General features: G+C 38.7%; 1 protein-coding gene across 1 annotated transcript; it reads left to right on the top strand.

Moving 5' to 3' along the window:
• Window positions 1–41,151: 41,151 nt before the first annotated feature.
• On the top strand, window positions 41,152–112,234 carry LOC139726019 (protein FAM13A-like). The gene is made up of 24 exons (XM_071637099.1): window positions 41,152–41,341; window positions 55,066–55,275; window positions 55,910–56,093; window positions 73,803–74,061; window positions 81,221–81,315; window positions 81,989–82,099; window positions 83,245–83,339; window positions 85,213–85,273; window positions 87,086–87,284; window positions 87,684–87,803; window positions 88,469–88,527; window positions 89,142–89,641; window positions 90,595–90,715; window positions 93,846–93,914; window positions 95,255–95,314; window positions 100,912–101,050; window positions 101,720–101,801; window positions 102,646–102,839; window positions 104,809–104,892; window positions 105,920–105,997; window positions 106,998–107,093; window positions 108,657–108,868; window positions 109,423–109,579; window positions 111,020–112,234. Exons 1-24 carry the CDS (start codon window positions 41,188–41,190, stop codon window positions 111,095–111,097), a joined length of 3,417 nt encoding a protein of 1,138 aa, XP_071493200.1. The 5' UTR covers window positions 41,152–41,187; the 3' UTR covers window positions 111,098–112,234.
• The last annotated feature ends 11,162 nt before the right edge of the window (window positions 112,235–123,396 follow it).

The following is a 123,396-nucleotide window of genomic DNA, read 5'->3' as shown; positions in this document are numbered from 1 at the left end:
TGCTTCCTTGTTTTTCGAAAATTTTGGAAAGGATTGTCTACAACCGTGCTGTTAAGTTTCTTGATCAAAATAATATTGTGGGTAGTTATCAGTACGGCTTTCGCAGCAACTATTCAACTTCCATGGCCCTAACTGACATTGCGAATAAGATTGTTGATACGTTTGAGGAAAATTCCTTTCTTATTGGTGTTTTTGTTGACTTGTCAAAGGCCTTTGACACAATTAATCATAATATTATGTTAGCTAAACTTAAGCACTATGGTTTTAGAGGTGTAGCATACAATTGGTTTAAAAGCTACCTCTCCAATCGATACCAATGTACAAAATATAACAGTTGTATATCAGACTTAAAGAAAATATTATGTGGAGTTCCACAAGGGTCTTTATTAGGACTACTGTTGTTTATATTATACATAAATGACATTGGAAATGTTTCTAATTCCGATACCTCATCGTACATATTATATGCTGATGACACTAATATATTGTTCAGTGGTAAGGATCTTCCTTCTTTGCAAGATCAACAGTATAAATAGAAGCCTTTCAAAATTGTGTACATGGTTTCAGGCAAATCGATTATCTGTTAACCCCCGCAAATGTAACTTTATTGGTTTTTTTTTTTTGTAATCGTAACAAATCCATACGACACTGATTTTGTTAAAGTGGAATTGAATGATGTTCAAATTCCCAGGGTAGAGAAAACTAAATTTCTTGGTGTTATTTTAGATTCAAAATTAACATGGAAGCCTCATATACAAGAGACAGAGAAAAAATATCAAAGAGCATTGGTATTATATCCAGACTAAGCTACATGTTACCTATTGATGTATTACGGATGTTATACTCCACTCTTGTTTTGCCCTATTTGTCTTATTGCAACATGGTGTGGGGAAAAGTACTTTTCAGTCCAGTCTAAAGAAATTGACTTCAAAGCAAAATAAAATAGTAAGAGTTATACATGGAGCGAACCCGAAATCTAAAGCAGACCCGTTATACTCAAAACTAAAACTGCTTACTTTGAAAAATATCACCACCTATCAGCAATGTATTTTTGTATATCAGTGTGTCAACAAACTTATGCCTGACCATTTTGTTCAATTGTTTGATATCAATCAGAATGTGCATAATTACAATACACGCTCCTCGTCATTAATGCATTTGCCCAGACCCAGAACCATGTCTTACCAACATAATATTCGTTTTATGGGCCCCAAGAAATGGAACAATTTATCTAAAGACATAAGAAATGCACCATCTCAAAATTGTTTTAAGATAAGACTCAAGAAAAAGTTGTATTCATCCATATAAGGTAGTTTATAGTGAGGGCTGCTAAATTTCTCTTGATTATACTAAAATGAAATACATGTACATGTATGTACAATGTTGCCTTGTTTGTTTTAGTATTACAAGTGTGTGTTTTAGGTTCTCTTTACCTCTCCTTAATGTATTTTTTTTCTTTTTTCTCTTTTCTTTTCTTTCTCTTTTTCCTTCTTCCTATCTGTTTTCCCTCCTGCATCCCTAGCTTTAGTCTCTTGTGTATCTGTACTTCGTCTTGTAAATATGTATATTTTTTTTAAATGTCTTTTTAGCTATGTTTCAATCAGATTCAACTACATTTTCAAATGTTAAAGGTGCACTCACTTCAAGCTGTGCTACTGAGTTGTCACCTCCAGTTTGTCATTACTGAATTGTTACTGCTGTTACACGAATTGATCTGGAAATACATGTTCTATTGAATTGAATTGAATTGAATTGAAACAAAGAGATCCTAATAAAGTTGTGGCATGTCGCCTTTTATTATTAGCACTTTTTTGGATATCTCAGCCATTTGAAAACCAATTTTCATCAAATAAACGTTGAATCCTTCTTAAAATTACATTCTCTTTCATATTTCATAAGAGGCTTTTCATTATCTCGCTTAGGAATGTTCAAAACATGAATCCCTACCTCAACCAGTACTGTACAGTCCCTTTAAGTATACACATTATTACCAGTATAATGGTTGAGGACATTTCAACCTAAGTAAACATCGACGAACAGACTCGATCCGACAGGATAGCTCCAACGTAAAAATGGAAGTAAATGGATTTGCGCCATCTACTGTTCTTGCGTTTATAACAACTCTCCCGATCCCCGAGCGACTTACCACCAACTCGCTGAAACCACACAACAACAGTTTTCCCCGCTGCATGGTACGTATAAACGTAACGTGCGAATCTAATGCGATGCCAAATACTTCATACTGGAAGCCTACGAAGTTCATAGTGGGATGAAGTCTCCGGATATAGTATAGGTTTTACTTAAACTTAGCCCCGAGATTATCGGGCAGGACAGAGGTATTGGTTCCCAGGTAAGCTTAAATTTATTTGTTGATGTACTGTTAAAATGAGGATGGTCTGTCAACTCGCCTTATAGTTATAAAAATGTCAGTACCGACCATTCATTCGTGATGGTAACACTGGTCGGATTGTTGGTAGTGGTAGCTAAAGTGGTAGTGTACATCCTCCTCGGACAGCTAGCGGAGCGGAGGAGGTTTTCTGTCTCTTTGACAATCATTGGCATACTAGTAATTGCCCATGGGCCATAACTCAAGCCCATGCCATGGCCATGCACACAGTTGGGTTGCTGTCGCTAGGTGAAGCCACGCATTTGCCATGGCCGTTTTGGCTTTGCCATGGCCGTGGGCCATGCCACCAGTCGGCAGTAATGTTGAAGTAATTTCGTAGCTTTTAAACTTTAGTAGAGGTCTAGGCTCATTCAGTAGAAATCAAAAAATGTTCTACGATCTTCAAAAGAACTCTCAATGCAAAGTGAAAAACCAGAAAATCATACCTTGTGGCACTTGTGCCTTGGAACTTCAAAAATATGATTTTAGTCAGTAGAAACTGACCCCGAAATTTCATTACAGATTTACAGTATGCAAGAAATTACGTGTTGATTTTTGGGTAATCATGTAGAAATGCACACCTACCGTTCGCTTCGCCGTTTGTCAATCAAATTTTGTGCAGCTCTTGGAGATGCTAAATTGAACCATATCAGAGAGTTTTCATAGAATTAGAAAGCCGAAAAGGGAAGAAAATGAGAAATCGGAGTTGAAAAGTACGTCAGTCGCGATCATAGTTCCGACGTAGTAAGTAGTGCATCGATTTCACAGAGAACGATGTCAACGATTATAATCGATTCTGGTAGTCTCTAATTAGCCGCTTACTAACAATATTAACACGACTTGTGCAATACGTGTGGGCCCTAGATCTACTTTCATTTTCATATTTTTTCTCATTCTTTTCATTGCCACTATCATGATTATCACTATTTAAATTATTGATACAGATTATTCATACCAGGATTTAGACGTCCTTTCTTTAGAAATTGTGGCAAGTATTGATTTTATCATGACAAAAGTTGATGATTTAATTTGAATAGTGTTGAAGGGAAAAGAATGAGGTTGAAGGAAAAGTGGAAGAAAAGAGTAAGGCTATTAGTAGGAGGGAGACAGAGAAAGAGAGAGAAAAGAAGATAAGGAGGAAGTTGAATTCGAAGGGGATTTGTTGTTTGTTTCTGGTGATGGTAAATGGTATTAAATTTATGTTTTTAATTGATAAGGTCAATTTATAGTATAGATTATTGTTTTTATGATAGTAATGCTATTCACTTTTCCATTTCATTTTATTAATTATGTATACAAGAACTGCAACCCCAATATTTGCTTTTGTTTCGTAGTAAGGTCCATTTTATTATCTTTTAGTGTTTTGTACACATATTATCCTCCCATCATTCAGTCAGCAAAATATGTTGACAGATACAATGTTTGTATACAGTCAAACGCAGCACGCAGGAGAAAATTAAAACTAAAACAACAAAAAACAGACGCATCGAGATCACTTTCTTTCTTCAACTTTTTACTGTTAAGCCGACGTAATTATTGTGGTTAGACACCAAACAAGCGGCTGTATTACAGACTACAACGATCGATCATCATCATTATATCGCTTTCCCACATAATCGATCATAAATCATGCTACGCTGATACAGCCGTCGATCGGCGTACTTTTGAGTCAAAATTAGCTACTTTTCTTCTGTAATTGGCTATGAAATTTCATGAAACCATCAGATATGGTTCATCTTGACATTTCTGATAGCCACGAAAAGTTTTTATTGACAAATTAAGGAAGAAAATGGTAGGTGTGCATGGTGTGCATTTCTACATGATTACCGATTTTTGTACCACAAACCACTACCGATATCGTGCGATAGCTGTGATCGAACCTTGTTCGTGTCCGTATTTTTAAATGTGCGCTCTGAAATCTACGTCGTCTGCTACGTCACCGCTCAGCGCCTGCCAGTGACGGGTGCGCGTCCACGGCATCAGGGAGTCCCGTTTCGCACAAGGCATCGCCTGAAGTACCGGCTGGCAGACTATGTCTATGCTGTATGGTAGGTGTTCAACACACCGACCGGGTCCATATCGACCGACCGCGCACTGTAATGGCATTGCGCGTACAGAAAGAAAATGTACGCATGGGACTACGCGCAACGGTGTTCGATTCTTCACTGGGCTACGCTACCGAGTAAAATGTGGCGAAAACAACTAAGTATTCCCTCTAAATTACCGAAATTTAGCAAAATCGAATAAGGTTTATCGTGTAACTACATATAACTAGGCCTACCTTTGCTGACTCGTTGTAAGATGTAGAGTATCCTTCCGTAATAAATTTGAAGATTTTGACCGCAAAATTGTCACCGCCGTTTGTACGATTGTGCACACACGTTGGTCGTTACACATACACATGACATAATTATTTTGTCGCCCGCTACGACCGTACGAGCTGAAGCAGAAACAAGAAATGAATGTGAAAAAACAAACCGACTCATCTAGATGTAATTTATTTCAATTACGATGAAAAGTTTCCTAATGAAAATCAATTCAAATTCATCAAACAGTCCTTCAAAATAATATTGAAGGATTCAAAATATATTCAAATATTATTGGGGAAAAAATGACGGCTAGAAAAAAACAGCGGCCTGTCGAAAAAAACGCATTCAAGTGCCCTTTATACGTATTGTCAGGGTGGTCGGTTGAAATGAACAGGGCAACTGAGTGCGGAAAAAATGACACCCCACGCGTTCGAAGCTGCCATCTAGAGCGCGTACCTCAGATCGCATTTTCAGTGCGCGCTTGTGAATCCGGAGTATTTTCTCCACACGTGAGTAAAATTTCAGGCAAATTGTGAGATTTTTCACGTTTCTATTGATAGAAAAACGTTAGGTGGCCGGTATTATGAACACCCAACCATACTTGTTTATTTGCAGGGTGGCCTAGTGGCGCGGCGTTCGGCGTCATGCGATGCGTATTACAAAGTCATCGCTCATTACCGATATGCATGCATGTGTCAACGGCTACCCACGGAGATGGAAGGGATTTCTGAATAACTAACGTTAGACTAAGTTAGGTTTTTTTTTTTGGTGGAATTCAACAAATTTAAATAAATGACGATAAAAAGGAGGCAAGTTTGTTGCATGGCATTTGTATGTTTGTATGCAAACTTCAACGTATACAACTCCTATAGACGCACGCACGGGTTTGCTCCCGCGCGCGCGGAGAAAATGCAACCACATGCAAACTTTGACTCGAGATCGACTGAAAATTGTCTTGCAGTGCCCTACTTCCAGCTGCCACACACCCGTTGTGCTGGCTGGCGCAGCTTAGGTTGTGCATTGAAGAAATCGTTCATCACCTAAGCTTTCCAAAAATGTCAAACAAAATAATGAAGTTTGCATTTAATATAGGTAAATAGACAAACAAAGACAAAACTTATCGAACTTTCGCTGCAAATTTGGTACGATACGTCACGAATCATTGCAATTTGCGCTGAAAGTCCGGCTTTCCGAAGGCAACTGTCACCTTCGCTGGTAAGTGAAAATCCTGTATTTTCGATACATACCGAAAAATGCCTGTTCGCACAAAGTGAAAACTAATATCCTTCCACTTTTCCATTGACACATGCGCTAAAAATTTGCAGCGATAGCACAACGATCATCCTGCATACAACACGTATGCCTATGGGGATACAGTGACTCACAGCGCACATTGAATTTTGGTGCATATACGCTGCAGTGGCAGCTAGGGCCATTGGCGGTGCCTATTTAAAGGACAAGTTCACCTTCATAAACATAAGGATTGAGAGAATGCAACAATAATAGTAGAACACATCAGTGAAAGTTTGAGGAAAATTGGACAATCGATGCAAAAGTTATGAATTTTTAAAATTTTTGTGCTGGAACCGCTGGATGAGGAGACTACTACAGCTTGTGAGTCATATGCGTACAACAGTATAAAGAAAATGTAAAAGAAAATTTAACATACTTTCACTTTTTTCGCATAATATTAAGAGCACTTGACTTGCCTCTTTCTAAAGGCGGGGGGAATAATATTACCCATAAAATTTGTCGGTAACGAGTCAGGGGAATGTGTACTTTTTTCAAAAGATGGAATTTTGTGAAATTCTCTTAAATTCCTTATATTGTTGTACGCATGTGACATCTAAGTTATACATATGCTGCAGTAGTCTTCTCATCCAGCGGTTTCTGCACAAAAACTTCAAAAATTCATAACTTTTGAACGGATTGTCTGATTTTCCTCAAACTTTCACTGATGTGTTCTACTAATATTGCTACATTCTCTCAATCCTTATGTTTATGAAGGTGAACTTGTCCTTTAAAGCTTGGGGCTAGCTTGGGGCCCATACCCATGGATGGTGATGGGGCTAGGCGCATCACACAGTGCAGTGTTGTGTGGTAACCAGTTCAGGACAATACTCTAACGTTAGGCCCAACACTCGAGTTTAGGCAGTCCAGTACTCTGTAGCCTGACCAGGTCAGACAAAGCACAGCGTCAGACAGATGGAGCCTCGCCATCAAAGTGGGGAACCACAACACAACTACAAAACTCTAATATAACAATTTATACATTATAGACATTTGTACGTTCTACGTAAAGTGCACGCTAAATGCTTATATTACAGAAGGTACAGGTCCATAGCAGTCCGGGAAACCCGCTCATGAGGCCTGCTCTCTCTCACCAGCACCCCTCCACCTCGTGAGACCTGCGGAGAGAGACTCATGAGGCTCCCTGTTTACTTTTCATTAATCTCACATCTGACATATAAATTGTCGCAACTTTGCACGGTGTCAAGCACGGGCGCCAATTCCAATTGGCTCATTCAATGTGGGCTGCTATTGCCCTGATTCAACTAAAAATCTTCAGTGCTTTTTCCTGTGGCTCTCCCCTCTCCACGCCCAAATCAGCCCCACTGAATAGGATAGGGTAGATGGGTACTTGAACTTGTCAGCAAACTGAGCACACTCTACACATGTATACATTGTAGTGTGTGTCTAATGTAGTACAATACCGAATTCAAACACTCTGTACTGGAACATAAAGTTCTTCCACCCACACAGAGATTTTCACTTTGATGGAATGACATATTTTTTTCTCTCAACATAAAAAAGAGTCATGCACATGAAATAAAGCACAAGAGGGACAAACAATGACTGGTATATGAACAAGTGGTGACTTCATGGTAATGGTCACATTTAATAATACAAGTGCTTGCATCCTTTTCTTACACTGACAGTGCAACTCATCAGCCTTTAAGTTTATTGCGAGCTCCTGCATAAAATCTTGAGAGATTATTATTAACTCCACATCCCTCATGTTTTTGATTTTTCCTACATTGCATATGAGTAGAACTGGTATGTAATCCTCAAAAGATACAGACCTCATGTATATTTGATTTGTCTCTTTATGTTTTTACTCTCTGCTTCCTCAAGTAATTTTACTGCTCCAAATCCTCCGCATTCAGCACTTTCAATCTCTGAGTTTCACTAGTACTCATCACCATGTTCAAATATTCCTGTGCGCTCCGCATGTGTACGTACACTGATTTACGATGCAGGTAACATAACTAATAGCCTAGACTCAATGTCCATGTGTAGGCTGCTGAGCGCGGCGGACACCATGCACAAAATTCTATGTGTGCATTGTGTGCAAAAGTTATGGAGGGGTTTCATATTATCAGAGCCTGAGTTTTGGCTTTCTAACAGTTGACTTTAGGTCAAGTGATAGATACCTGTTGTAGTCAAAACCCTGAGGCAGTGATAGGCTGACCTGCACCATGTCACATGATATACAGTCAAACCTGCCTTAGTGGCCTCCTGTCTATAGCGACCACCTGTCTATAGCAGCCACTGAAAAATCCCCCCGAGAGAAAATCCCTGTTAAAGACCCTGTGTATAGCGGCCACCTGTCTAACGCAGCCAGCAGCCACAAATTTTGTTTCCCACGGTAGATATTAACCTGTCTATAATGGCCAAGGAGCCGATAATTCAGCATGTTTTTCTGCTTTGTAGCCATGCCAGTCATTCATAGGCAACGTTTAGTGATCGCTAGTATTATTCGCCACCGCTGCATTCATCACTCATTTAGTCATAATAATGCGATCGTGTTTACTAGTAGCTTTATTCACGACTGGCATTGTTCAATGCATGAAACACATGTGTGCATACGTACACACATATTACTTATACTAGATGTACGTTTGTATACAACAATGATACATGTACCTATAGGCAATGCACACAAAGTTGGATGACCTATCTATAGCAGCCACCTGTCTATAGCGGCCACTTTTTTCGTCTCCCTTGGGTGACCGCTATAGACAAGTTTGACTGTACTTTTGACCAATCAGTGATAAGAATTGTAATATGAGGTTCTATATAATAAATGAAGTGAGTTTTTCCAATTTTGTCATGTCTTGTAGGCCGGTACAACATTCTATCACTCAGCTCTAGACTAAGGCTGCTTAAACCAAAAGATCCATCTGTATTCATTGTCAGTGATGTGTTCCATGGAGACTACAGTCAGTAAATCTAGATTGCCGGAATCCCTCTCATCCAGAGGAGAACTGTAAATATAATATTAAAAAATGTTACGAACTCCCCCAGACAGACAGATATTACTGTCTATATGGTGCTATGCTACAAAGCGAATAGTTTAACCAGACATCTACTCCAAGGCAGTATTGCGTGCCTCTTGTGTTCGATCTGTATCAGGGACACAATGCAGACCAGTACAATTGAAATGTCATTCTTTTTTTCTTCTTATAAATAGTTACTGATTTGTGTGCTATCTGTGGGCAGGATTTTTTTCCTAACCATATTCTCTTTAGTGAATGGAAGAAATAACATCGTTGAAGAAATAAATCATACTTTTTATTACCTCCGCCAAGGGAGGAGGTTATGTTTTCGTTACCATTGGTTTGTTTGTTTGTTTGTTTGCCCGTTTGTTTTTTGCCCGTGTGCAAAATAACTCAAAAAGTAGTTAACGTATTTGGATGAAACTTACAGGTAAGGTTGAGAATGCCACAAGTAACAAATGATTAAATTTTGGTAGTGTTCCGAGAATTTTTTTTGGAATTTATAAAGGATTTTTTATATTTTGACAGGTAGGGTCAATGAACTATCGAGTTCAAGTCGTGCATTTTTGAAGTTTTCATGCGCGCACTAAAGTGCGTGGTCTAGTTTCTGCTAGAGCGAGGCGCGCCGTGTATCTGAGGGGTTTATGACGTAACAAAGGCTTCTGTATTGGAAAATCGGGCAATTTTTCAGTGGGTGGAAATCACTGATCTCTATGGAAGAGCAAGATCATCGGTGGACAGTAACTGCTTGGAGGAGGTCTGCGCTCTCGGAGTGCTTTTCTAGTTATATCATGCTTTAATTTCATATTGCATTTCAGATACACTTTTGTCACTTGTAGTATCATATGAGTATGCCTGCAGCCCTGTGATTGAAACCATTTTTTTTTTTATTACTTTCTCAAGATTTGTTAAATCTATACGAGCAATCCTGATGAAGGTCATGTTTGAAAATAAACTACTGGTACAACATCTGCTAAATGCAAACCTTTTAATGTCTTTCTAAAACATTTGGGCATGGGCCACCTTTGGTGCAGGAAAAGAATAAGACTGGAATTAAAAAATGCATCATAGCACAGAGAAATGCAAGCTTAGCAATGATTTCACCTGGAAAATCTTGCACCTTGCTCCTTTACATGTAAAATCCATAAAAGTCTAAATGGACTGTGCATGTAAATGTCTGCATCCTGGCCAGACTGCGTCCCATTTCCCCGCTGCAGTTCTGTTCCACAGCACATGACAGTGACTACGCACGTGTCACGCACACCCAAATTTGTCAACATCCAAATGCGGAGATTAAGCAGGGATTTTGAGCCATTACGAAGTTAATCTGGAGCCGCGTACCAAAACAAATCGGAATGTTCATTAACGTGTCACTCCTGTCTTCCCTTCTGTCGAGTGAGGGGGTACATTCCTTCCCCAACCTGAGCTCGCTGATGATAGAGAGGAGGCCGGGCTGCAGACAAGAATTACCATGGGAAATCATCATTCATGTGGAGTAGACTGCTCCACCCTGTCCCGTCTTCCCCTTTTTTCTACATTGGTCAAATAAGGAACCAGTTTTTCAGTGCTCTATTTTTAAAGATCCAAAATTTTGATGTCTGACATGCAGAGATAAAAGCCTGTTTCACAAGAAAGCCTGACATTCCAGGAACAGAATAATGAGCTGTATGGATTGATTTCAGCGTCGGTTGCAGAATTTGTTCTGAATTTTATATAAATCTTGTCATACTGTAAATTAGTTTCTGGAGGGATGTGTTATCAAACTGTGAGTTTTCGCAATTTTATGACACTTTCTATGTTATATTTATGTGTTATATGATACTCATGTTTACAGCTTGCTCATGACACCCCTGTGTGAGCAAGCAGTGATTAAATGCAGCTCACATTGTGTACGTGTGTCTAATTGAATGGTGACCAATATGAAACTGATCTAAAGATTGCGAACTTATTGCTTTTAGTGTGCAATCTACTTCTTTGTGGCATTTCTAGTTTTAATGGACAAATTCCTCTACTTTTTGAGGCGGCTCTGTCATATTTGAGGGTCATCCGCGTTGAAAATAAACTGATCCAAAAAAAAAAAAAAAAAACCTGTTGCAGAGTCATCTGCTGTGGGAACATTGTCATCTCTTAATACTGTAATTGCCAAGTCATGATATCAAAGCAAGATGTGTTGTGAACTATCCTGGGACATCCTCTGGCCCTGATAAGTTTCCTGAAGAGCTCTTCAAAATCTACCTTGCTTTCGTAGGATTATGACTCTTCTGCACAAGTAGAATGTCGGTAACCTTATGAGAAATCATGTTAAACTTGCACAGCATTATTTCAGAACTGAATGAGTGCCCTATTAAAGATTGATTTGATTGATTTCAATTGAATTTTTGAATCTTCTGAACACAGAAACAAAGAAACAAATATAACTGAATTATCAAGTTGTACAGTGATTATTACAGCACAACGACATTTTTTCTTTCTTTTTTTTATCGGAAATGAAAGAAAATGTAACAATCCATTTTGAGTCTCAGTTGCCTGATCAGCCACCAAAAGATTGTCTTTTTTTTTTTTTTTTTTTTTTTGGGTGGCCCTACATAAATTTTTTAGTGGCTCTGGACCACACCTAATGTTGATCCTTGAAAGGGTGACAAAATAGAAATTAGAACAAAGGTAAATAAAAGTACAGCTTGATTTACTTACTCAGGCTTTAGATCTCTTCAGGTATGAACTAGTTTCTAATATCAGATGAACAATGAATACATAAAATGATATGTGTAGCAAAGGATGGGTTATGAATTGAAAAGCAGTGCTCAAGTGAATGTTGTATTAGAACAGAAAGTCAAATTCAACCTGATTTTGTGGAACACTGGTTTACATCTGTATATATTTGTATTAGGCTGTGAGAGAAATTGCTATTAACCGTAGGAAGCTTTAAAGGGATAGTATAGTTTTGGTTGAGACCTAATTTCAGGTTTCTGACATTTTTTGATGAGATAATGAGAGACTTTTTATGAAATATGAAAGAGCATGCAAATCTATGAGGAATTCAACATTTATTTGATGAAAATTGGTTTTGAAATGGCTGAGATATCCAAAAAGAGCGATTCTGATAAAGTGTGGGACCCACACTTTATTACGATTGCTTTGTTTTACTTTGTTTTTGGATGTTTCAGTCATTCCAAACCCGATTTTCATCAAATAAACTTTGAATTCCTCTTAAAATGGTATGCTCTGTACTATATCATAAGTGTTTTCTCGGTATCTCACAAAAAGTTAAAAACTCAATTCTCATATCCACCAATACTGTACCATCCCTTTAAATAATACTGCACATATCTTCTCATAATGGCTCTATGTATGATGAATGATGGATGCCTTTTTCTTGCGGAAGCTCAGACTCTGATAAAACATCCCTAAATGATTTGTAGGAAAATAAACCGGACAGTTTACTGTGTACTTGAGTGTGTCAATTGAAAACTGAGATGTACTGAGAAGGCTTGGGGGAAAAAAAAAGAGGGAGGGGGATACAGGGGTATAAAGTTTGACTATACTTCTTTGAAATTGAGTGTGATGGGAAAGTGATGAGGCTGTGACAGTGACAGTGATGGGGCCAAATTTTCCTTATCCTGAGGAAGGCTGACATTTAGAGGGAGCATTTCATATTTGACTGATCCAGATTGATTTCCTGCCTAAATTTCTTGACCTTTGGTGTGCCATTCATAATAAAGAGCAATAATGACCAGTGACTGTGTGTATGTAAGTATTGTAACTCACAATGGAGTTTTAAGTGAATTACAAGTACCAGTAACACGTGATAATTTTGTGTTAATCACAGTAGCAGTGTGAATCCTTGTCTGCAATATATACAGTACACTTTCATGCATGAACTATGCAGGAATATGACAAGTTTGAGGTTTGAATAATGATCGGTACATGCAAGCATATTATGTATGTTTTTTTTTTGTTCATTTTTCCCTATGGCATTTCACTCTATTAAAAGCCATGTATAGTACAATGTATATTCTCAGAGCTGTATGCTTCAAGGCATCTTACCCCTTAGAGTGGAAACATTGTGATTATATTCACATGTATTTTTAATGTTATGATTACATGAATTATATTTAAAAAGTGGGATTGCAGAAACAAAACATTAATCTGCATTTAAAAGGTACAATTTTAAAGGGTTGGCAATGCAAAGATGTTGACATGAGTGGGTTGGTACAGGATGCACGTACACATTGCATGTTGGTCGATTTCAAGATGTGCACAAATGACAAATTGTGAATGTAAACAGTGACAGCAGCAGATACATTTTGCCCACGGAAGAATTGGAATACCCTGTGGGAAGCTATCACATGGTATTTACATTGGAGCTCATGTGTGTTTAGGATGGAAATTATGGCATGAAAGACTCCGTGCACTCTGGCATAAACATTTGTCATTTGAGAATGATGCGATTGAATGGGTGTTATTGCGAACCCACTGCACAGCATGACAATGTTTACATGCCTTGAGCTGGACGAGTATGGATGACTCTCGGGCGAAATCAATGAAAGGACTTCCTCATTTTAAGAAAACTGAGTAGTTTAATAGACTACTTTCTGCTTACATTGTATGCATACTTTTGTTTTCAGGTTAAACAGAGTTCGTCATGCAGAGCATGGTTTCCAACATGGCTTGACTGTGATTCAGAAAAACAGACAAATTGAGTGCCACGTACGGCTTTATAAGGGTAAACAGGTCAGTGAAGAAAACAGCTAGCTCTGTTTATATCCATAATCAAAGAAGACAAGTTTAGTATAATAGAGGAAATTGCATGACAAACTTTACAGAACTCATTTGTTACATTTCCATGTTCATGATATAGAAATAACATCTTGTCTTCCTTTTACATTGTATGTATTGTTAGCAGTTACTCTTGAACGAATCTCATTACAAAGGAATATAAAACGTCAGAAAAGCTATGATTTCAAGAAATAATGTACATGAAAGATTGAAAGAGTGAAAGAAAATATGAAAGTGAATACTGATTTGCCTTTGTTTGCTCATTTATTAAAGGAATCATGACATGTTCAACGCACCTGCTAAATTAGATGCAGTGAAATGTAGCCTGAAAGATGAGCTGATCTTGTACATAAATCAGATTTTGATGCATGGACACCAAACAGGGGGAAATGAGGGAAAGATGGATGGGGGGGGGGGGGGAGAACTGAGAAAGTGAATCTGGAGGGAAGAGGGAGAGAGGAAGACAATAATAAGTGGATTCAGCTGTGTGGCGATGCTGGATGAGGAAGGAGAAAGGGGAGACACACATGACTAACGTGTCGTGCGTTGTTTGCCTGCCACGATGCAGGGATGGTCCCTGGCGCACACGGCCAGTGTACACACACACACACACACTGTGACACACACATATACACATACGTGTACACATACTATACAATTGGTGTACCTCCTTAGCCAGTGAAGATACACACACATTGCAACTCGTCTTCATCTTTCTCTCCCTTCCCCCTCTCCCCGCTCTCTCCCTGCCCTGCCTGCAGTGGGACTGCACAGACGACAGCTCATCAGTCACGAGTCACTAGCTCTCTCGCACTGTGCTCGACTGGTCTGCGCGCTCCAGCCCCCATGTTGTGCCAGCAGCTGCTCTCCTGCAGAACCCTGAAACAGCCGTGAACATCGTCAGATATCGTCCAGGGGGAAGAGACGCTTGCTGGTACGGAACTATAGTGCCGTCGGACATACTTATACACATCTGGTGAGTGTTTTATCGACCACCGTCTCTAGACACAATGATACATTCTTTGTGGCTTGTAGTATTATCAGCCAGACATCCGTTCCATTTTAGTAACCAAAGTGTGAATTTTTGTGGCAATTTACTGCTGATAAAACCTGTCATGACATTCCTTCTTGTGACATGCATGTTTCTTTTTATTGCTGGAAGCTGGGTGGGCATTTTTTTTTTTTTGGGGGGGGGGGGGAGGAGGGGTTGGTTCTTTTGTTTTGGGGATTGCTTTGTTTTTGCTAAGCAATGTCTTATGATATCAAGAATGGTGATGATTGACCTTATAATTAACTGTAGAAAGTACATTGGTTATGACAAAATTGTATATCACGAACTCTATGTATAGGCTATGTTTGTGTTTGTGTTTTGCAATAATTCATGAATTCTATCAGATTTGATAGTTGTCATGGTTACAAATAGAGAAATATATGTAGCATACACTTTGAACGTGTTAAAATAACAGCATAGGGTCAAAGAGAAGGAGATGAAGCCACCAGTGTTGTTAGTGAGATTTAACCCTTTGAGGATAAGCTGATTTTTCTGTAACGCATATCCCTAGACACCTTCTGGGGTATGCTTGGGACTAGTCTTCATCAGGTTAAAGGGATCGTATAGTTTTGGTTGAGACCTACTTTCAGGTTTCTAACATTTTTTGGTAAGATAATAAGAAACCTCTTATGAAATAGGAAAGAGCAAGTAATTCCATGAGGAATTCAACGTTTATTTGATGAAAATTGGTTTCGAAATGGCTGAGATATCCAAAACAGAGCGATTCTAATAAGTATGGGACCCACACTTTATTACGATCGCTTTGTTTTACTTTGTTTTTGGATGTTTGTGTCATTCCAAACACGATTTTCATCAAATAAACTATGAATTCCTCTTACTAAAAATGGTATGCTCTGTACTGTTTCATAAGTGTTTTCTTGGTATCTCGCAAAAAGTTAAAAGCCCAATTCTCATCCCCACCAATACTGTACCATCCCATTAAGGCCTTAATCCCTTACAGCACGTGATTTTTTGAGATGGGTGTTGAGTGGAATGGTCAGAGTAATTGTTGCATATATCAAAGATGCAAACTATTTGAATATTAGAAAACCATCTGATATCTTACTGTATGTAAACATTGAATATTTCATGGTGTGAAATTGTTTACAAATTTAGAACCCTGCCAGACTTGAGTGAGAAAAAAAAAGAGAACATGCTAATACCTTTTAGAGGTATTCAGTATGAGCAGAAATGTGTGTAGGCTCCTATGCAACATTATGGAAAATGAAGTTCTCTGAATTCATTTGTTGCAAAAAAAGAATAGTAATGTTTATTTTTTTTTTTAAGGATGTATTCATAAATATACAAGTATTACACGTATTGTATGTAATTCCATTGGCATCTTGTTGCTGTAAAACCAGAAATTTTTGTGTGCATGAAACTTTCGCAAATTTTGCAAGGAGCCAGGATTTGCAAAAAGTCAAATGCACAAGAAAGTTTTTGTCTAAACACAAAGCATTGAATGCCAGTCGCCAATTCGCGAAAGTTTCGTGCCCAATAAAAGGCCGTCAGCTCCAATTCTTGAAAGCTTCATTTGGCAAGTATTACTGGTTTTGCAGTTAATACTGCTCATGTAATTTCAAGGAAGATCAATGCCTTATTGTTTTTATACTAGGTGTAAAATATTACCAAGAAACAGTATAAAAGAAGTGTGTCATTATAAGCAGAGATATAATACCATCAAGGATACACGTACAAAGGAAAAGGATTCATTCTAAGTTTGTTTATTTTTTTAGAACATGCTTTTGTGTGTGTGATCAGTGATTTCACATGTTGAATTGCTGGTTTTTAACATTACCTTTTATAAAGCCTACTGATAAAAAGTAGAAGTTATACACGTTTTGCATATTAGTGATGGAAACTTGATACCATAATTATACTCAATGGTGGAGGCAGCAAAGTATTGTCCATGAAGTAAAATACATCTCCTCCCATTTCAAGCATAATGTCATAGGGCAAGTCCAAGATAACGCGCATGTTACGTATGGGACATTCAGAGACTTTTATGACCTGAAAAATAGTGTTAATGGCCTTTGATCATATTGAACTTCATCATGGTGATTGATATCTAGAAGAAGTATAATCATGTAAAAAATTGAGAAAAATGACCTTGACAATTATATTCTAGAAGAGAAAATATGTGCCGTTACGTATGGGACCAGAAAAATTTTGTTTTTTTGAACATTTTTTTCAACCTCAAAACTCTCTGAAAGTATTTCATTCTACAACTTGTAACTCACTGTGATGAAAGTCACAACACTCAAGATTATCACAGGTAAGTTTCATGTCATTAGGCAAACAGCTCTAATTACAGGTTCTAATTAAAGAAAGACATGTCGTGTTACGTATGGGACAGTTACGTATGGGACAGTTTGTCCCCCATTCATTTAGTGTGTAAAGAACCATGTTTATGGGTATTTTGCATAATTATTGAAGTAAAATCAGTTGAAACTACTCAAATACTGATCAAGATTGTCAAGGAAACAATATTCCCCAAATATTCACCATCATAATCATATTCAATCATATTTTTATATTTTTATGACCAACCTGGGTATGCATGTCCTTTGTCCCCCATTCGTTTAGTGTGTGGAGAACCATGTTTATGGGTATTTTGCAAAATAATTTTGCAAAATACCCATTTAAACAAATTTTTGCATAATTATTGAGGTGGAATCAGTTGAAATTACTCAAATACTGATCCAGATTGACAAGGGAACAATATTCCCTGTATTTACCATCATAATCACATTCAATCATATTCTATATTTTCTATGACCAACCTGAGTATGTATGCCCTATTTTTATCAGGATAATTACTACTGAAAAATTGAATAGTTTAAAGTGTTTACTTGCATTGATGAAGAGCAGTTTGCCATTTAGTTTCAATAAAAAAGAACTTGACACAAGAAATATTAAGTTTAATAAATAAGCAATACCTGCTGCGTGGAACCCCAGTGATCGAGTAGATATATGATGTCTGTCTAGCAGTCAGGTCATTGATTCGAGTCACAACTCAGTATGTATACCCATGAATTTTGTTGTGGCTACTACTGAAAACTGAATAAGGACAATTTGTGTATCGCTTGCAATTAAAAAAAAATCATTTAAATTTTTTTTTCTTCCATATCACAACCCTTTCAAATTGGATCTCCATCACATAAACTTTGAATTCCTCTAGTCTTAGGATTTTATGCTCTTAAGTAATTCATATAATTGGTTTCCAATCATCTCTTTAAATGTTGAAAACTGAATCCCCATTTCTACAAAAAACTATACCATCCCTTTAATGCTGATTTTTCATTGTGTAATAATTTTGCCATTTTCACCTCCCCTTTCTGAAAATTGTACAGTCAAGTTCATGTATTGTTTCAAGTGTCTATAACTCAAAAAGTAGCCACAATGTTGGGATGCTTTCTTCAGGATGATTGACCATTTGTGTACTGAGAGACCTTCCCAACTAGCTACATGCATTCACATGCAATATGTATGAGGATGTCCCATACGTAACGCATTTGTCTCATACGTAACATTATTTCAATGCCTAATAAAAAATATTTCTTTTACTTTTTTTTTCTTTTTTCTCTGGTATTTAATTTCTCTAAACAATAAATTAGAACTTTCCAAAAGGGCATTAAAATAACCTTAGCAATTTCAGAAAAAACCTAAAAAAATGACCTCATTTTGTTACGTATGGGACATGTCATGATAGGACACGAGCTAATTTGCATAATCATTTGCATAATCCCTAAATTTTCATACCAAGTTAAACTATGTGATGAACTTCTTATGTCCACATATTAATCAATTATTATTTGCTTTCCTTCGAATTAATATGAATTTTTATAAATGTCCCATACGTAACGCTGTGTTTCACATTTATGCAAATGAAGCCCTTGAAATTTGCATAAATTTACATAATCTCATTTTTTCCTTCACGGAAATCAAAACTTCAACTCATAAGCTTTAAAATGATACCAAACATGTCAATATTGAGCAAAGATGAAATTTTGCCTTCTGAGGGGACCTTATCTTGGACTTGCCCCATATTTGCCAGAGAAATGTTGATTGTGCATGTTTCTGTTAGTTTTCTGAGAATTCAACAAATTCATGCAAAATGGCTATTATGCAGCCCTAACTGTGTTTGCTCTTGAGCTGTTACAGTATAGATTAGTCATGTACATTCGCAAATATACAGAGTGCCATTCAGTTGAATGACTACAATTTGTATGCTGAGTGCGTTCAAATTTTTTGTCACAAATGCACAACATTTTGAGCATAAATTTACAGGGTTACCAGCGTGAGTGTTACTCTGTTACAACTGTTGATGAAATAGTGTACATGTGTACATTTAATATTCAGCTGATTGCTCGGATAGAGGTATTTCCTTTCACTGTACATGTGATACCCCAGTACATAGTTGTTAATTCCTTCCTCCCTGGCGAGAATCATCTTCACAAGTTACAGCCGGATTCACTTCCTGTAGATCAGGTCGTAATGGACAAGGTACAAGAGGTTTAAATCTCTCAGAGGTGAGTTTCACTTTCCCCCTTCAATTATGCTTCCCGCGCTCATCTCAAGCCCTCCGAGAATTCTCACTAGTGTCGGGACAGGATTATCATCCCGGCCTATTTCGGGAGCGTGTGTGCGCGCTCAGGAAATCAACTAATACGAGATGATGGTGCGTAGTGCAGCCGGGATTTGATCCCACCCAATTCCCCGCCCTTGTTTGCGTCCCAAGACTGTAAGACATTGTCAGTCCTGAAGTGTATTGTAGCCTGTTTTTGCAGGAGACGGCCCAGCAGGAAGTGCTGAAAGAGAGGGGAAATGTGATATGCATGTACGCATTACAAAAAATGACTACACGTATACAAGTATACAAGTACATTGTAAGCATGCACTTCTACTTAATAGCACACTTTCTAAACTACCATATAATACGTTTCGTGAACTTTTAATTACGATTTCACCTTGTGGTTAGTTGTTGACCTGATATAATTAGTGTCAGTTGGATAGTGGATTATGAATCACATAAATATTAGTAATAAATATGACTGAATTAATGACACTACTCTGACATGGCATTGAGCCATTCTCATGCCTAATGTTGGCAACTTGTGAAGAATCACACTGTAACATTATCTTTTGATAGCAGAGATCATAGAATTTTGTGCATATTTTGAAGGTCAGATGTTGCCAAATGTTGCCAAATGGTGAAGTATTGCACTGTAGCACTATCTTGAATGGCAGAGATCATACAATTCTGCGAAGATTTTGAAGGCCAGATGAAATGCGAAGGCTTGCTGCTAGTGCTTCAAGCAGTGAAAGTTCCAATATTCATGGGGGGGGGGGGGGGCATGGGGAAGAGGAGGGGACGATTGTATTTTGGAAGTAAAACATTGACACAGCTGTTCATCTGTTTGTGTTCATTACGCATTGGATAAAAGAGTTATGACAACTTTGGGTTTGAGTTGGATATGTGTTGCCACTCACTGCTGTTTCAGGTGAACTTCTACAACATGTTGCTGCCCCATGTAGAGCATTTGTTTGTTGGGGCTAAAAATAAAGTGCTGACTGTGTTGTACCATTCCCTTGAAAGGAGAGGGGACAGATCTAGAAAGGATATGGTTTAGAATGCATTAATTGTCCAATTTAAGGATGACGACCACTGCGGATGGGTTTTAAGGCTATTGAAATCTGACCAACTTCATCAGAAGAGGGATCCCCTTTAAACAGGGAAGATTGTTCACATCTATGTTTTAATATACTGTATAGTACGGAAGATGTTCATCATCGTGGTAGAATCTGTAAGAATAAAGTTAATCATTTGTCACATGAAGCGAGGTAAACACAAATGTACGCATACATTTGTGTTTACCTCGCTTCGTGTGACAAACGATTAACTTTATTCTTACACATACTGTATAGTGTTGGATCTTTCCCATTCAACTGTGTCAAAAAATCATGGTTTCACTGCAGTTCAGAAATCCTGTGAGTTTGTTGTTGTTGTTGTTGTTGTTGTTGTTGTTGTTTTGCTCTGTAATGTGCATACACTGCAATGTGCATACAAAGTACACTTTATATTGGGCACATATAATACAAAAAGTACATGAAAGTCCAAGAAGGAGCCTGCCTGGCTAGCAAAGAATCACACAACGTAATTGGTAGATATTGTCTAGGGAGAGTGGAAGTCACATGAGTTTTCTGCAGTGAAAATCCTTGTCGTAAATCATGAAGGCAAATATTATATAACGTTTGAAAAATTACCTCTCAGTGTGCAGTATTTTGGGATGACCTTTTTTGAAGTTTCTTTATAGAAATTTTGCCATCAATTTGTTAGACCTCTTCATAGGAGACCTTCATAATCTGATAGTTCTACAGACATTCAGAGATTTTTATACTCCTGAGACTTTTTGAGACTTTCGTACGCAATTTTCCCTCTTCAGTGTGAATTGCCCTTTTGATTAAATTGATGAAAAGTCCAATTCTGTCTATCTCGCAAATCTAGAGACCTTGTGGAAAGGAAGAGGAGGGTCTGAAAATGGAGATTTCATTTTGTATGTGATGTTGGAGAGATAGATTTAATAGATTCTCACCAAACCTAAATGTAACTAAGCAGGGACTGGGAGAATAAACATTGGTGTTCGATTTAGTTTACAGACTTACCTGGTGAGATCTCTGCTTCAGATCTCGTTTTGCCACCAGTCGCTTGACTATGACATCATCATGTCTTATCAGAATCTGGGGTTGTGCTGCAAGGCTGCCACACCGTGCTCCATCGAGACTTTCACCTTTCGTGCTACCTTTCGTGCCGAAATACATCTGGTGATAAGGAGGCAGATGCTGCAGCCCTATTTATAGCAATGCTATCACAATAATCATAATTTGCCTTCTAAGGAAGAATTCCCTGTGTGCCTGCATCTGACAGTATGCCTGTAACATTAACAGCAGATCAACTTCTTGATTTCCTCGCCAATGTGCAATACCTCAAATTGCCAGCAAGAGACTTTCTACAGCATGACTTAAGACCAGCGAGTATGGGCATCGGTCTGGTATTTCAAACAAGCAAGCAGTGTCTTGGTGGCCCTCTCAGGCCTTTTTTTTTTTCAAATGACTATATGAGAAAAATCTATTGAGGGAATTATATTTGATGTCATGTAATGCTGTGTTTGAAATCGCATATATGCAGTGTCAAGTAAGTTTCCCAAGCTCTGAAATTGAAGTAAATGGTGTACATATCGGTAACACAGTAATGAGTGCAAGTTTTCATCACCTGCAGACAAAAGTATATTTCAAGAAAAGGATTGTCATTTGTGAACGTTGGCAATCGGTAGTCTGGCCGTGGAAAAGAATTGCCATGATATCGCAAATACATACGATGTAGTTCTTGTTTTTGTAACAAATCTTTCTTTTCCCATACCATTGACAGTGTTAAAATGAAAATCCGATATTTTGTATTGGGGCAAGTACAGTAAGTTTCCAAGTGCAGCCATGAAAAGCATAACAAAAAAAACTTGTCACTATTTTCTTGCATAAATGAGCCAGCTACATATTGTACATAACTGTACATGTAACACAAAAAAATTATATGATTCAGCATCCCGCTACATGTTTTGATACCAGGTACAGTGTAGTCACAGTAACCAATGCATGATGAACTACTTGAATGCACTTCTTTTTTTTTTCTTCAAGAGATGAGGAATTAGCCATTTTTAGAGGTGATGCTGCTTGTGTGTATGTGGGGGGGGGGGGGGGGGGGTTGGACAGGTGTGTGTGTGTTGTGTGTGTGTGAGAGGGATGCTGGTTTTAGTTTTGCGTACACATGTTGGCAGATATGAAGAGATAACAGATGTGTTTTTTGTGCTGCTTAAAAGTCATTAGGCCATTGCTTGGCTATCTTATGCAGATGTTGAAATAGCCAGTGTAAATAATCACACACTGCATTCTTGTGATTGTTGAACAGTACCAGGGAGGTGAGACAAAAAGGAGTGGGCACTCTGCCCTGAGGGTTTTCCCTATCACTCAACACAGGATTACAAGGGATCAGTGCCCCAACGAACAAGTAAACGACCTCTTACGTAACGAGGTCAGTCTGATCGTTATCACTGCTGTTTGATGTTCGATCCTCGGGGCCGCGGTGATTTGGCCCTCTATCGTTGGGAGTATGGACAGGCCAGTTGACTTGTGTGTGTTCACAAGGACTTGTATGAGGGTTTTATATTCTTTATGCAGGCTCACACAGCATATACTCTTGGGACCTGCTAGTCTAAGAATTCAGCTCTCGATAGATACAAAAATTTTGAAAATCGGCCAAGAAGAAGTTGAGTTTTGACAATGTAACTGTTTAACAATAGCCATTGTTTTGTTCTTGTCTTAATCAAATTACGACACAATGTCAAGTGTAAATCCTGACTAGTGCTGACGAAATTCACCTGTAGATCAGCAGATGTTGGGGTTTTTCTTTAGTCTGATGTATCACTTCATTGTTCGCTCGTGTTGGTTCTCTTGTCATATTTTTTGGGAAACTTGCGTACATCCGCCAAGACATTTTTTTCTGGTCCCACTAACATATTTTTGTGAGCAATTTTAGTTCTCCAGGGGGTGAAAACACTATTTGAATGTTTTTTTGTTGTATGCTGGGGATATATTGAGGCAGGAGGGCTCGAATCTACAACAGAGTGGTCATGATGGAGACTACTATAGGACCTAATCTTGGTGAAATAACTTGCCTCCTTGCCTGGTGTATGGTGAAAACATGTGAGAGTTCAGTGAGAGCTGAACTATCTCACATGTCCTGTATCACTGTATGCCTGATAAGATATTCACCATGGCGCTTTTTTGTCTGTCTCTCTGTTTTTGTTTTATTCTTATTAGAAAGCTGAATGGGTATCTTTATGATGGTTGTTGCTGTTGTGGTTGGTATTTTCTGTGCTAGCTTGGTATTAAAATTATTATTATCATCAGACATCATTAGGGCCTGTGTTCCACTACTCAGCTGTTCATGTTTCCTTCATATTCTTACAATCAGTATATTATTATTGGTGCTGCTAATCATAATTTGTTTCCATTTCATGTAAAAGTTATTTCACCATATAGCATGCAAAGTACATTTGTTCCCAAGAAATCTTATAGTACATGGACATGTAAATGCATATAAGTTATAATATCTTTAGCTGCACAATTCAAAATGTGACCATGCAACCAGTTCACTGCACATCACAATGCACCAGTGTTGTTTGCAGGCACAGCAATGGGTAATGCACGAGTAATGCACCAGTATACACCACCCACCAATACCACGTGGAGTAATCTAGGTTCTGGCCAGGGAGGGGTGAGACCCACCAGCCTGTTGACAAGGATTGCGCATGTGCACTGTGCGGCCAAGCGGCAGTAATCTAGTTAGTGGAGTGGTCTCTTGGGGAGTGCGGCTCCGAGGATGGTTCAAAAGACACTAATCCAGTGCCCACTCCTTTTCCTCTCACCTCCCTGACAGTACAAAACACTTGCGATAAACCCACATCATATGTTTATTAGATTGCTGTGAGCAAGAGACAAAGAATTTTAGGGATGAGATCTGTACACTGTGTATCATACATTGTATATTGTCTTAGTTTTGCATGCCAACGAATGACTTGAAAGATTAGGTGGAAGTGTGATGCCTGGTGGCATCAGTCTGCCAACGATGAATATTTCCAGAACTCTGTGGAGGATGCGGACAGTTTCAGAGAACTGATGTCTTGGGCAAGATTAGGACGAATGTTCCATGATGACTTGGGGATTCGTCAGCATGCTTGCAATGCATAGCCGACACTCATTCCTCTTTATACAGTGAGGGCACCAATAGTACAAGCTTTCATGAGATTGATGAATTTCAATCAAATACAGTTGATTGAATGAAGACATCCTAGAATACTTAAACAGTGCACTTTTGGGGTCTTTTTTTTCCCGCTTCCTTTTTTTGTGTGAAATGCCTTTGCTGGAATCAGATGATGGTCTGAATGCTCAATAATCTGGACTTTTCTGTATTTTAGAGAAGAGGAATGAATGGTGAGGGCATTATTGCATCACGTACAGGCACAATCTCTAACCCCTTCTCGTGATATTAATTTTCACCACCATCGACCAAATTGTACCATTGGTATCACCGTCAACTCCACGGTCGGGTTATAATGGTGAAGGCATGCTTCTGCAAGCATGATGTCTATTAGCGTGTACCATGGTACATTGTAGTTCCTTGTGTGGCATTAGTGTGCTGTTCTCTATCTGGCATTAGTGAACAAGCACACCGGGCATTCTGTTATACATTGTACATTGTAGCACTATGGTTTCAAACCATTGATTATAAACATGCGTGCGTTTTGGCTAGTTGACAGCACACCTCATTTGTACCACTTGATTGGCTTAGCATTTCCATTATCAAATGTATTGCATTTCTACCCAAGACAGTGAAGCGTAATTACATTGTACTAAGTACTGTACATTGTAGTCTTCTTTCCAAAAGAAGCGGTTCGATAGTACAACTGTATACTGTACATGTACGTACACATACAGTGTATATACAGTAATGTAATGATATCACACGATAACAAGAATACACATACATTAAGAGGGAAAATTTGTGTCCATTTGTATTTACTTCAGACGTTTTCATCAGGATACAAACTTTGAATGTTAATGTGATGTTTTGATGTGATATTAATTGGTATAATCTACAGTTTGTAATGGTTGTGTTTATTCAGTGTGCAGACTGAATAACATATAAGTGTGTGGATGTGATGATGCAGTACTGTAAAAGTGGATATTTTTGCGCAAAATTTCCACTTTTACAGTACCTCAGAAAGCAAAGTATTTTCAGGACACACAATTTTCAATTTTCAATTTTTTGCAATCATCTACATGTATGAGGAAAGTCTACACGTAGTTAACCAGTTATCATTCAAGTTTCTGCAAGTATGTGTAGTGGGAGCTAGATTGCTTCACACTATTTCTGTATGTGCAATTTGTTAATGAATGGAGATATAGTGTTGTACAATGTACCTTTCTGATAGAAATAGAGAGTTCAACTGGTGCACTACGGTATAATTGTATTTTGCAGACTGGAGTGTAGGTAATTATACTTATCCCTTGAATACAACTGATTCATTTTAATGTAGTACGAGGCTGGATGAATACAATGGGTCAGCCTTCCACTAATAAACAGATACAATGTACATCAACCCCCCCCCCCATACACTAACACACAATCCAATACAGAGAGTCATCACCAGATTCACAATTCTCTATGGAGTGAACTGCGTTGATGTCTATCTGTTCTATAGATACGTCAGCCACTCTGTCTTATACATTTGAAGGACGGCATACAGTTGTATTAGCATATTGTTTGCTGTGATAGAAATCTCATCACACCATTAACAGGTATGTTGAAGATATTAGAGTTTGAAAAAAAAAAGTGGAAATAATTAGTACATCATGCTCATGAGCAATATTAGTAAATTCTCTTTAATTTTTAGGGAAATTATTTCCTATTCCCATATGTACACATAGCTGTTTAGTTTTGATGTACATATTCATATCTATGTATGTCATAGTTCTTAGTTAAAAGCTAGCCCTATTTCTTACTCTTTCTCTCAAGACTGTCAGAATAGACATAGAGCTGCTAGGATGTGATGTTAAATATACATTGTAGGGTTGAAACATTTCAAATGACTGTTAAAGAGCAAATGAATTTGATTACTGTGCATCCAGATCAAGTTGTAATGGTACAGTACGTCGGTACTCTGTATTAGAACTTTGCTTTCTGGTTTGTTGAAATGATGGTCAGATGTCAAATCCAGCCAGGCCAATATTGATCTTTAATACACAGCAAACATTGTATTTGTTGAATCCTCTCAAAAAGTACAAAAGTGTATTTAAGACATTATCCAACAGTGAACATTTGTGACTGTGCATTACATTTCAACAAAAAGTTGCACACACTGTTTAGTGTGAGGACTGAAAATAGGTGAAATGGGTCAACCCAGCCAAATTTGAGTTTTTCATATTTTCTGATAGAGCAAGTCTTCTTCTACATTATGGTAAAGTTTGGGATCATAAACAAACAGGAAACTGTGTTTTGGGCAGATTTTCTCGAACACTCTTTGGTAAATAGTGTGATTACGTGTGTCTTTAATATAAAGTGTCCTTTTCATTTCTTTAAAAAAAAACCTGTTCATACTCTTCACTTTCAACTCTTAATAACTTTGGAAAGGATGATGCTACTGCTTTGAAAGTGGGCATTAATCATTCATAAAATGTGTGAAAAAAGCATGCTCAATTTCAGCTTAATCTGGTAATCCCTTCATTGTTGTTGCTCCAGTGGTTTACATCCTATTTTTTGTTCCATTCATCACACAGCTAGCTAGCATGGTTTGGTATCGCTTGAATAGACCCTGTACTTCAGAGCCTCTTATCTCAGTTCACACTTCCTGGAGTGTGTGCTTTCTTTCTTATATTAGAATAGGTTAGGAGAGTCCATTTGAATTGAGTTATACTTCATTTTAAAGCTTAAAGTCTGCTCTTTCAGAATATGCTCTTAACTAAAAATCCATGTCTGGCGACTTTCTGTTGGTTTTGTGATGCATGGTCACATTTAATAAAATTGATGTGTTGTGATATGTATGAAAAAGATTTGCAGTTGATTCTGATAGTCAATTTTCTCAGATGGTGACCTGATCAGTGTCCTTTATGCTCACTTTGCTTCCTGCATGCCAAAATGAACTTTATTTATGATGAATGATAGGATGAATGTACAAACTGTAGATGGTAAAAGCATTGTGTGCTCTGTTTTGGCAACATCTGAACCGTAGATTCTTTGGTGTGTATGGCTAGATCACGGAGTCCCTCTCCCACAGCATGGAAGCAAGGCTTATTAAGCCTCAAACAATGAAGGCATACTATCCTTTCCGTGTGCTTTCAGTTTTAGTCAAAGTAATTGTGCTTTACTTTCAGAGCATAAGTACTGTTAATTGTTCATCCCTTTTCTTCATATCATATGTCTTACATCATATTTCCACTTCCTTATCCCTTTCCTCTCTCGCACATTGTATACCGGCTGGTATCACGAGCAGAATTTATTCTGCTATTCATACATCATATTGTAACTGATCCAAATGTTGATGTGATTATCCCTTTCTCTCTTAATTATGAAAGAGCATACCATTGTAAGTCGCTGATTAATATACCCTGTGAAATATGAAAAGGGACAGCTGTAATATTTTTTGTTTGAACATAAAGTTGCATCGTCCTTTGTTATGGAAGGTGCTTTCGTCATTGTGTGCCGTTGGTCTTTTGCGTACAGTAAGACAAGAGCTGGATGATGTTATTACCACTACGGAAGGGAATGCCATGATTGTTATGAGCAGAGTACCGTAAAGTTCCGTGAATAAGACGCACCCGTGTATAAGACGCACCCCTACTTTTGGACCTAAAATTTAAAAAAAAAAAATAAAAATTCCATGCAAATATTGCGTGTGTCATACATATTATTTCAGCTCAAAATTTCCCTAGAATGCAGCATGTATTTGCTCTATTTTTCATTTCCTTTTATGCTTTCTTTTAACGGTATTCATCGGACATCGGCAAAATATGGAAGACGCAAAATGTGAGACTTGTCTCGGTACTCACTTGCTATTGTTTCGCCTTTCAATCGTGGTACATGTATCATATCGTACTCATGAGTGTAGGTCCCTACAGTATGATCTTTGCTATCATACATAGCAGAGGGTGTCTCGCATATTGACGCATGTCAGACTGGAAGGTTCATTACGAAAAATAAGAAAAACATCAACAAGTGTAGCAGAGGGATCGTACGGCGAGACGTACGGTGCGTACGGTAATTACACTCACTGTTGCTTCGCCTGGAGGGATTACCAGTAACATGTGTGTCTCTTGTACCATGATTGTATGCACAGTGCTTGCCTTTTGCAAAAGGCAGCTCCCTATAATTTCAGCTCACGCACACAGAGAGCAATGGACTTGCACACACAGCGCGCAACGGGAAAAGCGCCCCGATCCGATCGCTGTGTGCACGACGCGAGTCCATTGCAAGAGCCTAGCGCCTCTCTGCAGCTGCTGCCTTTGCACAAGGCTTGCTAGCTAGCTAGCTAGCTACACAGTGTAGCTATGCTATCCTACCTGTGATGGCCTCGTGAAGAGCATGCAAACGAACACCATGGATATGCATGCATGCTTCACACATCGTTCATATTTCATACGGTGACAATAGTGTCGATTCTACTCCGTATTTAACAGCTTTTGTCTATGGCCATATTGATACTAGTACATTGATAAGTTGGTAATCATGTAGAAATGCACACCATGCACACCTACCATTTCCTTCCTTAATTTGTCGATAAAAACTTCTCGTGGCTATCAGAAATGTCAAGATGAACCATATCTGATGGTTTCATGAAATTTCATAGCCAATTACAGAAGAAAAGTAGCTAATTTTGACTCAAAAGTACGCCGATCGACGGCTGTATCAGCGTAGCATGATTGATGATCGATTATGGGGAAAAGCGATATAATGATGATGATCGATCGTTGTAGTCTGTGATACAGCCGCTTGTTTGGTGTTTAACCACAATAATTACGTCGGCTTAACAGTAAAAAGTTGAAGAAAGAAAGTGATCTCGATGCGTCTGTTTTTTGTTGTTTTAGTTAATTTTCTCCTGCGTGCTGCGTTTGACTGTATACAAACATTGTATCTGTCAACTTATTTTGCTGACTGAATGATGGGAGGATAATGTGTGTACAAAACAATAAAAGATGATAAAATGGACCTTACTACGAAACAAAAGCAAATATTGGGGTTGCAGTTCTTGTATACATAATTAATAAAATGAAATGGAATAATGAATAGCATTACTATCATAAAAACAATAATTTATACTATAAATTGAACTATTAAAAACATAAATTTGATACCATTTATCATCACCAGAAACAAACAACAAATCCCCTTCGAATTCAACTTCCTCCTCATCTTCTTTTCTCTCTCTCCCTCCTTCTAAATAGCCTTACTCTTTTCTTCCACTTTTCCTTCAACCTCATTCTTTTCCCTTCAACATTATTCAAATTAAATCATTAACTTTTGTCATGATGAAATTAATACTTTCCACAATTTCTAAAGGAAGGACGTCTAAATCCTGGTATGAATAATCTGTATCAATAATTTAAGTAGTGATAATCATGATAGTGGCAATGAAAAGAATGAGAAAAAATACGAAAATGAAAGTAGATCTAGGGCCCACACGTATTGCACAAGTCGTGTTAATATTGTTAGTAAGCGGCTAATTAGAGACTACCAGAATCGATTATAATCGTTGACATCGTTCTCCGTGAAATCGATGCACTGTTAACTACGTCGGAACTATGATCGCGACCGACGTACTTTTCAACTCCGATTTCTCATTTTTCTTCCCTTTTCGGCTTTCTAATTCTATGAAAACTCTCTGATATGGTTGAATTTAGCATCTCCAAGAGCTGCACAAAATTTGATTGACAAACGGCGAAGCGAACGGTAGGTGTGCATTTCTACATGATTACCGATAAGTTTTACGGTATCGGTAATTTAGTAATGATACCTGTACATCGCGTATTTCAGCTACTAGGTTGGCTGTTGGTAGCTTGGTAGACTGATACATCGGTAGCAGTGCTGTTACAGCTGTTGTCTATGGCCAGATTGATACATCGTTACTGCACAAGGCCGATGTAAGTTTATCCCGTATTTGCAGCTATTGTGTGTGTCCAGATTTAAAGATCGCTCATTTATCCGTAAGTTTTAGTGATTGCTTACCTTCCAAACGTCGATGGGCATACATGGCCCCAAGGTGACCTTATAAAATTGGGTGTACATGACAGATTTTTTTCCGTAATTCGACTGTACCCGTGTATACGACGCACCCCCGATTTTCAATGCTTTCCGACGAAAAAATAGTGCGTCTTATACACGGAACTTTACGGTATATAAAGCCAAAGGAGAAAATTTTCTGGATGGGTTGCCGTGATGATTCTGCTTCCCACCGGCAGGACAGTGACTCTTAGAACAATGCCCTATTTATAGGATGATAGTCCGAGAGTGGAATTGGCAGGAATAAAGTCATTGCACTTCTCACAACGGCTGGTCAAGGAATCGAGACGCCATGACTCATGACAGTAGACAGAGACTTGGGACTTGAACGGAAGCGACAGACAAAGCTTGCACATGTATGCCAATGCCATACATGTATAAAATTGCCAATCAAATTCCGCCTGCTAAACTGTACTGGCATGTGGAATCTTTTACTTGGGCACACACAAAGACTTACAAACAATACAAAGAGAATACAAAGCAACATTTTAAAATAATAACAGTAATGAAGTCTGGTTAACAGAATTTCATGATAGGATTTGTACATATCCTCTGAACACCATGACTTCTGTGAGCAGATCTTGTTTCTAATGTATCACAGCCTTACTATACCCCCACCCCCCTCAAAAAAAAGTATTCTTGATATACCCCCTTAGAAATACAAATTGTAATGAATCAATAAAAGAAAATGGCCAATAGTATTTTTAGGCAAATAGGCTGGAAAAGAGAATAGTACTCAAAAGTTGGTCTTATTCAGGATTTTGGAAGAATGGGGAAGCTGAGGGGTTAAGGAATCGTACGGTTGTAGCCTACTTTCACTAGCAGTGAAATGTTGCACTGTAACAAAATAGAAAGTCATTTGTCATAAAGTCAGCAACTAGCCATTGTTCCTTGGTTGTTGTTCTTGGGCCTTTTTGTCGTTTTGCATACTGTTATGTAAATCATATAGAATGCTCGCACATTTGATACATAGATGTAAATATGGTTTCTAGCATAAAAAGGGCTGTGGATATACAGCATGACAATGTAGCTCCTGGATATGTTCAGATAAAGATGGATGCATCAGTCAGCACAATATGGATTTTAAAGTCCTCTATGAAATGATTGTTTGTTCCCACTTTCGTATCTGTGTAGGAGTTGAGGTCGATTGTTCTTCCATCTATTCTTGACCTTCCTTGTAATGACGATTGGTTGTGATTCACAACATACCAGCTGAAGGGAAATATCAAATCTGGGAGTCTCTTCGTCCCGGACTGCTGCACACGAACCAGTATTTAAATAATGCCAGCCTCTCTTGTTTCAGGCACGGAGGTTATGTGCCTAAATATAGACCTCACCAAATTCTGCATCTGTGCGCTCTTCACTGGGTGAGGAGTCCGATGTTTAGCGACTCGAGTACTTGATTACAGGCATCTGCCATCCATAATTAGGGCCCTGGGCTAAAAGATGGCATGTGATGAACTACTAGAGAATATGTTTTCCCTCAGCTCTTCATTCTTTTTTTGTCATTATCGCAATGTGGGCATGATGCAAATCTGCTAAAGTTCATTTGTGTGACAGGCTTTGTTATAGAGGCAGACATGTTTCTTCAGTACTTTTTCAGTGGTCTCATCTGCATGACAGGCAAATGATTTAAAACTGAAATTAAGTGTAATTTTAGTACAGATGTACATGTATAGTAATTAAAGTAGAAGTACAGTGACCCCCATACAGCTCTCACTGTAGTATGCTCCGATTGGCAAGGACTTTTGGACATAAATTGTCAATTATTGTTAGAACTACAAGTATGAACATTTTGCGGCATGAAACTTGGGTGAATCGCAGCCGACCACCTTTTCCACAGTGTGAAACTTCCACGATAGCCACTGGCATTCAGTACATGAACATTATATAGATAAGAACTTTCCATGAATCTTGGCTCCTCACAAAATTCACAAAAGTTTTGAGCAGGCTCCCCTTTCAGTGGTGGCTTGCATTTGCCCATGCAAATCACCCCGTATAAAATACAGTATGTGGACATCCCATGTGAAATCCAGTATGTGGACATTACATTGAACCATGCCGATCCTAGCAATGCTTTAATAATTATGCAAGATGAGTGGTTGTTTACATAATGCCAATGAAATGCCATTTTAAGTCTTCTTGCAGCCTTACCCCGCAGTATACACCCACAGGTGACATTGTAATGCACACTAATGGCTAAAAGTGATCCCCTCCATCTCTTCTAGGCCTTTGTAAAGGACTGTAAAAGATTATTGGTCTTTAGGAAGCACATGCACCTGCCAACTGTTCCCATTTAAAGAGGGAACATTCCAATTTGTTAGGGAAGAAGAAACTTCATGCGGCCTTGGTGTTCCTATTTTTGTCAACACCTGTTAATAGTGATGTACAATGGGAAAATGGGTAAAATTAACCATTTCTGCATTTATTTTCTCTAGTTATGCCCATTTACTGAATTCTATGATCGGCAGGTCTGGGAACACGATCCATGTCAGCAGCCGCAGCAATCAAAGTGGGCTCAAAACAGAATGTTCATGCTCAAGCAAGTGAATTGTGCCTGGATACAAAATAAAACAACAACAAGAAAATAACCCCTAAACCAAAACAGTCAAAATGAAACAAAAACTCTGTGCTATATAAAAATGGCCCTGAAAATCTCACAACAAATATACATCAGTCACCTTTTGCTGACGTAGTGTGCATCAAATTTATACATCTGTTGCAATTGTGAATATTATTTGTGCCAGTGTGCTGCCATTTGCCACTTTATATACACCTACTAGAAATTTGAGGTCATCTAGTGATCCGCTTCGTCTCACATACTCTGTTACTCGCACCTTAGCCGGTGATAGGACATTTACTGTGTCTGCTTCAAAGCACTGGAACAATTTACCACTTACCGTTAGACAGTCTCCATCAGTCAGTGTGTTCAAAAAAGCCTTGAAAACACATCTTTTCAGTAGCAACTAGTTCGTCGCTGTATCATTTATCCAATTATACATACTGTCGTACATGTTTTGAATTGATTGTAAGCGCTTCGGGCCTTGTGGGAAAAGCGCACTATAAATAATAGTAATAGTAATAATAATAATAATAATAATAGCTGCCAGTGACGATATGTCAATTATGTGTTCATGAAAAGACTAACCAGCTGACATTGTGAAGTATTTTCTTTGCGTCATTGAAATTACCAATTTGACATATAAATATAGAACAAAACTGACTGATTTGCCCTTGCAAATATGCACAAATAATCCTTGACAATCTTAAATTGAAAGACCTGACTATGCTCTTGACTGTAATATTGTATTGTGGTATTCATTTTCCTTGTTGACAGTGTGCCAGAAGATTCTGTCACATTTTGATAAATTATACTATAAACTGAAATGCTGATGTTTCATGAAGCTTTGCTGTTGAAGTTGATTTAAAAAAAGAGGAAAAGAAAGGAAAATATTTTTCCTAATGTGTACGGCTCCCTGTCATTTTTTCCAATTCATACTGTATTCCTCTTTTACCTTTCTATACTGATAACTGTGCATAGAAATGCAACATTATTCAAGGTTTCAAGTTTAAGACACTCCATAGATACTCTTTGATTCATTGTACATCTTAGTTGGGTATAATGGGTCTTTGCACAGATTGAACCATCTTCACTACTTTAAGAATCGATGTCAGAGTCGTGCACCATTGCGAGGCAACCACTGGACTACTGGAGTAGAGACTAATAGTAGAAGTCTGGGGATTCGCTTGGCTGTGATGATGCGATGAATTGATTGCCCATCACGCCCTGTGATTGAGAAGTCCTTGCCAATTTGTCAGCCCTCTGTGTACACCAAGAGGCCTGGATGATACAAATCTAATGACGGTGCTTCCGAATGCAAAACTTCGTCGGGGCTCCTCAGACAGACAGAAACTCCATTCAATATGAATGATGTGATTTCAAGTCAGTAGCTGCGTCCCATGTTTGCATTTCGTCAAGGCTTTAGATTGTTCAGCCCAATGTTTTAAAAATGATGTCGGCTCTTGAGGGGAAAATGACTTCTGTAATACACATGCAGTCAAGCCTGCCATCTCCCCTTAAGTTTTCCTCTTTTTTTTAAATGAAAGGATAATAACAATGATCAATATTTTATTGTCGATCATTAAGTTTCGTGAACACTCCATGTCAGTCGACAGTATTGCAGGATCGTGAATAGTTGGATGTGAATGATAGAAGATTCTATAATTTGAGTCATTGGTTTGTAATGGATTTTAATGATGATTCATTTGCAGCCAGTAAAAAAAGATAAAAACAAACAAACAAAAACTTGTTGAGAAATGACATTATCAAACATATCTTCATTGCACTTATCAATTGATCGTGACATATACTCAATCAATCATGTGAATCTATAAAACTCTGAAATTTTATCAATATCAAATTCTATTCCTGTTATTATTAGACTTTATTTGTATGTATAAAGTAATTTTGTTTGTTCAATTCATACGCTATAGGAAGAGCTTTCCTTTAATTTCTCTAGATTATGAACACTCCATTGAATATGTCTTTGCTTGTCTCTTCAAACTGTTAGTTTTAAAAGTCATAATGTGTCATAGCATTCTATAAAAATGTACTGTAAAAGAAATGTGTGTGTCACTATGACAAGAACTGTGCATTATTGTGATTTATACTCAAAATATTGCACCGACATTTTTGTACTGTCAAAAATAATTCTTGGTACTAGTGCAAAGGAGAGCATACAGTGTACACTTTATGCCTGTTCACACAAAGTGTGTCTCTTCAAAGTAGCATCTGATGTCCAACAGTCTTTGTGCAGGTTAAAATACAGAATATACCAACACAATTCAAGAGATGACGGAGCAATGTTGATAAGTCGTGCATGAATCAGAAGTGGTACATTGTACCTTTAGCCCCAAATCCTATTTTGAGTTTCAAAGATCAAGAGGAAAAAGAGAGCTACATGTATGAGCACATTTGGCCATGACATTATTAAAGAAAACCTGTGTCATGAACAGTCAACTCATTGTTATGTCAAGTGTGCTTTAGCAATGTTTAACAAAGTGCAAGGTTCATTACCTTTGGGTCCTCTGCCAGCTTTGTGCAAAGCAGTGCTCAGAATTATAATTTTTGTGATTTGAAATGCATGAGAATCTCCAGTTTATGTGTTTTCTTTTTGTTTTTGTTTTTTGCCTTTCTTGATAGTCTTGCCAGACAGTAGAGCAACTTAATCCATTGGGTTTTTTTTGCAGGTGAATGGGGGCAGAATGAGCTCCCCTCTTTTATCCAGCTATTCCTACTTCTATTTTTACAGTGGTAAAGAAAAAGTGAGTCAGAATATATAATTTATCTTGGCATCTCTTGATGGAAAGGAATAGTATGTTAGGGAGGAAATGGAGGCTGCATTAGTTGAAGTTATCACCTGATAGAGACAAAATAGATCTCTTACCCACCCACATAGGACTCTTGTCTTCAGAATTCATATTATTCCCATCTACAGTGTACCCTGTACCCTGCCTTCATTCACCATGGTTGCAAGAACCTTGTGTTCCTGTCTTGCGATTAGTAAAACAAGTTTGGACATGTGTACATATATGTAGAATAAGCCTTTGAAATGTATGTTTTTCAAAATAATGACCCACAGCAACCCATGCTAAACTTAGCCCATTGATAATGAGCTGATTTTGCTATAACCCGCATTTTCCATTGACACCTGCACGAGTATACTCCGGACTAGTCTTCAACAGGTCAAGTATCTGCTTGGCTAGCCTTGCAAAGACATAGTCTACACCATAGATTCCACAGGTCTGTATCGTACGTGGAATTTGTTGAATTGCACAGAAGACATAAAATCAAACATTGGCAACCACTCATCTGTGCAGGTAGGAAATTGGAAATGAATATCAATCATATCATTGGCTGAGAACCAGAAGGGCTTATCACCATTTTCTGGGAGGAGGAGTATTGAGTTATTGGTATCATGTTGTAGAGCTCAATCTCTCCTACATTATGGTGTCAATTTCAGATTAGCTTCATTTTCGTAAATTAATCAAAATTAATACCACAAGGATGCAATTTTGCCCTGTATTTGGAACAGTGTTTATGAATCTACCCACTTTTGATTAAATAAACTTCTTATTTCATGAAAATTGAATATTTCATTCTTATTTATGCTCAAATCTTAGAATGCCATAACACCCTTTAGGATCTCAGCAGATGATATACAACTATTGAAGGCAGTATGCCTTGCATGGTTCCATTTATTGATTATTAATCAACGGCTTCTAATTCAGTTTCATTCCTGAAAAGTTTGTCATGCTGTTTGTCATTTTCCAAATGATCTCGAGTTATAATACTCTTCTGTTCTTCATATAAAATGGAAACTGTTTATGCACAGAGATTTCACGACAATGTATACCCAGTTTCATCCTGTTACAAATAGCAGGATTGTATTTTTCCACAAGGGAATTTATTCTTCTTGGGCACAGTGAAAAGAGAAATAAACGTAACAGTCTGAGTGAAAATGCTTGAGATTTTAGATGTGTCGAAATGATAAAGTTATTTGTAAATACCAACATGAGTGCTGTCTTGACTTGATGGGCTATTCTCAGCTTTTTTTTCTCTTTTGTTGTGATTTACAGTAATATGATTAAATTTGATCGTGGAGATGCCATTGTACAAAGGATATATTAGATTTGTTTGTGCTTTCTAGCTGATGGGTCATTTAAGATTAATGTCCAGTATTCACTATGCTCTGAGGGTCACCATATGACTCCAGTGATAATGCCTTTTGTGCAGAGGTGATTGATCGCACACTAAATCTCTGGATCACCCTTCCCTAGCTTTGACTCACTCGCCTCACTCATTAGGCCTGTGGTGTGTGTGAAGAGAGCTGGGGACCGATGAATAATCCATAGAATCCTATTCATGCTCATCCGTCTCTATTGGTGGCGCAAAGTTATTCCCGGTCGTTTTTCCCTTTTAATGAGTCTGTCTGCGAGTTGTTATGCAGTAATCCATGGCCATTCACCAGAAACGAGTAAATACAGCGTACATTGTGAATCTAATTTCTAACTTCAGACATACAATTTGTACATTTTGTTAATCTTTGCCAATAAGGAGGGGGGTGGTGGCTTAAGTTTTTTGCATTATGGTGTAGATAATTCTCATTCATGTTATTGGTTGTAAAGATTCAGTCATGTTTGCGTTCTGCTTGATGTGCAATTTCTTCGTATTGGTTACTGTATCATACGCTATAATTTTCGCGTACATAAATTTTCGCGAATTGCCGCTCTCACACATTTTCACGAGTGGTTAAATTCGCGATTGGGGGACCAGAGAAAATATGAAGTGGCAAAGAAAGTGTGAATTTTCAACTTACTAGCAAATAAGAATGATACTAGTTATACACTGCATGAAAAAAACTTAACAAACTCTGCGAACTAGTAAGTTAGAATTCAACATTTTTGAAGTGGTTAAGTCCATCGCGCTAGATTTCTGACGAGTGGTCCCCTTGCGATAATGGATTGGCTCTCTACAGTATTCGTAAGTAGACATGGACGTATGTACGTAAACAAGCTTAGCCAGTATGGTCTGTTCGGTAAGCCATGACATGGTATACTAGTACTGAAATGTTCATATCACCAAGGCAAGGGATTCATTTTGGAAGGTAATATTTTCGCGTGTTGTTAATTTCGCGAATAGCTCCCGACTCGCGAAATTCACGAAAATAAAACCCCCGCAAAATATATAGCATATACAGTATATTTGAAAAAAAAAGTGTAGTTTTGCCTTTGAAATATGCCTTTCCCTGTTCATCAATGTCCTTTCTAGTGGGTCTGCAGAAGTTGGGAAACCTGATATAAAGTTTGTGATATGGATACTGTGCTGCAGTGTCATTGATAGTTATTTTTTTTTTTATGTTTTGTTATTGTTGTTGTGTGATTCCTAGCTCAATAAAGGACAGATGGAAGATGTGAAGAGACTACAAATGTGAATGCAGAGTGCTATGAAAGCTCCAGTGGTGTCATTTAGACCTCAGATGTGGGGGTGTGTAGCTCAATGCCTCGTGTGGAATAATTTAGAGGCAGTAATTGCCCCCAGATGACACCCTCTCCCCCTGCCCAAGGGAATCGAGTGGCTGATGTTGGACGAAAGAGAATGACTCATTTAGCGGCTGATTGTCGGTCTCATAATTGATCTCGCCTTGGCTCCCGTCTCAGATTATCCCCCTGACTTAGTTTTCCAGCCATCTGTTATATGGACGCTGCTAATTGTTTTTGTTGTCTTCCCAAGCTTTCTCTATCCAACCGTAACGCACAGTGCAGGATGCTATCTAGAGATTCCGGGAATGTTTCATCATTACGTGAACAAATACAGCCGTGCGGTGCATACCAAGTTAAATGTATGTGTAGGCCTATCAAAACTATTCCAAGAGAAAAGGGTGGGGGGGGGTGGGGGAAGGGAGGGGGATCCTGTTATGGTGATATGAGTTTACTGACTGAGGGTGCATCTTGAATAGTGGTGAAGTGATGGCGATCTATGTGATTTGTTTGCTTCTCGCATTGTTGTATATTCTATTTGGAGATTGTACAACTTTTGATCTCATCTGTTGTCTAGCTGCTTTGTCACTGGCATAAAGGATCATCAAATCTCTTTGCAGTTTGCATCACTCACAAAGAAATGATTTGAACAACATCGTTTGAGACCATTTGTGAAGTATAGGCATTGGAACTGATTGACAAATTTCCCGTCATTGATGCAAAAAGAGACTGATTATTCAGTGTTTGAGATGTAGCCAAAATATTGGATAGATGCAGATTTAGGTCAACATGATTTGACATAATATTGCCTTAGTGATCGTGATCTTTATCCATTGAGCTTTAAATGTTTGGAGAAAATAAGAGGAAGTGCAATGCTGTCTGTATTACTCAGTGTTAATGATATGCCTGTGTCAAAACAAAAACCAAACCAAACGAAAATAGGCTAGAAATTTCATCAGAGCAATTATGCTTTGCATTCTATAGCAATTGATTCTGTTGACCATGAAAAGGTGTTACTATTTCATGCAACATTGCTTCAAGTAGCATAGGGATGATGCTGTTTCCATGCTTGTCTGTGCAAGCACACTGCGTTTTGATTGCCCACATGGGCTGCGATGTCGGAGCCTGATGCCACCCACTTAGAAGCCTTTCATGCCTTATCGGTAGCCATAACGATAACGATAAACCATTGATGACTGACCGACCAATCAATGAGATGGAACTGAGCCCATTTTGCATGACCTCGCTGCTTCAGATGAACACTTTCCCGGCTGCACCCTATTAGGCTTTAAGTTAGATATGTGCACACAGGCGGAACTCGTACAAATCTCATTAGTACAATGTGCCACCAGATTAGTGTGGTTCATTGGTCTGTTACAGTATTCGGAGTGAATCACATCTTTGTAAATTGTTAATGTGCTTGTGTTGATGACATTTATGAAAAGCATTGGACTGTGACCATGAAATTTTAAAATGCCAGTTTATTGAGATATTGATTATTGTTCGTGTAGGCTGTCACATATTCTGATTGACAGAGAGATTTTCCTGATTGTTTTGTTGTTGTTTTTTTTTGCAACAGACCATAAGTAAAAGAAATAATAACTGCAAATTTTAGATGTTGACTCTTTAGGTAGTAAATGTTGTATGGCTTTCCCTTGATAGGTTTTTAATTTATTTCTTTCCAGTGTGTAAATATGAATTATGCAAAAAGATAGCTATTGAAGGTTCATGCTGCTGTATTAAAAAAAGGATGTCATCTGATTTAAACATGGACTGTAGCATACTTTAAAGCCCACAAAAAAGAAAAGAGTAAATATGTATACACTTAACTATATTGTTCTATCTTACCATGACACACACACACACACACACTCAAAATCAGTTGTGACATTTATTATGTATTTGCCATGCAAATGCCATTTTTTATATGCAGATTATTATTATTATTATTACTCTTGGAGAAACAGCTTTTATTTCTGCAGCCCCATCTCTCTGGAATGCTCTTCCACTGAGGATCCGATCAACAGAAACCATCAAAACATTTAAAAAGCATATGAAGTCATACATATGTTCGCATCTTGCTTGAATATTTGTTGAATTGCTTAATGGGTATTTATATTTTTGTATCTTCCTTGTTTTTCAACTTCCATTATAACTACACAATGTTACTAACTTTCGTATGTTATTCTCTTTTTTTGTCCCTCTGCGCCTCAAAATAGGCCACTAGATCGATGGCGCTTTACAAATGCTGTAGTTATTATTATTTTTATTATTATTATTAGTAGTAGTAGTAGTAGTGGTAGTAGTAGTAGTATCATTATTATTATTTTTTGAATACATTGAATGGGCTTTTGCAAGCAAATGTCATTGGCATTAAGTGGAGATCTTCCTTTTGTTTTCAAATCACTCTACAGGTCGTGCCATCTGGCACAGACCAACACGGAGGAGTCGTCACCATGCAGAAGATTCTCCGCTCGCCGGCCAGCATGAGGCGAAAGGTCGTCAACAAGACGTTTGGCGTCCCGCTGAAAGACCTGTGCCGGGTCGGGCCCTCGGGCTACAAGGTGCCCATACTCCTGCAAAAGATCATTGACTTCATCCAGATGCACGGTCAGTTGTGGGTGGACCCCTTCTCAAGATATGTCCCTCTTTGAACACTACCCCTCTGACTTCTGACCCATTACTGTCACATACTTCACCCATCAAACACATTTTCTCAGCTCCCACAAATTATTGCCATGATGACTTCCACAAGCCATACTGTACATTTCTCTGACCCTGTTTACACTGTGAGATATCTCACTTCAGATGAAGATAACTCCTAGTGCAGCTGTACATGAGGTCAAGAAATTTTTTGCCTTAGCTAAAGTTAGCCCGCTGTAGGAGAGAGGTTCAGGTCCACTTCTAAACAGGGCACCGTTTCATAAAAGTGGTCAGCCCTGACAAACACCATAGTAACAGTCAGTGAGCAGAGCTTCTCAGCTAATCAAAACCGAGGATTTTACTGAAATTGTTAGAGACTGAACACTTTCATGAAACGGTGCCCTGGCCCGAGCTGACATCATCAGTATAAAAGGTATCTTGGTCTAAAATTCAGTGACCCAAGCCTTCAAAAAGGAATTTGCTTCCAAATGTTAACGTTGATTGACCCCGATGGGCACACTGTTTCACATGCAGCTCAGATGGGTGAGAATGGCAGTAAAAACTGTCTTATCCTGAGCTAAAGTTATCTCACTTCGGGAGTGGACTAAAGTAGTGCACAGTATAAAAGGGGTATCTATCTTTCTCTGTGCTGTAAAGGATGAAATGCTGAAGGTGATACACAAAATACTGCCGGGAGTTATTTGATAGAGATGAATCTATTAACTCCAACTGATTGACAAATTGCCCTTTGTGAACATGAATAAGCTCTGAATATTTAGTGTTTCAGTAGATAGCCATGATAAAAAAACATGGGCATATATACTTGGGTTGGATTCGAACTAATGATCTCCTGATTACTGGCATTGTATCCACTAGACTACCGAGCTTCTGCCTGACAGCCAGTGCTGGTTCTAATCCTTATAGCATGGAATGAGTACTGCTTGTTAATTTAAATTTCATGAAATTCTTGGGTCAAGTTGCTCTTGTTGCAACTGATTGAGAAATTTCCCTTTATCATCATACAATGTAAATAAGCACCAGTTGTTCTGTGTTTTAGTAGGAGCCATGATAAAAAAATCATGGGCATACATACTCGGGTTGGATTCAAGCAACGATCTCCTGATTACTGGACAGGCATCAGATCCACTAGACCACTGAAGCAGAAGATCATTGGTTCAAATCCAACCTGAGTATGTATATGCCCATGATTTTTCTCATAGCTACTTCTAGAACACTGAATAACTAGTGCTTAGCTACAAGTACATTGTTGAAGGGCACTTTGTCAATCAGTTGCAATGAAAACAACTTGACACAAGAATTTTGTAAATTTGAACATTCAGAATGTTGCTTATCTCATCTAGCTTAAATGGTAGGTAATGGGAGATCATATATGGCGCCAGCTTGTCAGATGCAAATTTGCTGTCCAGAGATGATTATTGAGAGCAGTTTTCTGTGGCCTACATAAAGATGCATGCTGATACTATGGTATTAAAATGAGAGTCCGCACTCGTCCACATGATTATCTTACAACCAGACTGCCCAGTGTATTTTAGCCTTGCATTAGCTTGAATTCTGAGTCGATTCGTGTATGTCGCCTGGTGGAGGCGTCTTGTCTAGACGACGTGAAACTCTGGGACACCTCCTTGAGAGCAAGCACACTTCAGTCTCTACTGTAAGGAAGGAGAGGACATTTGATGTCGCATTCGGTCGTAATCCTTTCAGAGAACATGATGTAGCTTCCAGTTTCACAGCCTGATTGGTAGTACAATGTATGAGGTCTCTTTATGTTGACTTGAATAGTGCAAAGCTTTCACACGATTAGAACGGTTAATGTGGACATAGTGCCGCTCTGCTTTTCCTTTCTGTAAGGCTTGTATACATATTAAATATACGTGTATTACACTATTACAAAACAGAAGGAGGTCATATCTGAACATCTTTATAGATGTTCTTGTTCCTATGGATGTTTTAGTGGGTCGGATGTAATATTGCATTTACTGATGAGTTCATTAGCTCATAACAGACTTTGCTGTGCAGAAAACAAGGGTATAGATAATTTACACAATGTAAATGGCAGATAAAAACTCTTTGTTTGAAGACACACCTATTTTTATACACTGTACTTATTTTATGGGATAGTCCAACACCGGTCATTGACTACATGGACAGAATCATGTGATCGCAGACCATTTGTTGCATGCTTTTTATGAGAAATTAGTGAAAGGTGTTAAATGAGAGGATGACATTTTCAGCACAATGTAGAATTCTATATATTCTATTCAATGCTAAAAACAGCAACCACTTAGTTTGTTGATGTATTGATACATGAATGTGATATGGGGAAGCAGCATGTAATACAGTTGAGTATATGCTGGGCACATTATAGATGCAAGCTTTAGTGGTGATGCTATAGTAATGGCTACCATAAGAAAGTTGATGAAGGTATGTGTTCTCAAAGTACTTCATTAACTATTAAAAATAGCCCATTATGTGGCTCAGATGGTGACTTGGGCTATCAGGGAATATTTTGCATGTTCTCACTTCAGTGGTAAACATGCTATTTTGGAGAGGGCTGACTCTTTGGTCTTTAATTAGGACTTCTCCTGGGAAAAACAACAGTCCACCAGTGATGCAAACTACCGGTATTCCTTTTTTGCAGCATTTTATACATTTTTTTTTTTTTTTGGGGGGGGGGGGGGGGGAGGGGGAGCATTGCTTCTTTGTTGTTGTTGTTGGTTTTGTGGTTGTTGAGGGGTTTTTTGCCAAAAATACTGCATTTTGTCTATTGCAGGAAAGGTAAAAATACTGTTTCCCCCACCAAAATATGCCTTTTCAGCTCTTAGAATAGTGAAGTGCTATCAACAAGGTTATAGCATTCCTGGTCCACATTATACGAGGGCACTGTTCTGTATGTTCCCTCCCAGGAAGTCATCATCTGCATGATGTATGTTGTGTACAGTTAGTTATTTGATATTTAACATGACAGTCAGGAAAGAGATAAAATCAGAGAGCATTGCACTCCATAAATTATGCTTTTTCCCAACTGGAAATGTCGAATAGTACTTTTGCTGTAGATGTACATGTATGCTTTGGAACTTCCCGGTCAATCCCTTCCCATGGCATGGGGAATGTCTGGCATCTCCCGAATTCAGCACATTACGTGAATATTGATCATATCATTCTGTTGCTATTGGAAACACGATAGCGTTCACTTGACAGTGTTGACTCTTAGCCGCACTGGAATAATGTATGATCAGCATGTGAGCAGAGTTATGTGAGAAAGAAAACCCCATTTAGTACATATGTAACACATGCTGGGCACCAAAGACATGTCTTATTAATGTTTACACTGAGACTGATGAGATGCGGGGAGGGGAAGGAGGGAGGGAAGGGTAAAAGGCGAGGCAGCCAAAAATATGCATTTGTATTTGCTTTGCTGCTGCTGTGTTTTGAAAATGACATCTATCCTCTTAGAAATGTCAAGTTTACATTAATGCATGCTGAAGTATAGATCATCGAATTCAACAGTCCTGTGTTAGATCATTTTATGCCCTGCTCTAATTCCGTCAATTCTGTTAATATACCATTCATTATTTGTTTTTTTTTATCGTTTTTCTCAACACTTTTATCATGTTTCTCAATTTTCAAGTGGAAAAAACAAACAAACAAACGGAGACCTATGTTACATAATGTTATTTCAATGGAATGGAAGAAGTTGTTGAATTATAGAGAAAGGAAATGATACATACCAATAAGGGGCACAGGGAAACACTTTCATAGCATGTCAGAGATGCATGCCCCAGTGTGCCGGAGGAGGGGCTCAAATGTGAGCAGCGTCACCAAACAGGTGATGGAGTGAGAGTAGGCACTTGTCAGCACTCAATCCTTGCTTGAGGGATTACACAGCGATATCAATGATTTCCTGTCCACATTACACATAATTTCCATGAAGCTCATACTGTCTTTCCCTGCGAATCAGTCCAGCCTCTTTTTTTGCTCTAGTAGTGGGCAGCGAAAGCTGACTCCTGTCTTTGAGGGGATTTCTCACTTCTCTGAAGGACACATGTAAACTTGTTTAGAAACATTTTCCTGCTAATCAAGTTATTTTTACAAACGTGAAACAAACTTTACAAGTAATAGTCACGTTTCTCCTAAACATTTTTTCGTTACTCACGATTTACCAGTAATGCTCCATTCTTTTTATTTTAAAGTCATTTTTTTTTCTTTGAATGTCAGTAGGGTGCCTATATGTTTGCAGTTAAACAGTTCGTCCTCTGAAACTCAATTATTAGAAGCTGAAGTTTAGTTTGACTAGATTCATTCACTTCCGTCCCTGGTGCATGCACTCTGGTAGTATTAAAGGGCATCATCAGTTACGCAAGTGATTGACTTTTCTCATGACACAGCTGTTGTATGAAGTGTAGTTCGTTGTTGAAAACCAGTTGGCGAGGGGATGCACTTGAGGGTCTGAACACTCTGTAATAGTATGTGTGCAGAAGTATTAATTTTCCTTGATATGCATGGGAGCATCTACACAAATCTGTTTTAACCTACATGTACTGCAAACCTTAGAACTAAAACCAATGTGCTCTAAAGAATGATTAAACATTTACACTGCAGATGAGTGTGGCTGTTTCTCAAACTAGACCGAGTGTCACTTTGAAGAAAGAAGATAAAAAAGTAAACTTCTATGACCTTTTTAATTTTTGTCTTCATCTGGCCAGTCTGCTTACGTTCATTGTTGTGAAACGAATACAGAAATGATATATCATCCTTATTTATGTTGTCGTTTTTGTGACACAGAACTACCTTGTCATTATAGATTTGTTATTTTCTGGTGCTGTACTATTTTCTCTCTTCTCAAAGCGTCATGTTTGTTTGATTGTTTGTTTTTTAGGTTCCCATACTCTCTGGAAAACTCTTCACAGGAAATAGGAATGCTTGTAGAGCTTTCCATTCTGCAAAGTATTATGCCCTCCAAAAGAAAATGAATAAAAGATGGAAGCTGTGGGAATGCCCTTGTATACACATACTAGATTCTCCATGAATAGGGATCCACTCAATAATTCGCCCTTAGCTGGGACATTGAACAGTGTCTCATATTCTTTTTACATGTATCTGACCCTTGCTCTAGCTAGAATTGACCAGGAGCGAGGTCAGCCAGAAGGGATGGCTGTCTGTTGAGTGATGACCAGAGCTTTTGTGAAGTTAGTGGCTATATGGCGGCCTCTCTTTCTGTCCTTTCTAGGTGTACACAAACAGTCTTCCTCATAAAATTTTGCTGGGAAAATTGCAGTCATTTTGATAGCAAAGAGATCTTTTCTTTTTCAATGTTATAAAAACCTTATTCTCAGAAAATTTTTTGATGTCATTCTGCAGATTGGTAAATACTGCAGATTGTTACAGCTTGACTTTCCTTGTTTTATTGTCTCTGTAAGTTGGAAAGATTGTCTTTTTGTGCCATAAGACTAAGTGCACAGCTCTCACCATCTACCAAATGCTCAATATTTAGAAGACATTGTAGTGAGGGGCTCTTTCATATTATGTAACATAATACTAGCACTGGTAAAAGCAATTTAACTTTTTTTATTTAAAACCTGAAATGTTGATCCAACAGACTTCATTTGTTAGTTTCACTGAAAATTAAGGTAGATATTACATGAAAGAAGTAGGCCTAGTGGATAAAGAGAAAACTAGGCCTATTTACTTGAGTTATGGACGACAGCAGTGTCCTTGTTCATGGGATAAAGTAGAAGTACCAAAATTTCTGTGACGCTTCATCAAGTTTTCTGCCCATTAGCCATTATCTATTTCTCCTTGTGGATTGATTTACCCTTCGGCTGTGGTATTCAAAGCATTTCAAATTTTCTGTGAATGGCATGTCTTAGTCATAGAATGTAACAGTTCTGTATTGCCATGCTTGTGAAATGAGGGGGGGGGGGGGTGGAGGAGGGGAAGAGAAGAAAGCAGGGAAGTACAAACTGAGGAGATGGCATGGTACACCTAGATCAAGTTTTGTTTCCATTGCATTGCATTTCATCCGGTATGCCTTCGGTGTACGGGCCAAAAATGCAGCGTGCCTTTTGTTATTGTTATGATTGATGCGGACTTCAATAGCATGGTACCCCCATTTTCCTTGTTTTCTTACCCTTTGTTGTATACCTCAAAAGCAGTCATGCTGTAATGATCATAACATACGTCACAAGTATTATAGTAATATTACTGCATTCACTCAATCCTCATAAGTTTAGATTTCATTTTCCTTTAAGAGTACAGAGAAAAAGCAATAAAGGATAGTTGTGGTTGTGGGGAAGATGTAAGGGGTGTGAGTAGTCACATTGCTTCTATCTCCCCCACCCCCTTCCCCCTTCCCAGAAGACAAAAGATCCCCTTTTCTTTTGCAGTTTCATTACAGTGTGCTTACTCATCTAGAAAGCTCAAGGAAGTAAACGAGCAGTTGTATACAATTTTCACAATTGAAAATGGGACAAAAAAATCAATCAGTTTCATTCCTTTGTACTACAAATTCCAAGAGCACTATGTTCACAGCTTTAGGGATAAGGTCCAAACTAAAAAAAAAAATGTTCTGACTCATTACTACTTCTGTGTGAAGACATTGTGATTGAGTGAATGCTGATTTCCTTCTTTTTGTGATGGTATTTATGAATGATCTTTGCAGAAAATGATCCCATGTGTAAAGTGATTTAAATGAACAATGCATTACTGTACATGTATCAGCTCTTTTACATTTCAGCCAAAACCATGAGTTCCAACTCTAAAAAGGAGATGAAAATCAGTCAGTAACAATACAACTCTTTCACCATGCAAACTTTCAAGCAAACATACAAGCCTTCAAGCAGCAGATACAGTTTTACTCTGCATGTAGCCTTTCCAAAGTGAAACCTGGGGGGGGGGGGGGGGGGTCTATCATGCCCAAATAAAGGCAATTGTTTAGTGTAGAAAGTGTGTAAGATGTGTGAACTGAAACCAGACCATTCATTAGAAATGGGTTTCACGTGAAAATGAGGGCAATGTATGTGAGTAAATTAGATGTCATTACAACCTACTGTAATCATCCAAATCTGTGCCCTATAAACTGTATCATGCCTTGTGGCCTATATCATAGTATCAATTTCAGGTTCCTGCTGCATTTTCGGGGGGGGGGGGGGTTGCTGGGGGGGTTTTGGGGGTTTTTGGGGTTTTTTTTTTTTACTTCTCAATGCTTGGTACCACCAGTTACTTGCTCCTACATCCCTTGTAAGAAATGATAATGAAATAAAGAGGGTGGAGGTTTTGCTGTGAGGACCTTCTTGCTCAGACGCAACAAGTTGAGGCTTTAATTCCCACAGTTTGTGATTCTATGGTTGTAACCAAAGCTCCATGGAGGAGCTGGTAAAGGTCAAAGGTGAACATCTGTTTACAGACCTTTCATTTTTATATCCCATGAAACTGGTAGTTTCTTGGGAGAACCAGTGAGGTGCTTGTAAATTACCCAGCCCCAGAAAAGGAAACCCATGATCTTTTCTCTTATACCTGTGTCTTCTCTGTCTGTCTTGTCTGTCTGTCTGTCTGTCTGTCTTTCTGTCTTTAGTGTCTTCTATATACGCCATATATTTTGCAAGGTCCTCATGTCATGAATTCTATGAGCCAGGTGTTACTCGTGAATGTACACGTGTATAAAACAAGATGCAAAAATATCAACTCAGATCCCAACATGAGTGAGACGTGCACACATACATACATGTACATTTCTCCGTTCATTACTGTACTCCAAGATTGTAAATGTAACCACTCGCAAAGTTGTTGAGAAATCCTGGAAAAAAAAATTAGACTCATGAAATATATAGCATAATACAATGTCTGTCCGTCTGTGCCATTTTTCTATCCATCTGTATAGGCCTACAATATTTGTCTCTATAACCCCCATTGTCAAATGTTTGCAATTGCTTTTATTGGTAATATTTTAGTAACCTTGTTCAAAGCACATGAGATAACTAAAACAATTTGTATCTTTTATAGCAGTTTTAAATGTAATTTGTGTGCTTTCTATTTAAAGAGCAAGTCGAAAATGCACAGAACTGTGTTAGAAGATATAGAATTGCTGATATTGTGACAGACAAATTGTGTCTTCAGTCACTTTAGTTTAGCTTCAGCATAATTACACCCTTTGTATCTGTCCAGAGGACTGATTATTTTTGCTCAGAAATTCGTGAAATGTTGTCATTGATGAAATATGCATTTGATCAGTGCAGTAACAGATAGTGTCACTGTCATGAGGTAAACAAACACAGCAGGGATTGATATTTGTATTGTACATTTCCAATGACACGCGTGTCAAATTTCACATATTTCTTTGTACATTAAAGCTCTGTGTTATAAAAAAAAAAAACAATGGAATATGAATTTCCTTACCACACAATAACTTTTCATAAAACAAGGCCGTGTTGTAAAAAGTGAAAATAAAATTTGAATTGAATTTGAATTAAAGTAGTAGAGAGAGAGAGAAGAAGGAGAGAGAAAGAAAGAGATGCAGAATTACACATGTGAAATACACACACCATGGATTCTGGAGAGCAGAATATCCATTGTAATAAACAGATTCATCAAATTATACCAGCACCATTTCATCAGTTTAAACACTGTTACTTTGGATAGTCTGTTCAGAGTTTCTACAGGATATTTGATTTCTATTCATTAACTATGGCTCATGTTCAATTCAAGTACATAACAGTGTCAGTATTTGCATTTGTTGTGCGTCATCGCGTTGCCCAAGTCGGAGATCAGAGTTTCTCTCAAGCATGATCACATTATCTGATTTTTTTCTTAAATGTGTTAGCTAGTTGCATGTTATCAGAGCTGTGGATGTAATGTCACACACTAATGAACAGCTGTCTTTATAGGGAAGGCTCATCTCCCTTGCTACAAAGGAGATGCCCCAGCAGTCGAGCTACCTCATATGGTGGGTAAAATGTCCAAGTCTTATACCCCTGTCTCTCTAATACCCCTTTCATACTGGGGGCACGACTTTTAGCTCGTACACGACTTTTAGCTCGCTTCAGAAGCGAGCTAACTTTAACTCGGGCTAAGTTGTTTTATACTGCCACCCAAGGTTACGTGCGAGACTAGACCTACTGTATCCCCTCCCCCACACCCTGCTGTCCTTCCACCAAGCGTGAAAATTCAGTGACAGTATTCATGCTTGACTTACATGTGTAGGAGTACGATTTCTGTTACATTGTTATACGTTATGCGCGAAATTCAACCAGTCATCAACATAGATACATTGTGTATAGTGTACAAGTGTACATACACTGCAGCAGTCTATTTTTTTTTTTTTTTTTGACGACTTAATCATGTCGTTCAAAGAGTTCCCTGAGAGTTTTACCGAACAGCAAACAGTGACAGCATAAAAGGCTATTAGTACACCAGTGCATGCGGTGTGTCATAATACACAGCGGTGCCGGTGGCAATTATTCGTACAGCAGTAAACGTACATTATTGGCAACCCGGAAGCGCCATACACGATTTCCGGTCTCGGGTCAGTGAATTTAGCTCATGCTAAACTCGAGATACCTTTTATACTGACGTTAGCTCGGACGTGAAGCGGACCTGATCTACCTCCCTAGAGCGGACTAACTTTAGCTCGGGCTAAACATTTTTCAACCCTTTATACTGGGGGTTAGCTCGCTTCAGGTGCAGACCTGAAGCGAGCTAACCCCCAGTATGAAAGGGGTATGAGAGAGAAAGACTAACTGAGACTGACCTGGGCGTTTGGTTCTAGTCCAGCTCCTATGGGTTGGCAATGCACTGCCTTTCATCGAGCAGCGACTGTGCTGGGTGAATTATCGTCTCAGGGGTCTTGTTAATTTCAAATATATGGACGGGCTTGTTGGGAAATTCCAATTACACTCAGAAAGATTGTGACACTGCTGTAATAATGACTGAGGAACTTTGCTTCTTCTTTTTTCTCCCTCTCTCTGTTAATGATCTCACACAGTTTGCTTTCCTGTGCACAAATATAAAATTTCTCTCGGCAGCATGCTAAGAATGTTTTATTTTGTCTATCCCCCAATGGCTTATTAGCATGGTTTTCGTCTGTGAAAATTGCCCTTGATGGACTGGATGACATATGTCGATCTTTGCTAGGTAATTGACCCCTTTAATACCATCTGCTGTGCTGGAGAAACATTATTTGTCTGTGTGTCCTTTGCTGTCAGGTTAGGTGAAATGCCTTTTTGTGGCCAGTAGGAATAAGGCCTAATATACATGCAATATTGATTCGTGTATGCAGAATCATCTGGTCTGTCAGCTTAGAGCCAAAAGGGTGTTAACTCCACTGATTTTTGTTTGGTGTTTAAATCCTCCTGGCTCTGAATTGCCAATATTCGGAGTGAGCACAACGTGAGTCATCTTGGCAATTTGCCAACAGTTCATTGTTTGTATACAAAGTGATGTATAGGCATGTACAGTCAATTTCCTGTCTAGCCATCACGCCACACAATCATTTCAACATTTAATTTAGCGACATCAGAACTTCATGATTTTTGCCATCTCACTTTAAACCAACATTTCTTGTTGATTCACAGTTCAACGAACCAGGAGTTCTCCTCACCTGTTGTATGAGAAAAAGACTAAAATATCTCCCCCCCCCCTCTTCAAAAGTATTGACTTGTTCTTTTTTTTTATTATAAAAACATGAAAATGATATGATTGCATCAAATTCATTAGCAAAAAAGTTTATAGATTCAAAACTAATGATAATTCACTGCTGAAACAAATGACAACTGCTCAAGTGGAGCCATAATGATACAAATTAAACAGGTTTTTATTTTTTAGATACAGGATAGTATTCATGAACATTGAACCAATAGTAGATTGTCACTGCTTGGGTATAGATTTGTACTATTTTGTGTTGCAATACCTTATATTTTTTATGATAGGAGGCCATTCGTGTTGAGTGACTTGCTCTTAAACTAGCCAACTTTGGACATCTCGCCCTTTAAAAGATGATTTCTTCCTAGCCAATATTTCAAACCCTTGTCAAGATGCATCCAGGACGACATTCACCTCGTAAAGTATTAATGAGCTTGATTGCTTCTGGCGAAGGTACAGTCCGAACAAACAGTGAAGACGAGATGTCGGCCACATCACAAACTCATCCGCCCCATTGCCCTCGTTCCTGTGGCTCGAGGAAAGACAGTAGCCGTCCATCATCCTAGAAAGAAGAAAACAAAAATGCTGAAATATTGCTTGGCCTCATAATCAGGAATGAGGGCGCAGATTACCCTCTCTTCAAAAATGACATCTCCCGCTTTTAGCCGTCCAATAATTCCTGAAGGGATTGAACTGGGAGTGATGCTAATCATGTCTGGATTACATCTGCCGTATTGAGCCTGTGCCTGCTAGGTGTCAAGAAATGAATTGTTAATCTGATTAATTCCCGGCTGGTAGATAGGGTGATTTTTCTTCGGTTCGTTGTTGGCTAATAACTTTTGATTTGCTGTTAATTGCTATTGTGTCATGGCCTTTGTGTACATATACTTCATGTGCCTTTTTGATGGGGTATTGTGCTTGATTTTAAAATATTCTTCATCATGTGATTGTATGAGCTTCTCCTTTTTTACTCACACAAAGTTTTCTTTGGGATGTACATGCATGTACATAACCTTATGTCAGACCTACGGGACCTGATGTCCTTGCCTGCATCATGTACAGTGTGCATAAATGCGTTTGTAGTACGTGTGATGGCTATATCCTTTTGTGTGAATAGAAAACACAATTTCATTGTGTTGCAATACCACAGTGGGAGGGTGATGAAGACTAGATTGCCCCCCATAGAGAGTAAGTCAACTATTGAATTTGATCTGTCTGTTTTTGTACTTCATTTTGTTGTTGTTGGGCTTTTTCATTTTGCTTTTTTCTTTGGGGGGGGGGGGGGTAAGAGGGGAGGGTCAGCATTCACTTTATAAAAAGTCAATAGTGCATTACTGGTCATTCAAAAATAAGCCTCTCCAGTCTTTGTGTATATATGATAAGGCCTCAAAAAGCTTGCATTGTAGTTGCCCAATGGGTCTACCCATGAATGTTATTATCTTACAGACTCTCCCCACTTTCCAAACACAGACACACTCATACACCCATACACAAATTTGGTCAGCCTTTTGTCCCCTTCCCCTTCAAATGAAAATAACAGGTAGATAGAAATATTAGCAAAACTAAACAAAGACTTTTGCACTATTTGTGAATGAGAGACATGTGTGTGTGTGTGTGTGTGTGTGTGTGCGTGTGTGGGGTCTGTGTTAGTAGCTTGCCTCTGTTTCGAATCAAATGATCTGCCCTTTAGTTTTCTATGTGAGCATGTAGATATGAATATGAAATTAGTTTTATCAGCAAGAAAATAAAAATACGGCTTGGATCTTGGATGACCTGCTGATATTATGAGGTGTGTATGACATACAAATGAACTGCTCAAGCATCAGTGTCTGGGTTTTCCAATCATGCAACAAAAGCATCAGATTTGTGAATATTCCCTTGGTGCTTCATATTAGTTTCCTTGTGCACCAGGCAACCGCCAAGGTACAATCTTGTTTGATCATTCTAGGAAGGCCTGGAAAAACCTTCATGTCATCTAGCAGTGAGTACATGGAACACTCCAACTGAATCATGAAGTATCACACTCAATTGTTTACCTGCTTCCCTCCCTGTGTGTTAAATGTGGTTTCGTGAATCATGGTGACACTTGGGAGGGGGTGGGGGTGGGGGGAGTAGGAGGGAGGAGGGGGCTAGGCTTAGTAGGGCTGAATAAATGATGCTTTTTTTTTTAAAGTAAACATGAGGGATGGCTTGATGTGGTTGCGGATATTGAGAAGGATGACGTTGATTTTGCCTCGAGCTGAGGTGATTTGATGGATATCAGTTGAAATGAGTAGACTTCTGTATTTGATATCCATTTGGAAAGCAGACATGTACTCATTTTGTAGACTTGCGGTGGGGGGGGGGGGGGCTGCCTTTGGATGCATTCACAAAATTTGGAGTATTTGAAGCTGTGTATAGGAAAGCATTTAGTGGGCAGTCGTGTAATAATGTCTCTTCTTTACCTCTATTTATGTTGTGTCCTCTGTCTGCTCTCTTTTCTCTCTCCCACAGAGCTGTAATTTCTTTATTTTACTTTATGTGATTATATTGCCCTTTAGTTTTTTTTTGTCTTCCAATATTTGCCTGTAATATTGTCTATTTTCTTTTTTTATCTTTGCTTTCCATTGGCCATCACCTCAGCTATTCGTTGTAGTCCCCTTCACTGACTGATGAGATGCCACAGAATGAAGTCACCGTGTCAATTGATATACAAACATCCTCCAGTACTCAGATGCGCTAATGCTGCTCCATTGTTTTGTCTTGTTTTTCTTTGATAATCTAATTGTGTCGGCCATTGACTGAGGTCAAAAGATGACGGGAAATATTGAATTCTTTATTCTTTGTCCGTGTTATTTTATTGTCAATTTTATATATTAATCATCATCATTATTGTATTGTGTCTCTCTCAACGTATTCTCTTTCTACAACTCCCTCGTAAAATAAAGATCAATTTTCAAGTAGGTAAGTTCTCATTTAATCTTTATATTAAATCTCTTAAATAATAAACACTCAAAGAGTAGAAATCAGCATTTCACACCTCTCTGTTGGCTCCGCAGGAATCGGCCACGAAGGCATCTTCCGCATCAATGGGAGCTCCAAGGTGGTGGACAAGCTCAAGCTCCACTTTGATCGCCATGGCGATGCCAACTTAGAGGAAGCCAGCGATGTGATGGCAGTAGCCAGTCTCCTCAAGCTCTTCTTCCGAGAGCTGCCGGACTCCCTCATCACTCAGCAGCTCCATGCCCAGTTTCTGGCCGTACAGGAAGGTGATGAATTGAATTCACATTAACCCAGTTCCCCCGAGATGCCTCGAAGAGACCATGAATCTGTTGCCATGGTTTCAGTGTCTGGAGCACTGAAGTGCAAAATACAGACATCTAGTGAGACATCTTTTGAATTGTTAAAAGATTTTTATTCTCGAAAATTGTGCAGCATATTCACATATTCTGATAGACAAAGGAAATAAAGAATTACATTTATTTTGTATTCCTTGAATTTCGCTCCTGAGAGAGCATTATTTGTTGAATCCGTGTGATTCAAATTTGATTTTATGCTTTTTCAATGCCTAAACACTACGCATCACAAGGAAGATGGTCATCCTAATGTAGTAATCATTTTGGTAATGTTTTTGTCAATGTTTGAGAATATTATGGGCCATCATTGTTTGCATCATCATTTTCATTATCACAATCATCATCATAATCAACATTATCATCATCATCTTCAACATCATTATCATCATCTTCATCATCATTATCATCATTATAATCATCAATATCATCATCATCATCACCATCATCATCACCATTTTCATCATCGTCATCATCGTCATCATCGTCATCATCACTACATTGTATCATCATACCCTCTTCCAATGATTGTGGTATCCATCATTCACAGAGTTCCAGTACAACAAGGAGGAGAGCCTAAAGCAACTCAAGAACCTCCTCCAGCAGCTCCCGGAGGAGAACTTCGTGGTCCTCCGCTTCCTCTGCCGCTTCCTCCTCAAGGTCACCCAGTACGAGGACACCAACAAGATGAACTCTATGGCACTGGCCATCGTCTTTGGACCCAATCTCTTCCGGTAAGTCGGTTTGTTTGCTTTCAGTTTGTTGTTATTTCTCAACTTGTGCAAATGAAATCGTTATGACAAAAGTCAACAATTTACACATCGAAATATAAACGAGAGTACTCAGAAGAAATAGATGATTACATGTGTAGCGTACACACATATATTTCATTGTATCTTTTAAGGTATACAAGTTGAGGAGACCGTTATCTTTAAACAGTTTGCTTGACTTGAATATTGGCCTCTAGGCAATATGGTTTGTTACAGTGTTCCTTCATTTATAACTGAAGGAACAGGACACATACACACAGGTAAATAACACAAGGGGAATATAACAAGACAATAAAACAAAATGAAAGGACAAAGAAGGGGATACCAGAATAGGAAAAAGCTATAAAAAAATATTAGTATACAGTGTTGATGAGTTCAGAACTAAGAAAAAAAAAGTTGATTTCATAGGTGCCCAGCTTGACAAAACATGCAAATAGAGGTGGTTGCAGGAACTTAATTACTTTATTCGAAAGTTGGGCAACTTTTCTTAAATCATATACTGGTTTTCATTCAGATCACAACACTTTGATAGATTCTTCCTCGTCCCGTCCGATTACACCAGTATCAAACCTGACGCAAGATCGCGGGGGTCTGAGAGTGGTATTAGACTCCAGTGGGCAATCAGCACAATAAAACTGAAACCGGCGGATGTCTCTTCACGTCTTCATAAGTACGGTTCTTGCCGTCAGAGTGTCTGCTAGTGATGCGGAGCTGGGAAGTAAAAGTTGATGATTTACGCCACCAAGATGTAAATGGGGGTGATAAGTAACGTATCCACAGATTTTTATAATGGGAGATGATGTACAGCACACATGCAAGATAGGGATGAGTTGATCCTACCGCCGACCACGGCCCGTGGGGAAAAGAGGCATGCACGTATATGTCTGACGCAACTAGTCCACTGTGGGACTGCTCGGTTTGACTTTATGGCCAAATTAATCTTGGTAACGACGCTGAGTAAGCGCAGTGCAGCGAATCTCTGCAGTGCCCCGCTCTACAAGTGTGCAAAAGGATAGCTGTGGTTGGTCTCAGATTGAGAGAAAAAATGTGGGGAGTAGTTTAAGATATTGAGAGGGATGTTTTGAAGGGATTCTCTCTACATTGTCATCATCAAACTGTGTTTACACAAATTTTAAGACAATTTTGTTTTGAAATTTGCACAGGAAAATTTACTCCATACTTAATTGCTTCCCACATATCAGGCCATTCGAGGTTTGATAGTTTTGCTGTGAACCAGTGATATGATGACATAATGACATTGCAACACGTTTTTCTTTGTATATAAAATTAGATTTCTTTTGAATGTTCTGTTCAGTCCCCTTTTGATTTTATTCAAGTATAGCTTTGCTACATGAAAGAAAATTTGTCAATATGCTCGTCTGCATTTTCAAGAGTAATATGCGGACCCATTTTTTTTTTTAGCATGTAAAGGATATTCTTTTTATGATATTGAAAGCACAACTATGACTCAAAGGTACTTATATTTTGTTGTTTGTTTTGATCAAGAGGTGTATGAAGGGAGATGTATGATAAATGGTTGTTTTGAAGTGTAAGAAATAATTTAGGGCTGCTTTTTTTTTTTTTCATGGCATGGCGAGAGCTTTCACTCTTGATGAGTGGATGCCAACACCCTTGTATTGAGAAGGCTGAGAAATCCAGATAAAATCAGGTTGATTGTCTGGATAGTTTTGTTTACTTGGCTAGGAAACCAGGGGCGGATCCAGGGAGGACCGCAACCGGTGCACGCCCCCTCCCCTTTATTTTTTGTTGCAACAAAAGAAATAAAAAGAAAAAAATGCGGGAGGGGTGCGTGCGCCCCCCCCCCCCCTTTAATTTTGTAAACGCGCCCCCTCTTTACGGAATTCCTGGATCCGCCCCTGGAAACCACCATGTAATTCTGTGTCATTGTAAAACTACAATTCCCACCTGCTTTGGTCATGTATCAAAAGTGTTAATGTCTTTATAATGTCTCCTCAATATAAAGGAACCTTTGTGTTTTACACAATTTTTTTCCCCCCATACAAAGTTGTTATGGTATGATATGAGCTTAGAATTAAGCACAAAATGCATTTCTCCTCTAGAGTAGATGTTAATTCCCACCCTGCTTGATTGAAATTGGTGACTAGCATGAAATGCTTTTTTTTTTTTTGTGCTGTTGTTTTTCTTTGAATAATGACTGGGGGGGGGGAGGGGGGCTGTAGTCACAAAGTTGTTATGGTATTATGTGAGCTTTTAATAGTGTTAAGCAGAAATGCATTCACTGTTAGAGTAGATAGTTAAACACCTTGCTTGTATTGATTCCAAATTTCCACCAAAGCTTTATCCTGGCTATTACTTGTCAACCTTATAGCCCCATAGCCACCCACTACCTCTCCTCCCTCCCCTCTTCCCTCCCCTCCCTTTTACACTTGGGAAAGCATCCATTTCATTATTTTGCATTGAATGTATTGACAATCTCTTTCTTGCCAAATACCACTTTTGCTGTCAGGTGGATGTGCTGGCAAGCAGCATTTATAAGTATCTCATGAATAATCATTACATTACAGATGCTTATCCCAGTGAATTTAAAAACCATTATGCCTGTTGGTCCAAATGACCTTATTTCTGCTCATGCGCAAAGTGGAACTACGAACTGGCTTATTCCATTAAAATACCGCTTGTTCAACAAGTTCACCTGTGAAAAATCTATGCATGCCTTCTTCTTTTGTTCTACTTCCTTGAGCCCCAACTCATGCATTCTTATGGTGAGGCTGCTATGTCATCATCCTTGTTCATTGCAATTTGTTATAGATTTTGATTCTCATTCCTCATCCCAATCGCTAAAAATTCTGAAACTCTGTACTCAGTTTAACGTATTTATAGTTGTTCAAATGTAAAAGTCTGAAAATCGTCCGGAGGTCCCTTTTCAGGTTAGTTCTTACCCAGCTATACAACAACTACTGATAAAACAGCATGTTGATGTTGAGCATAGTACTTTCACTTTTCCTCTCTCGAGAAAAGGGTTATGAGTGTGCCTATTAATTACTGTATGAATAAAAGAAAATTTTATATCACAATAACTAATGTATTAGTAATATTAAACAGTTTGCTTTTACCAAGCTGTCTGATTTTTTTCACCCCCCCCCCCTCAATAAAAAAAGAAATAGGCAAAAGTGACAGAAATATAATCTTTAACAGAAGAAATGTGTCATTTTCAAGATAAGAATCAAGCTCAACCCCCCCCCCCATTATTCCAATGAGTGTGCACAGAGGACCTAAAAGGGTTCTGAGTGATAATAAAGGGGTTGTAGTGAAAGTTATAGCGGCCAAAGACAATGATTGAGTCACTCGTGGACTAGCCAACACCCCAAAAAAGGGGGAGGGGTGTGATAGGTGAAAGAGAGGGGGATTATGATGACAAAAGGACATGAATATTACTGACTTACAATGTCCTTCTGCACTGGAGTATTACTGTCAACGGATTGTAATTGATGATCAATGTAATACTTGTTTTGTGGTCAGTGATGGTAATTGCTGCTCTTTGCCTTTTGACTTTACCCCAGTGGACGTTGCCCTCTAGTGTTATTATGTGATGGACAGCTGCTGGCTTTACAAAAAACCCAAAACTCTGTGACTCATCATGTTTTCATGTTTTTCACAGCATTCTGTCAACATTCTGACCTCATGTTTGTGTCTTACTGGCATGATACAATGCTGTCCCCATTATTCATGCACACTGTCAAAATGTTTTCAAATGGCTACTATTGAGAGAATAGAATTGTCTTCCATCTTGCAAGGGATGAATTGTCTTTCCAGACATGGTCACTGTTTCCATTGTCCAGCACATAATGAGCCGGTCACTTGCTGTTACATCTGTTCATTATTTATATCAAGGAAAGATGGACATATTTCTGTCCCTGATGTTAGGGAGGATCAGACAGTAGCTGCATGTTGCTCCCTCTCATTATCTATTTGGCAAACTATGTAAGACTAGATATAATGTATCAAGTTCTGCAGAGACCTTAATACTGCCTTGTTAATAGACTACTGTGATCAGAACTTTCAAAAATTTTAACATTTCACCTTATGTGTGATTTCTTTTCACATTGGTCATGCATGTCACAGTTAGCAATGCAGGTTACACCCTGATGACAAATTCTCTTAGTAGTTCGCTGACAATTAAAGAATTCATGACGAATTGCATACTCAGCCTTCAATTATTACAGACATATACTTGTAGCTAGCAAAGCTTGATCTGATGAAGTGTAGTATTAAAGAGAAAATTATAACTGGCAATGTCACTAATTACCAATTATGTAAAGGCTTTTCACATTGGGTGTACATGTTTATACTGGCTGTAGTGCAGGCTATATGTGATTGACATACAATTTGTAGAAGATTGATTGTTTAGAAGAGAATTCAAAAAAGCTATTAAAGCATGAAGATTAAATACTAGGCATGCCACAAGTTATTTATTAAAAGCACTAAATGATAGGATGCAACGTAACTAAAAGTGGATGTCCAGGCTATTTTTTATGCCAGGTATTGTTTGCAGGAAAAGATGTCTATTGTGGAAAATTGGTTCACAAAGCAAGAGGACCCCCATATAAACTTAACAAAGTAATGATTCCTGTAAGATATTGTAATTCTCTATGGAATTAATACTTAGCACCTGTGGTACCCATAACCAATGAGTTAAGTTTCCATTACAGTGACAATTATGCACTGTTTTATGTGTGTTCGGTTCATTCTACCATATTTTTGTTAAAGTCCCAATATTATTTCATTCCAGCCAAATTTTGGAAATGAAAGGCATGAGAAAGAAATTTTGGTTGCAAGTCCATCAAAATAGGAGATGTCACTCCCTCTCACTACCAGCACTAACCGTGGTACTTACGTGTTGAAAAGGCATACAGTTTTGCTGTAGATTGCTACTGAAAAAGTAGTAAGAAAGTCGTAGTTTTGCCGTGGTTCTTTGTGTTCGTGCCTTAGTGTTGAATGCGTCGTTGTTAAGAAGTGAAAGAGGCGTAGATAAATTGTTAAGTGGTTGTAGATCAGGGGTGGATTAGTGAGGATTTAGTCGTACGAAAGTCGTAGTTTTGCCACATCACAAAAGACGACTTCCGCATCTCCGCTCTCGCGACCGAGAACGCTGTCTTTTGTTATGCAGTGTGAAAATCGGACAATAGACCACTAGCTATTCACGGCGATAATCCGTCTTTTGATACCACTTCTATTTTCCTCAAGGGCAGTTCCCTCAAAACTACGACTTTTCTACGAACAGCCAACTACTATTTCATGACTTAATTATCGGCTTAAATCATTCTCTGGACTACTAGTATTGTTCTAGCCATCAATGCATCGGCAGGTAAAATCCATTCGCGCACACAATGTGGCTTCGTTATTGCGGCTAGCTGGTATAGGGGAATAGCTCTCAGCTTTTCACTAATCGTGGCCTCGCCTCAAATGAGTACGAAATGGGGCTAAGTTCGAGCAAATCTGACGGAGAAGAATAGATTTCTTTTTGCGGTCGTATACCTACAGTTCGAGCTCATCTGGTCAGCTAAACGAGCTGGTACAACTGTTAATTGTATTAGTATACCGCAACCGTTTGTACAGTCGATCGAAGTACAGATCTGGAGACTGCATACATTCATAGCGCTGATGCACCTGATAAATTACATGTACCGTATTATATCGCACGTGTGACAGTCCATTTTCCTCTTCGTGTGTCAAGGCAACAACGCACGTTGTGCATCCATAAACGGGGGTACTAGTAGTCACGTGAGAATTCAGCGATGGTCGAATCTCACCCGGGAAACATCAGACGGGCAAAACTTCGAGATCTTATAAAGATCGCGATGTTAAACTTCTCGATCTTTTGCCAGTCTGACCGTGCCTATTTTGTATACACTGCATTCCAGTTATAAATAATCGAAGTCCTAGGGATCGGCAATTTCATAAAAAAGTATAACGACATTTCGCCTTATCGAACGAATACAGTTCTGAGTATGTTATGAAGAAAAAAAAAGACGGCAACGATACGTATGATGCGTAATTCAACGCTTAGTAATATTTGGTCATATCAAATACGCTGCACTGGATGAAAAGGCAATTTGAAACAGATTTCAAACAGAGTATAGTTTGTACTTTCATGCTTAGTTTGAAAAAAATATATATAAAAGCGATGGTTAGGAATGTGTTTATAGGCCTGATTCGTTATTCCAAAGTTCGTCGATTACGAACGTTTACGAACGTTCATTATTCCCGACTTATTTCGGAGGATCGTTCCGAAGATCCGATCGATATTCCCAGGATTCGTAATTCAAAAGCTTGGTTAATCCGAAAATGAAATAAGGTTCTGCAAGGCGTAACTTTGCGAAACGAAGACGATGATTTAGATTTGTAATTCCAAAATTGTGTCTGTGTACTCCTTTCTTCTTTTTTTTTTTCACGTTTGGATTCACGAATCTTAATTCATATTCCTATCGGAGAATCTTTGGAATAACGAAGATTCTTATCATTTTCGGATTAAAAAACCTGATTTCATTTTCGCAGTGATGAACCGTATACGAATGACGAACCTTTGGACAAACGCCATAAGATAATGTTCGTGATAACGATCCCTAATATTCACTTTCGATTAATACAATGCAAGTTATCCACGGGGAAAAGTGAATGAATATAAATAACAAGCATTCGCTCATGCAGTCTCCGTGAATTTCTTCTTGTACAATGTAGGAAAGCAAGGAGTGGCATCTCATTGGAACGGAGCATGTTTCTTTTGTTCTTTGCCAATGACGCTCGGAAATGACTTTGTTTCAACAAGCATTTTGCTGTAACCGTGTTCTTACAAAAGTGTTCGTATAATTTCACACAGTTGTTTTTAATGTCGACAAATTTGGCAACTTTAAATATGAATTACTTCGTTATCGCAAAATATCGTTATACAACCCTCTCCGTTGCAACAGGAGTGAACGTCACACGCTTAAACATGAGCTCTTCAGAGAATTGTAATTCATGCACACCGTAAAAATTTTTACACACACTACATTAATTATAGATTCAATCGAAATGTAAATGCAGCCACCGATTGTCCCGCGGTTATTTCCACGTTTTCTTACAATCCACGATTAGCAAAATGATTCCCCTCAGACATCTTTGACACTTACTTTCTCCTTTTTTTTTCTTTCTTTTTTTTTCTCGAGATCTTATATGCGACTTCTATACCTGATGCGGTTATCCCCTTATCAGTGACGAATGTCAACTACGCGAGTAAACTGTTTAATATACATCATTTTTTCTTCAGCTTTTTTTTAACAGCTCCATGACTATAATGGACGAGTTTGGAATATGTCGACTATTTTAAGAGACACGCGTGCAAGATATGATTTCTACCAGTCGTATAGCGCGAGGGGCAAACAGTCTACGATTTTAATTATCAGTTCGAAAATGTGTATCTTGTCGGGCACAAATCTATAAGGGTCCAGTGGAAAATGAATGAATGCGTTTTTAATTCATGTTTGCCTGTATACATTGTCATTTCATCTCTATATCCCCTTCAAGTTTAGTTCCAACTGGATTTCGAGAACATTTTGCTGTCTCCTGTGTCATGAGGTCAGTTTTCAGAATATTATTCATCAAAGTATAATATCAAATATTTTCATAAACAATTAATGTCGTCGATGAATCGATCATAGTCGGAAAAGCTTACATAAATTATTATCATAAAGGAGGGGTTCGTTATAATGGATTTTTTTTCTTCAAATTTTATAGGAAAACATTATTATCTCTGTGAGAAAATTTTAGAGCTGTGTGTCCTCTTTGGTCTGTGCAGCTGGGGGGTGTAGACGGAGTGGCAACTCTTCGTAATTCGGATAAACACAATGCATATTCAATGCATTTTTATACCATAAGATGTCCAACATTCATAGGCTACGTTAATGAAGTCATGGCCGACACCACTCTGTGAGACGAAAACGCGCTTCGAATTTCATTGAATTACACGCTATATTTTACCGCAAAAAATCTTAAATGAAATGCTCGATTTGGAATTCATAAACATGTATTTCTAGTTTCTTCGAAATGCCATTAAAACTAGATTTTTTTTTGACATTTATATTTATCCATGATGCAAACTTTTTGCTTGCATATAATTTTTGATTGTTTGTCATATCTGTAATGTTGTGATTTTTCAAAGAAAGTCCTCCGCCGAAGCATGTTCTAGCGTGTTTTTAAAACTCTTTGGCGTCAAAATCGACAGTTTTACACTGCATTTTGATTCTCTACTCCAATTCAAGACCTGCTTACCGCATGATGCACTCTCTCTTGTCAAAGCACATGGCTACACGAAGTGTTGAACGCGTAACGTTCTACGGTGTCGAGCATGACTTCAAAGGAGAGTTGTTTCTTCTTCTCGGGCCACCTTCCCTGGTCGGTGTAAGCCACACGGCTCTACCTTGAAAGGAAACTATTCTCCTTTTGTTCTCAGGGAAGATGTGTATTGTAGAGATGAACAAAGATTACACCTGTCGGCATGTGCATCGAAGCGTATGCTCGGTGGTATACCTTTGTCGACATAATTATTCTGCTGTTGTGAACTCATTAAACGGAGAATTGGTTAATGAGTTAATACTCACCTCATGCAGAGATGAGTGATAAAGCTCAGGGGCGGATCCAGGAATTCCGCAAAGAGGGACTCCTTTACAAAATTAGAATGTGTCGGGGGACGAACGCGCCAACTCCAATTTTTCTTTTTATTTCTTTTTTTTTAAACCAAAATAAGGGGGAGGGGGCATCCGGTGTGCCTCCGCCTGGATCCGCCACTGAAGCTGCAAACATTTCCTTACGGGGATTATCGAATAGGCCTACACTTATCCAAGCTGGGCTGATAATACATTATGGTCTCAAGAGTCTCTCACTGAGCTGCGAACGTTTGCGAACATTGTGAATTTAAACTTTCGTCTGCAGGATTCGAAAACAGCTGCAATCAAATTCTAAGATATATGGCTGGCATTGTCGTGCATGTCGCCAAGAAATGTTGTAGACCTATATGACCAAACGTCTTTGCAGCAAGACGAAAAGAAAACACTGTTTAAGACGATGAAAATCGTTTGCGTATATACAATTTCGAATTGCAACTGTTTACGAACCTTGACTAAACCTTAAATTAGTTATACGTTTGTAAACAGTCACCGCCAAGTGAGATACAGTGTACATTGTATACTAGTAGGCCTATATAGGCCTACTCCGTACGATGAAACATCTTTTTGCCATCCCTTGCTTCAAAAAGATGAGCTGTAGGCCTACATAATACAAGCCTATACGGGAATGCGCGAACAGAAATCGGCCAAACTGACCTATTGTTGAAAAATGAATGAAAATCAAATCACTCAACTTTTGTTTTACAGTGTTTTGTTTTTTTACAGTAATGATAATGATGATAATAATGATTAAAAAAATAATAATAGTGGCCTCTTACAATGCACTGAAGTCCATCAAGAATGATGCTCATGGCGCTGTTACATAACCAGCATGAACAGTATACCGTATAATACAACCATAAAATAATCAAATACGATAACTTATCAGATCAAATTAAATACAACAAAAAACAAAATGCTTATACATAACGAAATTGATCTAAAATATTGAGAAAACTGTATGAACAAACAACGTATATACGTCTTTTGGTGAGACCGGGCATTTTCCTCTAGTACTCCTCGCCTATGTGTGTATGGAACTCCCTCCCATCTTTTCTACGTGAAATTGACTAACTGGATCACCTCAAAGCCTCTGATTTTTTTTTTTTTTTTTTTTTTTAACCAGGCATTCAATTGCTAAGGAGTCTGCGCGTTTGAATGTTTCTATAAAAGATATATGGCGCTATACAAATGCTGTTGATCATCATCATCGTCATCATCATTATCATCATCATTGATTTCTTTCTTTATTGCGTTTAATCTTTTTCCTGTCCACTTCAAAGTAAAATCGTTATTACGAGTGTTCTGTGATCATATTCGTAATTTTTTTTTTCCATTTTGCTGCAGTAATTTCAAGAAAGTTGTACTCATTTCTATATGCCCTATTATATTTGTAGGTCGATAATGCTAATCGTATTTTCGAAGGTTCGACAACTACCACCCCCCCCCTTTTTTTTTTGTGTGTGTGTAAAGGCCCTTATACTGGTACAGACGTAGCCTTTAAACAAGGCGACTCGCTCTGCGTGCCCCCGTATAGCGCGTTTACCCCACAAACCTGTTGGCCGGCGAGTGGAGCGAGCCGCTAACAGGTTTGTGGGGTAAACGCGCTATACGGGGGCACGCAGAGCGAGTCGCCTTGTTTAAAGCATGGAGGTACTTCTACCTCCATGTTTAAAGGCTAGTACAGACGAGGACGAAGCGCGCTGGCTAACGCAAGAATAACACCGAGGTTCGATGTGAAGTACTATTACATGTAATACATTCATTAGGCAAGCAGAGAGAAAAAAAAGATACAGGTGTACTGGACATTTTTGATTTTCTTACGAACACGGGGGGGGGGGGGGGGGGGGCGTTCAAACAGAAGAACACGCGCGCATAATTATCATTCCTTGACAAAACAGCCTGGGAAACAGCGGAGGAATGAACAGTCTTCCCAGCTAGTCTCGAGTCAAAGGCCTCGGGCATTGCAATACGAAATTATTCTATTCTCCTTTCTTTTACGTTTGTAACATAAACCAGCGAATACCGGTAGTCAATAATTCATCACACATAATCATATCAATCTACCCCTGCAAAAAGACTAGCATGCAACTACATTCCACATGACCAACGAAAATACACGTGGCCGTATGCTTAGGGTGGGATTTCACGGAGCACGCGAACGATTTGCGAATGACGCGAATGGCAAAATCCAGCATTCGCATTTTAGTCTGCAAAAGATCGCCAAACAAACGTGAGGGTTCGGAAGCGTCGTCAATTGTTCGCGAATGTCGTTTTTACTTCGGCGATAATTTCAAAAAAGTTTGAAATTTTTTGCGAACCTTTTCCGCACACTTAGTCGGGATTTGCTCGTGAATTGTTCTCGAAAGTGTCTTTAAAGCTTCGTCATATGCGCAAGACCTTCGCAAGACACGCGCGATGTTCGCAAAATGTTCGTGAAACCCCAAACAGACTCCGAAACTTCGGAGAATGTCTCGCGTATGTTACGCGAAATCTGCGAAGTTTTTCCGATCATTTTACGACGTAATCGCGAACTGTTCGCGTACCTTTTGAGACATTCTCGCGAACGTTTAGCGCACGTTTGAGGGATGTATGCCCTGTACGTTTTCTACAAATAAAAATCGTAGTATACATCTAAACATCGAACAATTAAATATTAACAACTATAGTAACGAAAGAAATTAAAGACTAGCAAAGAGAAAGAATATTTGATATACAAAAAAAAAAATCGCAGAATACACTTAAAATCAATCTTAAAGGGAAGGTAAACCCCAAGAGCAATGTGGATTGAGTGAAAGCAGCAGCATTAGTAGAACACATCAGTGAAAGTTTGAGGAAAATCGGACAATCGATGCAAAAGTTATGAATTTTTAAAGTTTTGATGTTGGAACTGCTGGATGAGGAGACTACTAGAGGTTATGACGTATGAGTGGACAACAATACCAAGAAAATATAAAGAAAATCCTGCAAAAATCCATTTTTCATGAAAATTACAAATTCCATCAACTTGATATTGACATATGTTAAGGGTTGCAATTATTCTTCCTGCTTTCTGAAAGCGGTTGGTCCATTGCTCTTTCATAATTCTAGAAAAGTGAATTTTTGTTGAATTTCCTTTATATTTTCTTTGTATTGTTGTCCACTCATACGTCATATCCTCTAGTAGTCTCCTCATCCAGCGGTTCCAACACCAAAACTTTAAAAATTCATAACTTTTGCATCGATTGTCCGATTTTCCTCAAACTTTCACTGATGTGTTCTACTAATGTTGCTGCTTTCACTCACTCCACATTGTTCTTTGGGTTTACCTTCCCTTTAAGTATGTAAATTTCATTTGAACTATAGAGATTATGTGTTGGAGGAACTGCAAAAAAAAAAGGAACAAATGCTTTACTAGTGGAGATACGTCCTAGGGGGAAAAAAATGTAGGCAAACACACGATAGAGAAATGAGAGAAAAAGAAAGGAGAAATACAGGAAAGAAAAAAAAATCAACTCAAGAAAGCTTTTTGAGTTGATTTTTTTCTTGCTTCCACCTCTCCTTGCTACATTTTCTCCCATGATTATTGAAAATGTTTCGTTGTTCGCATTTCCGTCGCGTGTTCTTCGTGTACGTAACATGCTGTACTTTAGCAATGATACACACGACAATCGCACATACGTCGTGGGAACTTCGCACAAATTGCGCAAGAATAGTTTTCGGCTTCATTGTCGGAAAACATTCGGAGAAAAACTTTTCCGAATGTTGGATTTTGTCATTCGCGTCCTTCGCAAATCGTTCGCGTGCTCCGTGAAATCCCACCCTTAGGCAAATGTAGCTTAGCGTCGCTGCTGTTGTGCTTAATACACAAGGCATGGCGCGCAAGCAAACCAAATCGGATTCTCTGTGGAAACATGCTGAATGTTTCGGGTGGTAGGCAGCGGCTCTGCGGCAGATACTAGTAGGTGAATTCTGCCAACTACTTTACACGGCATGATCGTGGCAATGCAACTCTCTTGTAATCTTATGCTCAGAAAAACAACAACAAAACAAAAACAAAATGTATATTACTTCTGAACGCTGAAAGAAATTTGAACTTGCAACCTTGCAGTATTAATCACAACACTATTCAAGTAGACCATCGCTATTTACGATTTCGGCAGAGGACTTGATTTCCTTCCTTATCGAACGCATACGAAAAATGAAGTAGCGTCCGTCGCAATATTGGCAACGAAGCCAACACATGTGGCGCGGTGAAAAGTGGAAGCACGTGTTTGCGAACATTCACGCACAGCAACAGCGCGATAACGGCTAGGCCCTATATTTCCCCAGACAGATTTCAGTACGTACTAGGATAAAACGTCTCTGAAGCAAACCAAAAAATAAATAAATAAAATGCTTTCTGTGAAAAAAATTAAAAGCTGAGTTTCTTTCCCCACGTGTAGTGTCACGATATATAGAGGAATGGTACAGCCATGTTTCACCTTATTACGATATGCTTATAATTTCAAGAGTTTGAAAACATGCAGATAAAGGAGAAGATGAGTAACCATCAAAGCATGAGTCACTAGCTTGGGCAATTAAACTAAACAAAAGAATTCAAACTTAAGAATGGCAAGAAAGAGCGGATGTATGCTACAGACATCGTAATTGCTTGCTGTCTTTATCATAATAGGGCCTATTAGGCCTACAGGCCTGTCTCGTGTTTGGCTCATCGTCACCAAAGAAATCGGCACGAATTACGGACAAAAGAATTTTTTCTCCTCTATGTGCGTATAAGCACCGGCAAGATTAGGGTCCAGGTCAGGACCGTTCGATGGGACGAAAGGTTTGACCGCTAAAAGAAAGATGACCTTTATACGGAGAGACAACACGTACGACAATGGGCCGCTTTCCAGAGTCTGTCCGACGCAAGAACACTCAATTCGAACCAGGGTGGCCATTGTCAGAAAAGTGCCACAAATAATGAGTGAATGAAGTCGTTGTTAGAAAGTTCAAAAATAGTTGATGATGGTATACTTAACAATATTATACCTATAGCTATAGGAGGAAGGGCATCAGGAACAGATATCCAACCGTTTGAAGTTCATGCAAGACGCAATGTATATAATATGGCATAATGCCTGATGGCTGCGATAGCTTGTAAATCGTAAAGTAAAATCGTAAAGGTAAAAACGGACATCGGGGGCATGCGAACCTTTTTTTTTTTTTTGGTCACTTTTGAATCAAAAACATATGTAAGAGTGGTGGAAAGAGACATAAAAACGTTGTTTTTATTTCATAAAACTGTTTTCAATCTAGTAAAACGACTCAAAAGTTTCAGTCACACGTTTTTGCAGAAAACTCAAACATCACATCTTTTTGTCAGTGTATGTTCATATTTTGAATAGGCCGAACGGATGGGGAAAAATGTAGGGCATCTTTTGTCTTTTGATATCCATTTTAGACGATTATGGTCAAAGTCTAGTAATTGATGGCATTTTCTAATCTCATTCTATACACGCATGCAGTGACAATTTCGTTATCCGACTTTCGTCACAAAAATCATTGATTTTTATCTTTCGGTTGCCCGAAAGAAAAATCTTGTGGCACGAAAAAAAAAAAAAAAAAACATAAGAAAAACGAAATCGGTCCCACTTAACACAGACAAATGCATATTAAGTATTATACTGAAGTGATACAGGTACCCATGTCTAAAATAAATGAATAGAAAATTCAATCATCTTACCGATATTCTGAGTTCTAAGATTTAGCAAGTATAGGCTTACTGATCATTATAAAAATTGTGCCTATATTTAGGTGGTCAAAACTTACGTTTGAAATGAGAAAGTGGGAGCATTTGCAGACGTTTTTAAACATCAGACATTTGATTTAGCATTGTAAAGAGCCGAAAGTTACCGTTATTCATTTCTGATTGTAAAAGCAACCATCCAACATTTGTATTTTAACACCTAGTAACGGAGCCGAATGTTACCGTTACTCATTTTCAAATGTATTAAACGACATTCATTTTAGCATCTTACCACGCTTACGGAGCGGAATGCTATCCTTATTCATTTCCGAACGTGAAAGAAAACATCCGCTATTTATTTTAGCATTTAACTGAGCCGATTGATACCATCAATAATTTCCAAATGTAAAAACAACAATCTGTTATTTATTTTAGCATCGTACGGAGCAAAATATAACCGTTATTCATTTCCAAATTTAAAAGCAAATATCCGACATTTATTTTATTATCTCAAGGAGCCGAATGTTATTGCTGTCCACTTCCGAAAGTGAAATGAATAATCTGACAATTATTTTAGCATCGTACAGAACCGAATGTTACTGTTTTTCATTTTGAACGTAAGGGCAGACATCAGACATTAACTTGGCCATAAAACGCAGCTGAATGTTACTGAATGTTACATTTCGAAATGTATATTATAAGAGCAAAACATTTAATATCTGACATTTTAGCATCATGAATATGGAGCAGAATGTTACTGCTATTCACTTCCAAACGTAAAATCAATCATCTGACGTTTATTTTGGCATCTTCCGGAGCCGAAAATTATTGCTATTTACTTTCGAAAGGATATTAAAAGAAAATATCCGATATTTATCTAATCATCTTACGGAGTTGAATATTATGGTTATTCATTTTCCGAACGTCATAGGAATTATTCGACATTAATTTTTGCATCTTCCGAAGCTGAATGTTATTGCTATTTACTGTCGAACGTAAAAGCAAACATCTGGCATTTATTTTATCATCGTACGGAGTTGAATACTATTGTTATTCATTTCCGAACGTCAAAGCAAACATCAAACATTAATTTTACCATCGAACGCAGGTAAATGTTACTGTTATTCATTTCAAAATGTAAAAGCAAACGTCCGACAGTTATTTCAGCCTCGTATGGAGCAGAATATTACTGCTATTCACTTCCGAACGTGTAGCAATCATCTAACATTTATTTTAGCATCTTCCGGAGTCGAATGTTATTGCTATTTACTTTCGAAAGTAAAAGCGCATCTGACATGTTTTATTAAATCATCGTACGGAGTTGAATATTATTTAATTCATTTCCGAACGTCAAAGGGATCATTCGACATTTTTTTTTTTATCATCTTCCGGAGCTGTATGTTACTGCTATCTACTTTCGAACGTAAAAGCAAACATCCGGCATTTATTTTATCATCGTACGGAGTTGAATATTACTACTACTCTTTTCCGAACGTCAAAGCAAACATTCGACGTTTATTTCAGCATCGTCTGGAACCGAATGTTATCCTTATTCATTTCCGAACGCAAAATCAAGTCTGACATTAATGTTAGCACCGTACGGAGCTGCATGAATCTTGACCGTTATTCATTTCCAAAAGTATAAGCAAACATCCGACATCTATTTTAGTATCATACGGAGTCGCATATTACCGTTGTTCATTTCCAAAATTAAAAGCAAACAACTGACATTTATTTCAGCATCTTACGGAGCCGATAGTTACCGCTCTTCATTTCCAAAAGTAAAGGCAAACATCCGACTTTTTTTTGGTGGCCGATTTTCCCGCAAAGAAAATATTTTCTTGACGTTAACAGACATTAATTATGTTCTACCAGCATTCGAAAGACACGAGATTTTCGCGCTGTTCAACAAACCTGCCGATCGGCGACCGCGAAGCATGGCTCCACAAAATTGGTGACACCGATAGTGAATCCTATTCCCATCATCTTTAGAAATTTACGCACACGTCGATGCACCAAGACAAAAGGTAATTAGGACACCAGAGTCTGCCCCTCTGCTGGAAATCGCCTATAGTTCCTATTGTTTGATTTGTATAGAGCGAGCACAAAGGGAAGGATTACAGTAACAAAAGGTCTTGCTCATTATCGTCTACTATCAATCAACGGCAAAACTACGACTTTTTTACAACCTTTTCAGTACCAACCTACAGCAAAACTGTATGCTTTTTCAACACGTAAGTACCACGGTTAGTGCTGGTAGTGTCTACTCAGCCAAAATAATGTCAAGGAACAGCACATGGTTATAAAAAAAATACCATGTTCCTCTCATGGACTGCACTTCAAAAAGAAGAAGAAGAAGATAATTGGGCATATCTCCCATCAGGACTAAATCTTGGTCTAGCGCGATGACTTTCACCAGACCACGTCATGAGTGAGTGTTGACTCAAAATGTAGACAGGGGGGTGAGCCAGGTTTCATCCAGTCATGATCCAGAGTCAGCTGAGGAGGAGTCAGTGCGAGGGCAGCAGTCAAGAAAGGGTTAGGGTTACCGACAAACTGTCATCTTACTGTCACGTGTCGACTGCATCTGAGGACATTGAGAGGCAGTCGGCATCGCGGCAAATGTGTCGGGGAGGGAAAGATGAGCGTAGCGATCCGGTTTCGCGCTGCGCCACGATGCACAGCATGCCAAGCGGATAGCATCATGTGATATCTGCCGAGAATACCCCTTCTGAAAAAACATTCATGATGCATGCAAGAGCTAAAAGTATCTAGTCATTATATGTAAAACAGTGAAGAGAGGTTGTTGTTTTTTTCACCTCCACATCACAACAGGGGCTCAACTTCTGTAGCCTTGCACATGGGTGTGTGTTGAATCCATTCAGTTGATTTGAAGTTTGTTTGTGTGTTTGTTTGTTTGTTTTTTCTTGGGGGTAGGAGAGGAGGAAGCTGTAGATTTTGAAAGCTTAAATGTAGAAGACTCTTTTCTAAGACCATCCCAACTATCTGCAAATGTCTGTGTGAATCTGTTGTCCCTCCTGCATGAGGTACAGTGAAGGACTACAATGGGGTCATTTCTTTTCCATGACCAACTTGATGATGGTTCTGAAATAAGGCTATCACCATTACAGTAATAGGAGGATTAGTCACGCTGCCTGTCAAAGGATATCACTCAAACATGTTTTATTCTCAAATAATCAGACTAGAGTATAATTAGAAAAAGCAGCAAAATGCTTACATATACTTTTGATGAACCCTTTTGTTACCCTTTCTGTTAAAAAGGTGTGCCGATGGGATTCAGGGCCTGCGAGAACAGGGCCAGACGAACCACCTCGTCCGCCTCTTCATCGACAAGTTTGAGTTCCTCTTTGGACCGGACAATGGGGGCTCCAGTCCACCCCAGGTGGGCGTCAATGGCTCAGGCTCCATCACCTGGAGCTCCAAGCGGATCGAAGTGCAGGCGGCCAGGGAGAAGAAGTCTCCGCCAGTCATACCGGCTCCGACGTACGAGCAGCACCTGCGATCCAAGAGGAACAAACAGGTGAGTCATGGGTATAGCACAACTCTCTCTCTCTTCACTCTTGCATGTTTTCCTTGACACCCAAGCTGTAGTCAGTCTGATTTCATGTGGGAGCCATTTTTCTGCCCCAGTTGCAGATGATGATGATGATGATGTGTATGTTTAGTCTGTCTTACATTCCAACATTGATCGGTGTTTTTTTTTTTTTAGGCAGTTAGCAACCAACATGTACAGACTCTGGTGTATGGCGAATGTTAGTACTGTACATCCGTGAATGGCAAGAGATTTTTGACTAAAAATTTAAGGACTTGAGATAACTTTTTAGTACAAATTGAAGATGTTTGAAATTCTACATATTTTTCTTTAAAGTCATAACCAATTATGCTCTGTACGAGATGCATAAAGGATAATTAAGGAATTAATATGCTTAATAATTCTCTCTCTCTCAAAAAAAATAAAACCCATACCATACCTTTGTAATCTCATGGGTTATTGTGGTATTGTTTATCCCCACCTTTGAAATCTTATTAATATACATGAACTTACTATCCACTTTTGTGTATGAGTGTTATTTTTAGAATGCTGATTTTTTTTTTTTTTTTGCATTTTTTAGATTTTACTACACAGTTACCGCCAAAAAGTGATGGCCCTATAATAATCAGTATTTAGAATCAAATATCAGCTTAAAGCCCTATTCCAAAAAAAGCTGCTCCATTATATTAGAGCTTCCCTGTACATTGCACAGGCGAGCTAATTAGACGCAAATTTGGATTTCTTTTATAGCTGAGTTTCAACTGTTATAGCCATTTGTTTCCAGTTTATTCTCACAACAAGTTTCCCCATATTGTGATAATTATACGTGACTGTTCAACATGTCCAGTGTAGACATCCTGTACGGATTGTCCCAAAGTATCTTTGAATTGAGGAAGTAGAAATGTAGAAATATGTGCCTTGAAGGTGAATTCAGGGTGCAGTATTGATATACCAGAGCCAGATATTTCCTTCCTGAGCTTGCTTTTTTCCATGTCCTGCTTGATGGAATCTTTGTTTTGAAAGGAAGCTCAGGGGTAATCTGATCTGGGTGTTATGTTCATAGAACTAGGAGAAAGGTCAAAAGAAAATAGGCCAAAATTTCCACCAAGGATATTTTTTTAAATCTTTTATTATTGTCATGTGTTTTGTTTTATTTCTGTGTTGTTTTTTGTGGGAGTGTTGTTTTTAGCAATGAATACTGTAAAAAGTATAGAATCGTGAGGTCTTAGTTTTGTTAGACGTGCAAATATGATGTACCCAGGATAAGGCAAGTGTAGAAGGTCATTTTTTTAAATCCACGTTTATTCTAAAATCCTCCACCTAGAGAAGGAAGCATGCACACAGGATGTGTTGTACGTGCATGATCCAAGTTTTTATGGTGGAAATTTACTGCATATATGCCATGCCTATATTTTTGGTTTGTTTTGCTTTTGCTTTTTTGCAAGTAATGGCAGTATAAGTCATCAAGATAGAGAAGGGGGGGGCAGACTGTTAGCAGAGATATCAAAATAATTTGATTTTTTTTTTTAAAGAAAAAGATGTTGCAGATTTCATGGAAAATGTTGTTTTACCTAAATTGTGTTACTACACATGTAGGGAAGGTAGAAGTACTGTTTTCTGCCAAAAATATGCCTTTTCAGCCCTCAGAATACGGCAATGCTGTTTACTAGGTAGTTATCCCTGTACTTCATGTACTTTATGCTCATTTTTGAGGGGGAGGGGATGGGACTCTTCAAATTTATACAGTGAAATCAATTCTTTATAACGTGGACCTATTTAACACTACCCATGCCCAGACTCCCAAGTCCCTGTCAACTCGAGTCACATACACCAAGGTGTTGACACATATGGACCTTACGCCTCCTCCCTTCCCCAGTACTGTGCTTGATAAGTGTAACTAATAATAATCCATCTACACTGTAGCTCCCCTGGCAATCCAGCATCTTGCCCAAGGAATGGTGACATTTAACCATCACACACTGCTGCCTAAAGGTCACCGAATTGGGTCATATTGGCAACCTACTGAGCTCTTGAGGTTGTGATTTTGACGTTGATATTCCAGAGTCCCCGACACTGCCTGTGATTAATGGCGCTTCTGAACTTCAACCGGTCCATTATATGATATGCGCAGTATGCCCACCCTCCAGCTTTAAAGCCCCTCAGTATGCACAGCTCTTTGTGATTTTGAAGTATCCTCAGTCTTGGTTTCAGGCTCCTTGTCAGGTTGAAGTGCTGCTTGTCACAATTTGAGTTACCTCCAAGGGGATTAATTAGAACTTTGTGCCAGTAAAGTGAGACAGTGACTGAAAAGAAAGAGACATTTGGAGAAAGAAAGAGAGGGAGAATTAAAGGGATGGTATAGAATTGGTTGAGGTGAGAATTCAGCTTTTAACTTTCTGTGAAATACTTAAAAACCTCTGAATGAAATGTCAAAAAGCATACAGTTCTAAGAGGGATTAAAATTTATGTGATGAAAATCAGTTTAAAATGACTGAGATATCTAAAACAAAGTTAAGTCTTTATGTGCCTCGTTCGCACACGTGTCCGACTCGGTCAACAGCGTGCCAACTTCGCATATTCCGCTCAAACGTAAAAACCTGCCCAAACCCATCGATAAATCGCCAAATGCCACAATACAATGAAAGCGTTTCTCGCGATTCCATTCTTCTCGTGTATAATCTGCATTACATGTGGCGATTGATTGACAAGCAGTGTTTCATATTGGATTTGCGTGCAAATTCTAAGTTTCTCTCACTGCTTTGTGTGTAAAAGTCATGCATTTACAGTAATGTAGCTACTGGGCATTTGAAAGAAAAATAATAATAAATTTGTCATAGAATTTACATCAATGCAAAGCTTGACATTTTCTCTACAACTTTGCTCACTTTGTCTACAATTTAACAGAAATCTATAAAAGTTATGTAGATTTGAAAAACAGAATGTTTTCTCAACTCATGACTACGTTGGTGTCTCAGAATAATGTGGCACACGGGGGATTTCCACCATGGCACATAAAGAGTTAAGCACAGTGATCCAAATAAACGGTGGGTTCCACCTTTTATGAGGATCACCTTGTTTTGGATATCTCAGCCATTTCAGAACCAATTTTTCATCAAATAAACTTTGAATTCTTCTCAGAATTAAATGCTCTTTCATATTTCATAAGAGGTTTCTCATTATCTTTAAAAAAAAAAATCATAAAAAATGTTGGAAACCTCAAGTCCCATCTCAGCCAAAACTGTTCCATCCCTTTAAACTGATAGATTATGCATAGATAGTCATGTACTGTGGTCAATATGAAATCCATGATGAGAGCAATGTGTCATTACAGTCCAATGACCTGACAGGTAGGTTTGGGGGGGGGGGGGTGGGATGGGAGTAGGGAAGTGGGAGAAAGTATTCCTATGTTTCATTGTGGTGAAGGATGTGTAGAGTGATAGGTTATTCACCATCAGGTGCTGGTTTGCTCACACTCCCCTCTAATCCAGGACAGATATCAGCTTTTGTTTGGGGGGGGGGGGGGGGACCCAGACTCAGCAATAGACATCTGTGCCAAGATTATATCCAAGATATGAGATCAGTTTTACACCCAGTGGACTTTATCCTTCCTGGTGTCATCATTAAACCCATTGCCCCCTGTGATGTGATTGCTCTTTCAAATCCATCTCTTCTCAATATTTCCTCATCTTATGCACAACCTGTCAAAATACACCTGTCCAGTAATGGCCCTCCATGAACAGCTAGGCATCTGCCCAAGTTAGATGAGTGTTTAAAAGAGGGAGGAAGCGCTCCTTATGCAGAATTTGCTCTCATCTATGATGAACGCAGAGAGATTATCATGAGAAATAAAATCTCATATCTTCACTTGTTCTGGTTATGAGAGAATAAGTTTTAAAGATGTACAAGTAGATCACCTTCAACTGTAAATAAATGTCCTCTACACAAGCAATTACGTGTCATATGAAACTTTGTTTTTACATCGATGGTATTCACTGTTCCTCCTTTCTAGCAGGAAAAAGAATGTAATCCTTGAACTTCTGTCATTGTTCTTTTTTAATATTTGTTCAGTACTTTTGAACATTTTTTTTTTTCTAGAGGAAAACGCAGTGTATAGATCAATATTAACTTATAATCATCATTTCAGGTACATGTAAATGGGAAGTGATATTGTTTCTGTGTAAAGATATATCTACAACACAGCACGAAGGAACCGGAAACCTATATTGTAATGTTGCTTTGGTGTCTAACACACATGCAGTATTGACGTTCTTCCAGGGGCTTTAAATGGGTGTCGTAACATTGAATATATATCTGTATAGAAATAGGTGGGTGTATGATCATCCAGATGATTGGGATCATGATGCATACATTGTACATATGCCATTGCTCTTGTGTATAAAAATTAGAAGTTCTGTTTTTGTTCTTTTGTTTTCCCAGTGATTTGATACGTAGGGTGTGTGTGTGTGTGTGCCTATGTTTACAGTTTTATGTTGGATACCAGACATTAATTGTTCTTTACACAAGAGCTTGCCATTCTTTTTATTAGGGTTGCATTAGACAATGATTCCCTTGTCTTTAGTGCTCTTTTCTCCCACAGTCAAGTTTATTTTGGTTGGAAGTGACTGGATTATGATTTGTCTCTTCCTCAGTGTTTTACATGCTGAGGCAAATGCTGTAAAATGCTCAACAAGTCAGCTGTCACTGTTTTATCTAGCGTTCCCCAATGTTTCTGCAGGAATACAATCTAGTCAGTATGCCTCCCTTTACACATGTCAAGAAACCGGTTAGGTTGTCTCTAACCAAAGACCGAGAACTTGTATTGGAGGCTTGGGTGACTGCCTAATTACATAGGACACTTGAAGGAAATGAACTCTGAATCCAGCTTCCCTTCATTTAGAGAGGGAGGATTTATCACCCCCTGGGGGTAATAAATAATCTGTGATGATCAAGTTTTCTTAGCAGGTTCACCTTTATCTAAGTTATGAAATTATCTGGACAGATCAATATGACGTCTACTATTGTGCATTAAAAAAAATAGAGAGAGAAAGAGTATACTAAGTATTGAAAGGATATTTTTCGGAAGAAAATCAGACAGCAACAAGATATTTATTAGTATTACAGTTGGGGGTAGGGTGGAAAAGAATCAAGACTAGAATTCATTTTGAAGTTTTATTTGGCATAGACAGCCCATGGCTATTTTCAGCTCATTTATGTACCCAGAAAAGGAATCTGCCAGATTTCTTTGAATACTGTCTTGTTATGTGATCCACATCCACTGGGAAGGTTTGTGTTATGAGAGTCTTTGTGATTGCAGAGGCTATAATCTCGCCAAGATCAAGGCAGGCAGAATTATTCAAGCAGCTGTAGATTTGCAGAGAAGATCTCTGCCTGCAGATAGAGCGGTATCCCGTAGCAACCAATACTCTACGTCGTGAGGGAGCTCGGAGACAGACACTTTTGAGTGTAAATATAGCAAATCATGGGCTTCTGTGTCAGTCGGCTTGCAACCTTCACTGAACCTTGACCGTGTGTGTGCAGTATTGATGGCGGGAGGGGAGGGGAGGGGTAATCGATCGTGACCTTCGCGTCATGCCATCGTGATGCACAGGCCACGACGGGGGAAACCTGTGGCTTTTTGCCGCGGCACCGCTTCGGAGACGATCATGGGTCGCATCCTCCCCCAGGATCAAACAATTACAAGCACCACCACTCTGTTTCCTGTGCATCCTGATTTTGTCGTATTTTTACTCCTCATCCCCAAGAATGTGGTGAAGGGGGAGTGGAAGGGGTTGGGGACCAATTTTTGCGATAAGTGATTCTGCACGTCATTGTCTTGCAGTTGTTAAAATCGTGTGCCCGCATAAGCATCACTCCCTGAAAGTTTGTGTGGGTAGAGACTTCTCTGCTGGGTTTTGTTTTGAGTCAAAAACAGTATTTTTAACCTGTCACTCTCCTTTGTACAAAATAATTTACGTCAAGAAGGATAAGATGTCGTGATATTCTGTCTTGATATCCCCAGCGCAGTTGCAAAAAGGCGTTCACACCTCTTGCTTTCCAGACTGAACTAAAGTGTACTCTTCTCCCTCTGTACAGATGATATCACAGTGTCAAGTAAAGAAAGTCATCAGAATTAAAACATATTACTGTTCTACTTGTTTGCCACTTTGTCACTTTTGTGCAAACTCATATAATTGAGAAATTTGAGCTGGTTTGTCACTTTGATAAGATTAACTCTCTATATGTACTGTATGGAAGAGCAAATTTGAAACAGACTGCGGAATTAACAGATTTACAGCCCCACTAATGAGGCACAGAGTACTATTTACAGCATATTTATGTCTTGTCTCAAGGACACCTTGTTCAGAGGACATGTTTAATCTGTGAGTATGAACTTTGTTTGACTTGTGACAAGTCGTATGACGATCAAGTGTTAGACAGTCTTGTTCAAGTGTCATTAATATTTGATCTTCGATCCACAGTGAATGCAGGTGTACAATTGTACTATACTTGCGTTGGTTCAAGGCATTCATACGTGTACCTGGCAGTTCACCATGTCCCATGCACATGATTGCAGTGGATCCCAAATTTTAGTAGAGGTTTCAATTTCCACATTAGGAATGTGGTTATACATGTAGTTCCTCTTGAACAGGTATGAGTGTATTATATTCATGAGACAAATGTGTGGCATTGTGAAATTACAGCAAGCACCTGCTCTGCTTTCAACATCATATTCAGCTATCGGTACTGTCACTGCTGCTGATACTACTACTGTACTGCAACTAATACTTCCACTTCTATCGCAGAATCTGCTTCTACTTGTACAATAACAATGCTGCTGCTACTGCTACTCATTTTTCTTCTCTCCTATTCTACCTTCTTTCCTCTTCCTGCTCCTTCTTTTTCTCTTCCACCTTTCCTTCTCTTCATCTACTTCATCTTCTTCTTGTTTTTCTCATTCCTCTTCTTGTTCTTGTCAAACCTCAGCTTCAATCTGTTTCCTGTCCTTCGTGTTATCCTTTGTTTTTGTTTTTCCTTCTGAGGTAAATTTTACGATCTACCATGCTGTGATTATATCACTGTGTACCGTGTGGCTGTGAGTGCCAAAGATGGTGCTATAATATGTTGATGCCATTTTGCTCTGTCCCAGGTCTCACAAGACGAGGTGGACCTGAACTCAAACTACTCTGACCTCTCGCGAGATGACACCTCCTCCAGCAGCCCCCAGAATCAAAGCTACCTCAGGTGAGTGATGATGCACGCCAACCTTGCCAAGAGGTCTCCTTGCAAGATCTTCTGAATCCAATAAGATTATTACTCAGTCCACCCTGTTCAAGGAATGAAAAAGTTAAAAAGCTGGTTTGAGTGCATTGTACATCTATGTGATAAAGGGAAACCCTATGATAACGAGGTTGCCAGGATTCTACCCCGTGGTGAAATGTTTCTTGTAAATATACTATTGAGGAATGAGACCAACTGAACCCAGTAGTGGAAATTGAAGCAGCTTAATTCACCTTGTTCTAAAAAGTGGTACCTTGTTTTGAGTGAGCTTGTTATAGCTGGGTTAATGTAGTAGACTGAGCCTCACATTAGTGCAGAAGCTCTTTCCTCCCATATTCTGCTTTTTTATGTTGCATAAATACGCATGTGATGGAAAGAGATACATTAATATGTACTGATTTTGGTGAAGCCAAAACAAAAAAACAAAACAGCAACAACAACAAGTGTTGACATGCTAAGATGATGTCATCTGAAATTAGCACAGAGCTCTGACGATATAACATTATACATTGCAGTAGTGTAGCACAGTAACAAATTGAGTCTGGTCTCTTCCAAGCATCAGTGTATATTATACAAAGCTTCAGTGAGTTGGGAGATTAGTTCATGGCATCTTTCTGTGTGTTTCTCTAAATTCCAGTACTGTGGATGCTGATTTTGCCGAGGACAGAGCACTCTCCCCCTTCACCCTGGACAGTGAAGTAGGAACAAGTGCAGCTCCATCCCCCGTTTCATCGTCACATACCTCAGAGTGAGTCATTCTGTCAAGTTATGTCTACTGTAAAAGTTGGAATTTTTGTGTGAGAAGATGAATTTCACATGTTTATAATTTTGCAGACTGTCATGGTGATTATAAAGGCTTCAGCATCACATAGTACAGTAAAATACCCGGCTAAAGTATACCTTTCTTGAGATCACAAGTATGAAATAGTAACTATGTAGTAACAAGCAAAAAAATTGCATGCTTCTTTTTTTTTTTTTTTTGCCAACAGTGTGATGTTGAATGAAATGTACAAAAATTTCCACTTTTACAGTGTGTCATTTGCACAAAAAAGTAGTCTTTCCGTGGCTTTTTTCTGTGCCATCTGTCTATTCTCTCTCTTTTCTGTTTGTTTCCCCCACCATAACACTGTGTTAGGACTAGCAAAATTATGTTGGCTTCAATCAATGTTTTTCCTCTCCCTCTTTGATTACCAAGTCCATCAAAGTATGTTTTCAGAGAATTCACCGTAAGAGTGTACACAAGCTTTGAAATAAAGCAGCAGATACGTGATGATGATTTAGAAATGTATTGGACATATTACAAAAAGAAGGTTAAATGCATTTAAAAGTAAGTAAATCTCCTTTCATAATATTTAGTGCGTTCTGCAAAATAGCTTTCCAGGGTCACTTGCTTGATGCTCCTATGGCTGTGAATAGTGTGTAAAAGTGTATCACCGTGATATTTCTTGGGCAAAGTAGTTTTAATGTTATATTTGTAAGACTTTGTTTTGATTTCTTCCATGAGACGTGCAGACTCCACATGTTAAACACAATGGGAGCACACCATGCAAGTGACATGATAGTCTCATAGTCTAGATAACTCATTTAAAATACCAAAAGACGCTAGATAAGATTATCAAGTGATGCCCATTCTTCATAAATCTGTGATTTGTGATTTTGCCTGTTTCATTGATCTGTAAATGTTTTGCTCAATGAAATATCTCTCCTTTTGATATATTCTTCGGCACCAAAGTTGTGCTATCACTCAACTCCCCCCCCCCCCTTTCCATTGATGCACAAATCATTTACTGGCACCTGTCAAAACTCCTGGGTATGAAACCAACAAATGTCCAAAAACAGTTCTTGAAAGGACCAAGGACTTCTACATTGTCTTTATGTGCACCTTCTCCACAGACTGGTTGAGAAGACGATCCAAGACTGCATCTCACAACACCTGTTTGGTTCTCAGTGGAGTCCGGAGAGAGGCATCAGCCCAAGATCACAAGAAGGTAAGGTCATCTTACGAATCGTCACTGCATGTCCATGGAGCCTTGGTTAAATGCTATTTATGTCAGAATTTCTTCTCCCACCCTAGCTCAGTACATTTAGAAACAAAATATGTGGTTGTGGTGTACTGCTGCACTTTGTTTGTCAAAACCACTTCACTAACTGCTTTCACTCTCATTTAAACCACACATGATAAATGTTCACTGTGCACTTCCTTCAAAATAATCCAGTTCATGTCTTGAACTCGAACTGTCAAGTACATTTCCTCCTCTTGTTGAGTGGTACGTGACACAGGAGATGTAATGTTATGATGAAAGTGACACTATTGATATGCGTCCAAGGATACGTAGAGTAGAGATATTGTCAAATCAGGTGTTAGCTGCCTAGTTTATTAAAAAAAAAAGAAAACAGGAAGGAGAAAGGAAAAAATGTTTTGAAAGGTACAATGTATAACATCATACACGTATCGAAACCCTGAGTATTTCATACAAAGTTAAAAAACTATGTTTAATTCAGTATATGATAGATAAGCACAACTGCCTATGTAAAACAGGGTAGCGTATTAAGGTGCTGGGCTGGACGATCATGAATAAACATTACACGATGACGTCACGAATCCGTCGATTGCATGCATTGCATACAACACTCGCACCAAAACACGAATGCATTACTACAGTAGTTCCGCGTAGGATACACAAAACATTATAAGAATCCAAAACAACCCAAGCATGGCAGCAAATATCGCATAGCTCAGTTGGTTGGGCGCAGAGTCGAAACGGGTTCGAAACGGGTTCAAAACCTGATCAGAGTCTTGATATCATTTTCACCATGTTTTTTGTGTTTTTATAAAGTGGGATTGAAGTTTATTTCGTCAGTGAATTGAAGTCTTTTAAGACATCAAAGAGCAACACACGTCTATGACTGACATCAGTACTAATGCGTATTCATTACCATCCAGCCTAGCACCTTAACACGCTACCGTAAAGCAGGCTCTGATTTTGTGATAGAAAACTTTTTTTCACACCATATCTGTATCAGATCAAAAAATTCAGTGTGCACCAGTGATAGACAAAGAGCAGGTGATTATTGCACCTGCCCTGCAGCCTTTATGTCACAATCCATCACCGTTTGTCTTGCATTTTTGCAACCTCGCAGCCACACAGGTCGTGAGATTAGGTCCCATGGGTAATACTCCTCGTCACTTTGGCAAAGTTTGTGTGAAATTCAGCGGTCAGATGGCATCCTTCTCTCCAACCACTGCAGTCTGTGGTCAAGGGAATGATAAATATGGGCCAAGTGTGTTTGCGGGGTCGATTGATCATATATGGGTCAGCGGTGGTCACCTTTAATACCATCCGTAACTGATTTCCACAGCAGACAACTTGGGACCAAATCCATGGGTCTTCCATGCAAGAATAGTTCCCTCTATTACCCTGATAATATCAGTTGTACAGGTTTGAGGACAGTTGCCTGACACAGCCTCGTCCATTTAATGTGAGCGAAAAAGGTTGTATCTCACAATAAATCATGGGTTTATGCTTCATTATTGGTTCCAGCATTACTTTCGTTATATCTGTTTGATATTTGTATTTTATTTAATCCACCAGAAATGTAGCTTTGCTTTCTATCAAATGTACACAATGATCGTTTAAACAAAAACAAATTCAAGGTCATTTTTCTAACTTAACAGAATGAACTTCTCACAATGAATTTTAACATAAGGGTCATCTGCTCTTTCGTACTGTTGATACTCTTTACACTGCATCTATATTGGACACTGTAAAGCCAAAATATTCCCTTTACAAACACTTGTACTAACATATCCGTGGTGAAGTTTTAAATACTTTGTGTGTGACCCTATTTTCTTCCCCTTAGCACCTGTCGCTATGCCAAGGAGGAAACATCAGAAAAAAGTGCAGGAAGGATCATCCTTCAAGTAAGAACTTCTCTACTTAGTCGTCAAGTTTTGTGTAATCAATTCCTTCTATGATATCATTGTCTATAAAAGTGTCATTGTTTAATGCCTTATATCTATCAAAGGAGGATTCAAAGGTACTGTATCTTTATGAGTGTAGTAGATATTTGTTTTATACTTTTTGAACTCAAGGTTATGATATTATTCTTTGTTTATTTCTAGTTGTAGAAATATGACTTATTCTTACATGGGACTGCAAATAGAAATGATGATTGATGATGATGGCGGTGATAGTGGTGATGGTGGTGGTGGTGGTGATGGTGATGATGGTGATGATGGTGATGATGATGATGATGATGGTGACGGGGGTGATGGTGATGGTGGTGATGATGATTGATGGTGATGATGATGATGATGATGATGGTGATAGTGATGATGGTGATGATGGTGATGATGGTGATGATGGTGATGATGATGATGATGTTGAGTACCATAGAAGGTATTGTACCATATGATGCAATTAGAATACTGGGCTATGAGTGACCAGCTTAATGATTTGTTTGTGTAATCTTTCTTCAACAGGAGATATACACTTTGTACTTCAACATGCCTTGCTAGACCCAATGTCCACAATAATGTGTTCTTGTAATTAGATACCAAATAGAGTTGTGCTTAATGGGATCCCTTTGTGATTCCATGCTGCAAAGTTGCAGCTGTTGCCAGATCAGAGATAGAGATCTAGAGGGGAACACAATGGTTGATTTTTTTATGCCTCCGCAACGAAGTGGCCGGAGGCATTATGTTTTCGGGTCGTCCGTCCGTCCGTCCGTCCGTACGTCCGTACGTCCGTACGTCCGTCCGTACGTCCGTCCGTACGTCCGTCCGTCCCGTTTTGTTTTTGTCGATATCTCAAGAACCGTGTGGTGGTTTTACATCAAACTTGGTATGAGGGTATATCCTTGGGGGATAATACTTTGTGTGGATTTTAGGGTCACAGGGTCAAAGGTCAAAGGTCACAGGTTATTTTTTGAAAAAAAATTTGAAATTTCATGTTTTTCTCCATATCTCGCAAATGGTTCAAGGTATCTTCAAGTATATATGCTTGTACCGATGGGCAGTGATTATCTAGGGAAGTTGGGGGTCATGGGTCAAAGGTCAGGGGGTCAAAGGTCAAGGTCAACTCCTCAAAATATCACTACTTTCCTTAAAATGCAATATGCCTGAAGGTTTTTTTTTTTTTTAACTTGATGTATGGCATGTATTACCCTATATATATTTTTGGGGAAGTTTCTTGCCAAAAGGTCAAAGGTCAAACGGTAAAAGGTCAAGTGAAAGTGCTAAATTGCACTTTTTCCTCCATATCTCGAAAGTAACTCAAGGTATCATCATGAAACTTACATATTTATGCATGTTCAACCTAACAGTGATTCTCTTTGGAACTGTGAGGTCAAAGGTCAAAGGCCAGGTTTAGATAATGCTATTTTCCCATTTGATACTGAAATTATACTTTTTCTCAATACCTTGAAAATTACTCAATGCATAAACTTATAAAAGGGTCAAAAGTCAAGTAAAAATCATCAGTTCCCCAAATACCTGCACTCTGACATTTTAATCATTCATCCAATTGAACCTAGTTCTAGGAAAGTGAACATTCAGCACATTTGTGTCAAACCTGTCATTTTAATATTTTGCCAATTGTGTGAAACTGTCATCACACATTGTCAAGACATTGTACTATAGACCTATTAGGAGAACCATGCATTATGGCGGAGGCATATCAGTAGCCGTAGCGATATATCTAGTTTTTCTTGCGATGTATATTGGTTCCCACAGTCGGAGGAGCAACTCTGAGTCTTCCCTAGAGCGGTTGGTCAGCTCATTCGACAGTCAGGACCCGTCTGTCAGGGCGAAAGTGCTTCAGTTTACTGATGACACCATGGTAATGGGATCACATGACCACATCCGGAGGAAGGGCAGGCCCTCATCCAAAGCGTACGACTTCACTCATTCTCAGGGATTAATCATTGGGCAGGTAAGAGCGAAACAAGTGATGTATACACGTAAAAGTTGAAGTACCGCTAGGTTGGTATTTTTGTCGTGTTAATGAGAATTTAGCTACTGGTATTTAATATCATAAAATCAGCTTCAGCCGCTGTTGACATCAGTTGCATGTAGTTGAAAAGAAAAAAAAGAAGAAGAAGGTAAGGAATATAAGAAAAGGCTAAGACCAACTTATTTCCAATAGGAAAGAAGAAGAAAGGAAGGATTATTGTTTTCAATGGGAAAATATGTTTGAATCCTGTGGCAAAGATGACGGATGTCCAATAAAGATAAACACATCATGTTATTCCTACAAAGGGTGCAAGGAAATCACAGCATCTCCTATTACCGTTGTGATCATTCCTTTATTATGTCTGCGTCCTTGCTCCAGAAATTGGCCAGTTCGTCGCTCCATGATGGACGTTCGCGCGAGGATACCTCAACCGATGTGACCCGGGAAGAGACGTCTGAGCTGGACAGCGTGAAGCGTAACTCGGGCACACTCCACTCGGTGAGACCCTGCCCCCAGTCCTGTCCCCTTGAATCCTTGAGGGGACAAGATGGCAACCCCCCTTTGCTGAACCCCCTCCCGATTACATCTACAAACTGTTGTCTGTCTGAAATGTCCTCATCTTGGCACTCATCAGTATATCTAATATCTGTATGCTTATTTTGTCCATGAAATTATCATATCTGGGCCCTGTTTTATGAAGAGTTATAATTGATTTCTATCATAAGTCTATGGCAGCCTGTGTTCTAAAGGAATTTATAATCGATAATATCTTTTGATAAAACGGTGCTGTGGTGTTGTAACTACATCTTTAACAAGATTAAATGAATAGTGCAAATAACAATTTCAGAAGTGCAAATCTCTACATTTACAATATGAAGTCAGATGATACTTTCAATATCCATTCTTTCTTCAGAATGAATGAATGTATTTGTCCACGAGCCTTGGCAATTTGGCAGATGTTATAGCATTGCTTTGTTGGACATCCTCACTTTAGAAGGATATAATATGCACTTTCGTTTTTTATCCTCTCACAAAAAAAATCTAGGTTCATGATGTTAGTTTGTGTGTGTGTGTGTGCTTGTTTGTTTGTTTTTTCTTCTTCTTTTTATGGAGATGGGTACGTTGCCTCTAATCACTTAGTAATTGTTCTCTCACTCTTGCAGCTGACGGCAGGGCGGGCAGCACCTCCCAAGCGAAGATCTCCTACCAAAAAGAATTTTCAGTAAGTCTTGACTGTACCCTCTGTTTTGCAGAACCAGAAACAAGTGAAAACATACTCACATTACATTATTTCTTCTATTGTAAATGATACATTTTCTGTGTAGAGACTCTATTTGTTTCTGAAAAAAAAAGCCCATCAGTTTATTCTCAAATGTAGTACGTTACTTTAGGTTTATAGAATTCATGAAATCCTAGAATCTGTAGTTTGTTGCTGTATCGTTATATCATTTTGCAATTGTTAGCCATAAATGATAGTGTGTGGCAATTGCAGCATTTTCAAGCCTCTGAATTCTGTAATATATAACTGATTCCTAAATTGATAATGCATTTTGGAAGATTACACTTACTATCTCTCTCTCTTACAAATTGGCAAACTTTTTGTTGATTTCTTTCAAAATTTTGTGCCATTTTAATGCGTTATAATAACCAGCTTCATCTAATCTTTCCCCAATGTAAGATTTGCAGTGAAATTGGCAGAGTTGCCAATTCATTTAATAGCAAGATGATAAATTTTGTAGCCAATTTTCCCCAGCACTAGTTGAGTTGAGAAATGGTTGTTGCAGATGATGTGAGAGCTATTGATAAATTATGTCCAATTTAATGTGATGTCTGCAGGCCTAGCAGTGATGACCAGAACCAAGAGATTTTTGCAAATGGCCAAGAGCGATCCTTGAGGAGAATCAACGACGTGGAGTCGCGGTCCCCAGGCCGGGACGTGTGGCTGCGACAGAACGGGGAGGGGCAGAGAAGCGCCAAGTCCAGAAACGTCAGGGAGGGGGGACTGTGGGGCGTGCAGACGTCCGCCAGCTCGCTGGAGGGACCGGTGCCCCAGCCGCGGCAGAGGCGGAAGAAGACGAGGGAATGCGAGCAGGAGGCGGAGGAAGAGGTCGGAAGGAGGCGGAGACAGGGGGACAGGGCTGCCATGCCCTACCGGGGGACTACCACCGGTGGGGAGGAGAATGGAGGAGTGGAGCGGAGGACGGCGGGGGGTGAACAGAGGTTGGCTGGCATGGAGAGGGGGATCGGTGGTGAAGACCGTGGGAGCTCCCCTCTCAGGGGACAGATGGTTCCTCCTCTGGATCTCACCTGTCTGCATGTCAACACAGACGGGCATGGTAAGTAAAATTTTAACGTCAGGGCAGGCTGTGGCTTGACTGTCACTGTGCTCTGTTCACCAGTGGGCATGCTTGGCAGAGTGCTTGATTCGCTGGTTGGGGCAGATGTCTGAAAAGTTGTTGCCAATGAAAAGAGATTGCATAACCCTTTAACCCGTTGAGGACGGTTTGATTTTGCTACAACATGTACTTCCCAGAGACACCTGCCCGAGTATTCTCGGGACTCGTCCTCAACGGCTTACTCTCTATTGTGTCACAGTGACCTTCTTTTTAGACTGAAGCACATTGTTACTCCTGACTTTGCTGGATAATTCACGATTAGGTCAGTTTTCGAGGAATTATTGGAGTGGTGATAAAAAAACCAAAAGCTCTGAAAAATACATGTACTTCAGCATTCTTGTGTAAAAAGACTTATGAGGTATTTATTGTTAAATGAAGGTTAAAAAAAAAAAATATTCTTTTCATTGGTATATATGTCCTAAAGATCACACATAGATAGACCCAGCACCATGCTCTTTACTGCTGTTTTATGTCTCGGGTGTACAGTCCTCGAAGATTATAAAGGCTGAAGGCAAATGATAAGATCTCCAATTGAACATTAATTCTCAAATTTTCAGTAATCTTACTTGAGACATTTGTTCTTTTGATATTTGCGTTACTATGAGAAATGATGCGGATCTATCTTCATAATTATATATTCTTCTGTAGCAAAGAAGTGGTAGATGTGGTAGATACATTGTAGAATGACGTCACAACTTGTAAAATATTCTAGAAGAGCAGGATTTTTTATCAACTATTCTGTAGTAGAGATTTAGATGACAACTGAAGTTACTGTTCAGATAGGTAATATACTTGTGCATTTTAAACATTGATATGAAGATGTGCATTTTAAACATTGATATGAAGATGTATTTGTAGTTAACTCCAGATTTAAATCAATCACCAACCCACAGATGCACTTCAGGCATGGCATGGACATCAGAGTGGAGGAAAAGAAGGAGGAGGAGGAGGAGGGGCTAATGAAGGAGGAAGCCAGACGCTATCAAGACTGGAGAAGCTTCAAACAATAACTAGGTTTGTCTTGAACTGAGTCTACTGAGCTCCCAGTCTGGATGACATCTCTGCATGTAGAAAAGCAGTGCAAATTATTCAGTGCAAGAACATTCCACAAGTTTGTCATGGGTTTTTTTTTCTTTTGTGGAGGGTACATTTTTATTGTGTGTGAGGTATTAGCTTCTCGACATTTTAGAGTTCTTTGTGCAATAGTGTAGCTGTCTTTTATAATCTGTCATTTTTTACAACAGAGTGCAATTTATGCCCCTTCCTTTATCTTTGAGCATTTCTGATAATCACTCTGTAATCTTGTGTACATTTTTTTTTAATTCATTTTTTTTTTTCTTGTTTGTACTACCCTGCCGTGATGTAATTCACGATATTTTATTTCAAGCCCAGGAGTGAATTTGATGTACTGTATACGCCATATATTTCGCAAGTCTAAATTTTCGCGAATCAGGAATTCCCAACAATCGTGGAATCCTGTACTGAACGGAGAAGTGTACACGCGTACGTTACATTCACATCGGGATCAGAGTCAATATTTTCGCATGTCTTTAATTTCGCGAATAGCACCTGACTCACGAAATTCGAAAAAATAAAAACCTCGCGAAATATTCGGCGTATACAGTATGTAAACAAGGCCTTACTTTGCCCCGTAAATTGATATTTGTGAGTTTTATTTGATGATACATAAGGCAGGGCATCAATTATGTTGCAGTGCAGTGATTTATATACATATATATCTATATATATTACCTTCTGTTTGCTATACTAGAAAGAAGAAAAGTTTTTGTTTTTCTGGTGTTGCCCCCTCAAAACTGTATCCAGTATTGAGTAGAAATAGTAAGGCTCCCAAGAAGTGTAGAAATGTGACTTACCTATGCGATGTAAATCTCCTGTTCGTGATTCTTATATGTTGATGTGTTGGTGTGTTTGTAGCAAAGCTCTTATTTTCTTTCTAAATTGACGGGATGAACCAGATATAATCAGTATATACATACAGACCTCGCAACCACTCTGAATTTGGCGGAAAGAAACTGAAATTTTAACCATTCCTTCCCAGCTCTTGTTTCAATAGGAGTTTCATGTTTTTCTTTATGATTTTACCAAACACTCCTACAGCAATAGCTCTTTCTTACCTTCTTTTGAGCCAAATCATCCGTATTTTTTAGTCAGAAAGGTTGGGAATCCTTATACACATATATAGATTATGTATTATTCTCTTTCTTTATTTGTAGCACAGCATTGACATTTTGACATTTTTGGCTCTAAAAACAGTGAACACCATCTTGATAACACTTCTACAGTTGATGTCACGATCATAGTTCACCATTTTTTGCCAAGCTTCTACACTTCAGTTAGATTGTAAAGGCAGTCCTTGTCATGTTTGACTCATATTCATTTTCTGGAACGGGTTGCCAGAATGAATCGCAAGTATAACAAATTTCTACCCTATCAAGAAAAGAAGAATGTTTTGATCGTATGCTGTGAGAAAATAATCAAAGAATCTCACATATATAGTGGCATTTAGTGAAAAAGTGTGATACAGAACATAATGTAAAATCAGATACAAGCAATACATGAAATTCTTTTCCAAACAAGTTCCATTGCAGAAAAAAACAAACAAACAAACCAAAAGACAAGTACAAGGAATTGCCGTGTAATGCTAAGGCCCAATGTTAAATGTAAACAAAATGTCTATACACAATACTAAGAATAAATGAATGAATGAATAAATAAGTGAAATAATTCCACATCAATGGAGCACTGTATCTTTGGTTAGGTCATCGTAGAAAATTTACAGTCAGTAGGGACAAAGAAAGGAGTATGACTAACAAAAGATGTTATGTTAGTGATGTAAACAAGGTATCGTTTGATAATGTACCCAAACTTTGGTGTTTCAAACCAAGGTTTGGACTTTAAAGATGAAGAGACATAGCCTGTTCATCTACTTCATTGTTTATTGTGTGTATTGAATTTTCCTGAACCGTCCTTGTGTGTGAAACCTGTGTTGCAGAATGTGAGTTGATGTTTGTGCGTTTGTTTGTATGTGTGTCAGGTTTGACACGTACTAGTAATCGTTGTCTTCTGTGAAGTTTCCTTCTTAACTTTGGGTAGTACCTTGAAAGTGGTTCATGTTATGCAAGAAAAACAAAATACCCCAAACAAAGCATTTATCATCGAGGTGTTGCCCCGGTGTACTTATAGTGGATAGACCGCATGCTTTGTTCACTCTTTTTTTCCGGGCTCATTTCAACAATGATGTATGCATTAGGATCATGTGAGAATGACGGTTCAAATCTTTTACCACATTCACAAGCATACATCATGAGATGAAGAACAAATATTGCCCACAAGGTCCCTTGCACAAACATTTGGAAAACCCTGATTACAAAATGGAAACCATATTCAGTTGCAACATTATGAACACTCTCACCGGTAGGACTAGGTATATCCAGAGAATGCCACTGTTGCCCTGTCAGATGCTTACAGAGAAATAAATCCAAATCGATGAATCCCTCCTTGTAACTTTGTCATGATACTATTCAAATCCTAAAAGTTCTTCCCTTGCAAGGTTATATGTACTGGGGTTGTATTTTAAAGCTTGTACAAGGTGCTACATAAGCACTTGCCCGATTGCCTGGGACAGTGAAAATCAAAGTAGGGCAAGTGTTTTGAACAATGAGAAAAAATACTTGCCTAGATTGGGCTAGCAAAAAAATTTGGAAGCCACCTTTTTTTCACTCATGGACTTTTTTGGCAGGTAAAATTCGTGTTCGGGCAAGTGTTCTGCAACAATTGGAAAATCTGCTTGCCTGACCGGGCAAGTGGTGACAAAAAAAAAGTTATGTAGCACCATGCTTGTATCATTTATACAAAAAGATGTAAAAACTGTACTTGGCTTTGAGAAAGGGGAAGGGGGCAAATCAGTTTCCTTCAAATCTTACTCTGTAGGAGGAAAGGGGAGGGGTCCCACAAACTGTATACAATGTAGGGTAGAAAAGAAGGTATTGGTTTCACTAACTGGTGTAAGGGATTTGATTTGTCTTTGTGATGTCATACGTGTGTTTCAGAAGGATTGTAGCACCCGAATGCCGTTACATCTCTAAAGATGGCTTTGTGTTCTAACTTAATCCTTGTTTCACAGTCTTCTCCACGACCCTTATGACGCCCCACTCTCACCCCGGGCCAAAGATGCCCCTCCCACCTTTGGAAGGTGACTATATGTGCATTTATATATTCATCCTCTATAGATGCATATATGTATCTTTCATTTATACTTCAGTGTCAGACGCCTTTACATATGTGTGCATATATATGCAATGAGAATAGTTCTATTCAGTTCTTGTGCTGTGAAATTTGCAAAATAGATTTGGTTCGATGCAATCTTACCCCTATGTACAGTTTGTAAATGCTACCCTGTCTGGTTGTCTGTTTTTGCTAACACATCAAATAGCTTGATTTTCCCTTACCTTTTCATATATCCATGAAACATCACGTTTCTCTATCTTACTTTTTTTTTTTTTTTTTTACGTAAATTTCTGAATTTTACTTTCAATTTGATTTCTTTTTCTTGGATGCAAAAAGCGGTATTAACCATTCATTCCACTGTTTGGAATTTCCTAATATGCGGTATTAGTTTAGAGAAGCAGTTTCACCATTGTTACTGTGCCAGTGACAGAATTAACCTTGTATTTGCTTGCAAGGTGATCATCACTCATGGGTCCATTGGAATAGCCCAACATATCATGCATGTGAAATCATGACAGAAAGCCACCCTCGATTTTAAGGAGGGCATGGTACAAGATACTGACTCTAAGTTCAATTTATTTGAAAGGTCTATATAGTCTGCATAGCATAGACAATATGTGTCTTCTGGTGTCGGTTGAACAACCAAAGTGACAAGAGTCGCCTTTCACAGAAATAATTTTCATGGCATCGAAGGCGTTTTCTCTCAAAATCCAGAAACTTCTGATATCACCTAACTGTTGTGAGAAATAATGCATCGGCTGGTGCCACCTAATTGAATCAAGATGCCTCCTTGAAAATTTGACTTTCAAATTTTACAAATTACATAAATTTTAGCATACAGAGCTGTCAAATCTTCCTGAGTCTGGAGGGGGCTCCTGGAGAACTGATATTTCTCGTCATGTCTTTATTAAAACGTTAGAATGCCAAAGTCTCCTGGATTTTGGTATTATTTTGACCTAATGAGTTGTATGTAACACGTAAGCATTTTGCATCCTCCTGATTTTGATGAGGGAAATTTGGCAGCTTTTGTATATATACGTATATATTTATACTTTGCTTTAAATAACGTGGTTAGCATCATTGGACAGTGTATTTCAAGTTCTGTAAATGTTTCTTGTCGGTTTGGTTCAGATTATTTGTGACAAGGAAGACGATTGCACTTCCTTTGATTTCAGCATTGTTTTTATAAACACTGTCTTACAGTTTGTGTTCGTTGTCACTTGGGCTTCTGCTTTCGCAGTGATTCGTTCTACATTTTCAGAGAAGAAAGTCTTGTATTAAGACCAGATTCTGTTTCTCTTCCAGCAGTGCACTTGAAATGGAAGGGCCACCCTCACCCGTTTCCAAGCACGATTTCTTTCCTCGGTTGGTACCAAGGCAAACTATTATTTCCTCTTTTTTGAGCAATCAATGGCCACTTTCATTGTGCTTTATATGTTCTCATGCCCCAGTTGCGCGCACAGCATTGCTGTCTGACCGAACTCACTGGATGCAGTTAGAGAACCATTTGGTCTGTGCTCGCAGAGTTGTCACAAAAATGTAACAATTTGTCACAAAAGAAACAATTTGTTCACAGAAGTGATCTAAAGCACAGCAGGATGTCTTCATTGTCTCATCAATCTCATATTTGTGGCTGTAGTACTTTAACCTCGGCGTGAAGGCTTCAGTTTTCTCATTAAAAAGAAAAACAAACAGACAAATCTGTGTCTGAACTGCCAAAACTGGTGAAGTTCTGGAGAATTTGATGGTTGAATGCCAAGGTGTATGTTATACTGTCAAAATACCCATTTTTGGCATCTGATGCACGGCAGTTAGACAGACTGAATTATTTTTGGAGTTTGGACTATACACTCGTTGAGGCCTGTGATGGAGGCATTTACTGTTGTGATGAGTGTTTACTTGTCAAGCTAATTCCAGTATTTCTCTGTGGATTCATATCGTGAACTCAAATTCATGTGGGATTTTAAGGTCAGTCAAGTCCCCTTGAAACACAAAATGTGCACAGACTATCTTTTGGTCTATCCAGTGACTCATTGTGAAGACTGCAGTGCATAAACATGCAGTTACTCTTGCTTTACCTCAGTTATGTCTTGCTTTTCATATTATTTCCTTTACGCGAGCAGTGGCTTGCTGCTGAAAAGTGTTTCTTCTTTATCATTTTCTTTCTTTCGATATGCATAAACATAATCTTCAGTTATGATCTATATATTCCCTCGTCATTTCTTTTTTTAAGTTACCAATTCCTGTAGCTATTCAGCTTTGTCATGTTAACTTATTGTCTGCTTATCTCATTTACCTGTGCTGTCTGTCGTGTTGCTAATTCTTCTCTTCTTCTTTCATCTCTTGCCTTCTAATTAAAGGAGAATTCACCCCAACAAGTAAGGTTTTACTTAACCCATTGAGGACAAGCCCCGAGTATACTCGGGCAAGCATCTATGGGAAATAGGTTTTGTAGTAAAATCAAACCGTCCTCAATGGGTTAAAAGCTGCAAAACGAGCAGCTCAGTAAAGATCTCTAGAAATATAAATGAAAAAGTGGTGACCAACTGAATACTGATCAAGTGTTGTACAGTCAGTAGTTTTAAATATCTGGTATACAGTAGACATTTGACTATGACTTCTGTGCTTGGTATCTCTTATGATTTGTTCACATAAAGCAAAACTTTCACCTATTTCTTCTGAAATATTACGAAGGAATGATAACTTCTGTGTTCCAAGATTTCCAAAATTGTGGGATTTTTTTTTCTCTTAAAACCAATTGATTATCAATAGCAATGACATATGAAATGTCTGTCTCAAAAAAAGTTGCAATTGTTGAAAATACCTCTGAAGTGAATTTTCAGCCCTTCCATCATTGTCTGCGATATTAATGTTCCTATTTAAGAGGAGAAAAAGAAATCAGATTTTTCATTGTTTGTTGTTTTTCTTGCTTAGTTTCCATCGGCAATAACCTGTCTCGTTTAAAGGAAATTCTCCTTATGCCCTAACACATCTCTTCCTCTGTCCTTCCATGTTTAAAATCACATTCTTTCTCCCTGCCTTCGTTCATACTTTGTAGGTTTCCCTCAACTAGGGTTTTCCCCAACTAGGGTTTTCCCCTTCTAATATCCCTCTTTCTGCCTGTGCTCGTTCTTCTGGCTGTTTTAAATATAGTGAAAGCTGTTTCTTTCTTCTCTGTGCTTTACATCTAGTGACCTGCTTCTTGTGACAACATGAAATGTCTCCTCCAATATAGACCGATTCAGGTTCGTTGAGGGCAGCAGACAATTTGTAGCACTGGGCGCAGCCATGAGCTCATTTGGAGGTGTCTTAGCCGACCCCCCCTTCTCTCCCCCACCCCCGGGCAACATGTTCATCACACACTTGTAACAAAGGTTCGCGCACTAAGCAAGCATTCGCGCACTCAGTATGAGACGCCTATTGACTAAAACAACCATGCATCAGTTTTTCATTCCGCGCGCGGAAGGGGTTGGGGAGCGAGGAGGGGGGGGGGGTCGGCTAAGACACCTCGTTAATGGCGCTGCCCATGCCAAAAATACACATAGCGCGTCACAGAATCGGTCTATAGGGAAGAGTCCCTTTCTCTTCTTGTAACTGACAAACAAATGAAAGATGCTAATAAATGAAGGATTGTCATTCACATGCGATGATGCCATTGTGGTCAGTATGTACATTAGGCTTAGGGTGGGGCAGGGAGGAGGGTCTGATTACCTATGCTTTTGCTTTGATGTTGAAAGTGTTAGCGCGGCATGCCTTGTTAAATGCTTCCGCTGGATAATGCTGATGGCTCTCGCTTCTGCTTCTGCCGTGTCTACTCGTATTGCTCATGGCTTTAAACGAAGGAAGTGAAATCAGAAAAGAAAAGAACAGCGTCGTTGCAGAAAGAGGAATTGTTGCTGATCTATGTCTTACAGTTGCTCCTCTTAAAATCCTGCCAAGTTTCAAGATATGCTGACTTTCCTCTTTCTGCCTCTCGTTTCCAAAGCAGCATCCCACATATTTAGATTACGTATGTCATCAGGCAACACTTCTTTTTTTTTTTCTCTCTCTCTCTTCCACACTGTCTGGCCTATTTTAATGAAATTCACATTGCTGTTAATTTTTTTTTCATGGCTTTCGCATATTTTTGATTGGATTTTCCACGAATATACCAGCATGTGTGTGTTTGTGTTTTTGTTTGTGTTTGTTTCATGTTACAATTGATATCTCTGGCAAATTCTTTACATTTTTTTTTAATGGTATCTCAGAGAGATCCTCTCCCCCATATGATATATCTCACCATTTCATGATGTTGTAGAAAGCCATTGAAAACTTATATTGCTGTCATAATCAGTGATATTTTGCTAAGCATAGCAGGAACTAAATATTTTCATGGAGATAATGATGCATGGGAACATACATATAGTGTCAATCATTAGGTCACATGGCATTACTCTTGAATTTTACACAGCATCTTGCATTCATGACTATTTGATTGAACTGTGTTGGGGATCTCTTATTCATAACATATTTACGGTATTCTATACAGTCGCAGATGAATTAACCTTTTTCTTTGTGTCGTATAGAAAGGAAGCATCTAAAACTTACTAATGATCAGAGACAGTTTCATGTAGTTTTAATCATGTCAACTTTGGCATTGCATCATATGTGTTTTCTCATTCCAATATTACTATATTTTTTTCTGTGGAAATGCCTTTCTTTTGTACATATTATTGTTTTATTTTGCTATACAACGTATATTACCTAACAAAATAGCAAGATGTATGATTTCCAGCTTCTCATGGAAGAAAAAAAAAAAAACATTATTGTATGATCAGTGCATAAGGGGCAATGCTTTCTCATTTACCCAACCTTGGATTGAAATATCTCCTTGGGGCTTTCAGGGTGCATCACTGAGATTTTTATTTATTTATTTATTTTTTTTGGGGGGGGGGGAGGAGGAGCTTGGCAGGGGGATTTAGGGATTCTTTTTGTTTTGTAGTTTTATTAGTAAATTATTAGTAATTTGTTGTTATTTTTTCTTTCTCTGTATGAAGTGCGGATGCACTGATGTACATAAAGTTGGTGGTCATTCACAATCAGTGTATCACATATCGTTTATGCGGTTGTTAAAATGCAATATTCTTCCTTTAGTTTTTGTTTTTGGCCACTGTGTGTAGACTAGATTACCTGAATGTGGTCCCATGTAATACTCTCCCAAGCAGGTAGCTTGCATTCTATTCTTGTGTTAAATTGTACCACTCTACTTTCCCAAGCCCTCTTTGCTGCATTGACTCAAGTGTGGAATGCTTCTGTCACAAGCAAAGCACTGCATGGCAAAAAACAGAAAACAAACAAACAAACAGCAGGCATAGCTTTGAAGTTGAACAAGCAGTAAAGCACTTGTTGTTTTCGTGGGTAGTTCGATAGTTGTACTTTCTGCAAGTCCTTCCAACACTGCATTCTCTCTGTTGGAACTGTGAGAGTGATTACACACAATGAATGTTACATTGTTCCTCCTATGCAGGCTGTTCCTTAGATACTGTAAAAGCCATATAATAGTGAGTGTAATTTTTTCACGAATTACGACTTCCCAACAATTTATGCCATATACAGAAGTAATGCGTTTTCTTTTCACCCATTTCACCACGTCCATGACTGGCAGGCTGCCAAAATGATTTTTCTTTTCTCATTTTTCCCTTGAATGCACACAGAAAAATGGTAGCCAAAGATTAGTTTAAAATGTTACTCATACAAGAAAAAACTGTACCAGAGTTATCAGAATACATTTTTATTTTTTTTAATGCAAGGTTATGAAGACAAATATCTCTTTATCAAGTATGGATATATTTAATCTGCATATGAATCACCCATGGACTGCTACTCAAGTGACATGGAGGGTGCATGACCAAAAAAAAAAAAAAAAAAAATGCCAGTGTTCATATGATATGGTTGTGGTATGCCCTGTGAAACTTTACCATGAAGCTGATCATAACTCTCTGAGTGATGAACCAAAATCATTCACTTTTCTTCAAGCTGGTGCTGCTAATTTCTGTTTTCGTACAAGATAACTATTACCCAGTAAATAATCTTCATGCTGACTTTCAAAGTGCTTCAAGCAGCTAATACTGAGTGTGTATGAAACAAAATAAAAAGTGTTTAAACTTTTGATAGAAGCGAGTGTAAGGCATACCTATTAAATGCTCTCAGCAACATGTCGCATGCATATATCTGGTTATGGTTTGTGATTAAGCTAATATTTCTGAACTTCGGTTTGTTGGTTGGTTTAACGAAGAATGGATATGATTGAGCATCGTTAGCCAATATGGGAAACTTTCAGTACCCTGTTCAGCTTTTAAATAATGCTCTGTTTTAGTTTTTTGTTCAGCATTCTAACTTTGCAGGCCTCATGCAAATATATTTATTATATATTAACAAATAACACAAAATAAGCAGACCTTCATTCTGTTTATGAATATTCAAGTTTGCTATCCTGACTTACATACAGTGTATCAGACATGAAATATAATCAGTATTCCATCATTTACACATATTCATTTGACATTCTAAGAATGCTTCATTGAAGTTATCATGTATTATCTTCATGTACTGAAATTGTTTTAATTTTGCAGACTTGTGTCATAAATTCATGTCATATATTTCCAGATATACGTCACGTCTCATGAAGCCATTTCCATACATCCATTGGTATTCATAAAGACTGAACAATTTTGACCATAGCATAGCGAGAACACAATTCGAGCAATAATTTCATGCCGTCTTCGTTTTTACATGTGTTCTGGCATTGTTTATTCATACACAACTTCATAGACAAAGGCATACAAAAACAGATCTCTGACTGCCAAAAACACTGTACATCACATCAAGGATGACATCAGTATTAGAATGCACCATTTATGGACACTTTATCATTTTCTTCCTTTTTTTTTCTTTGTCTTTTTTTGCCATTGGTCTGTTTTCAGTTCCAGTAAGCGGTCAGAGAATGCTTTGGACGAAGAGGACAGCGTAGCGGCCATCAAGCAACTGACCAGACAGGTGCGCTCACTCAAGCAGAAAATCAAGCAGTACGAGGAGGAGTTTGAGCGCCAGTACAACGCAAAGGTTAGCAAAGATGTATGCATATATCACATCACTTTGAGGAATAGGAGATAATTTGCATCATTTTCATCAAAGTCTAAACTGTACAGCTGTAATTCTGGTTACAGCTCGTTATTCCGAAGGTTCGTTATTCCGAAGGCTCTTTATTCCTAAGATTCGTTATTCCGAAGGTTCATTGTTCCGAATTTCATTTTCAGATTAACCAATCTTCAGAGTAACGAACCTTCGGAATAACGACACAAATTTTCGGATTAACGAACCCTATTTCATTTTCGGATTAACGAACCTGTAGGTATAGGGAATTTGCATGTTTCGGATTAACGTCCCGTCGGAATAACGAACCTTCGGAATAGCGAACCTTCGGAATAACGAACAGCACCCGTAATTCTATTAGCCTTCATTATTTCTATGATTATTGTTATCATTAGTTGTAGTAGTAGTCTTAGTAGTCTTTTATCACCATTATGATTAGTATCATTGTCAGTCTTCTTCTTTTTCTTTTACAACTTCTTGATATTATTACTATTTTTTTTATTATTATCATCATCATCATTATCATTATCATTATTATTATTACCCACTGGTGAGTGGCACATGAAATTGAGTAAAGTACTGTCCCAAGCAGAATGACTTCAAGACCTATCACTTTTGCTCAATCTGCTTTCTCACCAGCCAACTCAAAACGAGAAGCTTGGACAGCCAGAAATCAAGAAGATGATCGGGGAGCTGAAAAGAGCGACCAAACAACTCAAAGGTGCGCTGACGAACTGATAATTTCACCTACTATTAGTTAGTTTGTAGCTCCTTTGATCTTGAAGTCTAACAGTCGTGATAGTAGCTTTGAATATTGCTTGAGTGTGCATGCTCGTGATTTCTTCTGTCATGGCTACTACCAAAACACTGATCAATTCAGTGCTTATCTGTTAATGTAGGGCAATTTGTCAATCAGATGCAATAAAGTCTAGAAAGAGGTTTATGATAAATTCTCCTCAAGGCAAAGGTATTATTCCAATGCTATGTAAAGATGCTGTTGTGTTTGTTGTTGTAGTGTTAAAGGCTGATACAAATACCACACAAATTTTAAATGCTGTAGTTGGTGGTGTCTTTAATAGCCTTTTGTCAAGGCCCTCTCGCTGTAATGGGCGAGCGAAGCGAGCCCACCGGAGCGCGACAGCACGAGGGCCTTTTGAGATCTGCTTCACACATTATCATTCATGACACGTGAACCCTACTGAATATCCATTATTATTGGGTTCTGGTCAACCAATGGAATGGCGCCCTCCCCACATCCTCAGCCTTGGTGCTGTCATGCCTGTTCGCATGCATCACTGACCACCCGCGGAGGTCTGTGGCGTGCATTCGCTGTATTCAAATCGGGTTCGAGCAGACAGACACGCTGATTGGTCGACTTTTGCTCCCAAAATCGGGGAGCAAAAGTCGGTAATTCAAAGGGCTAACAAAAGGATGCAAAGCAGATCTCAAAAGGCCCTCGCGCAACCCACTCAGCTGGGCTCTCTTCACCATACAGCAAGAGGGCCTTGACAAAAGGCTAGTGATGTCTTTATTCATCATCATCATTCATATCTGCCATGTCACAGCCTTGAAGAGTGAGGTGAGGGAAGCCAAGAACCCCCTCCACAGCACCTTGCCGGCCCGTCTCTCTGGCAACGAGATGAACGAGGAAGGGGACTCCTCCCCGGTCCACCTGGCTGGCCTCAAGGAATCCCTCAATCTGGCGCAGAAACGGCTGCAGGAGAAGAGAATTGAGGCAAATCGCAGCTTCGACATCCATGTAAGATCATCAGCTCTCTCTTGATTTGAGCGTGTTCTTCAATTTTTAACCAAATGTTAATTTTATATTCGGTTTGCAAAAGTTTTTCTCCTGTGCATGAAAAGAGCTGGTGAAGTTGCTAGGGATTGCAGTTTCTTTCTCAGTTGAATTTAGGTTTAACATTAGAGTATATATGCTGCTAAGAGAATGCTCATTATGTTCAGTGTGATGTCATTATGTAGAGCTACCAACTCTACAGCAAATTATCCAGAAAACTTCAAAAGTTGCAGTTATCGCCCATTGAACCAGCATTAAAAATCTTCCTGTGAAGAGATGTCTTTATCAAAGCTTCGACAATTACTAGTGATGCAGGGGTTGATTTCATCATTTAAGTTATTTATGGAGATTGAAGATCATGCATTCTTTGTTCCAACTTCAGTTTAACGGTGAATATGTTAATACAGAACATTCTGGTAGGTAGAATGTCTTCTATAACTTCCACAGCTGAGGAGTATAAAGTGAGGGCATTGCCAACTCCCTCCCCACACTACCATCACTCACACCATTGCCAACATCATTATCAACACCACCATTGCCACCACCACCATAGTTACCACTACCACCATTTCCATCCTCATCCCCATTACCACCACCATTACACCCAACACCATAAATACCACCACCACCATTGCCACCCCCATTACTATCATCCCCACTGCTGCTACCACAGCCACCACATCCACCACCACCACCATCACCACCGTCACCATCACCACCCCCATTACTACCACCATTACCACCAACACCTAAACCACCACCCCCACTATCACCACTACCGCCACTACTATCACAACCATCACCACCATTACCACCAACTCCAATACCACAACCACCATCACCACAATCACAACCATCACCACCAATACCACCAACTCCAATACCACAACCACCACCATCACAACCATCACCACCATTACCACCAATTCCAATACCACAACCACCACCACCATCACAACCATCATCACCATCAGAACCATCGCCGCCATCACCACCCCCATTACCACCACTGTTACCACCAACACCAACACCACCATCCCCAATATCATCGCTACCACTACCACCATCATCATTATTACAACCTTCAAGGCAGGCCTAAGGGCCACGCCTCCATCATTCATTCTGTCTGCCCCCTTCTTGGTCCCAGGAGCTGTACTGATATGCCTGCTTTCTCTCTCTCTCTCTCTCTCTCTCTCTCTCTCTCTCACCCCTGTTTCCAGGAGCTGACCATTGCCAACATTATCAACACCACCATTGCCACCACCACCATAGTTACCACTACCACCATTTCCATCCTCATCCCCATTACCACCACCATTACACCCAACACCATAAATACCACCACCACCATTGCCACCCCCATTACTATCATCCCCACTGCTGCTACCACAGCCACCACATCCACCACCACCACCATCACCACCGTCACCATCACCACCCCCATTACTACCACCATTACCACCAACACCTAAACCACCACCCCCACTATCACCACTACCGCCACTACTATCACAACCATCACCACCATTACCACCAACTCCAATACCACAACCACCATCACCACAATCACAACCATCACCACCAATACCACCAACTCCAATACCACAACCACCACCATCACAACCATCACCACCATTACCACCAATTCCAATACCACAACCACCACCACCATCACAACCATCATCACCATCAGAACCATCGCCGCCATCACCACCCCCATTACCACCACTGTTACCACCAACACCAACACCACCATCCCCAATATCATCGCTACCACTACCACCATCATCATTATTACAACCTTCAAGGCAGGCCTAAGGGCCACGCCTCCATCATTCATTCTGTCTGCCCCCTTCTTGGTCCCAGGAGCTGTACTGATATGCCTGCTTTCTCTCTCTCTCTCTCTCTCTCTCTCTCTCACCCCTGTTTCCAGGAGCTGACTCAGGATGAGATTAAGGAAGAGAAGGTGGCCATCCAGAAAGCATTGCTCCAGCTTGAGAGTAAATACGGCAGGCCGGTAAGATCTCACCTCAAAAATACAGACCCCCCACTGTGGAGCTGGTGCTGTCCTAGTAGTGTAGAGCCTGTAGGCCTCATAAGTCAGCGAGTTTAATTCAAAATAGCAAAAAGAGGGGGATTGAAAAAATACGAATTTTGATGGAAAAATACGAATTTTGGAGCTGGTGAGTAATAATTTGTGCTTCCAAAGGTTGGCAGCTCTGGTGTTGGTAGAAACAGTGCTCTAAGATTGTTGAGGACCTGTGGTAGAATGATTAACTTCCCAAACCTCAAACAGACATCGTGCAAAGACATGTGCATTTTGTGGCTTAAGAAGCAATGCAGTTTCAATCGCTCTGTCTTACAATATAGAGAGCATCATTACGAGTGTGTAAACTTTTATCCTCATTGAATAGCAGTCGAATGATGAGATGTTTGAGATCAAATATACGGTGGTAAAAATTTTGTGGTAGAAGAGATTCCGTACTCATAGAGCAAAGATCACACTATGAGTTCTCCTAGACCCTATGTTATTTCCATGGACTGGTAGACCTTCTACATGGAGGATAATGGATGACACATGAAGCATGTATCACCACGAAGACCAAATTAAGTTGCCGAAAATTTAATTTACTGGCTTTAATATTTTTCTGACAATTTGTTGCACCCATACATACTATAGAAAAAGAATGTTGGCAAGTATGCAAATGCAGTTGTGAGAAATTTGCTTTGAAGTTAAGATGCGATTGTGTTTGGATAGAATGGCACATTGATTTAAACAGTAATTTCAAAACAGCAAGTTATGCATTTCATAAAAGGTATGAGAAGATTTTTTTTTTTTTTAATAGCAAAGCATCCTTAGACAACGAAATCTAGACAGGAGGTAGTTTAGATATCAGTGACATGGCATGCCATTATTTGCAAGTATTGTTAATGGGGTTTTTTTTATCAAACATCTATAAATATTGATATATTTATAAAATCTAAAGTTCAAGGCATTTGAAATCATGAGAGTACAGCTACACTCTCTTCATCTAAACCCACAGACAACGAAGGCTTCCAAGGAAATTATGAAGCCCCTGTATGATCGCTATCGCACCTTGAAGAAAATCCTGAAAAAGCAGGTGAGGCCAGTCAGCAGAATGGCAGCATGCACACAGCAGTCCTCGGTTTGACTACCCTATAAAACCCCTTCTAACAGCAGCTTTGAATCACCAAATTCCTCTTCACGATCACTATAACTTACTTATATTGTAGTTGTTTGCTGTTTTTCTCTTCTATGTAAATAACTGTTGTTAACTTCTCCAAGTTTGCCGTTTTTCCTCTTTTACTTTAGTCTCCCCAAGTAGTATTTTTCCCTTCCTTAATCTATGTAGACAGTACTGTATTTCCAAACGTGTGTATGTGTTTTGTCTTCTGATGAAATGGACAGTTCCCTCTAGGAACAAGTAAGGGGGTGGGAAAGTAGGCTAATGCATGTAAAAAAAAAAAGGAACAGAAAAAGAAAACATTTTCCCTGTAGCTCTTGTCACAGCTCTCAGCTATCTTTCAAAGTATGCTGTGAGGGGAAATGTCCCATACTCATTTGTGTGCATGATGTACCCAAAACTACTCTATTAGGGCATGCAACAGTAAGCATTTGTGTTGAAGTGCTGGAGATACATGTATAAGGATTGCAAGGTAAGTCACTATCTTTCTATAGTACTGAGTGTTATCAGTGTGACTAGCAGTTCACTTTACATCTGATGTTACCTTGAAAGCAGTCTCCTTTACATCTCCTGTAGGCAGAATAGAATGACTTCAGAAATGAAATCATGTTGATTGATTACATAAGATAGGAATGATCCTGTTCTTGCATAGATAATTTACTCTTTTGTGTGTTAATTACAGTTGACAGCTGTTGTTGTTGTTTTTTTCAGTAACATCACGGCTTCCATAGGTGGGCAAACTCTTTATTAGTTGCATGATTGATAATAAATGTCTACTGTTGGTATTAAGACATCCAAAGCTGTGACTGTTGGCAGAAAACCTAGTTGAAAGTTGAATTTTATTTTGTGATGAGAGATGTGCGTGGTGATGACTTGAAAAGTCAGGAGCAATGCCTTGTGTCTGACCATCACCTAGGATGCCAGGAGGAGTGTCCAGGAGGAGGCGACTCCATCCGACCTCAACACGATAGAGGAACACATAGAAACCAAAGATTTCATGCCCAAGCAGATGGTGAGAACACTCTCCTAAAGTCTTGGTTCCTCCCAATGAGTAGATCGTTCACACCATTAAAACAGATTGTAGAAACCAGAGAATTCATGCTCAATGAATAGATCATTCACACCATTGAACAGATTGTAGAAACCAGAGAGTTCATGCCCAATGAACAGATCATTCACACCATTAGACAGATTTGCAGAAACTAGAGAATTCATGCCCAGTGAATAGATCATTCACACCATCAAACAGATTGTATAAACCAGAGAATTCATGCCCAGTGAATAGATCATTCACACCATTAGACAGATTTGCAGAAACTAGAGAATTCATGCCCAGTGAATAGATCGTTCACACCATTAAGCAGATTGTATAAACCAGACAATTCATGCCCAGTGAATAGATCGTTCACACCATTAAACAGATTGTAGTAACCAGAGAATTCATGCCCAATGAATAGGTCGTTCACACCATTAAACAGATTGTAGTAACCAGAGAATTCATACCCAATGAATAGATCATTCACCCCACTAAACAGATTGTAGTAACCAGAAAATTCATGCCTAGTGAATAGATTGTTAGTACCATTAAACAGATTGTAGAAACCAGAGAATTCATGCCTATTGAATAGATCGTACACACCATTAAACAGATTGAAGAAACGAGAGACTTCATGCCCAAGCAGTTGGTAAGAACTTTCTCCTATAAAGTCTTCATTTACACCAATGAACAGATTGTAGAAACCAAAGAATTCATGCTAGAGTAGATAGTGAGAATGCCCTCATAAGTCTTGGTTCCTCCCAATGAACAGATTGTAGAAACCAGAGAATTCATGCCCAAGCAGATGGTGAGAGCACCCTCCTCCATCTTTGCTCACACTAATGAACAAATTGTAGAAACCAAAGAATTTGTGCCTCAGTGACTGTTGCAGAAAGAATAAGCAACTATGATGGTTCATGCCTTTTGGTGTCATGAATTGCAAATAAAGTATAAAATGTGATTAACATTGGAGGTGAGTAGTTGTGATACAAGAACAAAAATACAAGTCAGGCTTCAGTTTCTTCTCAATCAGTGATGCTACTGTGTATGTAGCAAAAGCAGTTACATTTCTAAGGTGTGTGTCATGTGTGGAACTGTAATAATCAAATGTCTCAGCTGTCCATGTCGTGGTTGGCAAGAATTGAGAAGTTTGCTGTTATCAGTGACAGACGTTGTATTATTAACTTGCACTAATCGATAACCATCACGACATCTATCCTTTCATTGCACACTAGATGTTTGGACTTACCCAAATCATGGCCTCCACCGTAACAACATACATCCTAGATGATGTTATTACGATAGAGTTACAATTTAATGATTGAGTCGTGACCGTGACTGTAACTTGGTTCAGTGGCAATATGATACCCCTTCAGCTGTGAGAATTTCTAATTGCCATCCTAATTGCAGTAATCATCAGTGACTATTACTGTAGAGCCTAAAAGACAGCAGACCAGAAAGGTTCTCCAGCATGTTCCACATGCAGAGTGCACACAGAATATCTGTGCTAAGCTTTGAGCGTTTTCCTTTCCTCTGCAGGGCCCCGTCCACGCCAAGTATGACGAAGGAGAGGAGGAGGACATCTTTGGCACGGCAGAGTTCAGGGTCACCCAGATGATCTCCCCCTCGGGTCAAAGGTTAATGGGGAGGTCGCCCTCAGACCTGGACGACATCTGCCCGAGCCCCAACGACAGTGGACGGGTGGACTCTCCGTACAGCCCATCGAGTGCCTTCTTCCATGAAGCTTCTCTGTGAGTGTGGCGAATCAAGCCTTCATACCCAACTTATGTTTCTATAGCCAGGGGTCGACATTGATAGTGCCCCGCGGCCACTAAAATTGATGTCGATAAGCAAATATCCAAACAGTCTATCTTTGGAAGCCCAACTGGACAACTAAGATTCTAAACAGATTTTTATGTTTCCTTCTATTTTGGATTAATACATTTCTTTTTCGAGCAACCAAAATTTCAAATTAAAATTCAAAAGATTTTAGTGGCCGAAACCAGCCACCGGAGGAAAGCGTTAGTGTTGAGCCCTGCGTGAGCCATGGCAAATGTTGGTTTTTGCACGAGGTGTCACTGTTTTCCGTTATGTTATGTAGTGGAGGAAATGTATAGAGCCAATAGACAAAGATTTATTTTATAGAGGAGTGAAACACACTCTTCAACACCATGGAGGATAGATCAGCTCTTTAAGTCATAGCACATTTGCATTTAGACCCAAATACACTAATCATGGGAATATTGATACACCGTAATACCATGACAACCTTCAGGAGATTATGACACCTTGTCCTCGTTTTCAGGGAGGAGCTGCTGGCGAGGCAGGACCAAGCCCAGTCAGAGAAGAGGCGGCTACGCCGGGTCCTCAAGGACTTTGAGGACAACTTCCTCCAGGAGACAGGGCAGAGGGTCCAGAAAGAGGACCGGTCCCCCATGGAGATGGAGTACAACGACTACAAGGTAAAAGGCACTGCTCTCCCAAACTATGACAAAAAGGGTGTATCTGAGCTCCACACTAGGAGAAATGAAATTGAGAAAAATGGCTTTTAAGTTGCTTTTGCTCCAGAAGCCACAAGAATAAATGTTTGATGATGGAGTTTGCCTTAGGGTTTGCTTTATCAAAGATTATTGTTAAACATTTCTTAGTTTTTCAAACTATTCATCACCAGGATAAGAGTCAGTTTTATGTTGATAAACCATTCTGCCAAAAAACACCTGGCAAGTGCTGCAGTAGTCTCTTCATGGCAAAAGGGTGTATCTAGAGACACACACCCTTTTGCCATCAAATTTCCCCCCAAAATGTGAAAATGCCTCGAAAGCTCATACTGTGTAGGAAAAGAAAACTTTTCAATGAGCTAACTCTCTCTGGAGTTTGACTCCAGCACATCTGAGAGTTAGCTGAATGAAAATTTTGACCTCAAAGACCCCCCAATTGGAACACATTAACAAAACCCCCATTTTACCCAGATATGCCCCTTCCACCACACATGAGCAAGACATTAGAAGGTAATGATTACTGCTTTGGGGGTCATTTCACAGCAGTGTCTCAGATTAGCAGTGACTACATGCCAATTGATTAATTGAGAAGTAGATGATGTGTTACACTTATGTGTTACACTTATAGGCTGTATATGAATAATTAGTTCATGGTTGTATTCCCACTCTGCTGGAATATCCTCAATCTCAGTCAATGACACTGAGGTAATTCAACAAAAGCAACAACAAAATCAAAGCAGGAAGAAAACTATCAACCTCACTGGTGAATTAGAAGGGATCGAGTAAATCTTGCTGTTTTCAGCATCATTGAAAGCTGGGTGAATGATATTGAAAATCTTGTTTAAACAACAACAACAACAAAAATCATTATTTTTACATGAGGAGTTTGATCACAAATCAGTTTCAGCACTATTTTTCAACATTCCAAAGTAAGTCCACTGTCAGATAGAGTGGAATGAATCATTTCCAATGATATCTCACTTCTTACCTGACAAATTGCTGACATACAAGTGTTTGATAATTGTGAAATTTTTTATTATAATTTTTTTTCCTCTATTTGGTACACCTGTATTTGTAGGACTTGTGAAGATTCCTAAGGTTTTATGTCAATTGTCAACAAGTTTGTTTGGTTTTTTTTTTTTTTTTTTTTAAATGTCTAGTGAATTAGAAGTGCTCTAAGTACATGTATAGTGATTGAGCTATATGTGCTAGTAATTGTCTGAAAGAGATTACCATATCTTGGACTCAAGAATTGTCACAAGTAAAATCTCATCTACGTACAAACAATATAAAAGAAGAAGAAATATCTTGACAGCATTCTTTGATGTGTGTATCTGCGATTCTTGGCATGTCACTTCATATTCCGAATAATACTTGAATGTTTGTTTCTTGGTTTTTTTACAGCACATCAAGAAACAGCTGAAGCTGCTGAATGCCCTGATACAGAAACACCAATCACAGACATCGGCTGCTGTCACATGACCCCGACCGTCCACTCAGGACCTCCCCTTTAGGTCGGAGAGGGGAGGTGATTCCACAATGAACAGAAGACCTGTCTAAGATAGAGCCTGGGCATTTGTACAATATTTTTGTGTGCTTTGTAGTCCTAGCACACCTTGCTTTGTTCACTTTTTAGTTTGTGTCACATTTTAAAAGTAATTTACTCCGTCCAGATTATATCCATACATATTTATGTCATCATTTGAGTTTCCTTTGCCAAATTTCCTTTGTTAAAATATTCTTCGTAACTGAAAGTTTTGGGTCACTGTTTAATAGAATATATAAATTTTCTCTCTTTCATTTTCTTTTGCTCTGCATATTTTGATTTAAAAATGCAGTATCTATTCCTTGTTGGACATCCCATAAGGTCGACAATACCACCTGCTATTATAAAATCTGTGCATCTGTAGCTCTTGAGTGTCAGACATTGATATGCAGTGATCAGTTCCACCCATGTGGAATACCAAACACTGTTTGAGTTTCACCAGTGCGTGGGTGGAGTCTGTATCGATGTGCTGCGTGTGCAAAGGAAGCATTTCAAATCAAAACTTCACTCGTCATTTCCTGAGTTTCTTGCCTCTGCTTCCAGAAACACAACACTGTGCCAACCTTATTCACTTCATGTACAATGTATTTCATGGATTTCTGATTTCCATCAACACAAAATACAATCACAATATTCTCTTGATGCAAGATTGCTTTGCAATTTACTGTTAATGTAGACTTGAATACAAAGGCAGAGGAAATCAAACCAGAGTATCACGTATGTATGTGATACACAGAGTTGATCGAGCCACTTGTACACTTTTGTATCTACAAGGGGGGGAAAGAGATTTTATATAATTTTCCTTTTGTTAGATTGCTGTTTTAATTAGACTTCTTGGAATAGTAAGCTTATTATTTCAAGGCTTTGGATTTGTTTTCAATATATTTCTCTGGTTTGATAATATTACACAAGCAAATGAAAGAATGAAGAGAATATTTGTAGTTACAGGTTTAATCTTTCTTGTGTGTTTCTTGTCACATTTGTCTACACACCTGTAATGAATGAAACTATAAGTTCCAGTGTTGTAAATGTAAGAATATACAACTGTACATGTAGCATTGGAACTAGATTTTTATCAGTTCAGGTAAATACTGTTTATCCTGATTTATCAGGATTCATCGTCTCATTTTATCCCTTTTGTACCTTTGGAGTGCTATGCTATCAACATCAAGCCACCCTTTTATTAAAAGGAAACAGCAAATTTCACTTTTGCATTTCATTTTTAGACAATAAATATGCAAAGCAGGGGCAATATGGGGATGATATAAAGCACGCAAAGGAATACACTTGTCTTTACACACACAGCCACACCCAATATGCATGAAAACACACACACCTGCAGTCATGACTGCAGATGGTTTGATGTGCGTGAAGAGAGGTAGCTGCCCACAGGTCAGAGGTCAAGGGTTAAACAAAAGAGTTCAATCTGTGAGGAATCCCTGGCAAAGCGAGGTTGACTGTAAATGATTAATTGCTTCTTTTCTTCTCTTTTTGTGATCCTGGCACAATAACCTTAGCCCTGCACCCAGTCACTGGCATAAATAAATACATGCATATAAACAACGTTTGCAAACCATTGTTCCATCAGAAAGGTGGAATTGGAATCCACAGTTTGCTGCAGTTGTGTAGGATCCACCTCTTTTCTTCAGCAATGGCCTGCTGTTGGCAAGGCATTTGTAATGCTGATAGAGACATACATATCAGCAAAACTACAAGTAACATTACAATTTGCAGCAAAACGACAGGTAACACTACAATTTGCAGCAAATCGAAGCAACAGTTGCCGCTCTCCAAGAAAATACAGCATGCATTGTTGCTTTAGTAGATAAAGCAATTTGAAAACAAACAGATTTCATTATCTTCGTGACAAAATATGTTTAAAAGAAATGCCGTCCCACCAAACTTGCCAAAACGAGATAACCCGGTATGTAAAAACTTAATACTTCACATCCCTAGTTATTTACCGTGCAAGTGGGTTCTAGGACCTGGGTATAATGTCGAGAACACACAGTAGAAAATGGCCTGATTGTTAATTGCCCTGTTTGTAAAATATGGACTAAATGTATATCATGTGTATCATTATTTTGTCTGTATGTTTTGCACATGATTTTATATGCCAATTCTGTTTTACATATCATTTTTTGTATCATTTTTTTTTAACAAGCAATTGCAGGACATGTCAGAGTGTTGATATTAAGAACAAAAGTTGCCATGTTCAGATTTGTACAGAAAGAATCGAGACATTCTCTGTTTTTTTCTTGATGACCAAAGATAGCTTATCAAGAGTGCTTTATTTGACATCTGCTCTGTAAACCTTTTGAAGTGTAGGGAAATATCTATAGATCCCAAATCGGTTGTTTGTGAGAACCTTTTCGTCAGTAAAGTTGTGACTTTGTGCTTTTTTCTATGCTCAGATGATTCTATTATTTAATTGTTCGCGTCATCACTATGCGTGTTGTCTTGAAGAGTTTGACACTCTGTTCGACTCATGTTTTCACGTCAAAGGGACCAAATTCATTCGAATCATTTCTATTATTAAAGTAATCACTGTCTCTTCCTGCATGTATTTTGGTCACTTTCTTTTTTTCTGTTGGACCAATGATGCGACGTAATCATTGAGTTGTCCCTGTCAAATAATTGTGCGGAGAGAAAATGAATTCTTTGTGGTCAAGGTACCAACAGTACACACAAAGTGAATATTTTTCACGTTTGTGCTATCAAACTGATATATTTATATGTAAATGTGCAGATTAAAAACTGTTTTTTTATCATGTTCTTGCTTATTTGACAACAAATAAACATCAAATCAATTATTTGCTCGCTGATTCGTCGAGTTTTATTGCAACAGATGCCTTATAGATCACTCCGAACTGTATCCAAGCCAATGAACAAAATGACAAAGTGAAGAAAGGTGATGAAATTAAGGACAGATACATATAATGGGCAAATATTGATGGAATAAGAGATTGACAGGTGTAAATAGAGTGTAAAGGACTGCTCAAATTGCCACCTTTTTGCAGTACTAATCTTGTGAACAAAAACTCTGTAGAGCAGCTGCGGTCAGAATGGGTGTGTCCTGTGCTTTTTTGTATTTCAAATTGTTGCTCACCACTGTGTTTGCATCATTAACACTGTGTTGACACCCTCAGTGTAAGAACTCTCAAGGCAATTGTTTCAGAGTGTATGATCCTCGCGTCGCACTACCTGCAGAGTGTAAGTGTATCTTTAGGATCGTATGACTTGTTTGTGCGTCACTTTTCCAGTGTAGTTCCTATTTAAGGGTATGAAAATTGTAGTTTGTATAACACAGGTCATACACTTCACACTGGTGAACTACCTGCCAGTTGTATTGCCTATCAGGTGTACAGTGTATGAGGCACTCGTGTACCAGTTGCAAGGTGTACTACACAGAGCATGTACGACCTCTAGGGTATTGCATTTGTGGTATATTTCACAGAGCGTGGTTGTTTTGGGGGTTTTTTTTCCTGAATTTTGTGTGCTCACCAAAATTTGGGAAATTAACACCTTGCAAAAATATTGCCTCCTGTAACACAAATGAGCAGTAGGCCTATATTGTCGTCAAGGTAGGAGAGCGCAAACTTTTCTCATGAAAAGAAGTAATGCATATATATTCCTCCATCTGTCACAGTGGTTCTTGATCACAAATTCTTTTGACATTGTGGTACTTGTTCCAATTCAGGGAATATTGTACTCTCTAAATATGTCGTATGTACAGTATACACTTGGGATTTCAGCAGCTACACTGTGTACATGCCTACAAGTATGCATTAGCCACTGGTTGTCCAGCTCATGATGTATTACACACTGCAAACACCACCCAAAGGATGAACAGTGTTTTCACTCTAAGGTGTATTTCATTCTTACTACAGGGTGTACAAGGTAACTTACTCCAAAGAGGCAACTCATAGGTGTATGGCACACAGCATGCCATAGGGTTAACACTAGAATCACCCTCTGGTGTATTACACGTGTTCTTGCAGATAATGTGCAACTTGCAGGTTGAGTTGCACACAGCATGTATGACCACCAGTTATGTATACACTGACATCTGTCACTGGTGTTCTACATGTGTTACCACAGAGTGTGTCAATCTCTCTCTGTTTTACCTAACTGCAACACTTTGCGTCTCACTGTGGTAGCTTACATTCAAGTCTATAGACAAACAAGCATGAGAAGACAATTTCTTGTGAAGTTGTAAACACTATGACAACAGACCTGTGAGTTACGACTTGCATGTAGATTATTGAAATGCCAATGGAATGAGGCAGCATAGAGCTATATATATTTTCTGGTAGTTTGGCTTTCCACCGAGGCAGATGAAAATTGTACAGACTTTTCATTTGAGGATGTATTTTACTGTAGAGAGATATGTTCATGATATAAGAAGGAAGATTTTTGAATGGCACAGCTCTTATGAGAGGAGCTGTTCCGTGCTATGGATGTCGAAATAAAAACACACCATTTTTGTGGATTCTGAGACTGATTTTGTTTGTTTTGTATAGCAAAGTGAATTGTGGTGTTTGATTCAGAGAGTAACTATCTATGGCACATACTGTATACGCCATCTATTTTGCGAGTCTAAATTTTCGCGAATCGCGACTTCCCAACAATTTCGCGAGTGGTTGAATTCATGATCATGGGGTACTGCACTGAACTGAGAAATGTATACGTGTACATTGTACATCACATTCATATTGGCAGTAGAGTCAATATTTTCGCATGTTTTTAATTTCGCGAATAGCACCTGACTCAGGCGTATACAGTATTCTGCAGTCACATACAGATACAAGGAATGAATGCCAATTTGTTATTGCATATTTCAGGTATATACTTTACAATGTGGTGCATATTTATACTTGCATTATGTCAGTCCCAAGAGTGATTACACAACTGTAACAATTATTCCCAAATTAGGCACTTATCAAGACACTCTTGTCAAGACTACATTTGTTATCTTGCAGATCATTCTGTTTGTATCAAATTCCATTTCAGTTACCAAAGAGATTTCTCACATCTGCTTTGGGATAGACAGAAAGTACAAATACAGCTATTGCCATTTTTGTGTTTGTTTGTGTGTGTGTGTGTGTGTGTGTGTGTGTTCTTTTTTGGTACATGAATTCATTGCAGACATCGTTTTACATACACTATATTTTTATTGTGATGTAGTGTGTGTGGTCCAGTGGGGTGTTTCATAAAGCTGTTCTTAAAGTTACGAACGACTTCAGAACGACTGGAACACGTTCTAATGTGCTATACTTATCAGAATTTCAATAATTCAGCACAAGAGCTGATCACCAGTCCTTCGTAACTTTAAGAACAGCTTTATGAAGCACCCCGTGGTAGAGTGCATTGGCCATATTGGGGTGTATCTGTATAGTTGCTGCAATAGATAGAAAGAAAGACAGAAAGATAGATACAAGATAGATAGATAGATAGGTAAATGACTTTATAAACAAATAAATGAATGAATGAATAGATGGTTAGGTAGTTGATAAAATTGATTGACTGGCAGACTGATTGATTGATGGATTGATTAATTGATAGACAGAGGATGAGAGAGAGAGACAATATTTGCTATACCAAATTATCATGTTCTAAAATGTGAACGAGATTGGGCATAATGGAGACACTGTCCAGAGAGGGTTGCACGTTATTAGCACGATATTATTACCGGGAGCTTTGACCTTGAAATATGGAACAGAAAAAGTGTTCATAAACTTAGCTTGGCTCTTGGGCTATCAAACAGTAGCATTTAAACTACAGTATGAGCTGTGGTCATGTTCTTTAAATTGAGTACAAGTTTTGTTAGCAAGGTCACAAGGTTCTTTGCTTGTATGCAGGCCTTGGCCTTGGCCTTGATGCTGCTGCATCACCTCATCCGACAGGAATAGTTTGAAAATGTGACCTTTTCCAGGGTCATACGGGCACAAGAAGCACACTTTCCTTTGCATCATAAAGTTCTGTGCTCCCTGATGGCCTACCAAGAATTCACATAAATTCTGCACATTTATACTCTTCAATCTCTTCACACTGGGATGGGGAAGAGAAAAACATATCCGATGGCTGTTTGGTGTGATCATATCTCTAATGGGTCTTACAAATAATCTTCCGACTGTTGTTGGCAATAAAATAGGCCAAAATATTTCACAGGAATGTGCATGTGTTATTGACAGTGTTTCGCCAGATTTATAGAAGAAGCTTAAACCGATTCATACCCCAGTGAGGAGGAAAAGATTCTCTTGCTCGCACCACGTAGAGCTCGCGCCTTACACCGTCCGCAGCCGCACCGCGCTCTTAGGGTAGATGAAAAGTCATCTGTTGACACAGAGTAGGATGCCGGTGGTTGCTAGGGAGTGACGTTTTACAATAAGTTATCTACTCCATTCAACGAAAATAAACCAACACGGGTCGGAATGCAATAACTCCAGTTAATATATTGCATTCTGCGCGTATACGATACCATAAACTTAAGAAAACATTGCGCTTTCTCTTCTGGATAGTCAGAATGAGGAATGTTCGCAAAGACGGAAGGCCGCTATGAAACCATATTTCGTTTTGAGAAGAGTGATCTATAAGGTGTTGTCAAGGAATGGTTTTCATTTGCGGGCAGAACGTTCGTGTGACAGTCGTTGTGGGAAGAATTCTGCGCATATTCATGCTATAGTCAAACGTTCCAGCCGATATCATCAAATTTGAATTTGATCTAAGCATCTCCCCAGTTCAGTCCTCTAAATCTTCGGATCATACAATCAAGTTTAATGATGTAATCTGTAGTTAATAATTATGGAGATCGAGCAATGTAATTTCCGATTGTTTGCTTGGTATCTTTATTTTTGGCAAGAAAAAGAACGTGTAAGCGCCTGGAGTATTCTAACTCAATTTTCGACGTATTCATTATGTGAAAATATAAGAGCACAGAGTGCAACCCTTGATATTATTATTATTATTATTATTATTATTATTATTATTATTATTATTATTATTATTATTATTATTATTATTATCATTATTATTATTATTTTCATCATCATCGTCATCATTATCAACATTTCTATCATTATTGATAGTATTTCTTGTCTTTGATCATTGGCATTAATTTGTAGCATTATCAGCGTATCTTTACATAGACATTGATTTTAAGTAACAGTTTATACGAGTGTATAATGGAAAATACTACCCGAAAGGGCCTCCATATTCATGAGTGAAGTTTTTAATAGGGGAGTACTCTCTGATACCTCGAAAAGAAATAATTCGCTCCAGATAAATCTTTCTTATCACGATGAATGTTTCAAAAGAAAGCATAAAAGCTTTGATACCCGTATTATATTATTGCACTCTCTTCCTTTGTAGTTATTGCTATTTTCTTTACATCTAAATTTAAATTTCAATTTCTATAATCATATACATCGACGTGTCCTACACATAACGTTACTGCAATCTCCACTAGGTAACTCGAAGAATCACAGAGTGATAAATTTCAGGGGATATGGTTGTTTCTATAGGTACTAATTAATTTACCGAGAAACAGGGATTTGCCGTTAAGTAGGTCCTGTAATCCTGTTCGCGACTTTTACGACGAGAGAATTTTCAGGATTATTACATAATCACCTCAATTGATATGCATACGTAATGTCTTTGATTACGAGCAAAATAACTCTTGCATGCAAACGTGCCAGATTTGAAAACTCCATCAGTTATTCTTTTTAATGAAACTTCCACCATTGTTTTATGTTATACTTTACTCATCAACGCGACGGGTGCTAAATTGAGTATGGAGTGACATTTCACGTGAAATTCTCAAAGGATGGTTTGACAGCTGCAGTAACCAAACGAATAGTTTAGCAGGGATTTCAAAGGTTTAAATAAGTCATTTTGAAGAAAAAAAAACACATGAATACCACTTGCTTTTGCGTCTATTCTAATTTTGGTAAGACGGAGGCAGAAAGAAGAAAATACTTGAGGATAGAAGCCGACTTGCTGTCTGGGAGACTTCTTGTTTACGATTGCTTGTCGAGACAAACGTATTAAAACTAAACTACTTTTATCAATGAACAGATTTATTGAAATAAGAACAAGTGAAATTAAATATCTGCGTAGACCAACACAAAGGACCCATGCGACTCGAAGTTGCTCTATTTTGCTAGAAATTGCAGTGGTATTTTGTGCCTGTAAAGATTGCATGAGGATCATTTTCTAATCCAAATAACCCCTGCGCGGATCCTTTCCAACAAAATAAGCGAATTGATAAGTATTTCAGAAACAGATGGCCCGTGCCATGGACAACCAGCGGTGCTGTGGCCTGGTGTATGTTTAGCGGGCCGCTGTTTCGGCCAGAGATGTCCCGGAGGATAGCTAAAAACGCGTGCGATGAGAGCAAACCATGTTATTGGCGCGAGTTCGGCGAAGGTGCACGCTTTTAACTGGATGTGAACGTTATGTCGCCAGCGGCTCGTTGGGCCATTTGCTCCCCGGGTCTTTAGCGATCAGACCCATTAGGCTCCCGCTGCAGATACCGTCCCTGCACAGGGTGGTGCTCTTGACGATTATAAATTTCAAACAAATCATGGGCAGTGGGCGTCGTCGGTTTCCCGTCCAGAGAGAGTCTCATGGTCTGCGACATGACATCAATATTTCCGAGCAGGACAAACGTTCTACTTCCAACGAGTGGTCAGAAATGATATCGGCAAAATGCATACCGGCTACTTGATGCAATGCCGATTAGATAAACCAAGGAAATACCCCTAGTACCTCCTTCGCTAAACCGACATGGTTATTATAGGTCATACTATGCAAATGATGATATTCAATGAAATACGTGTGATAAGAAAACTGCAAAACTAACACAACCTATTCTAACTGATCGGTAAAAATAACCTTAATACGAAATACTTGGATGGATTTAGAACCAGGACTATAATTGTTCATTATTTTTCCACTTGGCATTCGGTGTATTGTAGCTGTGCACCAAACGTCGGCACGACATGGGATTTCAACACGCCTACTTTCGCTATTCATCGATCATGTCGCTCGGCAAGTGATGACTACTGCCGAAGCTCTATAGAATGATGGAAAGATGAAATGGTCTGAAAGAAAAAAATGTGCGAAATTACGTAAAATGTCATTTATTTTCAGACGACGAAAAAAGCAACTAACAGGATACGACATGTTGCGCCTGACATCAAGCTATTATTTTATCATTATTATCCTTTTTTTTTTCTTTTTTTCCCGTCACATTTAGCTGTCCAGGGCTATACGCAGAAACAAAGAGGAAATAGGAGAGGTTTGATATCAAACGTCACTGGCTGTAGAATTTGGTCATGACATCACTCTACCGCAAGAGCGAGAAGAATCCAGAGATAAATCCACAAACATTTCATTGCAATTCGGATGCGGTTTTCGCGCCCAGCCTCACTACTATTATCTAGATCAGAGTTCATGCTCTGCGGAGCAGCTAAAGTGGAGTATTGTAGTTTGTGTTTTCTGCTTTAAATTAATAGTGGAGATATTATGTGGCTAGGATGAGTGTCCGGCTGGCTGCCTGCCCGCCACGTGAGATAGCGATGGTCATCTTTTCGCGCCTTCTCCAATTATCACTTCTAATGTCCGTCTGCTGATCGTGTCTAACGACCCGCGAAAAGCGTCACTTGGATTGTGACGTCATCCTGGAGGGTGAATTCTCCGTAAAATGACGGGGTCGATACAACGTTCACGACTAGTCAGCGTCATCAACAAAAATAAGCAGCTGGGATTCCGGGGTAATGTGAAAGGGATGTGAGTTGTTCTATGCACCTCCCTGTTCATCAAGGAGGTCTTTGCTCGCCCTGAAGTACCTCTTTGGTTCCATGTACCTGCACAACGTGTACCAGAGAAACCTTATGATTGTATTCTTTAGTATTTCGGTTGTTGTAGTGTAATGAAACGAATGTGTCATCACGAGACAAAGGGGAAAACAAACCGTCACAAATGCCAAATATCTGCAATCTACAGGTTTGCAAAACGAGAGCCAGCTACACACGTAAACACGCACACACACTTTTCTTTTTCAATGACATTTATTCTCTTCCATTCAAAATAATGCCAAAAAACAATTCAATTTGTTATCACACTGTACAACATGATAATTATGAATGGTATCCCTTAATTAACATTTCCGCACTTTGAAATATAAACTAACAGAGGTCTCAAGTGCGACACACATTTCATTTTTCATTGTAACAAATATAATGAAAATGATACAGAAAATACACCAACCAATCTTTAAAAAAAAAAAGTTACAATATATAGAATAGAAGTATGAAGTTTATGACATCTGAATAAAACTCACTCCAAACCAATATTCTCCCTAACTACCCTATCAATACCTTTACAACTACCCATAATGTCAAACACCTTCCATATTCACCTTATTATTATTCCCCATATCAAAACAAATTTTCTGAATTCAAGCAGATGAAGATAATGTTATGTAATTCAGTTTAGATAATGCATATTATATATTTTAAGTAAATGTATTTTCCCAAATATAGTAAGATCTCTCTGCTTACACCGTCCCTCATGTCTTTTTAACTTTACTCAATATTTCCATTATGATTAAGTTCATCACTTCCTTTTCTATCTGCACACACACACACACAACTACACACACACATTTATATATAATATATACATTATTCTGTCATCAGCTACCAGTTTCATCTTCTCTTTCACCAAATTATGAGAACAATTCAGGTTTCTGATAGATGAAACTTCGTCTGAAACACTGCATGGTCAGGACGAAGGTTTGCTTTTTCACTTACCGTTTATTACGACTAATTCTGTTTGAATTTCACAATGTAGCCTTCTGTACCAGGTCCACTCATAATGGGTTCAACTTGCACTTTTCTGCCTTACCTCTACAGAACTGCATGACAATTTAATATCAAAATATAGGGCAATGGGGAAAGACAATCGTTCCGTTTGACAGGGAAGTGACCGGAAGCAGCTTCGGGCGTGATTTGTATACTTAGGGATCTGTCATCTTTTTGCTATAGCGCTTCCGGAATCGATCAGTCCCATGAACAAACAAACAAATTATAAATACTACTATGGTATTCTATCTAGTTGCCCCTCCCCCCCCCCCCCCCTCCAGAAAAAAAAAATAATAAAAAATTGAAAGGGCCAAAATGGACCTCGGGTCTTGAGAAGCGTTGCTCTAGATCTCCGTTTAGTAATCAAAATGAGATTTGAAGCCAACAACAGTAAGAGGTGTGTCTAGGAATTTGCAAATACAGATGTGATAAATTCAACAGCAAAATTACTTGTTAAAGATTTCAAGTTGCGAAAATCGAACAGCTGTTTTAGAGAAAGGAATGCAATGTTTAGAATTTCTTTCTCATTGATAATCTTAATTTTGATTTCCAAACTGGTCTTATATCGGGTCTTTTATACGAAAATATGAAAAGGTCTTCCATGATCTTTGTCAAAATGTGCGAGGGTGATCCTTTCTCTTGATTTTAAACAGGAAGTATGAAAGCATTCGTTCTATTTGGAATACTCTAGAATAAAATACACAAAGGTGAGTATTAAAGTACATTTGAAATTAGTCATACTCTCCCAATTTGTATCATCAGCCAAAGAACAAACATCATTCTCCCCCCCCCCCCAAAAAAAGATTTACCTATCAGGATTTCCTTTATACAGAAGTCGGTATATTTGTATTTAGTTCCTTTTTTAACATTGCTCTAATTTCATGATAAGATTTGTCATTTTCATTTGATTTTTATTATTTCATTTCCAACAAAAATGCAATTATGATAAGCCATATGAATACAAATAGTTACATACAATCGGTACACATTGTAGTCAAGGAAAATACTCTGAACTAAAATACAATATATAGATGTTGTGACTTTTATGACAAATACCGAATAGTTGTTGGATATACATCTGTTCGATACATCGTTGGAGAATTTCGTGATGAATGTCAATGAGATCATGTGTTTTTAAGGGATATTTTGCATTTTTCAATTTTAACAAGTTTCCCCCTGGTAATATTGTTTCAAAAAATAGTTATTTGCTGTCCCTATTTGATATATTTCATCCTGATGATGTGTTTCACGTCTTTCTTTGGGATTTTACTACTCCTATATACTGCTTCTTGCAGTCTTGGGTATCATTAAAAAGGAAAACATCATTATGCGTATCACAGGCCTATAATGCATTGACCTGCTGTCAT

This window comes from Diadema antillarum, unplaced genomic scaffold (genome assembly GCF_040938485.1).
Source record: "Diadema antillarum isolate AM-2024a unplaced genomic scaffold, OU_Dant_1.0 seq00000070_RagTag, whole genome shotgun sequence".
Taxonomy (NCBI): domain Eukaryota; kingdom Metazoa; phylum Echinodermata; class Echinoidea; order Diadematoida; family Diadematidae; genus Diadema; species Diadema antillarum.
Note: the sequence above shows the minus strand (reverse complement) of the source record. Positions and strands in the feature narration are given on the sequence as shown.

What these genes read in the sequence shown, in the direction of transcription:
- LOC139726019 (XM_071637099.1), top strand. Translation starts at nt 41,188, where the DNA reads ATGCAGAAGATTCTCCGCTCGCCGGCCAGCATGAGGCGAAAGGTCGTC. An exon ending in TTTGGACCCAATCTCTTCCG is followed by an intron (nt 56,094 to 73,802) that starts GTAAGTCGGTTT and finishes TCTGTTAAAAAG; the next exon opens with GTGTGCCGATGGGATTCAGG. An exon ending in ATTTCATGCCCAAGCAGATG is followed by an intron (nt 107,094 to 108,656) that starts GTGAGAACACTC and finishes TTTCCTCTGCAG; the next exon opens with GGCCCCGTCCACGCCAAGTA.